Raw genomic sequence first — 144,179 nt, 5'->3', positions numbered from 1 at the left:
CGAGATGGGGAACTTCTCAAGCACCCAACTTACTCCTCAGGAGGCAGTGTTCCTCAGCCGCAGATGCCTGTGGCTGGCTCCTGATGATCCGCTAAAGAAGGCTTCTGCTGTAAATGTCCACACAGGCTGCCTGCCTCAGGCCCCTGGGAGCAGAGACCTGTTTGGCCATAACTCCATTCCAGAGCCTCAATGCCTGGCCGATTGAAAAAGCTGAGGTTCCAAACCTATGAAGCTGAGGATGCAAATGACCCCCAAGAGGGGCACAGATTCCAGAAATTCCAGCCTGGAAAGTGAACTGCCAACTCTGTCCACCCCATCCCCATGTACCTGTTTACAATGAAAGCCCAAGCCAACTCTGAGAAAGGCTCTCATTTTCCCAGCAATAGAAGAAGTTATTATCCATTTATATTTTCCAAGCTCGTCGCAGGGATCTGTGAAGTCCCACTTTAATCTCACCTCCTTGGCAAAATCTTGGCTGAATTCTCCAAACACCACTATTCTCTCATTCATTCTCTCTCTCTCTCTCTCTCTCTCTCTCTCTCTCTCTCTCTCTCTCTCTCTCTCTCTCCCTTTCTCCCTCCCTCCTCCTCTCTCTCCCTCTCTCTCTCCCTTTCTCTCTCTTTCTCTCTCTCTCTCTCTCTCTCTCTCTCTCTCTCTCTCTTTTTCTCTCTTTTTCTCTTGTGCACGTGCGTGCACGCACACGCTCTCTCCTCATGCCTAAAGAATCAGAATCAGAAGTTTGACATTTAATTATGGCTAACCTTGGGTCTTTTCCTGGCATAGATTCATGGAATGGAAGAGGACTGGATTTTGTAGCCAGAGACATTTCTATTTGAAGGATTTGAAGGGAGCTCTGGGTTGAGTGACCATATGCCTCTGGTTAGTCAAGGTCATAGAGTTTGAAAGGGGAGAAAATGACCCCAGAGTGCCCAGCACTGTGCAACATTCTCTGAGTACATGTCTAAGCTCCTGAGGGTGCAGAAGGGCTCCCCCAGAGTTGCCCTCAACCCTCCCTGCCTGTATAGTAAGAGTCTGGCTGATAGCTCTTGATGCCCAGAGATCCTGAGGTGGGGTTCAAGCATCTGTCACCTGAAAGCTCCCTCATCTAGGTCCCTAGTCAGCAGCACAACGCTGGGTTCATAAAACCCAGCAAAAGAGGAACTTAGTAAATAAATTGAGATGCAGAGTTCCCTAACTGAAATGAATGGCAAAGAAGAGAGCATGTCTTGCAGGTGTCATTAGTATCAGACTCCATTTTTCATATGGAGAAGACTGTACAGAATCCTTGGTAAATCCAGATGGACATTAATTGAGCTGCCAAACACTTGGTCTCCAGGCCAAACATCCCAACAATGTTTTTGTGAATGATTTTCATTCAACAGCAGTGTTTCTTCATGTACTGAGGTGCCTTATTAGAGAAATAACCATCTTTTCTAAGATATACTTTGCTGCAGCAGTAAAAAATAAGGAGTCATGAAGAAACTTTGGGAGGAAGATCTGAGAAGCCCAATGGTGTATAAATAGATAGCTGGATGGTTAGTAAACTTGACCCCAGGGTCATGTAATTAGAGAACTGGGGGAAACCTCATTAACTACATAAATCATTATTGGAAAAGGAAAAGGGAGGGTTGAAGACAGAGTATGGAGCTGCCAGGGAAGGCTGCTCTGCAGGAGGCAAACTTCAGCTGAGGCCAGCTGGGTGGGTCAGTGCAGCAGTGTGAGAGACATGAGGGAGGACCAAAGGCTGGACAGCCCCCAATGCCCACCCTGGAGAGCCATGAGAAAAAGACCAGGAGCCAGAAATGCTCAAGGCATCCAAATGGCCACAGCCTCTGCCTCCTAATGCCCGTGCTCAGGATTTTATGGAAACAGTCCCTGACCCTCTCCACTCCACTTGAGCACAGGAGGGGTCTTCAGTGATGTGAGGAATAGCAAAAGCAGAATTCAGAATGAAGATGAGGACCTATTTGATGCCTGCTCCCCACATCCCAGCCCCCCTACTCTCCAAGCCGGCCTCCTGCCTGTCTCCAAGTGAGCACTGACTCCTGGCATGTCCTGTGGCCTAGGGAGGGGTTTGCTCTCTTTGACTTGATCCACTCAGCTAACACACACTGTGCTTCTCTACTCTGCATCAGTGGGCAGGAAGCAAAGACACAGTACTATGGTGAATGCATGAACGGAGCACACTAATAACAATAGTAATGACTAGCGTTTACTGAACATGGGTCACATATCAGGTGCTGTGCTAAGTGCCTTATGTTCTGATTGTATCCTTAAACAACACTGATGAAAATAGTAGTATTTAGGATTTACAGATCAGGACACTGAAGCTCCGAGAATGGAAACAGGCAAGCCACATAGCCAGCAGATGCGGTGCAGTCGTGCCTGCCCCAGGGATTGAGGAGCTTGAAGCCTACTAACTGAGCATCAGGGGAAGCATGCCCAGTAGCAGAGGCACATGTGTCTGCAGTGGGGGCCCCAAGCTGGTGCTGTGCGGCTTTGAAGAACACAGGGGTGTTTGTCAAGCAGTCTCTTAAAGTTTGATTTAGACTATCATTTGAAAGCTCCTCCAGCCACTTGCCAAAGTCCACAGCACAATCCTGGGCTCAGTAAATGTTGAAGAGGGACATACTGAACTGATTGAGATGCAGAGTTCTCTAAGGGAATGTGGACCATTCCCTAAGTCTTACAACAGTCTGAAATATACATAGATCATTTGCCCAATTCTTTTTGTCATTCACATTGGTAATCCAAGGACGAGATCATGGGCCCCTAGCAAAAATCAATCTCCCCCCACTGTGAAGTTCCATTATAATATACTGCTTTATTTTTTTAAAAAATGCACAGGGACTATCTTGTTTAACATATTTGAAGGTGTGTGTGTCTATGCATAAAAAATAAGCCTAAACAGAGGCCAAAGCATGGAAAATGCATAAGTTCTCCATTTGCCCCAGAGCAGATATGCCTGCAACTTATAGAATGCAGTGGTCTTGGCCTATTTTGTTAAAGAACAGTGGTCTTAATTTATTAGTATCCTCTGTAGCCATTATAAAGAAAAAAATTCTTCACATAGTCATAGCCAGGGATTTTAAATCCTAAAATCCTTTATAGAACTTTTCCAATAATCCTTCATAATGCCTACACATATACTCCCTGGAGTAGGAGGCAAGAAATGAAATTATAGGTTGCATCAAAGGATATGTATATATTCCATGGCCTATGGAATCTAGGAATGCCCTGAAAGAGTGCCCATCATCCATAGATTATCAGCATGTTGGGGGAATGATTGGAATGTGTTTTAGAAGAAATGATCCCTTCTCTGGACCCTTTCTCCATTCCAACTATACTTGGATCATCAGCCTGTGCAAGTAGGACAGCTCCTGGGCCTCAGGCAAGCATAACTTGAGTAGAATATGTAGGGAAAGATGCAGGGGAGTGTTTACACCCCTGAATCAGTGCTGCTGAAGATCTCAAAGCACCAGGCATCCCTACAAGATACAGAAACCCCACACCCAAGCCAGTCCTGGGCTCCCTGTTACTGGGCCTGCTTCCGCCAATAGCACAGCTAGGCCATTTGCATGATGGAGAGCTCTGTTCCATGCAGAGGTCTTGGAGGGTAAAAGGAAATCAGATGCATGTTCATTGCCAGAGAGTTGGAGTGAATAATGGATCTGTGGGGGACTCCTGGTTCCAGGGAACCAGCATATTCACAGAGGCGTTCTCAGACTGCTTAGGAAAATAAATCTTCCTCCTTCAAGATAATCAAGATCAAGCCTTTGTTAGCAGGCTAGACCTTCCAAGAGCAAATCCAGGTTTTCCATGCTGTCTTCACATATATTTTCTTGAGTATGGGGAACCAAGTCTCTCATCTGTACATGTTGTACAAATCTGCTCTCAGGGGACAGTTTCAGGTAAGAGCCAAAGAACTCTGTACCTGCTATCATTTGAACGTGTCCCTAAGGCTGGTACGTTGGAAACTAACTCCCTAGTGCAAGTGTTGAGAGGTGGGACCTTGAAGAGGTGACCAGGACCACCCCTCAGGAAGGGATTAATGTTGTCATCCTCATGAATAGATTAACATATATGTAATTGCACAGCAACAAGGACAGGGTTAAAGACCCGGCCTTGATCCCCCTCAGCAGATGCCCTGTGGAAAGTGCTGGCCTGGCAGTGCCCAGTGGCTCCAGCAATCAGGCAGGGAAGGCTAATTAGTCAGTCTGAGCTCTGCCGGGGAAGTGCTGACAAACTGGAAGAGCAGCACATACTGGTCCCGCAAGGGGAGCTGGAGCTCCCCTTAGGGCAGAGGAGCAGTGGGGAAGGGCAAACAGGTGTCCACCAAAGGGCCTGGCCTGGCCACTTCTTCAGCTTTCACTCCAGAGAGGGGACTAGAGCGCATTAAAGGAGCCTCAGAGTGTGGGACAGCTAATGCTAAGAGTCACAGGACATCATAGGATGCACACAGAACGCCAGCATCCTGTGTCCGCTCTCTTCCCAAAGTATGGGGAGAGATAGCATCATTTTCTATCATAAGTGTGGGGTTATTATGAGGTAGATTACAAACTCTGCAGGGATGTTTAAAATCTATAGAAAGCCCCTTAATTTTCCCTCCTAACTCGTGGTTTACGCCCAGGTTTCTCCTTTCATGAAAGTCAATTCCCTCCTCCCAGCCTCTTAACTAGATACAAGTTATTATGCAAACCTGTCTTTAGAATCTGAAGTCCTAGGACCCAACCCCTCTTATCCATTTGCTAATTACTTTTAGTGAGGTGTCATGTCTATAAAAGCTGTTCTGGGTTTTGTGGGTTCGGTGATTTCATTCAGGGCACCCCCTCATGCTACCCCTGGGTAGAATGAGGCTGTAACTGTCTTCTGTATTTCTATCTTTTTAATAAACTCATTTAAATCTTCAAAAAAAATTGTAGAAAGCATCAGGACTCGGGCTACACATCTGGACCCCCAAGAGCACACGGCCAGTGTCGTCTGGAGTTGGTGACACTTCATTGAAAAAAGTAGCATAGACTTTTTCTTTTCGTCCTCACCTAGAAACTCTGAGGGTTGGCCTGGATTCAGAATCTCTTACACACACACACACACACACACACGCGCGCGCGCGTGCGCACGCACACACGCACGCACACACACACGCACACACGCACACATGCACATGTGAAATACTATTTAGCTTTGAAAATATGCAAATTCTGTACTTTGCGATACCATGGATGAACTTAAAGGATGTAATGTTTGGGGATTTTCTTAGGGGGGGGGTGGTACTGGGGATGAAATTCAGGAGCATTCTACCTCTGAGCTACACCCCACCCATTTTTTGTGATTCTGGGAACTGAACCCAGAGGCATTCTGCCTCTGAGCTATACCCCCAGCCCTATTTTATTTATTATTTTGAAATAGGGCCACACCAAGTTGTGGAGGACTTTGATAAATTGTTATGGTTGGCTGTGAACCTGTGATCCTCTGTCTCAGCCTCCCAAGTACTGGGATTACAGGTGTGTGCCACCATGCCCAGCTTCAACGAAGAATTTTTTTAATGACAAATTTAAAACTCCATGTTCAAGTCTAGCACTGTGGTACATTCTTGTAATCCCAGTACTTGGGAAGCTGAGACAGGAGGATTACAGGTTTGGGGCCAGTACATGGAAATTTAACAATACCATTTCACAATTTAAAAATTAAAAGTTAAAAGGGCTGGAGGGTAGCTCAAAGAAAGAATGCTCCTGTGTTCAATCTTCAGTGTCCGCATAAACAACACACACACACACACACACACACACACACACACACCCTCTGTTCAGACTAGAAAAGGGTCATAGGGGCATTAAGTTCCTGAGTACACTGAGTGCACTCTGGCAGGTGGACACAATCACTGTGTAGAAAAAGTCCTGGACGGCCCACAGAGGATGAGGTCACTCCTGCTCCCTGAGATGTCCCAAGGGCCAGAGTCCTGGAAGGGGCATGAGCTGACCCCACCAGCAGAGGATAGGACATGCCGAAAGAAGCTAACAAAAAGTATCCCTTGCCTTTGGTGATCAGTATAGCAGACACTGGTTGTGCAGAGCCTAAAATGATCCTTAATTTTTCACTTCTTGTAATACACCTTCCTTTTGATGTGTTGTGACTCAGGACATCACAGAAGCCCACCAGGTGTGAAAATCTGATTTAGATTTAATAAATATATTCACACACTTTCTGGACCTTGGTGGGAACATTAAATTAAAGTGGTTTCCAAGTATTTCTGAAGAATAAAATACCTAAAGCTCGGGTGAGTTTTTATTTCATTGGCATATCTTTATTTCACTGATTTCCTTGCATGTCTTCCAAATTGAAAGAGACATGGCAGGCTGTGAAAGTTGGTTCTGGAGGCTGTGCGGCAGGGAGATTCTCACGGGGACGGGGACGGGGCAGCAATGGACACCTACTAAAGTATCCTGCGTCTTCCTGCAGGGAAGGACCTGTTCGAAAGGTACAGCCCCTCGGAGGAGCAGAACACACGCCATTTTGAAATTGGCCCGTTCAAGAAATAGTTATTGTTGCAGTCAACTGTTGTGGGCAGGGGACGTCTTGGGGATGCGGCAGGGGCCAAAATAATCGGCAGCCTCAAGGAGCAATGCGACCACACACTGGAGATCCTCTAGAATAGCAGCGGCCCCAGGTGTTGGAGCTGGGCCTTACTGTGCGGCTTATTTTGCCAGTTTGAGCTTTCATTTCCCAGCCTGAAAATGGAAGAATTTAGCCATCATTATGGGAGTGATGAGGGATAACTGGTTTATAATATATACAAGAGGGGCCAAGTGTAGTAGCACACATACCTGTAATCTCAGGCATGTAAACCTGAGAGGCTGAAATAGGAGAATCACAGGCTAAAGGACAGCCTTAGCAATGCAAAAAGACTCTTAGAAAACTAGGGAGACCTTGTTTCAAAATTAAAAAAAATAAATAAAAAGAGATGGGGGTGTAGCTTGGAGATAGAATGCCCCTGTGTCCAATCCCTAGTACTACAAAAAAAATTAATTAATTAATTAATTAAAATGTTTGAGTCAGACACCTGAGTTCAAGGCTGTGACCTTGAAGTCAGTCATCTTTTGAATCACCAAGGAAATAAAAATACATGAAAATGAATGGATACTTAGAATAATGCCTGGCTTATGAAAGTACTCCAAAAAATATTAGCTTTCTTTGTGAACAACAGTAAAAAAAAAAAAAACAAGAAGATACAGAGCAGAATACTTAGTGAACGGCATGTCTGTTTTCTTCCTTCCTCTTCTTCCTATGTCCGCCTGTGTGCCGGGGGCCTGGGGCATGCTCGCTCGCGGTGACTACTCATGTTCAATCACTGACCTCACTGCAAACAAAGGAGAGATTGTGAGTTTCCTTTGGTGTCTGTATCCATGGTCCCTGAGAAGTATCACCAGCTGTTTGCATCTGTATCACACTGTTCGTGAGGCCAAATATAGGGGTTTTGCTATCGTTTTATTTTGGTTACCCCCTTGAGTAATCCAGAGCATGGTCTTGATTTCTCCCTTGGATGGGGCAGTGGAAACAGCTCACTCTACATGATAAAAAAAATAAAGAAATAAATGAGTGGGGTGAAAGAAATGCTGCAAGTTGTGTCAACTGGATGAAAAGAAAAATCAGCATGTTATTCCCAAACGGAAATGGGACGGACGGCATCCAAACTGGACATTAAGTAAAATCCCCAGCGCTGGAGGGCACACCTGGGAGGGAGATAGAGAAAGACGCTCACCACAGCTCCCAGGACCGCCTCCACGCTCCCTCCCTGCGCACCCCACCTCCTCCACTGCTGGCCTTCGGTGAAGAGGAGGGGGACCAATTCTTACAAAGAAGCCGACTGGGATCTGAGGGGAACAGATGTCTTGATTTTCTCCCTAGGCTCCTTAATTCTTCTTTCAGCTTAATTAGCCAACTGTACTGCCTCACACCTGGATGGGATCTGGAGGGCTGAGCAGAACACACCTGGGCCCCGCAGGGTGCCTCCCTGCCCTCTCTGCCCTCCACATGGGCTGGAGCTGTAGGAAGCTAAGCCAGTCAGCTCCTCCTGGGACTTGGGCTGTAGCTTGTATCCTGGAAGAGCAACAAGGGCAGGACCTGGAGGGTAGCCGACTCCCAAGCAGGCCCTCGCTCCCCAGAACCCAGCCAGGCTGTGGTCCTTCGGAGGGGAAGAGCAGGATGGTACTGGGGGAAGACTGATGAGTTTGCTAAGTGAAAACACTGGCCAGGGCCTCAGTCAAGAGGATTTCAGTATGTGAACGGTGGTCCCCAGCTACCTAGCTTGCCCATGGTTTTGTGCCCTTCAAACACCTAGCAGTCCAGCTTCTCTTCTCTCATCGATAAAAAGGGGAAATTTTTATGTCCTGTGTTGTAAGATTGTAATAAGCATTATGTGACCTAATACTTGAAAGATGCCTCTCACACTACCTCACAATAGGATTGCACCTAGCTAATTAGCATTCCCAATCTTATGAGCATTGATGCAGGGAATTTTATACAAGACAGAGCACCTAGCCTTTAAATCAGTTTTCACAAACTCCTACTCCTCCGTTCATTGATTAAGAAAAACACTTAAGGACAAATAACTCCTCTGTGTTAAATAAATCTTTTTAACGAATTTGTATTTTAATAAATTCTAAATCTAAATCAATCAAAACTAATATCTAAAAATTTAAATGATATAATGATCTAAATAAATAAAACATAATAATCTAAATATTTAAATCTAAATAAATCAAGGGTATTCAATCTTTTTTAATAAATTTGCACCTTTAAATAAATTTGCAATTCACGACCACAAGAACAGTTGCATATATTTAAAATATCAGCGCATGTGTGAGAGAGCGATGGAAGTTAGCCAGCCCTCCAGTCAGCTAGCGTGTGCATGGGTTTGCAAACACATCACAGTAGCTTCAGGTCCTCTCAGCCTCGCTGGTCGCAGGGTAAGGCAGCTGATGCAGGAGTTTATCACCTACAGGCCCATCATTAAACACCAACTGCATCTGCGGGGTGCAAGCTCATGCTGAGCCCACGGAACAGCACCTCCCATACCAATCAGAGATGAGAAATGATGAGCAGCCTGCGTGCCCTTTCTAGGTGGCTGAAGACTCTCATTTTAATGCCAATGCATTAATGTATTTTGATGGCAATCTTTCTAAAATATTTTTTCAGATTTGCCTGTCTTCTTAAGGGCACTTAGCATATAACTGAATATTTCTTCATCAAACCAGAAGCATCAAAGTTTAAATTTAATCACTGTGCTGAACTGTTACATGTAGTGTTGCATTCAGAGCCCACCAAGCTGTATTGAGATTTTTGTCCCTGTGCTAAACATCTCGAGCCTGATGTGTTTGAAGATCTATCTTCTTCAAGCTCCCAGGATAGTGTGATCATCCTAGTCTTGGACCGTGCCTGCATCCGCCCTGCAAGCCTTGCTCATCTACCCTGGCCCCACGTCCACCCGGTCCCATCTGCCCCAGGGACAGAAAAGTAGAGCATGATAGCCTCTCCGGGGAAAGTCTCTGTGGTTCTGGATTTTTATAACAGGCCATTTTGTACTTTCCGAGACCCTTCTGAAGTTCTGCACTTGGAGATACATTGATATTTTTCAAATTCACCATCATTTATTTCACATTTAGAACAATTCCTCCATCCAGTCCCCCATCCCCCCCCACTCTCTCTCCTTCTCAACAAAGCCAGACATTAGCTAATATCTCAAGACTTTCAAGACATGCTTAGCCACCTCTGACTCTGTTTCCTCATCTATAAATAAGCTTCATCTGTGCCACAGGGCCCACCTCCATGGCTGGTTATGAGGACCGGCTGTGTTCAGGACCCGGCCTTCTTGGCCTGTTGGCCTGTGACAAGTGCGCAATAAACAGAACTCTTTCTGCTGTTCCTCCTCCCTCCCCCCGTCTCACTCAGAAACTAGAAATCTCCAAACACTTCTGATCATTGATCGTAATGAGGAAGCCGTTAGAGGGTGCCAACCTGTAAATCCATATTTAAGTGATCTCCTTGCAATGCCTCCAGCTTCAGAATAAAACACAGATCCCTGGAAGTCCATTGATTTTTCTCAAGGAGCACAATTAGCTCAGATTCAGAATGATTTTTAAAACCAGTGGTTCCCAATCCTGGCTGCATTTTTAAATTACCAAAGACTTTTTTTTTCTTTTCAGTAAAACAGAGTGGTGCCCAAGCCGCACTTTCAGAGGTTCTTATTAATTAGTCTTCAATGGTGTCATTAGTATCTTTTAATACTAAACACCGAGTTCATTCCTTCTCAACTCCTTTTCTGCCCATCCAAGCTCCCTCTCCATCCTTCTTCCACCAAGAGCCTCCTTTACAAGCTGCTCTCTGCTCTCGCGGGCCTCAGCACACTGCCAGCTTTACGTGGCTCTTATTTCGGGGCGTAAGGTGATCGTGCCCATAGCAGGTGACAGTCACAATCACCATGATCACTTTATGAGCTCCTTTGCATGCCAGTCCCTCATGCAATGTTCTCAACCACTCCATCCCAGGAGTGCTACTAGTCCAGTGTTGGAGTCTGGCTGCAGGAATGCCTCACATTCCCCGTCACTGTCATCAGTTTTCCCAACTAAAATTAAAACAGTCAAGGGTCCCATTTGCGATCTAACCCTGATGTCTCCAAATCTTGTCAGATTGAAAAGCTGACTCTTTGTTCTCCTCATTTTTTTTTTTTAGTCCAATGGATGGGGTATCACTTGGCCTCAGCACTTGCAAGCACATATTGTGATTTTGAAAAATTAAATTAACATTTTAAGATGGTTCAGAGCAGAGGCATTTGATCTAAGAACTTAAAAGGATAAAGATATTCAAGCTTTATTGAGGCAAAAAAAATAGTCCTTGTGTTTTTGAGTGAGTTCTAAGTAGTCCCATCTAATCTTAGTTTTAGTAATAAAATGATAGTAAAATGATAATGATCCCCAAATATTTTGGGACACCCCATACGCAGTAATTTAATCAGAGGAGACAGTCTGAAATGCCTCTCCCAAGAATCTGAAATGAAAACTCTAAGATTCAGCAGCTGAGGGCAGATAAAACATCAACATGCGGAGCTGAGCTGAGTTGCGTTGCACATTCCTGCCACAGTCCGGCCCCTGGTGCTGCCGTTGGAGCAGCATGTGCCCGTTGGGAGTGCCAAGATTCCCCTTTTCCTGTGGCCTGAATGTCCAGGTTTGACTTGGATTCCAGCAAGTGCTTACTCTTCCTAACTTAAGCTACCTCTGTTCTTAGAAAATATACAATTCTCTGCAACAAGTTGATTTGGCTTTTAAAAAAGAAAGTGTATCTCCTTTCCAAAACACGAGCCTGACCCTCTCTCCTGAGCTCGATATCACAGATGGAGTACAGTCAGAGTCCCATGCAGCCCGGTGTGGCTTTCTCTCCTCGCCTCTGACCCTGTGCAGGGACTTACGCTCAGCTGAAGAAGGCATCAAGTGCCGGGGAGGCGGGCCATGCCATCCTCTCGTGGACAGAGGGACCAGCGATGAGAACAGAAAGTCTGGCTTGGAACTAGAGGGAAAGGGCAGAAAGCAAAAGTAGCCCGCTCTCCTTCCATGCTTGCCTGGCGCTTGCTGCCAGCTTTCTAGCTGCCACAAAGACAGCCTGGGTTGTTTCCCAGGCAGAGCACTTCTTCTCTGGGAGCTGGGAAAGAGAACAAAGCCACAACCAAACTGGCTGACACCTTTGCCAAACCAATAAACTGTGGTTCCTGGGAAAGGTGCGCTCATCCAAGGACTGTTACACTAAATGAAAACTAAGCACGATATGAAAATAGCTGTTGGATAGGAGGCCTAGGTTCCAAAATAGAACATCTTCCAAAAGCTTTATATATCTGTATATAGTGCACGTGGTCTGTCTGCCTGTCCTTAAACAAGTTACTTAACTTCTCTGAGCCTTAATTCCCTCATCCACTAAAAAACAAAGGAGAATAATATCTGTGCCATGTGTCATGGTGAGGCTCACATGGCCCCGTGTAAAATGCCTGCTGTGCAGTAGGAACCCAATAAGCAGGAGCTAACACCCAACAATTAAGTTGGATTTTTTTCTCTCCTCCAGATGCCCAAAATCCACAAAACAAAGGAAACCAAAGGAAGATGGTGGTCCAGACCCTGATGTGAGGAAGAAGTAGGAGGCTAAAAAAGTGGTTAAGCCCCCTGTTTGAGAAAAGGCTTACGAATTTTGGCATCAGACAGGACATCTAGCCCAAAAGAGCTTTGTCAAATGGCCCCCCTATGTCCAGCTGCCAGAGCAAAGGGCTCCCTTCTACCAGTGGCTGAGAGTGTCCTCCATGGTTCTCCAGGTCCCTGAGATCCTGAGTTGCAATGCCAATACTCGGTTGCTTAAGCTGGTCCACAAGTGTAGACCAGAGACACAGTGAGAGAAGAGGCAGAGGTGGTTGCCCCTGACTGAGAAGCAGCTACTGACAAAGGGGACGTCCCCACGAAAGACCACCACCTTCAAGGACATGCTGACACCGCCTCCGTGGAGAACAAGGAGGCTCTGCTAGCGGGGCTGTGCAAATGCGGCTCCCATCGCGATGGCTGTCTTCCTGCGCACCTGGATGGTGAGATCGGGTCCTATCGTATCACCCAGGAAAGGTTCGGTGCCAGTGTCTAGTCCATCACCAACCACCTCGCATGAGTTCACTCGGAGACCAGGGCGCTCTGTCAGGACCAAAGGCAATGGCAGGTGCTAGGAGATCCACTGTAACTGGGGAGACCACGGCCAGGATCTAAAATCTCCAGAAAAACCAAAGGCTAAAGAATTTGCCACCAAACCTGGTTAAATATACACTGTTGAGGTTTTTATTTTGTGTGTGTGTACCTAAAAATCATAAAAATTCTTTGGTCAGTATTTATTGAGCATTTTGTGTTGAAGGAATTTTAAAACCCCATTTACTTGGACTCAGAGTCTTCAACAAGACCCATCCCTCCTCACCCCTTGCTGGCTCCCACCAGGGCCACCAGCTTTAAACATAGCACTCTGCTGTGAGGACAGAAAGCCCATAGCATTCATCTGGAGAATTTCTATTCCTTGGCAGGAAAGTTGTAGGAGGAGGGTGGCAGGTGTGGAAACACTCAAGAACATGGACATGCACATCAGCACCAGGGACCCCTGGCTTCTGCCACAGTGGCCTGATAAGCCCCCAAGCCTGAGGCCCAGGGTGCACATGGTCCACATGAGAACGGCCTGAATTCAAGTCACACAGGAATTCAGGTCTCACGGCCCCAGGGTTTCATATCATAGAGTAAATACTTAAAAATTAGATATTAGCCTTTAAAATGTCCAGAACTCCTTACACCAGGCCACCCCAGCCCTCTTCCCTGCAGCTTCCTCTTCCCACCCAGGCACGTGAGTTTCTGTTGATAACAGGCTCCACCGCCCACTGCTTGACCCCGGCTCACTTTTCTCATTTCCTGTGGGCACCTGCAACCTCTAGTCTGAAGCCAGGTACCTAGCTGGCTACTTGGTCAGCCAAATTCCTCCTCTACACGGGGCCTGGATTTTGTAAGAAGTCCATCAGCATGTGTCCCATACATGTCCATGAAGTTAGGAGGATGCCACAGGGAAAGGCTGGCCAGTGTTTACTAGCTGGGCTTCTTTCTTTCACCAATAGAAAGAGAGCACTGGGTCGGGAGTCCACTTCTGAGTGTGTGAGGGCCTCCTCTGCTTTACCAGCTGCCTAGATTGACTCTCTCCTCCTATGAGTTTGAGTACGGGAGGAGAGAGGCTGAGACTGCTTCATTGCTCACTGATTGCAAAGTAGAGCTGGCCTCCGCAGTTGGGCTGGGAATAGAACCTCAGGGTGACTCCAGGGGCCTCTGTCATTGTTCAGAGCTCTCCATGCCGATTTCCCATTAGCGACAGCCCTGCCTGAGCGCGCTCAGGGCTCTGGAGCCTAAGCATTCAGCGAGGGAATGAATTAGAAACCTTTGTTTCTTGTTTCTAGGATGGTTCGTTTACCACCCAAAGATGCGTGGTGGGCGGATGTCGGGAAAAGTTGAATCATGGCTGGGGCCAGAAGCGCAATAAAAACTTGAAGGAGAGAAAACCCATTAAGAGCAAAAGGGATGGGGACATATAAAGGGTGAGGAGAGAGAGACACCTTGCTAAAAGGCAGCATAATTCTAGACTAACCAAAAAATTAAATCGTGAGAAGTTAAAACCTCTGAAAAGGATCATCAGACTGGCTCTGGTGCTGCCCAAGCTCCTGGAGGCTCCTCTTCCAACCTGGCTTCTCCCTCCCAGCCCTGGAGAGCAGAGCAAGGGGGAGCGGGTGGCTTTCTCTGCTTGCTTGCGAGCTCCCCTCGCCCTCCCAGCCTGGCCGCCTCCAAATGAGCCTTGGGTTCAGTAAGCCGTTTTCTTAGATTGCATCTGATGTGAAATGTTCCACTAGAATAATTTTGTTTTCATTTCACCAAGCAAGAGAAAAGATCTGAGATGCTCTGAAACAGCAGCCCAGCCCGGGCAGTTTTCATAGGCAAGCGGGTGGGGTAGGAAGACTGCGGGGTGTGTTAACATGGGCTTACAGCCAAGGACAAGCTCCAGAGAGATGCCTGGCTCCGGGGAGGGGCTTTGGCGCATCACCTCCGACTCTGCTAGTCCACCTGAAGTCCAAGACAGCCTCTAAGGAAGGAAGTGCCCACGACCACAGCCGGTCAATGGCACCCAGAAAGAAGCCCTACAGCTATTTAGATGCACGGCAGCCCCGATGAGAAGGCCTCTGCCAAGTGCTAGCTGGCCAGGGGTGGCATCAGGGGAGGCCGTTGTTGCCTGCTTTTTTGTCGCTATGACCAAAATACCCGACTTGAATATCAGAGAGGAGCGGCACTTTGTTTGGCTCCTGATTTCAGAGGCCTGTCCATAGTTGGCTGGCTCCCAGGCCCACATCGTGATGGCGTGGTGCGGCAGAGGGATGCTGAGCTCAACTCAGCGGTGGCCAGAAGGATGAGGAACAGGGCGGAGACAGATATGGTCCCCAAGACTACGCCAGCGCCAGCGGCGACTTGCTTCCTCTAGCCATACCCTACCTGCCTAAGCTCCCACCCCGGAAATCCATTACATTATTAATCCTTCAGTGAACTTAGAGAATTTGAGATGATGAGAGCCCCAACTCAATTATTTTGCCTCTGAATATTGTGCACTGTGGGCATGCTTTCACTGCCGAGCCTTTGGGAAGACATTCCAAAACCAAACCATCACAGAACTATGTGTTTTTTGTTTTTTTTTCCAAAAGAGGTACGAAGACCTTGGTCTTTTAGAAAATCACGCCAGGGCCGGGCGTGGTGGCGCACGCTTGTAATCCCCGCGCTTGGGAGGCTGAGACAGGAGGATCGCGCGGGTTCGAAGCCAGCCTCAGCTACTGAGTGAGGCTCTCAGCAACTTAGTGAGACCCTGTTTCCAAATAAAATATAAAATAGGTCTGGAAGTATAGCCCGGAGGTAGAAAGCCCCTGGGTTCCACCCCCAGTACCACCCAAAAAAAAGAAAAAAGAAAAAGAAAAGAAAATCACGCTAGGGCTGCACTTACCTTGAGATTGTGAGCCATGTAGTCCCCTCCCATAGAGGGAGAGCTGTGCCCAGCTCACTGGAGGTCTGGAACTTCTTTGGGAGAGTGAAGGGACTGGGCGTGGCTCTGTCCATGGTGCTGACGGACTTCTCCTGGATGATCAGTGGCCCATCAGTGGCCTGTGTACTTGGTCCCTCCCACCCACAGGCAGCCAGCGATCTGGGAAATTAAATCCCATTCTGTCAGGGAAGAGCTTCATCTGCTGAAAAACCCTATAGTGACTTTCCATGTTTTAGAATAAGAAATCTTTAACATGGCCTGTGAGGGGGCTGGAGATGCAGCTCAGTGAAAAAGCATGTGCTTAGCATGCCTAAGGCGTGGGGTTCAGTACCCAGCACTGTAAAATAATAACAGTAATAACAACATAACTTAAAATGGTAACCATATATTGTGTTATCCAACCCAAGATGGTGTTGTAAGTAAAAGGAATTCTGTGATAAAATTTCTAAGGAAAGAGGGGAAAATCAGAACTGCCCCCTATAACCTGAGATGCCTGGTTTCTGCCCATTCAGCCCCTGCATTTCTCTCTCTCCAGCTCATTTGCTCTGTGTACTAGATATTCTTGCCTTCTTTTACTCCCTGGAACTCCTCATGCTCTTTCCTACCACAGGGCCTTTGCACATGCCAGTCTTCTACATGATAGCTCTTTGGCCACTCCCTTTAACCAGGTAATTCCAACTCATGGTTCCTATCTCAGTTTAAACAAGATCTTGAAGAGAGGCTTTCCCCCACCTCCCCTGGCTCGCCTGGAGTCACCCCAGCTGAGATACCATTGCTATGTGTTCCCAAAAAGAGCTGTGCCTTTCCTGTGGGTCCTTTGTTGTCCTTTGTGGTTATTTCCTTGCTTGTAGAATAATCCAACTGCTGTCTGTCTGTCTGTCTTATCAGACTTTGAGCTCCATGAGAGCGGGGATTGGGTGTGTTTGCTCACATAATACTCTCAAGACTCAGCGCAGTATCTGGAATACAGTAAGTACTCAATAACTCTATAGCCAGTTAGTGATGATAAGCCCACACTCCTTTGGAAACACACAGAGAAATTCACTTTATGCCTGATCCCCAGTTCAGGACCCTGCACCTCCAGCCCCTGTGCCAACCCTGCCCCAGCCCACACTCCTTCCTCATGGTCCTTCCCCCAACCTGGGATTTCCCAACCCAGAATCACATAGCCTGGGCCACAAAATCTAGCTCTGGACTGTGTTCTGCTTCGGAACATTTGTGATTGGCTTTTGGGGCAGCGTCATGTCTTCTTAACTAATATAAGCTCAAGAAGGCGAGTCTCTGGTGGAAGGAATCTCCAGGCGCCTCACTCCCCACTCAAGTGGTCCTCAGCCTCTTTCTGCCCAACCCAGCTGACACGTGCATTCTCTCAGCAGACTTTAGCGCAGTGATGAAGAAAACATGGCGGAAGGCAGGCTGCCTGGGCCCACATCCTGACAGCACCACTCGGTGACCTTGGGCAAGTTGCCTTACCTCCCTGAATCCTCATCTGTAAATTGAGGGTCATTGGACTGCATTTGGGGGTCATTAAGATCACGAGCCCACACGTACAAAGCACTGGGATAGGGCATGACATGTTCTAGTTGTGCAAAAAACCATGATAGCTGTCATCAGAAACACCCCAGCAGTGATTCTCGGGATGCTAGGAAAGCAGAGAGTTAAGATCTCAAAGTGACCTCAAGTCATCTAGGTCCACAGCGCCTGGGAGATGCTGCCCCTGGCCTCCCCCACATGCATCAGGGAAAGCAAGAGTTGGGGACCCTCACAGTCACACAGAGACCCCTGCGCTGTCTCCTTGACCCGGCTGCCAGAGCTCTGGAGTCGGAGAAGGCGCCAGCTCCCAAGACAGGCTCCTCTCCTCCCCAGACACTCTGTCCCTTTACTTGTTGTGCAGTTGTTCTGCAGGGATCCGGGAAAGGTCGCCAGAGTCAGGATCCAGGGCTCTTTCCTGCACTCCTGGGCCACAGTGCCCAGCATGGTCCAGGTGCAGAGTGAGCTTTCAAGAAACATGCTTGACGCATTTACTCCTTTGGATCCGGCATCAATTTAGCACAAGGAGATCAGATGGTGAGTAAAAAGGAAACAGCCTGTGCTCGAAGAATGGTCCAAGGGGCTAACTACGTAGTCCTAGAGACTATAGGGGTGTTGGGTGTCAGGATGCTAAGTTGGCATGAAGGAGCACAGGGTGGAGCACCTGAGCCAGCCCTAGGGAGCCTGGAAAGGCCGCCTGGAGGAGGGAAGGGGAAATCCTTAGATGAGGAGGACAAGGAGGACGAGGAGTCCTACAGAAGCCCTGGTGGAGGAAGGGTGCTACAGGCAGATGGAACAGTACGTGTGAAGGCTCAGGGGCAAAAGAGGATGGATAGACCCTAATGCATACCAGAAAGAACTCTAAGCTAAGCCGGGCATGGTGGAGCATGCTTGTGATCCTAGTACTTGGGAGGCTGAGACAGGAGGATCTCAGGTTCATAGACAGCCTCAGCTACTTATGGAGGGCCCTCTGCAACTTAGTGAGACCTTGTTTCAAAATAAAGAATAAAAATAGGGCTGGGATTATAGCTCAAAGGTAGAATGTCCCCGGGTTCCACCGCCAGTGCCACAAAAGAAGAAGAGAAGAAGGAGAAGGAGGAGAAGGAGAAGGAGAAGGAGAAGGAGAAGGAGAAGGAGAAGAGGAGAAGGAGGAAGACGGCTAAGCTAGAAACACATGGCCATGGTCATGGTTCAGGTTCTAGCTCCATTTCCAGTATCTTGCAAGCCAGGCGACACATCACTCAAGACCTTGATTTGCTCTGTAAAGTGAGGAGAAGCACTCTGCCTCATTCCCAGAACTGAAATGAGATCAAAGGAAAGTATGTATATAAAAGGCTTTGAAAACTATAAGTTCTAGTGATATAAATGCAAGATGGGGTTTTAATATTTTTTCTCATTCCAAAAAAAAATTGCAGGCCCATTGTAGAAAATTTGGAAAACACAATCAAAGATGAAAATCTAAAAATAAATAGGTTTTTCTCTGTCTTTTCAAGTCATTGTGTGTGTGTGTGTGTGTGTGTGTGTGTGTGAGTGTGTGTGATTTTTAGCAAATTCCGAGAGCATCCTTGCACGCTTTGAAGTCTGCTTGTTTCCCTTGGCTATATATCATGAACCTTTCCCAAGTCATTAGATCGCTTTTCTACAACATGGTTTTCAATAGCTGCAAAGTGTTCCGTACGATGTTGTCATTTTACCTTCAGAGCCCATTGCTTCCTTCATTAGCAGGTTGAGAGAGAGCCGAGGGAAGTCCCCCATCGCTTTCTCTCTGGCTCTGGGCCCAAGGACACTGCCTGCACATCCAAACTCCAAAGTGCCCGGTTTCTAGAATCCACTGCCAGGACTCCCCTCCTTCCCAGCAAACCGAATTATGGAGAGAGTCTGGGGCGGAGGGCTCACCGGATCCCGCCGGCACCTGTGCAATCCCATCCCGGACCCTGAGATTAAGGCAAGCCCAGAGGGCAGTTTGTCATGGAGAACAGCAACTGCTCATCCTTGGGCAGCCAGAGCTGTGCGGGTGGAACTCCCCAGGGGTGGCCAGCGAGCTCCTCTCAACAAACTGCTCGCATGCCAGTTATCTTGGGGAAGAGCTCCCTTTATTTGTCACCGGTGAGCTCCGCTGGGCTTTTATATTTTCAGAGTTCAGGTGGACCTGGGCCCTCTGAGAGCAGCACTCCTGCTGAATTGGTTTTCAGGCTGCGCCACTTTAAACATGATTCAAGAAAAATTACCGGAGCCTCCACTCCATCTGTCTCTGGAAATGGTCTTTGTGCTCAGATCATTTGCCAGCGACACTCCATCTCCACAATTACTCCAGCTATTTTATCTTTATCTGCCTGGAACACTGACGGGGAAGCAGCGGAGAGTGCTGTGGTTTAAGTGACTTGTTTGGCATACTTTTGCACTCCCGGAGTGTAAGATGCTCCCCACCGCTGCACTGGTCTTTCTTGGGGGATCAGCTCCTGCGCTGTCTTGGAGCTGTAAGTGGTTAAGTGTGTGTGTGTGTGTGTGTGTGTGTGTGTGTGTGTGTGTGTGTGCGCGCGTGTGTGTGTGTTGGGCGGCTGCCAACAGAACGTCTTAATTAGAATAGGGCTGCCTCCCCTAGTGACCCAGGGATGGGACTGAGTCCCTGGCCATGACTGGCGCTGCATACCTCCGGGTGCTCAGGTGGTCCTGTGCCTAGGAGGGTATGTTAACAGCCTCTAGTGCCAGTGAAGCTTCTCTGCACCTGGGATTCTGCAGCGGCGGAAGGTGTAGTAGGCCTGAAAGGTCAAGTGGGAAGAGCAAGAACCAGAGAGTCAGGACGTTAACCAGCCTGATCTCTCTGCGGCTGGATCCTTCCACACGCTCTCATTATGCACGAACCACAGCCATCAAGAGAAGAGAGACGCTGCCGCGTGCCTCCTGCCTACAGGGAGATAAAATATCAAAAGATAATGAACAAAGCCAGGCAGCACATGCCAAGTTAATAGTAACAGCCTGCATTTATTGAGCTCTTACTGCGTGCCAGGCATTCAGTGAGGCAGCTCATTACATTTCCTTATTTACTCCTCGTAACTATGCTACAAGGTGGGGCTGACGAGCCTCGTCTTTCAGGTGAGGACACTGAGCTGTGGAGTGGGATTAAACAACCTCCACACATCACACAGGCTGCGGTGGCAGCCAGGGCTCTCTCTGCTTTACAAGGAGATGCAGCTTTGGAAAGAAGCCCCGCCCTGTTTGTTGTTTTTACAAAAATCTCTTTTTCTCATTACAAAAGAAATGCATGCCTGTTTTAGAAAATTTGCAAAATATAGAAAGAATCAAAGATGAATGTGCAAAAGTAATTTTAATACTTTAATTATTGCACTGGAGATTGAACCCAAGGGCACTTCACTCCTGAGCTACATTCCTCTGCTCTTTAAAATGTTTGATTTTGAGACAGGATCTCACTAAGTTGCACACACAGGCTGGCCTCACCCTACGATCCTCCTGCCTCAGCCTCCCACGTAGCTGGGATCATAGGTGTGCACCACAACACCTGACCAGCCCTGCTTTCTGATTGAGTCCACTGGCCATTTCAAGTTTCAGGAGCAAAAATCCAGAAAGGGGAGGCCTGGCAGACCCAGTGGGTAAAGAGCCCAGCGCCCCATCATCCCAGCCTACTTCCAGGGACACAGCCTGCCCGTTGTGCCGAGGATGCTCCTGTCAACATTCTCCCTCCCTCCCCCTGGAATGATGTGTTCTTTTTCTCTACCCATTTCCCCTCTGAGATGAGACTCTATTACTTCCACCAAGGACTGAGGCCCAAGCTAGCAAGAATCCTAGCTACACGGGTCAGGGGAGGGTCCTGGAAGATCAGTAGGGAGCATTGCCTAGAGGATCCTGAATCAGATATGATCTAGGAAGCCATATAAAGTCAAGAAGAGCCCATGATAGTCCAAGACCCAAGAAGAGAGAGTCGGGCAGAAACAGTAGACAAGGGTGAGGTCCACCTTCATCTTGGTGCCCCCAAGTAGGCTCTGAGACAAGGCTGGGTGGGAGTGCTTCATCTGGTAAGTGACTTGGAGAAGCAGTAGCAGGGGTGTGCAGATCTGAGACAGGAAGGCAGGAAGCAGATAGTGTGTTGATAAGAAGTTTACCCTGGGGACAATTGGGCTCCATTGTAGGATATCTCTGGGGGAGTATGTAGAACAAAGCTCAGAGTTGTCCCACCTTGGGAGCTGGGGTAGTCGCCCCTCACTCCTTCCCATTGAGACTTGAGGGCTGTGTCTGAGGTAGAATAAAAGAAATAAAAATAATAGGTTGAAAATATAACATTAATATAAAATCATGGTGCTAAAGTCCCTCATATCTTTACTTCTGAAAGCAGTATTCTCTACCAGGCCTGTATCTCCAGAATTCCTAGGAAATGTTAGCCCACCCCCCAGAAAAAAATCTATCATTACCTGTGCACTGTTAACAAGACAGGTACAATATCTTGAGAAACCTACCATTTAAGAGGACTTCCCAGCTTATCTATTAGTCAGATGGTGGAGACCGTGATCAGCCTGAGGTGGTGGCCCACTTCAGGTCACTGGACTGACTCATCTTCATACACATTTCCTGACCTACCCTTTGCCAAGCTTCTTTACAAGAAGAGCCAAGAGCCCCCAAAGGGCACCTCTCACTCTAGAGATGGTCCACATTCTTCCTCCATTGTATATTTTTTACTTTCTTAAAAAAAATCTCTATGTCCCTGACTGCTACCTGCTAGTTCTTTTAAGTCACATAAGCCAAGGACCCCGCTGGTTCTGAGTTGTGTTCCCCACTGGGAACTCCTCCGGGCCCTTCATGGAGTCAGCCCCTTTCCCACGACAGCCCCACGTGCACTAACTCCCATCATTCCAGCTAGTCCATCTGCTCAGGCCAAGCAAGGCCCTCCTGCAGCGGGGGAAGCCCAGGGGCCACCGGGCTGCTGTCGGCCAACACAGTCCGGGTTGGCTCTGCCCAGGACCTGGCAAGAGCAATGCCAGGGCAAACAGTAACTGGGGATAAGAGCATGGGAACATGGGAAAGCCCTCAAGGCCACTGTGGGGACAGCACTGAGAGCACACAGGTGCACCTGGCTCACGATCTCATGACCCAGGGACAGGCAAGCCTGGGACTCAAGGTCAGAGCCAAAGGCCCATTGCCTGGGCTCTCTGCTCCTTGCAAACTTGCTCCATGGTTCCTTCCCTGACCCCGGCATGAGCTGGTCACTTGCCTGGGGAGCAGACCCCAGAAAATAGCAGGTTTTCTGCAAGTCCTCGGTCCTCTTAACACCTTCTAGCTTCTCTCCTTACCCCAGCTTGCCCCTCCTGGCTCACCTGCACTGTTCCTAGGCAGAGGGCAGGGTCACTGCTGAGAGAGGACTCCTGCTACACCAGTGCAGACCTGTGGCCTGACACTGTTGTGACAATGCCCCATGGCCATCACTGCAAATAATTGTGACTGGAGTGAGAAGTGCTGGGGGCAACCTGAGGAGATGAGACAGACACCTGTAATCTCACTTAGGGAAGAAGCCAGACCTTCAAATGGAAGTTTCAATTTTCACACTTCTGCTCTCCTTTAACCTCAGACAAAGGGGGAATAAACCCTCCTCTATTTGTAGACTGAATTCTTTAAAGAGACAGCTTGTTCTTTTCTAAATAATTTATTTCCTTTTGCTTGAGCCAGACACCAGGAACCCCAAATGGGATTTTGGTACCTTGGTCAGATAACTCAAAATGCCAAAAGTGACCATGGAGAATACTGAGCTACCAATCCATCTTTCTTAAGAATCCAAAAGTCAAATAAGTCCATGGAGGGCTTTTTTTTTCTTCTAGAATTTCAGGCTCCCTGAGGGCTAATTTCTCTGAAAGCTGCATTAAACTAATAGCACCATAAAAGGCCCATTGTGAGATGTAATTGGTTTGCAGGACTTTCCTATAAAAATAATAAAAAGACTGCCAAAGGCAGTTTCCAAAGGTCAATTATCTTTGTGTGGCTTGAGTAGAGTGGAGGTCAGTCCCAGAATTCCATTTTATAGGTAGATTAATCAAAATGGGGCCTGCCCTACCCATCTGACCCCTCTGGCTAAGAGGGAAGTCACAGGTTCCACCCTCATGCCATTGCCAGAGGGCGCTTAGGGCTCCTCTTTTCCCAGGAAGAGACTGGCCCTGCTGTCACCACAGTGAATGCAGAGCTGGACGCTGAAATCTTCCAGGCAGAATAAAAGGGAGAAAAGCTGTATCCTGGGCACAAAGAAGAGATGATAACTCAGTGATCAAGCAGGCTGAGGGCCAGGCGGTGAGCTCAGGGACTGGATCAGACAAGCCTTGTCCCAAGGAGCTGGGGAAGTGCATCAGCCTTGACTCTTGGTTATAGTTGACCCACACCGAATTAAACTAGCTTAGCAAAAAGTGAAGTTCCTTGGAAAATATAAGCTGGCATCTTAAGGAGGGAGGGATGGATGGGTGGATGGATGGGTGGATGGATGGATGGATAGATGCAAGAGCACAAACAACATCAACTGCGCTTGCTCTCTCTCTCTCCCCCTCCCTCTCTTCCTCCCCTCTCCCTCCTCCCTCCTCCCTCTCCTTGTCTCTGCACTGTTAGTCCCTGATCTCAGACAAACTCTCTGTCACAAAGCAAGCAAGAAGGCATCTTCCCCACAGAACTACTTTGGTATAAAGAGGGACTTCTCCTAATGTTTATATATCAGTTCCAGGAAAAACACTCGGGTGAACCCCATTTGGATCACAGGCCCACCCCCAGAACACCATTGTACCTAAATGGTTAATGAATATGATTTGCTGAGTCTAGGTTAAATGCTCACCCCTGCCACTGGGAGGTCTGGAGAGAGAATATAGCACACTTGACAATTAGCTAGACCACGCTGAGTGAGAAGAGAGGAGGGTCTCTCAAGGGCAGGATGCTGGCAGACAAAAGCCTGCCCTCCCAGCAAAGCTAGACTCTACAATGCACTCTCTCAGCTTAACTTCAGATGTCTTGACTCCTGATAGTCCATTAATCAATCCATCCCTCCTTTCTTTCATCCATCCATCCATCCCTCCATTCATCCATTCATAAACAGAGGTGGGTTTATAGAAACAAGTTTTTCTGCTTCTTGCTCCTGCTTAAAATGAAATCTGAAAAAAAATTACTTTGCTACGAAACCCTAAGTATCTCAGATTGACATTCGCAAGCCCTAGAGTATGTAAATCTCACTAAGGACACATCAATAAGTCCAAAGATACAACAAAATATTAACAATGGTTATCCCTAAGTGGCACATATAGCTTCTTTTTGTCCCTCTACTACATTTCACATTTTTTCCTTCTTATGTAATTTTACAAAGGAAAAAAAATGATCAAAAACCTCTCAATCTCATTACTCAGGTTATATGGGCCTCGGGCAACCCTTTAGGGACTTAACTTGATCTCCTGGGTTAGTTTGCTACTAAAGAGAGGATGAGCTGGCCATCCAGAACTCATAGCTTATTTTATTTTTTTAATGATGATACTTCAGCCATGCTGGTGTGTCACATCTTTTCTGGGTCTTGGACATAAATCTCTTGCTCACAAGGAGTCAGCCCATCAGCTGGCCTCTGTGGCTGGCCACATTTATGGCCAGCCACAGCCAGCCACAGAGCAATTACTCATTAGCAGCTAAGTGAAAGCCAGCACATTTTCTATCATCTGCAGAAGGGGGGTAGTCTCTCCATGCAGTCAGCCACTGTCTACACTAAGCATTAAAGGGATGTGCCATCCCTGGAAACGACAGCCAAAAAATGTTCCAGCTGGGGCCGGAGGCTCCATAAAGAGTCATTTCTGTGTTTGAGAATAAAAGTAGAAATTATCAGACCTTTGAAATAGTTTAAACTTAGATCTTAATATTTTGAATAGGATCAAAGGCCCTTGGTATAAGAGAGTGCTTTTTATGGTGTCCTTTGTCACACAGGTATGGAAGTCCACATGTATGTCAGTCAAAAGTATTTTAAATTTCTATACCCAGCATCATCTTGAAGATGTAGGATTGCTGGCCAGATGAGGAATAAAATTATGAAAGGATACCCATGCTTCTTAGATGTGAAACTGAAGTGACTGAGCTACATATGTAATATTCACATGGGCTCTATAAATGGGATATATTTCCCAGGGAAAATGGCTACCGCTCAGAAATATACTAACATTTACCACTCATCTCCTGAGATTTTTATGTATAATTTATTTTTTGTTTGTTTGTTTTTTATTAGAATTGAACCTAGGGGCAGTCTATCTCTGAGATTCACCCCCAGCCCTTTTTATTTCTTCTTAATTAAAACAGTTGTTTTACCAGGTGGTTGAATGTCTTGCTAAGTTGCCGAAGCTGCCCTTGAATCTTCGATCCTCCTATATCAGCTTCCCAAGTAGTAGGATTACAGGCTTCCACCACCATAACCAGCTTATATTTTAATTTCGAGTAGGCCCTTTCAACCACACTACAAGTGTCTAAGGATGAGAAGTTAATGAAAAAACTCGGAATTAAAGGACCAGAGCTGAGCCCCAGTGTGTCCCAACCTTCCTTCCAGATCGCCTACGCGCCCTACTCAGCACTGCCCCAGCTGTACCTGCACAGAGCACGCACAGCCGTAGGAGGGATCTCATGTATGCTCAAGCTCATGCCATGTTGAAGTCCCACGTTTTCGGCATCGTCTCCACATTAATATTCAGGCAACAGAAACAGATGCCAAGTGAGAAAAACTCAAATGAAAAAGAGAAACACATAAGGTAGAGTTAACTCTACCTTAACTCTCAGAAAACAGGGAAATCAATTTAACTTAAGGGTCTTACTTCCACAGCATAGAAAGCAGCAGCTGGCCACAGGGTTCTGGACTTAAATACAACCTTTCCAGGGGAAATTTCCTAAAGTGTCGAATGAGCATAATTCTAAGTGCAATGCTGAACATTAGCAGGAAAGTAAACCAATAAGCACTGTGGCTCTAAATCCCATAAGGAAATAGGAAAAAGTGTCTCTGACTCGGTAACAGCAGGACACACCAATGTTCCCGGAAAGACAATGAAAATCGCTGCTTACATTAAAGAAGAGGAGCTGGTGACAAATCTACTCCAGTCCCTTTACCAAGTCCTTGGTATTCCTGTTTGGAAAGTTATGGGGCCCCAGGGCCTGTTGTTAGATACTGCTATTCTGGGAGGGGTGCTGGCCAAACTGAGTTTATTTCTTGTAATGCTCAGACTGGGGAAAGCACAAATCTTTCTTTAGAGGTTTATAGAAAGCAGGACTGGCTTACTGAGAGTATGGCTTTTTCTGCTGTTGTTCTTTACAATAACAAGAGGATTTGGATACACACTTGGGTTTTATGAAGTATAAATCCTGTTTAAATCTATAGAAGTTAAGAAGACATGTGATGGTTCTTTGGAGAAGAAAGCAGCTCCTGAGTTGAATTGCGGGGAGTAGTGTTCTTTGTTGTTGCAAGATATTGATAAATCTCCAGGTCTCCAACACGGGGAGTCAAGAATAGGAAACTCATTTCAAATCATATCTCAGGTAGGCGTCTGAGCTGAAATAAGATGAAAGTCATTAATTTTTTTTTTCTATTAAGCCACCAAGCACAAGTGAAATCACTCTCTCCTTTCCTTTTTTTTTTTTTTTTTTTTTTTTTTTTTTTGACCTGAAAGCTGCTAAGGACATGAGCCAAGATTTCCGTTCCAAATCTTCAGAGAACCGCACAAAATTGTTCTTTTCCTTTTTTTCCTTAACAGAAATAACAAGGTGTGAGCAAAACTGTCACTTAACATGGTAATTAATACAGGAAGACATAATTAGCTGCTACGAGCATCCCTTTCTTGTCTCAAACATCACTGAAGCCGAGAGATTAATGTCTATATTGCTGTTAGGGTAATAAAGTCACCTGATAGATCGACGTGTTCTACCTGTCTTAATTTGGTGACACGACTTCCCAAATAAATTTCTAAATGATTTCCCAAATCCTCTTCATAGAAAGAGTTGCAGAAGCAAAAAATGCTACCTGGGGCAAATCCTCACATCTGTAAACTTGAACAGCCTTATGCCGAGCTCCTTAACTTTCAGTAGCATCGCAGAAATATGGGTAACGCCAGTGAGACTGCAAAAAGGTGACCCTGAAACTCAGAGCCCAGCTGGGACAACCTCGATAGTAATGAACTAGGTAGGTAGTGCACCAGTAGTCAGCCTCCTACACCAAAAAGCACACTATCACCGTCCTGTTTAACACCCAGCACGTCAAAACTAAAACACAGCCTCAGCAGGTGTTCAGATGAGGCCACGCACTGTCTGCTCTGGCGCCAGCTTTCCTTTCAAGAAAGCCAAGGCTTTGCTTTTTGCTTCCCATGGTGTGTGTGTGTGTGTGTGTGTGTGTGTGTGTGTGTGTGTATCTGTTTGTCTGTCTGTCACTAGGGATTGAACCCAGGGGCATTCTACCTCCAAGCTGTACCCCAGCCCTATTTTCTCTTATTCTGAAACAGGGTCTCACAAAGTGACCACTCTCTGGCCTTGGACCTGCACTCTTCCTGTTCCCGCCCCCTGAGTACCAGGGTTACAGGCATGTGCCATCGCACCTGGCTGCTTCCTATAGTTTTTTTTTTTTCTTAAATCAGGAGTTTTTAATGCAGCCTTCCCCATATTATCAGTTATTAGGTACAATTACTTTTTTATGAGAAGAATTATCATTCTGTCGAGTTCATTAATTCTCCAGGAAAATGAGGTTGCATAATATTGGAGCTGGGAGTGCTTCTTCTAGTGTGCCTGCTCTAGACTCTCTCCGGTGTGGAAAGCTTGTCTTTGACAGCCGTGATCCAGGATCTCCTTTCTTTACTTAAATACTTTGGGTGGAAAAAAGGTCACCGTATTCAAGTCAGCCTGCTGCGTTGCCGGTCTGAGAACATTTGCTTTATATTTGCCAAGCACCGTCTCCCACAATTTCAGTCTGTGAAGCTGGTTCTACCCTCAGGAGCTCAACAGAATATGTCAACTCCCCTTCTGCGTGGGTAACCACAACCAAGGGGGAAGAGCAAGGTCCTCCCTTTTGGCAGGAGTGTTGGGCGCAGATAGTTACATAAGCCTAAATCACACCAGGAGGCTACAAAGAACTGAGAGGAAACAGAAAGCAGCTCATTTGCTCGGAGCAGTCACCAGGTGGCCATTGTCATACGCAGATGGAGATACGGCACCTTCAGATCTTTCAACCCTCCAAGAGAAGCATTTGATCTGGATTTATAGGTGAAATTTCTCTGCTTTGGAAAGTTGGCAATCAGGTCATAAAAGCATTTTAAATACCAAGTAGGCCAAATAAAACACATCCACAGGTGAGACCCAAACCCCAGAACATGAGCTGGAGTCCACTCCTCTAAAATCTCTTTTTCCACAGGCCAGGGGTGCAGTGGTTTTCATGACCATGGTAAATATTGTTTGGAATTCGTTTTTATTTTCATTGTCTCATACAGGGTACTGTAGAAATGGTTATCTTGCTGAAAGTCTAAGGTTTGCATTTATCTGGAAGTTTTCTTGTTTAAAGTATTTGGACCGTGGTAATCCCTCATGCAAGGTCATCTGCATGGATACAAGTTAGATGTCTATAAGTCATGTATGTAGTATGCCAACATCATTAGTATACATTTGCCTGTGGCCTTTGGAAACTCTTGACCTCAGTTTCCTCATCTGAAACAAGATAAAAAATATCTTCTTTGGTGAAAGCTTAATACCATCCCTTTCTTGGTTGAGGTTGTGACAGAATTAATGACTCACTTCCAAGGAATAGAGAAAGGGAAAATCATAATTTTACAGAGAAGAAAACTTGGCAAATCTCACCTAAACCAAATAGTACAAACATCAGCAGTGAAGTTACGTGGCTGCCATATATCCCTGAAATGATGGCATCTCTGGTCCATTACAGTGGGGGTCTGAGGGGATGGTAAAGTAAGTGTAAAATGTCTGCATGGAAAGAATAGCAATTATGGGCTACAAAATATGTCACAAAAGGAAGAAAGGAAGTGAATAATGAGTAAGTAGTAGAGTTGATGTTTTGGGTTGGTTTTTTTGTTTTGTTTTGTTTTGGGTGGTACTGGGGTTCCTGGAAGCCCTTCTACCTCTGGGATACACTCCCACGGGCTACACTCCCAGACCTATTTTTTTACTTTTTATGTGGAAACAGGGTCTCTTAAGCCAGCAAGGCTGGCTCCAAACCAGCGCGATCCTCCTGTCTCCGCCTCCCAAGCGTGGGGATTACAAGCGTGCGCCACCACGCCCGGCTTGTAGAGTTGATGTTTTGAAAGGCTCAGCAATGTTGGAAAACAGTTGCACTGGTGATCCTAGAACGTATTATCTGGAAGTCTAGGAAGCCACTGTCAGAAAGCAGAATATTTGAAATTAAGATTTCAGGATTGGAAGAATGATTGAAGGTGCCCAGGTGGAAGGGAGGAAACGCTGTTGAAACCCAGGGACACAAAGATCTGAGAGCCCAGGGCACTAGGTGAGTCGCCCACAGAAGCAAGGAGAAGAATAAGAATGGAAAAGTGCACCCAGAATCAGCAAGGGAGGCCCTTGGGGCCCAAGGAGGGTGCTTGGGAGTGGGTGGGTAGATGAATATAATTCAAAGGACTGGGGGTGGTACAGCTGCATGACTCAACCTCACATCCACAGATATTTCCAAAAAGAGAAGATTAAGAGTAAAAGCAGTCATACAGAACAAGGGTGACACCGACCCTGTACCCTCAACCTACAGAGTACAGCATATATGATATTTAACAGGAAAAAGGTCTCCATGCAAGAGGGGAGAAGCAGTGAGCCACGCATATCTCCATTAGGACAGGAGAGGAAGGGGAACTAACTTCCACTCAGAGAAAGGCAGAGGACATAGGCAAGCTGGCCGGTCACAGGTAAGAGCTCAGAGGGCACAGGAGAGAGAGGCAGGGTGGGGCATTGGGTAAACCCAAGTAGATTGGGGTAAACTGTGATGTGAGATGTAGCAGGATTCTTTAGAGGCTTGTCAGGTCAAGCCTAGCCACTGGAAATCAAGTTCTATGATCAGGAAGTTGCTTCTTCACTTACTAGTGAGGGTTCTGTGTGTGAACAGGGGTTTCTCTCAGAAGACACTATGTAAAGCAGTGATTCTTTTTTTTTTTTTTTTTTTTGGTGGATCTGGGGATGGAACCCAAGGGCATTCAACCTCCAAGATACACCCATTACCCTGTTTTTAATTCTTTATATTGAAACAAGGTCTCACTAAGTTGCAGAGGGCCTCACTAAGTAGCTGAGGCTGTCCACGAACTGCGATCCTCCAGCCTCAGCCTCCCGAATTCTGGGATTACAAGCTTGTGCCACCATGCCCGGCTAAAGCAGTGATTCTTAAAGCTGGCTGCGCATCAGAGCCACTGGGAGGTTTAAGAAATCCTGATTCCCACACCACATCCAGGCCAAGGGAATCAGGCTCAGACAAGTGCATTATCTCTCAAGAGGGGCTCAGACATGTGCATTATCCAAAGTTCCCAAGATGGAGAACGTGAATACCTTTTCCAAAGATCCTAGGATAGGGCTGGGATTTTAAGCCTGTGCGACAGTGGCTATTACTGTTATTGTCACATTTACTAAATTATCACAATGGCATTAGCACAGTGGGAAGTAGCACAGTGGGAAGGAGGAAAAAGGACTCTCTGTTCAAGCCACAAAAGAGAACAGTGCTATTTTGGAATCAGACGAAAGAATTCCTGGCATTTTTTCTTAGACAGAGTGTAAAGAAGACTAATCACTTATGTGAAAGAGACAGAATTGACACAATATACTTTAATAGCCGTTCAATCTTTTAATGTCTATTTAAAGAGCATAATATAAGGTCTCATAATCCAGTGGAGCTTCTTGACCACAGCCATTCAGGTAACAGTTAAGCAATTTCTGTGTTATTTATTATCTATTACACTGACCACTTAGAACGATATATTAAAACTTCCCAGGCTACTATTTAGGAGCCAGTAGATGGTTTTAGATCATAATAAAGCTGATATTTATTGAGCATGGCTATGTGCTAGGCACTGTGCAAATATCACGAAAGTCACCTGTCATCCTCATAACAATTCTAGAAAATGAGCCCTATTATCAGGCCCACTTTACAAATAAGAATCCGAAGCCTGGAGAGGTTATTTAACTTACTCGAGATCAAGCAACTGTGATTGCAAGGGTGTGGACTCAAACTATAAGAAGATATTTGTACTCCCCCATCCACTGCAGCCCTACCCACAGTAGCCCACAGAATCAACTGAAGTATCCACCAATGGGTGATTAGATCAATGGAATGTGGTACACATGCATCCAGCATGCACCTCAGCCTTTCCTTTAGAAAGAAGGAAACCCTGCCATTTGCAACAACATGGATGAGCCTGGAGGATATTCCACTAAGTGAAATAAGACAGGCACAGAAAGACAAATACCGTATGATCGCACTTATTAAATGTACACTCTACAAAAGTTAAACTCATAGAAGTAGACAGTAGAATGGTGGTTTTACCTGGGCTGCGAGTGCCAGGAAAGGGAACAGGTAGATATTGATCAAAAATTAAAATTTTCAATTAAGAAGAAGAAGGTTTTAGATTTATTGAAGAACAAAGTGACTAGAGTCAGTAAAATGTATATTTTCTAAAAATTAAATGAATCTTGAGCCTGAGGCTGAGACAGGAGGGTCGCAGTTTGCGGACAGCCTCAGCTACTTAATGAGGCCCTCTGCAACTCAGTGAGACCCTGTTTCAAAATAAAGAATAAAAAATAGGGCTGCGGAAATAGCTCGGAGGTATTAAAACTTTAAATATCTACTCTTCAAAACACACTGCTAAGAAATGAAGAGGTGAGGCAAATACTGGGTGAAAAGAAGTGTAATACATATATCTGACAAAGGTTTTGTATCCAGTCAATACGAAGCACTTTTACAACCCAGTAAGAAGATAGACAATGAGTTAAAGGTTTAAAGACCCTTCACAAACTAAGATTGATGAATGACCAGTAAAAAGATGCTTAACGTTATTCATCATCGGGAAATACAAATTTAAGCCACATTGAGATATCACTGTCTTTTAAATAGAACAGATTAATAAGAATCCTGACGATACCAAATTTAACAAGGATGGAGAACACATATTGTTGGTAGGAATGTAAAATGGGACAATTAGGAAAACTGGCAACTTCTTATTACATCAAACATATATTCTCCTTTTGATCTAGCTATGCCATTTCTTGACATTCCTCTAAGAGAAATAACAATGAATGCTCGCAGAAAGAATTGTAGATGAATGCTCAGGGCAACTGTATTCATAATGACTAAAAACCGGAAACTATGTGTATTCCTACCAACAGGTAAAATAAATTATGTTTTTTCGTACAATATGATATTCTGCAAAATACACAAGTGAATTACTAATACACACAACAACCTGGATGAATCTCATCCAGGAACTATGTGAAAAGGAAGAAGGCCAAACACAAAAGAGTGCAGAGTATGTGATTTCATTTAGATGAAATTCTAGGAAAGACAAAACCAATCTATAACAATGAACAGTAGATCCATGGTTGCTCGGGCTAGATGAGGGTGGGAATACAGAGCTGCCGAGAGGCAGGAGGGCACTGGGTAGACAACTGGGGTGGAGTTGTGGCAGTGGTCTCTCGGGCACATGTATTTATCAAAACTTACCAAACAATACATTTCTACATGTGAATATTTACTAAAGGTCCAGAAAGGTACACTCAAACGTATAAAACAGTAGTATTTCAAAGGTGATATGCCAACTATGTAACAATTAGGAAGCACAAGCACTGACCAGTCAGAAGAAATGGAATGTGTGGACAATGGATACAGCCAACCCACGCGGATGAGATGAGTGCCATTCCAGGAAGCAATAGCTCTCCATGGGCGGTGGGATCATTGATGGACTTTTTCTTATTTTTGTTTACCCATATTTTCTAATCTTCTTTAACAATCAGGTGCTTTAAAATAAGAAAAAAATCTATTTTTAATTATAAAAAAGAAGAATGGTACCCTGTTGATACTACATTTCCTACTGTTATAAAATTCTAATGGATCGCAAAACCCTAATGGAACTTTTAAATAATAGATATGAGAAATGGTATACTAAAACAGCATTGAATTAGAAGTTAAAAATGGATAATGCTATAAAAATATTTTCCATCTACTACAAAGAAAATGGTGAGATATATCTTAAATGATTACAATTTAAATATTTTAAAATGCCCTCCCTCTGCTTCAACCTCAACTGAATCACCATATGATTGGTTATGTTGGAGGGAGAAATGGTATCTTTTTTTTTTTTTTTTCAAATTGTCCCACGTCAGCCAGGCATGGTAGCACACAGTTGTAATCCCAGTACTTGGGAGACTGATACAGGAGGATCACAGGTTCACGGCCAGCCTCAGCAACTTACTGATGCCCTCCGAAACTGAGTGAGACACTGCCTCCAAATAAAAAATAAAATAGAGCTGGGAGTGTAACGCAGAGGCAGAATGCTCCTGGGTTCAATCCCCAGTACCCCCACACCCACACACACAAATTGTCCCACCTCTGAAATGCCATCCCATTCAAAATTCATTAAATAGTATTTTCCCGTGGGTATCTTCTTCAGAATCTGTCTGAGCAAGTCAGGATGCCAAATGATAATTATCAACCCTGGATAAATTTTTATAGCAGAATTACAGCCACGACAAGGAAAGTCGCTATCCTCTTTCTGACACACTGCCATTGTCTCTATGGCTTATCACAGCAACAAACCTTTGCTCTGAGCGATTTTTTCAGAGGTAGGCCTAATAAAAACCTGGCTCTAAGAGCAGTCGCTGAGAAGCTCTGATCAGCAAATAATGACAAGGGAGTCCCCTTTATCATGCCTCTCTCTATTAACACAGAAACCATACCGGCTCCCAGCATCCCAGTAGGGAGTCAATGGATGGTTTAGCAACAGGACTCCTTTTTGAAACTCAGAAAACCCCAGGGTAAAATCATTGCTACTGTACAATCTCCTAATGTCGCCTTAAAATGCAGCTCAAATTTGTGATTTTAAAAGCACCTCAGCCCACTGTGAGTTCACAGTTATCTTTAATGATTTGCAAATCTCAGTGTTCTTAACAGCTCTTTTCTGTATCATGGCTACAGCTGGAGACACCTGCACCTAAACAGTTATTTCTTATGATGCCTGGGGCTGTCGAGATGTGCAGTAAATGAGAGGTGGTGGCAGCATCCCCACCTTTTCCAGTCTTAACTCACTCCTCCTCCACGTGTACATAAGTGCACTGCGTCTACTAGAGCTGGAAGGTCAGCTCTTACAGCCCTCTTCAGTCTTGGCTTATGGGAACTCTGACCACCCTATTCCGTTATGCAGAGAGAAGCAGGAAAAAGGGTGCAGCAAAATCCACCAGGGTCTTTTCCTCTGGTGACTGGAGAAAGATTGAGAGCTCTGACTTCTGAAAGTGAAGGGTCATTATGTCCCCAGAACATACTTACAAGAAAAATATAGAAGTTTCCGTGAGAAAACCATGTGGCATATTTCTACAAGACATTCCGTCATAAGTTACATTACCAAATCCAGCTTCACCCAGACACTTTAGGGTCATCCACCCTCTACATGAGGATTAGAATCACGTTTATAGTTGACGCATTTTAGGTAACATCTTTTCTTCTCTAATTCTAAAACATTAGGCGTATCTTATGTAATAATAACAATGGCAGATGTTTCTTGAACAATTACTGACCCTGAGATTTTCTGTGCTTGCATGCATCAACTCATTCAGTCTTGTAACAACCCATCATTACGATAGGCCAGGCTCTGAATCCAGCTGCTGTCTCCACAGTGTTCACTGTACTGACAGGAATCAGGAATTGCAGGCTCCGTTCCCCTAGAGAAATGAACCCTTTATGGCACCACCCAAGAACACAGAATGAGGCTGGCTATGACTGTACTTCAGAATGCTCTGTATGAACAGGAAAATCCCCATTGTTTCTTTTGTCTAAACAGAAACTGGCTCTGAGAGAAGATATCATCACAGATTTTCAGAAATGGAAATGGCCCCACTGTGATTCTTTAGGTTTAAAGCGCTCTCGGTAGTCTCTAGGGAACATTTCCACCCTTCATATCCTTGCATGGTACCCAAAGACCTGATGATCACACCCTGCCATAACGTCACATGGTCAATTTCTATCTGCAGAGTTCTCTCATTAGGCCCATTAGGGGAAAGCACCAGCGGCTGACATTGTCTGGTCCATTTCCCCCTGACCCTTAATCACTTTCGTTTCCAGCAGTCAGCACTGCATTCTCTGCCCATGGGCTGCCACTAACCTGCCAGAGGGTTCCTCCAGAACAATCCTTGGTCCATGACTGACAGCATGGGGATAGAAATACCCAACTCCCTCAGCCTGATGAAGGGAGCTCTGAGATGTGATCACACTGCCTCCAGAGCTCCCCTGCAAGGTAGAGCCAAAGTGTCCCATCATGGAACTTGACTTGCTACCATGCCCTTGCTTGGCCTCTTTCCCTTCCCTGTCTCACTTCCCCGCTCTCTTACTGCTTTTCCCTGGATCGCTTCATAATAAACTACTTTCATGGCCATCACCATCATTAGTCTGCATCTGGAGAATCCCATCTGAGAAGGAACACTGGCCTTGGTGGGCCAAAGGGGCCACAGAGCATCCAGAAGATCCAACCAAGTCCCACGTCCCCGTGTAGTCTGAGCAAACATCTTGGGTCATTAACACTCTTGCTCTTGGCCATGAGAATCTTGGTCCCTTGTGCAAATGGAATGTTCTGATGAGCCGCAGACATTGTTCTTGCTCATCCTGAGCTATTTACAAAAATTAAAAAAGAGTTATTGTGTAAGAGGTGGCCAGAGTGTTCTCATGTTCTCATGGATACTCTTAATGAAGAAACTGTGAAGCCCAAGAATGGTGGCTTCAATACAAAGAAAGTACAATAGATCAAAATGCCAGCTGGTAGCCTGAAAGCTGAATGAATCTCTGTGCTAAGCAACTCCATTTTCAAGCATGAGGTTTAGAAAGGATGTCTTTTTAAGGGTACCAGCCCAGGCCCCTCATTTTACAGTCTTGCTTCCTCTGAATAAAATCCTTGTGTAAAACATCTCTCACAGTAATTTTAAACTTTAATTATGTACTCTACCAAAGCAAAGATCAAAATCTCCACAAAGGTTCTTTTTTATTTTTTATGATGAAGTATTTATTGGCATGTCTCTTTGGGATGTATTTTGCAGCCCCGGGCCTGAAAAGAAATTCCACATAGAAATCATTCTCGAAACATTTTTTAAGTACTTGAGAGTTGGTCCTTCTTTCTCATGACACGAAATGACTGGTTAATGAGTAATAATTAAAAGAGATGCTTATTAATTAGATGGGAGAGGATACATTGCATTGCAAAAAATAATTTTAAAATATAAAACCTTCAAATGCACAAATATCTACTATTAGAGAAATTAAGATACAAGGCTTCATCCAGGTGGAGCATCAAATTTGGTGCATTTCAAATCAATTGACATGCCTGCAACAAAAGATCTGCTTCTTGTAATATAGGTTGGACTAACTAAATACATAGAATAACAATGTGTTAATATCCCCATGGTCCAGAAAAATGTTGTCACTCTTACATATACAGGATCATGATAGTTCTATACTACTTTCCATTCTGAAATCTGGGCACCTGATTTTCCTAGATATCTGTGATCTAAGAGATTCTTCCAAAATGTTCCAGAGCAAATTTCATGAGCTGTTCAGCAGGACCCGGCTAGCAGCTTCAAGTTAAGACTTCACCTTGGATATCTTGTTGAGGGGAAATCCACCCCCAGTAAAACGAGGACCACTTGGTTTGGCCATTGAGAACGTGTTTTCTGTGGGTATTCTGTCCTTGTTTCTGTAAGGAAAAGGTGACAGTTAGCTCCCTTAAGATCTTTTCCTTCTTCTAAGTTTGATGTTCTATAAGTTACTAGAATGGGTTGGTCACTGAAAACAACTTTGGTTAAAGCCTCTAGTTTTAGAGGAGGTGGTTGTGCAAATTTAATTAGGTGTTCACTAATAACAGAATCATGGAAAGACAATTAAATGTGAAATATGCTCTCCTAGTGCTGATCTAAATATGAACAGAGGACTTCATTATATCTCAAACCCTGTGAATCTGGCATCTTCTGACTTGTAATCATCTTCCTGTTTTAAAAAAACATTTGTTTAGTGCCCGAGATCAGTTAGAAGCATCTCACACATGGCTCAGCTATACTGACTAATTCATCATTTATCAACTGGCACATTCCAAAGTTCTAGTGGAAACTTTTATCATACTGCAAGGTATCTTCATCAAACTTGGATATTTATAAGATACAAATTTTCCTGTAGCTCTAGACAAGCAACAGTTATTACTAGAAATAGTTTAAGATCTGAGAAAAGTTGGGGAACATAAACAAGATAGTATTTTTTTTTTGGCAAAAGATAAAAGGAATTCTACTCCCAAATCTACAATGCATTCTCTATGTGGAGTTTCCTTAAATACACACACACACACACACACACACACACACACACACACTCAGGTTTCCTGCAGAGGTAACTCAGATTTATACCAGTTATCTATCTCATCATCTCATCATTTAGGACTTTATAGAAAAACACTAATGGATTCCCTTTCAAACAAAAATAAAGCAAATTAAGCTAAGACCAAATCAGTTAGATCAGAGAACTGTTATCCTGAAGGGATAAACTTTTCCTTTTTGAGAGGACTCTGGTAGTGAACACTCTAGACCAGCCTGGAGGTCCAAGGTGCAGGCATCAGGGACAGGTGAGGACCAGTGCTTGAGAAAAACAAAAAGAAAGATAAACGGTAAAAACGACAACTCATGTCATTTTATAAAGGGCATGTGTGAGGAGAGCACACACAGGGAGTATTCTAACTTATTCCATTTGGAAATAACCTGTATAAGATTGGTTAATCAACTCAGCTGACTCTTAGCAGAATGGATTTCATTATGGTGAAACCCATCCTCCATAACTAGGACAAAGCTTTCTTTCACCTGCGTGGATCCAGCAAAGAGGCTCCCTTCGTGTACTCTGGCAACTTGTCTGGTTCCTGATTGGTGTTAGACAGGCAGCACTCTCCCCACTTCCCCTGCACTCTTTTGCCTTAAATAACCTAAATTTCCCCTTCTGAAGGAACTTAGGTTTAATGCTTCTGGCTTGGTCTAAGCTGACTAATGGGAATACTGTCTCCTTTGCATTATCTTTTTAATGTATTTATAGACCATTCTAATGACTCCCTGCAGCCTTCTTCCTTCCAGTCTGAACCATCTCAGCACTTTTGCTCTTGCTACTGCAGATTTCTCTTCAGCATCTCCATCTTTTTTGCTGTATTGCTATGAACCTGTCTCTGTCTACCAGTTTATAGATCGCCCAACAAGATGGGACTACCAGTGAAATCCTAACCAGGGCGGTATGGCTACCCCTACTGGGCATTTAAGGACAAAAAGGAGGGCAGGGAAGGCACTCCAGGGCAGTTCCAGCCAACAGATCTCTTAGCAATCATGGAAATGCTCTGTATTAAGCCCCTAGGCATATATGGCTATTGGACACTTGAAATGTTGGTACAGGAACTGAGGAACAGAGTTTTTAATTTTATTTAGCTATATGGTTAGGCATGATGGCACACATCTATATAATTCCAGTTCTTGGGAGGCGGAGATAGGAGGATTGCAGGTTCAAGGCTAGCCTCAGCAACTTTGTGAGACCCTGTTTCAAAATAAAAAGAGCTAGAGGCTTAGCTCAAAGGTAGAGAGCTTCTGGGTTCAAATCCTAGTATCAAAAATATTTTTAAAAAATCAAGTAATTTATTTAAATAGCCACAAATACTACATGGCTGGGGCCACTGTTACAATGGATGAGCCGTTGAGAAAGACCAAGCCACCAGAGGGGTCTATCATCAGGCTTTCTGAGTCCAGCAAACAGCAGGGTAGTCAAAAAGACTAGATCAAACCCCAGAACCAAGGCAGAGAAGTCAACCAGCTCTAGAAGGATAACTGACTGGTTAGCCAAGCTAGCTGTTTGGGCTTGTACAAACCAGGCCACTGGTCTCCAAATGGAATTTGTGAACCCTCAAAGATGAGATCTCCATGTCAGTAGGAAGAAGGTATCAGATATTCTACTTGCACTTTTATTTTTAAACAATTAAAATTTTATCTGGGTGTGGTGGTGCATACCTGTTATCCCAGTATTTAGGAGACTGAAACAGGAGACTCCCAGGTCTGAGGCCAGTCTCAGCAATTTATCGAGTCTATCAGCAACTTAGTGAGACTCTGTTTCAAAATAAAAAATAAGATATAGCTAGGGGCATAGCTCAGAGGTAGAATGCCTCTGGTTCAACCCCCAATACCACAAACATAAAAAAATTAAAAATAATGTCTTACTAATAGTTATAAAATGGCAATTGTATCTGCATGAAATTTATAAATTTTAATATATTAGAGGTAAATCTAAAACAATTATTCTAAAACAAAAATTTTATTTTAAAATTTTATTCTATATTTTATATGTATGTATATGGAAAAAGCTGTAAGCTTTTACTGATCAAGGTATGCAAATACAAATCTTTTTCTTTTTTTTTTTTTTGCAGCACTAGAGATGGAACTACACCCCCAGACCTATTTTTTATTCTTTATTTTGAAACAGGGTCTCACTAAGTTGCAGAGGGCCTCACTAAGTAGCTGAGGCTGGCTTAGAACCTGTGCTCCTACTGTCTCAGCCTCCCAACTACTGGGATTACAAGCATGCACAACCTCGCCCAGCTTACAAATACAAATCTTAAAAGGAACTGAGGTAGACACCTCACGTGGGACGTTTCCTGGCCATGCTGACGTTTCCTAAGCACAACCTCTGTGTCCTGAGAGAAACCCGCCATGTTTCCACTCTACTCTTGGTGGAATTCGTATCGTCCATCTCAGTGGTTCTCAAACTTGTGTGAGTGTGAACATCACTGAGGAGCTTTTAAGTTGCAGATTACTGAGGCCCATCAAGAGCTGGCTGAATCCAAGTATTCGGAAATGGTACCTAGGATCCCTCATGTTTAAAAAATCTCATATGTTAAATGATCGGTGTCAATCTCAATATCATATATGGGCTAGGGGAGGGCGTGGGAGGGGATCCAGGAAGAAGAGGAGGCTCACCAAGTGTGTACATTTGCGTCCCACACTGTGATGTGAGACTACCATGCACTGATAAAAGTATATAAAAATTTTTCAAAAAAAACTTACTAGAGATTCTGAATCAGATAGTTGCTAGCCCACACATTAAGATAGACTAATCTGAATTATAGCAGTATTTTTCTCCACCAAGAAGCTGGCATCTAAATGTGGAATGGGGGAATATTCTGATTTACAAGAAGGGGCAGATTTTACTGGCAAATGAATTTGTATCCGGTTACTTAATATGCAGTTAGCCACTAACGGACCACAGGCAGATGCACTCAAACCATATTTCACCATGTCCCCGAAACGTCCATGTGGATGAAACACCAAATATGACTTTAAACCTATAATGTGAGTCACTGCAGAATTAACTGGAGGATGCTGGCAATGCCAGGCAGTCAAAACAAGCTCTGGTCCTTCTGATACATTCCCATCTCCACATCTCACCCTGGATCAAGCAAATGAGAATAACAAATAAAAGGTTTGCTTGTCTGCCCTTCAGGCTTCTGAAATCCAAAATGTTAACCTCACTAGCCAGGGGTGGTGCCGCATATTGTAATCCCCGCGCTTGGGAGGCGGAGACAGGAGGATTGCGCTGGTTTGGAGCCAGCCTCGCTGGCTTATGAGACCCTGTTTCCAAATAAAAATATAAAAACAGATCTGGGAGTGTAGCCCAGACATAGAAGGGCTTCCAGGAACCCCAGTACCACAAAAAAAAAAGTTAACCTTACTGTCGTCTCCTAAAAGAGCCACTCACTTCCAGACCATCACCCCCCACCCCTGCCAGCAAGGATACTGAAGTCAATCACCAGACATAGAAGATCATTCCAAAACAGTTTCTCTAACATGTAGGAACTGCTCACAATTACAGATACATTATTGGAAAGAACAGCTTTACCAAGCCTGCTCCCTTGGCAAAAGTACAGATGTCTTGGGGTTTGTGTTGTGTGTGTGTGTGTATGTTTGGGGGGAAGGGAGAATTGAACCCAGAGTTAGTCTACTGCCACTATTTTCTTTTCTTTCTTTTTTTTTTTTTTTTTGTGGTACTGGGGTTCCTGGAAGCCCTTCTACCTCCAGCTACACTCCCACAGGCTACACTCCCAGACCTATTTTTATACTTTTTTATGTGGAAATAGGGTCTCTTAAACCAGCGTGGCTGGCTTCGAACCTGTGCGATCCTCCTGTCTCTGCCCTCCAAGCACGGGGATTACAAGCGTTCGCCACCATGCCCAGCCTACTGCCACTATTTTCAATTTTCTATTTTGAAATAGAGTCTCGCTAGATTGCTGAGGTTTTCCTCGAACCTCCTGTCTCGGCCTCCTGAGTCCTGGGATTACAAGTGCGTGTCACTACACCCAGCTGTGCATATGATTTTAATGGCGAATATGCTTCAGCCCATATGAGGCTGACTTTGACCCTCACTTGCAAGCACGGTCATGGCATAGTCATCTCCAAAGCATGAGGAGAGTAGGAGGGGGTCGCACCATGTTCCCTCTGCCCCACGTTACAGCTGTGGATACTAGTGGATCCCTCTCGGGGTCCTAGGGAGGGGCCTCAAAATCCAATGACACACCAATGTTGCTGTCATCTAAACCCAGCTAGTGACCTGGGGCGTGCCACTTGCCCACCCTGTGACTGAGTTTATCCCAGTCACACATACAACTTGGTGAGCATTCCCCAAAATGTTGCCGTGAGCCAGATCACAGGCCCAGCATAATCAGAGCATGGTGGCCGGCCCTTACCTCTGAAGGAGCTCTTTGCGTTTCTGAGCCAGGTATTTCTTCTTCAGATTTGTCAGTTCGTTGCCAAGTTTCTCGATTTCGTACTTATATTCTTGGCTCTGTGATTCATACATATTCAGTTCTGAAGACAAAACCTAATGCAGCAAATAAAGCAACATGAGCAAAAAAGATTAAAAAATGTAAGACAGGCTCCTTTTCTGAACAACCTTTTTAATCCACTCTCCTTTCCCTCGGTGGCACTGCAGTCGCAAAACTGTGGTGGGGTTCAACAGTTCCCCTGCACGACTCCACCAGCTCCGGTTCATATGTAGGTAAAACCATTCAGCTGAGGGCTGAAGAGTCGGGATCCAGTGACGGGCTTAAGTGAAATGTCACCCCCTGCCTAAGAGGAGAACTCTCCTGCAACATGCAGATAGGCTCAGACGAAAGGCGTAATGGGTTTCAAGGAACACTTGCGAGTAGAGACAGAAAAACTCCCGGGCACACAGTCGAAAATTGCTTTTAAAAGCTATTTTCAAAAAAAATTTTTTCAAGAAAATTATCACTTTTGGGGAGTATAATTCCACTGAATATTAAGGTAAGAATTATTCTGAAATCATCTCGCCCCCACCAACTAGGTATCCAATTTATGTTTGCCAAGGTTCTGCCAAATGTCTGCTACCTCTTTATTGTGTACTTTGGGAAAACTCATGGATTTTCCCTTCACCCCAGCACTGGGATGCTTTCCTCTAAAAAACAGGGAGGTACGGCATGTGCACAGGAGAGCCTAAGGCGAGACAGGGGCTGGGGTAAGAGGCCTGGCTGCCCATCGCCTTCTACAGCTGTGTGTGACAGATGTTATTGGTCTCGAGCTGGAAAAGAATAGGAATCTACTCATGCAGAGCATGCCCAAGCTAGGGTGTGCTTCTCACCAAGACCATGGTGAGAAAGGCAGGCTGTTGTTCTAAGGGCTTGCAAGAGACTGCATCTCTACTTTCTGCTGCTGACTATCTCAAAGATTTACATTAGAGGGGGATCTTCACCTTCTGAATGCTCATCCGCTTCTGAACTCTTGCCTCTTCATTGCTGTGAAAATGGTTCTGACTCTGCTATTGTGAGTTAAAGAATTGGACTTTCATGTTGAAAGAAAACCTGTCTCAATAGTTAAATTTCTAGGAACAAAGACCCTGTGTCTAAACAATGAATGAAGATGTTCTGAGAGTCCAGATAACACACTGAGCTGTCTGCACATGCTCGGTGCCACCTTCTTCTGACCCTCTTCCGTAGGGCATCCCATTTCATTCCAAGCAAAAACATCAATTTTCTGAGAAAAAGGGTTAAAGTAACCAAAGGTCCCAGTGAGAGCCATTTACTGCCATCCAGAGATGGATGTGGACAGACTGGCTTTTCTAATCTATACTCACTATAAGAACACAAGACAGTATTTTTTATTTCATTTGAAATATTCATGTTTCTTTTTGAGGTACTGGGGATGGAACCCAGTGACATTCTACCTCCAAGCTATGCCCCCAGCCCTATTTTTTTATCACTTTGAAACAAGGTCTCACTAAGCTGCAGAAGGCCTCACTAAGTAGCTGAGGCTGGCTGCAAACAGTGATCCTCGTGTCTCAGCCTCCCAAGTACTGGGATTACAAGTGTGTGCCACCACACCCAACTATTCAGTTGTCTTAAGGAACAAAAAATTCAAAAATTCTTTGCACAAAATACAATTTATGTCTCAGAATACTCACATGAAATGAACATTAACGGGAATTTGAAAATTAATGCTCTAATTAGACTTCTGTTTTATCTGCCCTTTTTGCTAAAAGAACATGATTGTACAATGTCCTATTTTTTAAAAGCTTAGTGCTGTATCAGTAGGTTGGCACTTACTTTACCCCAAGTATAAAGGCAATGATTGTCGGGTGTGGTGGCGCACACTGTAATCCCAGCATTTGGGAGGCCGAGACAGGAGGATCGTGGTTCGCGGACAGCCTCAGCTACTTAGTCAGGCCCTCTGCAACTCAGTGAGACCCTGTTTCAAAATAGAGAAGAGAAAATAGGGCTGGTGGTATAGCTCGGAGGTAGAATGCCCCTGGGTTGCATCCCCAGTAGCACAAGAAAGAAAGAAAGAAAGAAAGAAAGAAAGAAAGAAAGAAAGAAAGAAAGAAAGAAAGAAAGAAAGAAAGAAAGAAAGAAAGACAGGCAATGATTATTACCCTCATCAGGCAGATAAATGCTAGGAATCAGCTGGTCTGTGTTGCAGTGTGGTGTGTGTGTGTGTGTGTGTAAAACTTCACTGGTACGCCAAGAACACTGAACACTCAGGAGACAAAGCTCAAAATTTCATCAGCACAATGCAATTTTTGAGAAAACTTACAAAAGACATACAGAATAGTAGTTCATCCTATTCTCCAACTGAGGCTATTCTGTCAGTTAGAAGGAAATCAGGAGCCAAACATAGTGGTGCACGCTTGTAACCTCAGCACTTGAGAGGCTGAGATAGGAGGATTGCAGGTTCAAAGCCAGCCTCAACAACTTAGCAAGACTCTCGGCAACCTAGCAAGGCCCCATTTCAAAATAAAAAATAAAAAAAGCTGGGGGTGTAACTTGGAGGTAGAATGTTCCTGATTTCCATCCTCAGTATCACACACACGAAAAGCAAGGAATCATGCTAGCAAAATTCTTGCATGATTTTATTTCCCTCTCCTTGCTACTTATCTGATACATGGTTTTGAAGCAAGGCCCTGCAGATGGGGAGTAAGCTTGTGTTTTGTACATTTCAGGATGGAATGGAATAGCAGTGATCTGCTTCTGTTGGACAATGGTGTTAAATATTTCCTCAGCTCCTTTCCTCCTTACAAGTCTTCTAAATCACTAGCGATCATACACACAAGCCCTTTCCCCCCAGTTTCCATTTCATTGCCTCATCCTTTCTCCAACTCTTTCCTCACAGGCTCATCCACCTCCTTCTGGAAATGGGTAATAATAGAATCTAATGAGCTCTATGAAGGCTGGCCTGGTAAGAATGCGGCCAGTAGAAGACGGGATCACCATGCCAAGGCAGGTCCTCCCCCATCGCCCACTGAGGATGCCCTGCGACCCACCGAGAGCAGAGCTTGAGCTTACTTTAAGCTGCTTGGTCTTCTCCTGCAGTGTGTGCCGGTAGATCTGGAGCTGTTCTGCGGCCTCGGGGCCAGGCTGCCTGGCCAAGATGTGCTTCAGTTCCACATACAGTTTCTCCTTTTCCTGGTGAAGAGCATAAACAAGGAGGGATAAAGAGCCGCACCCCATCAGAGGAAGCAGCTTCTACCACGCGGCCAGGATGCTTTGGGAGCATCCTAAACCTGCTCACCCTGAGCCAAAGCAACCCTAATCACGGGCCTGGGATGTGCCCAGCACTTGGATACAACTAAGACAAATGAATAAGAGGAAATCCCTGCCTATCTGGGTGTAGGATCATGTGATGGAGACAGGGCAGCACTGGGAGATCTTAACAAAGTGTGAGGTCTCTGAAAATGAATACTGTTCATAATTGGAGGAGTTGGGAGAGGTTTGGAAAAATGTCATTTGAGTTTCCCCTCTGAGACGGAGTAGGAGTTTGCCCCAAGCAAAGAGAGAAAAGAAGAGCTATTTAGGCCAACTTTCCATGATACGACAGAGGCCTGGCAGTGTGGCTCAGGACAGAACAGGAGACAAGCAGAGGGGAGAAGAGGAGAGATGCCTGGACACACAGTGAGAGCAGACCGCATTTGGACCCACACCCTTTAGGCAGTTGGAAGCATCCATGTGTTGTCTTCAGAGGACAAGTGCTGAAGTATAGCAGAGCAGAGGGCAGAGGGAGACGGGTCACAGAAGATGAAGCAAGCTGGACCTCAAGCATTAGAATGGAAGAAGGCAAGCGTGTGTGAAGACACCCTGGGGGGGGGGGGGTCAGACAAATGGCGATGGAAGGGGCCAGACCATGACGTCTCCAAAGCCTCCAGCGTGGAGCCCTTGGGTGGGGGTGGGGTGATGGTGATGGAGGCAGGGAGGCTAGGGTTGGTAAAGTTTCCACCAATCAGACATGTGGTTACCCAGAGCTCTGGGCCCTGTGGGGTATCTGGGAGAGGAGCTAAATATGCCACCCAGTGTTGAGAAGCAAAAAGCAGGCTGGGTGAAAACAGCCAGATCTTTGGGAGAATTCCAATAAGAGGGAGAGGCGGTGAGGAAGAGAGACCAGAGAAAGACAGTGGGGGAGAGCAAGCAAATGTCCCCTAAACAAAGAAAAGGCAGAGGCTTTAAAAGGGAGGAGTGATTTGAGTAGTCAGGAGCATCAAAGGAACATCAAACAGGAGCATCAAGTAAAGGGATACAGCAGAGGGGCTGCAGACAACCTCGGGTGAGTCGCCAGGACATCGCCGCTGTCCTCCCTGGGGCAGGTCGCAGGAAACTGGGGAAGCAGGAAGTGGCACAGGTTGAAGAACAGGTCAGGAGAGGGGAAAAGTCAATCTTATAAGAAGTACGGTGACATGGGAAGAAAGGTGACCTGGAACTGGCTTGAAGGATGGGAAGGCAAGGAGAGTCAAAGGACAAGAGACTAAAAGAATGATTTCCTAGAAACCCAAAGGGAACCTGATTCCCACAACCTAATTTTAAAAATAAGCAGTGGAGAATTCTTATTTGTATCCTAGAGTTCAATGGCTGGTAATGTGTTTTCAGGTCCTTGAACTAAAGATACTGCATACAAGTGAAGGCTTATTTCTAAAGCAGCTCAATGCTACGTTCCTATATCTCTAGCATGCAATCATTTGAACAAATATTGATAAAGACTAGTGTGTCTACTCATTAGTCTCTGTACATACTTATTTCCTTAAGGTAATTATGTTAAAGGAAAAAACTATAAATATAAGCCCTCTCATTAAAGGAAGCATCTAATCCAATGGAAACTAATTTCTACTTAGAGCTAAGTAATCTTGGCATTGTCACTAAATAATTATTTTTTTGCAGAGCATATAAAAACCATTTTAAAAATAGGCAAAGTTCATTAAACAAGGCACTGTTACCATTTGTTTTCATTCTTCTTTTCCCCTGGACAAATTATAGAAGCTTTATTACAAAAACATAATTCTACCTGCAGAAGAGTGTTTACATTTAAAATTAAGCTGGATGGAATAAGCTTCAAGAGGAACATATATGTATTTTTTTAAAGTACTTGCCATATAAGAAAAAAATTCTGGAAATGACAAGGAACCCTCAAAAGCCCATGCTGCAGAAAAGTTGAACAAATAGAATTACCAAGCGGTGACTTCCCTTCACCACACACCACCTCCTGTCACAACTTACAATATAATCTTCACAGTAAATGGATGTAGCAAGAAATGGGAAAGGTATCAGGAGGTGAGTTTATTTTCTATAGCCACTTAACGCCTTCTCTGTTGGGAAAATAACACTTCTGACAGGGCTTCAAGATTCAATTTGGAGAGGGTAATGTGTATGTGGAGAAGCCCGTGGAACTGTTCTGTCCGTTTCTTTCAGCTCATCTTTCTTTTTCTTTGAACATAAAAAAGTAAAGAACCCCACAATGGAAGAAGAGGATACAATTGAGTTGGGGATATAATAATGCCTTCAACTGAAGAGACCATCTGACTCCAAGAACCATGAAATATTTCACCTGTGAATTCTTCCAATTACCAGTGGTGGAGAGGGAGCAGAGAACACAGAGGAAAAACTCTGGAAAGAACAACTATGACTATCTAACTTCGTGGGTGAGAATCTCAAGGCCAGTGGGAATTAATGGTGTATCCAGAATCTCTCACTAAGTGAAAACCCTCATTATGATATGACCAAGAGCCACTTTTTCCATGTAACACTTGTTCTAGAGCTTGAAGACATGCTATTACCCAGGGTGGGTAGGGGGGACAACCTGGATCAAATTGAGCTACAAAATTCCTGAAGACTAAATGAACATCAGTAGAAGAATCCAGCCAGAAGGTGAAATTGGGGCCCAAGAAGATAAAGGATGAGCTGACTCCTCCATCTCCTACCCCGCATCATCTGAGTAAACCCTGCCGGCATCTCTTAACTGGAAGTGGTCTTTTGATGCACAGTTGAGTGAGCCTGCCACTCATTCCTCTCCTTCTTATTCCATCACTTTCAGTTTTTCCCCAAGGCTGTGAAATGAGTTGAAATAGATTTATTCTAAAGAATAACTGAGCAGCTGAACAGCGAGGTCCCACAAGAGTGGGGAAAAGTGAAGAAACGGAATGAATTGTCATTAAAACTGTGTGGGTATTCAAAGATGAAGAGTCCTGATAATTGAATAACCCAGGACAAGCAGGGTCTGTGTGCTTGTGGTGGAAGGGAACACCCAATAAAGCCACAAGGGCCAAGATAGCAGAATTCGGGAAGGGCTGCCACAGTGGTGGGTAGTGGTTGGAGGGTATGTTTGGCTTCAGCATGCATGACTGTTGACCTATGCTTATGATGGAAAACCAAACTGATAAAACCAAAGAGAAGCCTACTTATCATTAACATTCTAGCCATGTGTATCACACAAATTTTTACTTGGGGAGAACGTGCTAGTAATTTAGATAAATATGGAGAGTTTGATGGATTGAAGAACTTATGTACAATTGTCTCCCAATTTATTTCTCTCCTAACCCTCTACAAGGGCCAACCAAGCTCTTCAAACATTGTGCAATGGTGTGTATAATAACCCCATTTAGAGACAAAGCATGTGATTCTATTATAAAGAGAATCTATCTTATACAGCAGAGACTCATTAGCTGTCCAAAGTATATTGTCTCCATAAGCCAGCAGTGGCAGAACCAGCTGCCTCGTGATACATAGCCTGTCCTTCTTCATTAAACCACATCCATTTCTCTTTAAACCTAGTCAATTAATTTGTCACTTGGTTAGAAACACCATATGTCAATGAAACATCAGAAGAAAATCATAAATAGTTTATTTCCTCACCAACAAAAGCTTGCATCTCCAGGTTGGCATTTATTTATTCGGAGACTGTGCATAACCTACGTTAATATTACTTAGTAGCATGCTTCCCCCTTTTATTTCATAAGCCGCTATGCTGGAATAAAGCTAGACTATTCACACCAAGAGACTAACTTTCTCTTGGGCTGAACACATCTTGAGCGTGCTAACCATCGTACATTCATCCTTAAGATGATGTTTCTTCCTTAGACATTCTCTTCTTTCAGTTGGACAGACACCGTCAGACACCGTCAGACTGTCAGATTATGGGGTTTTTGCTACAAAAGTCTCTGCCAAGTTACACTTGACAAGAGCACATCTTATTCTCAGTATCAGCTGAGTAGAGTGGTAAGAAATTAATCACAGTGCTGTTAGTACTTGGCAATACTCTGTAACCCCAGTCAGAAATTCCAGATACTGAACTACTCAGACCTCAGGTTTTTGTGCTTTACCTGATATAAATTAAAAGTCTATACCATGAATAGTCAATGCAAATAAGAGTCTGCACTATTCTGGGTACCATGCAGAGGAAGAAATTGAGGTGCTCACAGGACTGCTTTCCTGCCATGCTATAGTTTTGTCATCACAGTCTGTTTATTCTCTCTGTCCTTTGCTCCGCGTCTTCGGCTGAAAACAGAAGGCAGCTCACATTCAATGTGCACCTCTGCACCCTTCCTCCCCAGCTCGCCTACTCCAAGCAATAACTGACTGGGAGGAACTAATTTATTCTGTTTTCATCCGAATCAGTGTTTGGCAAATGCCAGTGCATTGATTCCGCTCACCCTGGAGTCATCAATTTGCTTGGGCAAAAGTTGGGAATGATTGCCTCACTCTGTGACTGGCTGACTCACAGGAAACAGGCATCCCCACCCGATCAAGGCCGTACACTATCTACACCCACCAGGACAAAGCCACCCACTCAGACATGAGTACCAGGTACTTATGTCCACTCTAGCCTCACCTAGTGGATTCAAGATATAGTTGTTTAGAAAAATAAAAATAAAATCAAATAATCACTACCTCTGGGGGGAAAAAAACTTACTTCATGGAACCAATAGCAAAAGCTTTTTCAGAAGGTCAGTAGACATTATCTATGATCCTCTGTATCATATTTGATCTTTGTGCATTCATTCTTCCTCCCTAATTAAAATTCCTTTGCAGTCAGAGGCATGATGGATCTCTTGTTATATACCTCCCACCTACTGTTGGGTTCTACTCAGTCTAGGTGCTCAGTAAGTTTGTTGATTGCACTTTTGTGTGAGGGTGTGTGTGTGTGTGTGTGTGTGTGTATTCCTAGCAATTGAACCCAGGGGCATTCTACCTCTGAGCTATATCCCAGCCCTATGTTTGTTTGTTTGTGTGTGTGTGTTTGTTTTGTTTGTTTGTTTGTTCTGTAACAAATTCTCATTAAGTTTTGGAGGGCCTTGCTAAGTTGTTGAGGCTGGCCTCGAACCTGTGGTACTCCTGTCTCAGCCTCCCAAGTACTGGGATTACAGGCATGCGCCACTGTGCCCAGCTTGTTGGTTGCAATTATATTGTCAGCAACCTATGTCTGTTGTGTTTTAGTAGCACATATCACTAGAGATACAGATACATTCCTGTGGAGAACTTCTACTTGGATTAGACCATTAGGTAGCATCTCCTAGTGAGCAGAACTTGCTTAATTCACCCTCATGAGCCGGAACCATGAGTCTCATCACTTTGAATTAAATTTTCTCTTTGTTTATATCATGTGTGGCTCAGGAAATCACTTGATGTATAACCTGGATCTTTTAGTTAAATGTTCATAGAAATTTTTTTATCAAGTGGTTTCAAATACTTCTAGCTCCTAAGACTTACAAATGAAGAACAGGAACTTCAGATAAAAGGGAAGAGAGATCAGTAGAATAGTAAAGGGGCAAGGGAGGGAAGAAGGAGGCTTGAGGAAGGAAACAGGTCAAAAATGTTATGTTCTTATGTGAAGACATCACTACCAATCTCGCCCACACCAAGAGTGTGGGGACGGGGGACAGGCTGGAGTCCAAAGGCAACATACAAGTGGTGTGTGTGTGTACATAAATGCTTCTTGAATCTCACTGCAATGTATAATTGCAATATACCAATAAGATGATCTAACAAAGAAAAGACTTTCGAACATATTCAAATTAACTGGCTCTGAAGACATCACTTATATGTGCATGTGCATACTGACACATAAAATAAGAAAATGCAAACATAACTCTTACACTACATTCCTCAACTAAATAACATGCTGACTTTCTAAACAACTTCTTTAAACACAGAAATCTTAATTGTGCACATAACTCTTTCCCAGAAGTTGAAAAAAGCAATCCGTTTTTGCCTCTTTGCTTGATTCTTTGTTCAATTCCCTCACGCCCATCCATAATTTTTAAAAAAATAAAAGGCTAAAGCCAGACTTAAATGCTTAAGCAAAATTAGTCCCCCGTCATACACACATAAGAACAACTCCAGAACACTGCCTAATCTATCTGGAAATGCCTATTTTTATTAGTATAAAAATAAATTAGAAACTCTGTAAATATATTACATTTCTATTCGGCTTTAGAAAGGGAAAAAAATAAAGGCTGATACCTTGGGACTTTCTTGTTTATTGGCTTTATAACAAAAATGTCAGCTTAACTGAACTCTAGACCCATCTTGTTTATGATGTCATGAAGTGGTAAAGCCCCCTGGAGAGGGTGGAGATGCCGGAATTGGGGATGGAACCAAATTACACAGCCGAGTTCCTTATGAGCAGAGAACTAGTTGGTTACACAGTGGTTCTTGGCTCAGGAAGTAGATGATTAAGTGTTTTATGAGGCATATAAGAAATCTGCATGCACTAACCTTCACCATTTTGTAACAACAGGAAAAATGCTTCTGGCGCTTTCTGATATAAGCAACACAAATTTTCATGAGAAATATTTTTGCAAGGGATTTTACTTCCAAAATGCAAATATATGTTTGTCAAATTCTGCACAATGTATTTATTCCCCAGACTAGCCCGAACTTTGGCACTGAGGCTGTTTGCTGGCTTCACCTTTGAACCTTACCTAGTCATTGAGTTTATGTGAGGAATCAGCTCATACTAAATTGTGATAGTGTTGACTTTTCAGAAGCTATTAATGAAAAAGATCTAGAGAAATTTAAGTCAACTAAGTATTTATCTATACTAGGTTCATACAAAGACTAAGTCTGGAGCTTTAAGGAGTTTGCTATCTGGTGCAGGAAAAACAAATATCCAACTCATTATAAAGACTGTGTTATGACCCAGAGATGGCGCTCCTGGGCGTCTTCCCAAACAGAATGAAATCAGAATATTATGATACTTGGATATCCATGTTCTTAGCAGCACAATTCACAATTAGAGCCAAATTATGGAGCCAGCCTACGTGTCCATCAATGGATGAATGGATCACAAAACTTTGAGATATATACACAATGGAATTTTTACTTGGCCATAAAGAAGAACAAACATGGATGGAACTCAAGAATATTATACTGAGTGTAGCCAGTCTCAAAAACGAGTAGACATATGTCTTCTCTTAGATGTGGAAAGTAGGTATTTGTAAATAAGGGCAACATCAGCTAGGTGAGCAGAAACTCCAGGGGATTGACTGAGGGGATTAGGGAAGGGAGGACAAAATCATAAAGCATGTCATTTTGAATAACGCTGTGAATATATATGAAATAACCAACTCCAATCTCAAAGACATGCAGGGGGAGAAAGATGGAGGACCCAGTGGGAAGGGAACCGAGAATTGTGCCCATGTATTTGTCTAGTACACTATCCCCCAATATGGTGTAAAATTACAATGTACTGAATAAATAAATTAAAATACTAAATTATGCCAGATCCCCAAAGAAGGGCTAGGCATAATGTGCAGTGTGGGTAGGTTAGAAAGTAGACATGATAGCCACTTGGTGGGCCATCGAAAGGAAAATATTCCAGATGGATCTTATTGTGTGTAATAGTAACAGTAATGTTAGCATTCCCGGATCAGAAAAGGTCCTAGTTATCACAAGACCATTTCTAAAATACATCTAAACAACAAGCAGAAACTTATCTCAGGGAATTTGATAGTTATTGATTTATATATGTTAAACTGATGCCAGGTATAACTCATCAGTTCCCAGAAACCTTTTTTGATGACTGTAGCTAACATTTTGTCTCCTCCTTTTAGGAAGTGCTGATTATAAAGGTGTGGATTGGAGAAGGCTCACTGGAATTCAAGCCAAGAGCTGGATCATTGGGTTCAAGTCATAATATGATAGGATAGGGCCGGGCGTGGTGGCGCACGCTTGTAATCCCCGCGCTTGGGAGGCGGAGACAGGAGGATCGCGCAGGTTCGAGGCCAGCCGCGCTGGCGTAAGAGACCCTGTTTCAAAAATATAAAATAGGTCTGGGAGTGTAGCCTGGAGGTAGAAGGGCTTCCAGGAACCCCAGTACCACCAATAATAATAATAATAATAATAATAATAATAATAATAATAATAATATGATAGGATAGGAATGATAAATTACAGGATTTCCAGATAGGGATAACAGTCCTAGGAAGATAGAAATGAATTTCTACTCTAACCAAACTACATTCCTATGGATTTTTAACAAATTCAACTAACTTAATTGGCTATTCCAAAGATTTTCCCCAAAAAAACTTGACACAAAGGAATTATGTTTTGCCTTTTTTGGTAAAAGGACCAAAACAAGGACCTGGAGATATGTATTGGGGCAATCTCCTTAAAAAGACAAACCATGAGCAGTTAGTAAATATTTAAAAGATGTTGTTTAAAATATTAAATCAGAAGCCCATTTCTAATTTAGAGAAAACAAAATTGGAGTTGAGGGAGTATGTTTCCAGTTGGCTACTGACATTTTTCTTTGAAATGATAACAATTAACTAAAATAGAGGGAGGGGAATAGAGAAGAGGTAAAGGGAGGGCGGACACAATCAAACCATGATATGGCAATGGAAATGCCACAGTGAAACCCATTAACCCATTACAATTAATGTGAGTTAATAATGGCCAGGTGTGGTGGCATAGTCCTGTAATCCTGGTACTGAGGAAGCTGAGACAGCAGGATAACAGGTTTGAGGACAGCCTCAGCAACTTAGCAAGGATCCTCAGCAACCTGGTGAAACTCTGTTTCAAAATAAAAAGTGAAGTAGGGCTGGGGTATAGCTCAGAGGTACACTGTCCCTGGTTTAACCCTTAATGCTACACACACACACACACACACACACACACACACAAATGAGTTCATAATCATAATAAAAATTAACTAGAATAAACATAATTTTATAAATAATAAAATGGGTTATTTGTTGTTGTTTTATTGGAAATTTGGGGGAAATTTAGAGGACAAACTTAGAGCTTGACACTTGCTAGGCAATTGTTCAATAGCTAAGGTACATCTTCAGCCCAATACAAAGGTCTTGATGAAATATTCCTTGAAAATCTGATCTAAAACTCATAAAAAGTTTGTTTTATCATTAACAAATTTTACACTTTAATTATAATACATGCTACTAATTGAAACAAATAATTAAGACAATAATAACTAGTAGAAATAATAATCAATTAATCAAATTTAAATGATTGGGTTTTATGGGCATGACTGACATTATATTACAGTTTGACTTCCTTCATCTATCTGACTTCCACAGTACTACATTCCCCTAAGTTTTATTATGTAATAGTCATATAAAAGAACACACATACAGCCATAAAACATAATAATAAAATAAATGCTTAGGATAAACCCATCACCCAACTTGTAAAAGAGAACGTTATCAATACCAAGAAGCTACCCATGAATGTCCTTTTCCATCCCAGCAGTGTGCCTATACGCCTGCCGCCATCATCCAAGAACACCATCCTGGATCCTGTTATCACGTCCTTTATTTATTTTTTCATATAGTTTTAACATACGCCTACTCTTTTTACTTTTGTTTTTTTTTTTTCTTTTTTTTAAGTACTTGGAGATGGAACCCAGGGACATTCTATCTTTGAGCTACACCTCCAGCCCTCTTTTTTATTCTTTAATTTCAGTGTCTCACTGAATTGCAAAGGGGCTCATTAAGTAGCTGAGGCTGTCCACAAACCCCGGTCCTCCTGTCTCAGCCTCCCAAATGCTAGGATTACAAGCGTGTGCCACCATGCCTGGCTTGTTGCTTTGATTTGAGCTTTGTACAAATACTTCCAAGCACATCTAGTTTTCTCTAATTTGCTGTTTTCCTCAACGTCGTGGTTCTAAGATTTATAAAGCCATAGATCTCATGGCTATTTTGTGTTTCTGTCCATGTAGTTCATTTGCCACTTTAGTGGGTGGGAATTCCACAAGTTACCCATCCTCTTGTCAGTGGGTGTTTGGATTTGCCTCCAGGGCTTTGTTTTGTATGAACAGTATCTTATTATGAATATTCTTATGCATGATTTCAAGTTCACAAGTAAAAGTTTTTGTAGGATACAAACCAAGAAGTGGAATCACTGTATCTTAAAAATATAAAGACATTCACTTTATAAAGTAAAATTATTTTCCAAAGTATTTTGTTAACAAGTTGGTTAATTTGCATTTTATTAATTCATCTGCACTCTTCCTGTTGCTTGGTGCTATTGGGCATTTCTAAGCAAGGGACACAGTTAAGCCATACTCTGACCCCAGATCCACCAAGGTCGCAAGATATGTGGGGTTTTTTTTTGTTGTTGTTGTTTTGTTTTGTTTTATTGGTGGTACTGAGGATGGAACACCTCTACCTCCTACACTCCCAGGCCTATTTTTATATTTTTTATTTGGAAGCAGGGTCTCTTAAGCCAACAAGGCTGGCTTCGAACCTGTGCGATTCTCCTGTCTCCACCTCCCAAGCACGAAGATTACAAGCGTGCGCCACCATGCCCGGCAATATGTGCTGTTTTAAGTTGCATAACTGAGTGATAATGTAAAAGGGACAAGAGAAAGCTAATCAGGACATCTCAACTCTTGTCCTTCTAGAACCAGTAAAGTGGTATCTCAACCTGGTCTTATATTTCATTTCCCTGCTCATAAAATAAGGTTGAATATTTCTGAAGCTTATTCACTATTCGGGTTTCCTCTTCTATAAAATGTCTCCCCTCAGGCCTTGTTTTCCTGTTTTACTCCTGAGTCATCTTTTGCTTATTGATTTGTAATTGTTTACATTTTCTGGATAGATCAAGTTTCTCTCAGGAGCAGACATTCTTAATTTTAATGGAGTAAGATTTATCCATGATTGCTTTTTATGGTTAATGCTTTTAGTGTTTTATTTAGGTACTCTGACCAGGTGTTTTTCAAATATTTATTTTTGGCAGAAATATATAAAGGCCTTAATAAGTTCTTGCAGATCTCCTCTTAGTCACTGGATCACTGGATATTTACATTTCCTTTGGGGGTGCCTGCACTTCAACTTATCCAGTTTTCCCTTTCCCCACCAGACCAATTGGTCACTGCCCTTGTCTATGATCCCAGTATTGTTTGCATTGACTTTATGGTATCTGACATCTTTTTTAAGGTTGACAATTTTATTCGACAATTGCCTTGCATTGTGTTTTCATTGCATGTTTTAGTCAAAGTGGACAATCCTACCTCAAAAGGGAGACCAAGGAGTGAGTCATAGGATGCTGAGGGTGGGCCAGTGTCTAAGTTCAGAATAGTCACAATGGAAACCTCTTCTGTGAGCACTTTTTGGGTTATGACGACCTTCCCTTTCCTGCACAGTCTCACAATGAGGGAGAATCAGACAGAGAAAACTAGAGAGGTGAGAGGCAGTAACAGCAGCTCTTGCTTATAAAACGGGTGTCATGAACGAATGTGCCAGGAACAGCGCGGAGCTCAACACATGTGTGACTTTAACAACTCAACACGAAGACCCCATGAGTTGGTGATTATTATCTCTGTCTTCCTAACGAGGAGCTTGAGGCTCAGAAGTGTTGTGTCAGTGTCTTGGCCAAAGAAGACTATGAGAAAGTGGCGGGACCGAGATTCGAGCTGACTTAAGGGTGTAGGTGTGTGTACGTGTGTGAGCATTTCTTGCTCTTAAGCACTACACGTACTGCTTCTTACAGCAGGTGGAAAAATAAGAAAACAAGATGAACACATTCTCATAAAAGTGAGGATGTGAGAGCACTGCAGTGTCCAGTAAGTGGTCCACTATGGCTTGAGCCTACAGGGTGTGAAGGGCGGCTGTAAGGGATGGCCTTTCTGGACTAAAATCAAGGGCCGAATGTGCTCAAGGACAGGCAGATGGGTTGGTTTTCAAGGGTAAGCAACCAGGAGCCCACTGAGAGTTTCTCAGTGTATAATACATTATTATATTAATAATATGTGGTATCATATAGGTGCTGCTCAAATAGATTATCTACACTGTAAGACATATGTAGCACAGAACATTTGGGAGACTGAAATGAAAATGCATATATGTGTACAATTTCTAATATTTTCTTCCAGCACTGGGCAGATTATCTTCATGCTCCCCTTTAGAGGACTGTTCTGGGATCACAGAGAGACCTGGATGGGGTTATCACCTGAGGGAGAATAGAAACAAAAGACTGGAAAGAGATGTACAAGCATGTGGAGATGGAACTGACTTGACTGGTCGCTGACTGGGCCGGTAGGGAGGGGAGGAGGGTGGAAGAAGCAGGCGTGGGTCCGGTATCTCCATCTCTGGGATCTGGGAAAGGACGCACCAAGCATGTGCATGCCCAGGGAAGGGAGGAGATGGCTCCAGGAACAGCATGGTGAGACTGGTCTTAGAAGTCAACAGAAGCCGGGCGTGGTGGTGCACCTTGTAATCCCCGTGCTTGGAAGGCCGAGACAGGAGGATCATGCAGGTTCAAAGCCAGCCTTGCTGGCTTAAGAGACCCTGTTTCCAAATAAAATATAAAATAGATCTGGGAATGTAGCCCAGAGGTAGAAGGGCTCCATCCTCAGTACCACCAAAAAAAAAAAAAAATCAACAGAACATCCTTTTTGACAAGCATATACCAAGAAATCTCAGTCCAGAATCCAGAGAGTCTAGAAAATCCATTTCAGACTTTGTCTACATAAAGCTGATAATGAAATCTTTAGTAAAGAACGAGATACTTGAGGACAAAAGCACAATATGCTCTGGAGAACAGCTAGCATTTGGGCAATAGAAAGAGGAGAGAAGAAACAGCCAGCCAGTCAGCAGTATGGGGTGGGGAGGAGGAGAGGCTGCAAAGTTCTGAGCCTTGAAAGATAAGGGAGGAGATGAGTATAGAGTGTTTGATAGACTCAAATATGGTAAACCAAAAAGGACAAGGAATGAAACTGTTTATTCATTTATTCAGCCATTTATTCACGCAGCCATCTATCCATATATCCATCCATCTTTCCATACACTGACCCAGCATCCGTCCATGCAGTTGCCCGCCCACTGTGCTACTTGCCAGCATCATCATTGCTGTTGTCATGGTTACCCTCTGGTCTCCAGCCATCATCTATCAAGCAACTACTATATACCAGTCATTTTTTCAGAAATTATGTTCAATGTTTTTAACAATAAATACTACAAGTCAGAATCTTCACCTTACAGATGAGGAAACAGGTAATTTGACCAAGGTTACTGGTCCTAGAGCTGTGAGGCAAACCCAGTTGCAAGAGGTTATGCTCCTTCCTGTAGACTGCATGGTTTTCAAGGAATTGAGAGTCCTTGGGAGGCCAACAAATGACTGAAAGGTATATTGTAATAAGAGAAATCCTTGGCAGTTCACAAATGGTACCATAAGAATCAGAGAAGGAATATCTCTGTAAAGATAGAGCTCCTAGAATTGCACCACAATAAGGGTTCATCACTTCCCAAGGGCACAAGGGTTTCCTCTCCAAAGATCACCTCGTAGAGACCATAAGACACCATTCTCTCTCTCTCTCTCTCTCTCTCTCTCTCTCTCTCTCTCTCTCTCTCTCTCTCTCTCTCTCCCTCTCTCTTTCTCTCCTTCCCTCCCTCCCTCCCTCCCTCCCTCGCTCTCTCTCTTATTGTACATACTCCAAGCTCTGAAAACCAGTTTAGAGATGTTATTCATATAATCTTCACATGTCAATTCTATTTTGCAGATGAACAAACAGAGGTTTACTAAGGCCATATGATTCGTCCGACGTCACAGATGCATAAGCCGCAGAGTGAGGATTTGAACTCAGCCAGTGTGACTCCAAGCTTGGGCCCACACGCTCTTGGCTTCTTCCAATCAGCTGCAAGCACCCTCGGTCCAGCCAAAGCAGAGGGACAGCCAGGGCGGTGAGAGCGCGGGGGAGAACAGAGGGCCGTGTAACGTCAACAGTGACAGCTGCATGGGAAAGGATCTCATGCAAGCGACAAGAAAAACACGCAGTGACGCCAGTGGAAGGCGGCGCAGTGAAATTTCACTACCTCGGAAAATCTTTGGAATGGTGAGCCAAGTTAAATTTTCAAAACATAAAATATTCAGATGGAATTGAATACTCAAGTTGAAATAACTCCAAGTAATTTGGATTTTTTTTTTTTTTTTAGTAAATCCTAAAAAGCCTCCAAGCAAGAGTAAACTATGACATCCTGGGAAGGGCTCCACCTGGCTCCATTCAGGCCCCTGCGTGGCCGTTGCTTTCGATCCTGGTACTCCCTCCCCTGCCTGGTTCTTTGAGGTCTCCCTGCCCTTGTGCTCATCACTGGCTTCTCCAGCAAGCCCTTCCCCTATCCCCACCTCTACCCCAGGCAAACACCTCTTCTCATCCTTCAAGATCCTGCCCCACGTGGCTTCCTTTGGGAGACTTTCTCAGTGGCCTCAAGCCAACTGCATGTTTGGTGTAACCGAGGCGGGATTGGCTTGTTAAGCGTGGGTTCAATTCATCCTCTTGTTCACTGGTTCATGCAAAGGCCATCTTGAACTTTTTGGCATAATACTACAATAAATATTCCCCAGTAGAGGCAGATTCAAACACAGCTCTGGTTTATTGTCTCTGCATTAATGCCTAAGGTGGACTTTCTGAGTCAAAGAGTTTTCACATTATAAGAACTTCAATATATACTAACTTACAATCTATAAAAGTGCCTATTCCCCCCACATTCACATTAACACTGGGTATCATCTGTCTTTTCTCATCTTTGTCAATATGATAGACCATAAAAAGAAGATAATTATTCTTTTAATTTTCATTCTTTGGGTTCTTAATAAGGTTTACGTGTGTGTGTGTGTGTGTGTGTGTGTGTGTGTGTGTATGTGTGTGTTGCTAAAGGCTGAACCCAGGGACATTCTAAACCTTCAGCCCTATTTTATTTTTTATTTGGAAACAAGGTCTTGCTTGATTGCTGAGAGCTGTGCTAACTTTCTCTGGCTGGCTTTGAACCTGTAAGCTTCCTGTCTCAGTTTCCCAAGTACTGGGGTTATAGTCGTGTGTCGCCACACCTGGCTGGCTTCCCACACTTTTACATGTTCACTAGCCATCATAGTCATTTTTCTTTTCTGAATTTTTAGATTATGATGACCAATTTAGTCACCAAAGTGAGCCTCTTTTTTCAAATTGATTGGCAAAAACTCTTAATATAGTAAGGATATTGACCTGCCACCGTATTTGTTGCAAATACTTTTTCAGGATTTTGTTGTTGTTGTCTTTACATTTTTAGAGTATTTTCTGTTGTACCGAGGATGTTTTAAATTTTGTATGTATACAAAGCTATAATTTTTTTTCTTTATGATTTATGCCTTTGGTATTATACTTAGTCCCTCCCCTACTTCTAGACACATACCTTAGAAAGATGCTTATACATGTATACAAAGAAATTTGTACACTACTGCCCACTAAAACACCTCTGCGCTAGTGAAAATTGGTAGAAAAATAGACTAAATTAAAATGTCAACCATTTTAAAAATAGATATAGTGCAAATATGCTATGGAATTGTCTATAGTTTTACTTGTATCAACCTGGATAGATCTAAAAAATATTGAGTGAGGATAAAAAGAAGGAAATAATTATCATGCTTGTCACATAGCACCACATGTAGAATACGCCAAGTTATCCTATACATTGTTCGTAGATGCATCCATTTGCAATAAAAGCACAAAAAATATATACTGATGGGCTACACATCAGATTCGTGATCATCTTTGCCTCTAGGAAAGGCGGGGGTGGGGGGGAATGAGACCTTGAAAGGAGAACAAAGAGCTCTTCACCTAACCTGAAGAATCTATTCACTTCATCTTTTAAAATCTGAAACAAGGCAACAAATATTAACGTTTGCCATTTGGGGTAGATGGAGGACTATGTTATATTACATTTTTCTGCATTAACATTTTATTCCAAACAAAACAACTACAATGAAAAACATCACAGGAAAAAAACTAAGCTTTCTCTGTCCCCCATATTATACAGAAATTCATTTATATTTTATTCTAGAATTCCTGCAATATTTCTGAAAATATCATACCCATTATGAAGTGGGGTTCAAACCTCTTTTTTCAAATAAAAATTCCATAACATTTTGTCTGTGTTTCGATGTTTGTCATTCTGCTCTGTGTGCTTATTTGTTGACATGCTTGTCTCTCCCACTAGACTTTTTCCCGCATCGTAAATAAGGACTGTTTCTCATGTCTTTTGTATTTCTACAATAAGAATAAGACCTGGTACTCAATGGTCGAGTGAATGAAAATAAAATGAACGAATGAATGACTCATCTAAATAACTAAATAATTATCTGCCAGTCCCGAAGTTTCATTCAGATAACATCAAAGATTATGTCAGAAAGAGCTAGCAGTCAAGTTGGCATCCCAACAACAACCATAGAATAGACCTGTGCTGGTCAAGATTATAGCCACTAGCAGTATCAGGCTATAAAGCATTTAAAATGTTGGTAGTCTAAACTGATATTTGCTCTCAATCTTAATATATGCCAAATACTTTGTACCAAAAAATGTAAAATATCGCTTTAATAACTTAAACTTCATTTCACATTGAACTAATATTATTTTGAATAAATTGAGTTAATCGGTATGCATATTTTAAATTCATCTGATTCTTTTTATACTTTCTTATTGTGGCTGCTAGGAAGTTTGGAGCTATTGGCTACTGCACAGCTCTGAAACAGAGTGACCCTGTGGCTTTAGATCCAAAATTGTGGAAGAAAAAAATAACATGCCCAGTTTTCACATATGCCTGATTTGAATGCAAACCAACCACCTCTGATAATGGCATGAAACTAGATGAAAAGGTATGAGGTCATTATGCTGCTCAGCCGACAACTTGGAAAATTAAGGTTCATTCAGATTGTTCTATAAAGTACTTAATAAAATTTTAGGGAAGTGGAAAATCGTGTATTAAGTTTTGTAATAAAAGCAGATTTGTTTCCAAAAGAAGACAGTCGGGTGAGGAGATAAGGCAGAGGCAGCCACCAGGAGGAAGCCAGCTTCTGCACCTCAGATCATCCCTGCCTGACTCACGTTATTTCAGCGCTCCTGCGGTTACTGCTTTCCAGTGCTGTCTACTCTTGGCTGGAAAGTGATGATTCTAGTGCAGCCTGTTGACACTAAGACCCATGTGGTCCAGTCACAAAGGTATCATGGTCAAAGAAAGGGACCAACAAGTATCTCTCACCTACTGTGAAGAGGATACATTATCAACATCAGTACTTAAAATCCCCCTTCCCTCATAATGCACAGCTATTCCCACATCCTTGACTTCAAAAGTCCTAGAAAAACTCCTTTCATGCACTGCCCCTCACTGTTACCATGATTATGTGTATCAAACACCAAGAGAAGTGCTGGGGCAAGGGCAGACCCTGGCCCCGAGCTGGGGGGAGGGGCCAGCAGTGAGAAGGCAGAGCCAGGACGCTCCACAGCCCACAGGAGACAAAAGGCTGCAAAGAAAAGATTAATTCCCCATTTTATGTCCTGTCCAAAGCAGCCAACGTGAAGAAGGGGAGTGATTCTATGCAGACTCCAGGGGCTGGCGCGGCAAGCTCAACAGATGAAAAGACCAGTTTCTATGAAACAAAAGCGAGAGGTGGTGTCTGGATGTACTCGAGTCAGTTTTGACCTAGGAGAAATTCAGGTAGTGTCAGATCTGGCAGAGTAGAAGGATTTCACAAGTCAGAGAGCAACCATAATGTTCAATATGGAAGAGGAATTGGGGCTGGTTCAAGTAGGTGCCATTTGTAGACACATCAATTTCAGAAGAAATTACTGAGAGGCCCTTAAATAACAAGGGCATTATGAGAACCAAATCTGAAGGATAGGGATGGCTGGTATGGCACAGTAGCCACTGGTCTCTTTTTTTTTTCTTTTATTTGGTTAACACATTCTATGTGCAATTCAGTAGCCAGATGAACATGACTGTCATTAATTCAAGAGCTGGCCCTAAAACCCCACATCACCCCTCTCTGGATTCAGGCTGCTAACTGCTCATTTTCCTCCCTCCTTAGCTCTCTGCCCTCCTCAGATTCCACCTCCCTCTCTGCTCAGCCCATTAGCTCCTCCTGCCTTGACTGTTTTGTTTTCCCCACCTCCACCCCATAGTCATATCCTTCCCAGGGTGTGTGTGTATGTGTGTGTGTGTGTGTGTGTGTGTGTGTGACATCTGAATCTGTGAGAGACAGAGAGAATAAACATGTGTAGACATAAAACCACACACATTACACCCGTGCACACACACAAGCATGCATACCCACCTTGCATCTCCTCTTTCCTCTGTCCTTACTCCTTGTGTGTATGCCTGACATTATCGTGAATCTCACCCTCTAGCTATAATGTTCACCAAGGATTAGAAGAGCACCTGTCACTTATTATAGTTTGGATTTAAAATGCCCCCCAGAGCCGGGCATGGTGTGCACACCCTGTAATCCTAGTACTTAGGAGGCTGAGACAGGAGGATTGCAGATTCAAATCCAGCCTGAGTAACTTAGCAAGTTTCTCAGCAATTTAGTTAAGACCCTGTTTCAAAATAAAAATAAATAAATAAAATGAAGATGGAAGTGTAGCTCAGAGATACAAGGATGCCAGGTTCATATATATATATATATATATATATATATATATATATATATGTGTGTGTGTGTGTGTGTGTGTGTGTGTGTGTGTGTGTGTACACACACACATAGACACATACATACACATACATACACATACATATACATATATATACATACATATATATATATATATGTGTGTGTGTATATATATATATATTTCTGGGATATATATCCCAGACTTCACATGGTAAACAGCACAGCCATGCTAAAAGTGGGGCTTGGTTACTAGGGAAGAGTCTCTGGGGGCTTGGCTGGGTGTCGTGTGTGTGTGTCCCAGGCCCTCCCAGCTGCAGCATCTGCCCTCTGACCCTCCGTCTGCTCCCCACCATGATGTGCATAGTCATAGCTCCTGCTTGGAAGTCAGAACCCTAACAGACAATGACCTCTGAAGTCTCCAGAGCTCGGAGCAAATAGATCTTCCTCCTCTAAGTTGTGGTCGCCAGGTATTTTGAGTCACGGTGGTGGGAATACTGACTGAAATGTTTCATGGCTGAGATAAAAAGGGACAAAGGTCTTAAACAGTTTATTCTATGGGCTTCTAAACTGGGGAGCCAGTTTTAAGAGAGGAGCTCCAGAATGGGGAGCTTCTAAAGGTGCTTCTGTGTGTTTGCATATGAAATTTTATCCTCAGAACAACATATTATACAGGACCACACAGTCACCTCCTTACCCATGGCTCCCATTCTGGGAAAAGCCAAAGATAATAAAGCTATTCTCAAGTTTCCATCACCCCCCACCCCAAGCTGCCAAGGGGCCATCTGGTCAACCATTCTCTACATATATCCATCAAAAGCCACAGGACCAAGTCCTCCCTTCTCAAACTGCTTTACTAGGCCTCCTTCCCCTCCACCTCTCTTCCTGCTAGCACTTAGGCCTTGTGAGGGTGGGACAAATGCAAAATTCCACCTGAACAAGATTTTGAATACTGAAGAGCTGTCCAGTTGGTGGGCAAGGCAAGGAGGGTGTTCTCTATAGGGAATTTTATCTTCAAAGACAGCAAAGATAGTCTGTGTTTAGAGAATCCCAATTGGATCTGTATTTCCAATACATGTTAGAAATCAGAGAATATGCTCGCTGAGGTAGCGTGGGCAGAAATGCTTTGCAGATATAACCTGCTGGACAAACGGGAGATGCTTCCCTCATCATCTGTCTCCCGGAGATGCTGAAGACCAAGCGAGACAATGTACGTGAGATTGCCGTGTCAACTGGAAAACATGTCTCTAACTTGTACTTATTCTGTGACATTTGGCCTCTAGCTAGATAAAGGTCAGACCATAAAGAGACTGAGGAAAATTAAAATATCTGCTCATTTCTTTTGAATCCACATTCCTGGGACTGTTTATAAACTGAGAATTCTAATTAATTTCCACCCTCTTGCCTCTTTTCAGATGAACAGAATGTAGTAAGCTTCAGACTCTCAACGACATAGCCAAGTTCCTGGTGGCTATCAATTAGGCCACCAGACTTTGGGTTTGAGTTCTGAAAGTCATCTTTTACACTCTGTCTACAAGTACAAGGCCGGTCGATTTTTCTCCTGTGACTCTTTTCAATTCCCTTCATTTCAATCTCTTTGGCAATTATAATATCCCAATTTCTCTGGTCCCTCTATCTTTTGCTTCTCTTGACTTCCATCCATCCTTCCTACCTCAAAAATCCAACACCGTCTTTACTATCCCAAATAAATTTTTAAACAATAATTTTTATAATATAAACAAGCAGCAAGTCAGAAAATAAAAATAAATTGAACGATTATTTTAAAAATAGGAAGAAAACTACAGCTTTTTAGAGGAGGCAAACCCCCAGATAATTAACTGAGAAGCTACTTAGTAAGATAGATACAGATAAGCATGCAAGAAGCAATAGTTTTCCGGCATGCCAGCAGTAGCCAACCTGAACACACAGTGGGGGAAAGACTGCCTTCCCCATAAGTGCAAACCCTACCACAGGCACAATTAGGAAGAGTGAAATGGGAGGATTTCTGGCATCTCAAGGTGGGGTTTTTTGTGACTAAAAACATATCTGCAGCCTTTATGTGCCATAGGTTTTCTTTCCCTGTTTTACTCTTTTTGCTTTCTGCTTCTGTTCATCGAGCTTTAAAGAGTCTTAAGGGCCAAGTTTCAGCCCAGACAGCTGTGGTGGGAGAAGCAGGAGCCGAGGAAGACGGGGTGTGGGCAGTGGGCTCCAAGACAGCAGGTCAGCTTTCTCTGCCTTGCAGTTATCACAGGTCAAGATGGAAAACTGGAAACCACCGTGGACTCTTCTTCTGTCTTCACAGATATCGAATTGCCAAGTCCCCTTCAGCCACCTCTTTAAGAACTGGTGAATTTATTCCTCTCTCTCTTCATCCCCGGCGCCTGCCCCTCTCCACCCTCATTACATTGCATCCAAACTACACACGTTCCTCAGTCACTCCTTTCGACCACTCTCTGGCCTCTGCATCACCTTTCAGTCTTTCTTTCCCTTCACTTTGTGCCATACCTATAACTAGCTAATATCTTACAGAACAGAGGCCTGGAAAGCCAACCAACCTCAATTAGAATGCAGGATTCATGTCTCCCAACAGACTGTACAGACTCCAGTCCCAACTTTGTGACTGAATGGCCTTGACCATGTTACTAAATCACTCTGAGCCTCAATTTGCCTATTTGTAAAACTGACCTAGTACCTAACTAATAAAAAAATTATTAGGATCATTTATAAGGTGGCTATAAGACATCCCCAGTATCACAACGCAACAACAGTATGAGCTCTCAACTCCTATGCCACACTGCCTGGATGTATATTTTTAGGTAATGACCAAAGGAATCATTTTATTCATTCATTCATTTGGTTGGGTTTTTGTTTTGTTTTGTTTTGTTGCAGTCCTGGGGATTGAACCCATGAGTGCTCTACTACTGAGGTATATCCCCAGACCTTTTTATATTTTATTTTGAGACAGGGCCTTGCTAAACTGCTCATACTGGCCTCAAACTTGCAATCCTCCGGCTGGCATCCAGCTGGGGCTACAGGCCTGAAGCTTGGAGAAGTCACTCGAACACCTCAAGGCCCAGGCCAAACGCGTGGCCTTTGCCCTTGAGAAAGCAGCTCGTCACTCCCTGCTCTTTCCCCCTCGGTCCTCGCAGCTGCTCTGTACAACAAGCACCTCATTAGACACTGTTCTAGACGGTGGCGCCTCTGCATTCTGAGGCATGCACTATTGTCAGAATCCGGCATGATGTGATTAGGCGTAATTGCACATTGTTCATGAAATGGAACCATAAAGTAATGATCTAGACTGTCACACACTGCTCATAGAGACCAATCTCATTTCTTCCTGGATATACCCCAGGAATCTTCTTAAAGAGACTATAAATTTCTTTTAAGCAAGAACCATGCCTCATATTCCCCTGTGTCTCACGGAATTTGGAAGACATTCTAGGCATCTCTAAAACGTCTTTTTGGCTCACAATTAGTCTTTTAAGCAGGCTCTCCTAATTGGGGGAGGGCAGGTCTCTGGGGTGCACAGGACAAAAGGATGTGAGGGAAAAGTTTCCTGCTGCCACCTCGCAACAGACAGCACACTGAGTCCCTACACGCGCTGGAAGGAAATGGTCCCAATTGTCAGAAGTGGAGAGCAAACTCGGTTTGATGGCATCACTATCATGCTTAATATGCTACATATCTGGCATCTGTTCCAGAAGGGACTGTGTGTCGGAAACTCAGAAAAGGTCTCCGGGGCATATAGGCAGCTCCCAGTCTGTCTCCTACATTAAATACACTCAGGGTAAAGAATATACATTTTTTAAATGCATGAAACATGAGCCAGACTTGACACCCATCTATCAGAGCTGCTTTAAGGATAATAAAATCAGCACTGCCATTATAAGAAGAGGGAACTTGATGACCCACTGGAGATTTCTCCCAATCCAAACGATTCTATAAATTCCCCTAAAATCATAAAAAAGCAGATTAAGGATTCATGTAGGTGTTTGCACTATAAATACAAATTAATTTCTGCTCTGGCTGCAATTTTTCTCATCCTTGCAAGAAGCACCTCCATCCCTGAGATATTTCTGGGTGAGACACCAACCGGGGAGCTAAAGATAGTTAGGACTCCCCCAGGTCCTTGTTGGTAACTATTATCTTCTAATTTCACAAATAAATCTGTATCTTGAAATGAATGGAATTGAATCTCGTGGCTGTCCAAAAACATTTATCACTGAAAATCTGTTTTGTTTAGGGAGTAAGATATAATCACATACAGATTCAATAAGAATCTAAATGTTCCATTGAGAAATTCCTTATTGAAATTGTTTGGACTCTAAGTAATCTGTTTATTTCCTTTTTTCACTTACTAGTCATATTATTGCTGTTCATTTTTACCCAAAAAAAAATCCTGTTTAAACACTGCTCTTATAAAAAAAAAAATAAAGCTTGAATAGTTTCTGAGATCTGAAATGTATATTTTTCTGCTTCTCTCTTGATGTTATGCAACTTAATTCAAACTGACCCTTATGGAAGAAAAAAATTAATTCAGTTTTAAACATTCCCTCCCCTGTTACAGCTCAATTATTCAATAACTAGAAATCAAAAGAAAATAGTAATTGGTAGCTTTGTGGGGGGCAGTACTAGGGGCATTCCTACTCTAAGCTAAATACCAGCCCCATTTTATTTTTTATTTTGAAACAGAGTCTCACTAAGATGCTGAGGGCCTCACTAAATTCCTGAGGCTGTCTATGAACTTACAATCCTTCTGTCTCAGCCTCCCAAGTACTAGGATTACTGGTGTGCATCACCATGCCTGGCACTTGATAAGATTTTTAAAAGATTAATTTATCAACTAATACATTTTGGTTCACATATGCTCTCTAATCCAATATGAAGTCAGACACCAAAACAGAAATGAACAAATAGATTGTGGATTATGTTGCCAAATGTGTGGGGGGAAATGCATGTCCCTAAGGAAATGTGCTCAGTTATGACATCACAGCTGCTTCTCCTATAAAAAGAACTGTGTCCTGCAGTAAACTATAATTTCCCAAATAAAGGGAATAAAAGATTAAAGGAAAGAAAAACACGTCAGCAATAGAATCCAAGGATAGCGACCAGATGCCAGGCATATTAAAATACCATATCCGACAAAAGATTAAAAAAAGAAATCTTGTACCACTTGAATGCCTAAGTACGGAGTATTTCCACACAAACTCACCTCAGAAAGGAGGCTGTGGTATACTACTGCGATAGCCATCACTTTTGTCTACGATCCTAGAAAGCCCTCTTCCACCTTCACTCTGGGCTTGGCCATGTGACTTGTTTGGCCAACAGAACCTTAGTACACATGACGCAAATAGAGACTGGGGAAGTACTTGCCCACTGGAGCTTATCCTTTCTTGCTGCTGTTGAAAACCCTGAGGTGGTCACCATGAAAATAAACCAAGATGAGCCAGGGAGAGACATGTCATTCAGCGGCCCTGGTCAACCCAGCCAACTTGCCAGCACCAGTCACTTGACATGTGAGTGATGCCATCTAGACCAGCCAGCTCCTAGTCCACCACCAAAGTCCCCACACGCCCAATAGAAGGGCAACCCAGCGGGGCCCAGCCCAAACTGCCACCTGACACAGCCTTGACCTAATAAATGATGATCATTTTAAGCCACAAAGCCATAGCATCATTTGTTATACAGCAAAAGCTAACCGATACAAAGATTCATCAAGAACCTTACTGTAAGGTGTGAGTCGCCCCCCCTGGCCCATAGGGGGCAGGGCCGGAAGCTAGGAGGTGGAGCTCTGCAATTCCGTAGGGGACCAGGCCTCCCAGTCCGGAAGAAGAGAGTTCAGTGCAGAGTTCAGAGAGGAGCACGAGAGGGGGGGACGCACGCTCTCCCCTGCCACCGGCCCCCGCGGCAACGCGGGGGCTGGAGGCCGCTCTCCCACGAATAAAGATATCCGTAAGACCGATTATAGATCTCGGCGTGTCTCTATGCGACTGGGGGACACACACGCTCATCAATCATTCACTTACCTCATGAACACAGTAGTTACTGGGCCAGCCACCACAGGAGGGGAATGAGAGACTGCTCTAAGAATGGGGGGTCTAGGTGATCGTTCCTGAAAGTGAGACATCTTAAATGCTGAGCTATGCCCAGCCCTTTATAAGCCCCTACGTTGGATGCCCTTGTAGACTCTAAATCTAAAGTGTGATACCATGGAAATAGCTAACATTTATTCATTGCAAACATTGAGCAATGTGCTTGGTAAAGATGGCCTTGTTTACCAAAAAAAAAAAAAACCTCATAATAAAAGATACTATTATTTTCTATGTTTTGCAAATCAAGAACTGAGACTTAGGGTAGTTAAGTTGCTTAGGGGCTCACAGCATTATGAAGAGTTTGGACTCGAAATACTATTTTCTCAAGAATTGGATCACAGGTTCAAGGCCAGACTCAGCAAGTTATCAAAGTCCTCAGCAACTTATCGAGATCCTGTTTCAAAAAAAACCGAAGCCAGGCGTGGTGGCGCACGTTTGTAATCCCAGTATTTGGGAAGCTGAAACAGAAGGATCACGGGTTTGAAGCCAGCCTCAGCAATTTAGTGAGACTTTCAGCAACTTAGGCCATTTTTCAAAATTTAAAAATATATAAAAAGGGCTGGGAGTATATCTTGGAGGTAGAATGCCCCTGGGTTCAATCACCAGTACCAAACATAAATACATACATACATACATACATACATATTTGGGAGGCTGAGAGAGAAGGATTTCACAACAAGCTTCAGCAACTTAAAAAAAATCTCCACAACTTAAGACCCTGTTTCAAAATAAAAAATAAAAGTGGCCTGGGTGTGTAGCTCAGAGGTAGAATACCCCTGAATTCAATCTCCAGTGCCACACATAAAAAAAAAGAGAGAGAGAGAAAGAGATGAAAATGGGGGTGGAAGAAGTCAATAAAGACAGTCCCCTAAAAACCACTCATTTCAAAAATAACATGAATAAGACCCTTGCTGCTCAAATCAAAAATGGAAACCAGTGATTGTCTGTGCCTCTCCCTGGGCTGTCTGCAATTATAGACGTTCAAGGCACTTAGGGCTTAAGGCATAAACTGGTTTTTAACCTCTGTCTGCCTAATCGAGCCTAGCAGAGCCAATCTCCTTTAAGATACTGCTGATGCTCGCAGGACTCTAACGCCACGAGGAGGTTCCTGACACATTTATAGAGAGCCAGTGAGAGGGAATATGAGAACGCATTTGATAATTGAGCACATTAAGTATACCTAGGCAGGTGTGAAGAGGCACCGGTTGAGAAACTTATTCACCTTAAATGAAGCTGAACACAATTGTAAGAAAGGCCCAAACATCTGCATATAAAAGCTTGCTCCCTTCCAGATCAGAGGCCCAGAGGCCACACTGCACGGCTGTGCTCTGCCTCAGGGCTGCCAGCAATGAAGGCTCGATTTCCCAAGGACCCGTACACCTCTCCAAGCTTTAGTTCCCTGATCTGTTGAATAGGGTTGTTGCAAAAATTAAGAGACAAAGTAGTAGCTTCTAGAGTGTGCATTTCTTGGGTCTCTATAATTCCCAAGTCCTGAAGGCACCGGCTTGGTCTTGCCAACTTTTTTTGGCTAAGTTCTAGAGTGGAAAGGAAAAGAAAGAAGAGTAGGCAATATTGATGTGATGTTTTCTGTGTGCCGGGGGCTGGTCTAAATGATTTTAGGTATATTAATATAATCTCCCCCCAGAAAGCCTAGGAAAGAGGCATGATTACCCCTGGCTAACAGATAAGGAAAATGAATCGCCAAGGACATAGCATGTCTGCTCCTAACAGAAAATCATCAGCAGTTCCTACCACCATTTCATAAAGGAGAGGGATGCACACACACAAAAATAAGATAATGCCATCTCAAAACCCAAGAAGAGACACAGGAAAAAAAAAAAGAGAGCTCTCTAAAATTGAAAAGTAAAGCTGTTTTTATGCTTCCACAGTGTGCGTGTGCTTACTCTGTTACAGACCAGGGAGATATTTGGAATCATATAGTTCCTCCCGGTCCTCAGATCAGCACTTGGGAACCACTGAGAATCAAGACCGGAAAAGCACCTTGCAAACGTTCCCGTCGGATGTTAACTTTGCTGTAGTGTTATAAATGGTGAGTGAGGGGACCGGAACTCACCCTCTTAAAGTGTTGGCCTCAAGGCTGTCTTGGGCAAATCAAGCAGGTGCTGGTATATGATGCCCCCCAGCCCGGCCACACGGGAGCAAGCCTATAGCCACACAGCACTTGCAGTAGCATTGGATTTTCTGGGCAGCCTTCTCCCCTGCTCTTCTCTCCTTCCCTGGCATGCAGCAGCATGTACAGGGCAGCAGGCATCCAGGAAGACATGGCGGAGAAGCAGCCTGCTCCAAGAAGCCTCCTCAAGCCGTCCCAGCACTTCAATGTCCTCGGACAAGAACAGCAAGGCCAGAAAAGAAGGAGCTCTTCCCCCTTCTCATCCTGTTCTTCCCCCGTTCAACCACCAGCACAGAACAATAAGCCACAAAAAGGCCTCTGGTCAGTGGTTTCGGCTTATATCGTGCCTCTCAGCACCCCATGATCTCTAGCTACGGAGCACTTTCAACCATTTACACTCAGGTTGGGGAGGACCATCACTGAGTTACCCACTAACAGAGCTGGCAAGAATTATGTTGAGTGCATTCTGCACCACCAGCCAATGGCACACGATGTTAGGTTTCTGCCTTCCAACTCTTCAAGCAGTTGTTTAATAATTGAACAATTACACTGGAATTTTTTTAGGGGGAACTAGACATGGAAATGGAATATTTGGTGGCTCTATCTGAAGGCACTAGAGAATGGCAGTTAGGGACTCTGTTCTGGAATCTGATGGTTCAGATCTACTAGAGAGGTTAGCAAACTTTTTCCTTAAAGGGCCCGATATTGAGTGTTGTAAGCCTTGTGAGCCATTCATTCCTGTCACAATTGTTCACCTGTGCCTTAGTAGCATGAAAGCAACTGTGGTCAACACATCAATGAATGACTATGGCCATGTGCCTGTAAATTTTGATTTATGGCCCCTGAATTTTGAATTTCATACATTTTACACATCATGAGACATTTGATTTTTTTTCTAACCACTTAAATATGTAAGAAACATCATTCCTGGCATGGATCATATAAAAACAAGTGATGGACCAGGTACAGCCCCTTGCGGGCCACAGTTTCCTATACCCTCATTTACAACCACAGCTTTGGCATCTCGGAGCCATAAATGCTTGGGCTTTTGTTTACAAAACAAAAGTTTTGTTTTCCCTCCTCTGTAAACTTGTAGGCAAGTTCAATTCCTCCTCTGTGAAATGCCAACAAATATAGCATCAGCCTCATCTGGGTTTCCTGTGGATACAGGAGGAGCTAAGGGTCAGTACAGGAGAGCTACAGGTGCACAGGGGATCATTCAATACCTGCGAGCTGTGTGTGCTATTTCCCTACACTCCTCAAACCTTCTGTAGCTTCTGCCAAACCCACCCAGGCTGCATCAGATAGGCTCAGGGATTATCGTGTTTCCATCATCGAAGAAACACTCTAGACTTCTCAAAGTCATGTCTGAAGACTTGGAGAGTTTGCTAGGTCCTAGAACATGCCTCAGGCCCCAGAAGCACTGTTGTATCAGCTTCCTCCTAATGCTCTTGGCCCTTGGAGTTCAACAGCTGAGAACTAGAGAGGGAGGTTATCATGCTCCAAACTGCAAATAATGCTATCTTTTGAGCACTGGCCAATTCGCAATCATTCTGCTAAGTGCTTTATGTAGTTCTTTCCCTTAATTCTCACAGCAACCAAAGGATTCTGATAAGATGATGAGCTCCAGGTTTCAGAGGAAACCAAAGACAGGGAAGGTTAAGCAGAGATCAAGGCCTATGTGTAGAAGCCAAGAGATGCGTACTTTCATCCTGGGCCTGCCATGCTCAGAGCACGAAGGTCGCACACAAAGAAAGAGGTGACCAATCTCTACTGATCCTGTGAAGACGTAGACTCAATGATTTAGCCCAGGGAGGTCTAAGATTCTGGGTTTATTATTATTATTTTATTTTGTGGTGCTGGATATTGAACTCAAGAGCATCCTACCTCCCAGCTCTGCCCTCATCTCTATTTTATATATTTTTTTAATTTGGAAACAGAGTCTTGCTAAATTGCTGAAGCTGTTCAAACCTGTGATCTTCCTATCTCAGCCTCCCAAGTACTTGGATCACAACAGGTGTGCAACACTGTGCCGGGCCTTAAGATTCTGCCATTCTAAAGAGCTCTCAAGGAATGTCAATGTTGATAGCTTGGAACCCACACCTGGAAAAACAGGCCTCTAGAAGCCATGACCAATGTGAATTCTCTCCATGCGTGACCAAGGCAGTGTGCCACAACCAGTTCAGTGTCTCTGACATTCCCACACCACAGATGATGGCGGGTAACCAAGAGCCTTTGGAGGCAGACTGCCAAGTTCAACTCCATGCTTGGCCAGGTACCAGAAGTGTGGCCTGGGGAGAAAGTCTTAGCCTCTCTGTGCCTCATGTTCCCGGGTTTGGAACGGGGGATGGTTATAAGTCTTCTTGGGTTGTAGTGACAATTAAATGAAATAATACCCATGTAAAACATTTAGAACAATGTCTACCGCAGTGCAGATCATAAACGTGAACTGATCAGGAATGGCCGTGGGATCATTTCAACAGAGCTTTGCTCCCTCATACCGCTAGAATCTCATGCGTATCCTACTGCACCCTCTACCGTTCCAGCCAGTTTACAGTCAAGTCAACCACCAGGCAGTCATAACATTAGAGAGAACGTTCGTCTTGAACAGGCAGGTCCCAGGTTTCTGGTTCAGCTCATGATTTATGTGTCTGAGGGTTTCGCCCATGATATGGGTGTGCGTGACAGTTTCCTAAAACAACAGGAATCTGAGCTCCATGCAGGTAGTGTTCTCATCTGGGTCATTTTAAGGGGTTGCTGCTCACTAGAAAGTGTGTTTCCACCCTTTGTAACCCTCTCAAGGAATAGCCTTCCATCAAGACATCGCTCTCAAGGGGGAACGTCTCAGTGTCTTCTGCATAACAAGCAGGGTAAGGCAAACCCTTGCTGACCTGCTAGGAGCTCATGTCTGTTTCTTTTCCTCTAAACTGTACCAACGCCCAGGCAAATTGCCCATCATTGCACCTGGCACACTACTACTTATGTGAATGCCACCCCTGAGGCCTGTGCATCGGGAAAGCCCCATGGCTGGCACACAGGGAACACGCAGTAAGGGACGGCTGGATTAGAACAAAATTGAGGCCTCATCTTTTGTGTGTGTGTGTGGTGGTACTGGGGTTCCTGGAAACCTTTCTACCTCTGGGCTATGCTACCAGACCTATTTTTCATATTTTTATTTAGAAACAGGATCTCTTAAGCCAGCGAGGCTGGCTTCGAACCTGCGCAATCCTCCTGTCTCTGCCTCCCAAGTGCGGGGATTACAAGCGTGCGCCACCACGCCCAGCGAGGCCTCATCTTTTAAATGAACTGTGGCATAATCCTGCCATCTGGTTACTGGATGGATGGCTCTTAACTATGATAATACTTGGTGGAGTCAAGGAAGAGCCAGAGAGAATTTGCCTGGGAGAATGGCCACTGCCTTTTTTTTTTTTTTTTTTTTTTTTTTTTTTTTTTGTGGGTCTGGGGATGGAACCCAGGGGCACTCTACCTCTGAGCTACACACCCTGCCCTATTTTTTATTCTAAGTAGCTGAGGCTGTCCACGAACCGCAATCCTCATGTCTCAGCCTCCCGAATGCTGGGATTACAAGCGTGCACCACCACACCCAACTGGCCACTGCCAGTTCTAAAGTTGGATGGCAATTTATAACTTCGATGATTGGCTAAGTGAGCCAGGGGTCTGCCAGTAGGCAGTCTTCAGGGTCTGCGAGGAAGCCGGATCTCATGTGACAGACAACTTTGATACCCAAACCCAACCCTCAGCATCTCGAAGTTCATCATTTGGAGCTAGCATGCCCGGCACACAGGAATAGCCATCAATTCCTGGAGTGTTCTGGCAGCTTCCACCTCAAGTGTACAGCCTTTTTTGCCTCTGGCCAGGGCTCCCCTGATGTGAGACTGGACAGGAGAAACGGCCTCTCAGTCTGCATTCAGGAGCATCTCAGTCCCCACACACCACACGCCAGGGCATCTCAACCAGGGGCACGAAGAACCACGGAACAAACATCTCCGCCTGCCTTTCCTTCAGGGCTCAGCTCTGCAATTCTGTCCATGGGGTTCCTAGGAGGAATGGCATCGGGGCTCACAAGGCTCCCTCTGCTCTCCACTGGCTTTTCCTCCCACCTGGTCCCCTCTCCTGTTCCCTCAGTTTAGCTACCAGGACCTCTTCCCACAAGACTGGAACCCGAAACCTTGTGGAAGTCGCAGCCACTGATAGAGTGGACCTAAAGTGAGACACCCGCCTATAGCAAAGCTCTCCTAGCGCCCTGTAAAAGATAACACAGCAGGGTGTCACACAGCTGTCCTTCAAGGCCAGGGCCCAGCCTCTGTCACTCACCCTGAAATCCCAGGTGCCTGGACACAGGTAATAGTTGATAACTCAGCACAGGGTGCTTCTGCAGCCCCTGCCTCAGAGGCTGGAGACAACCCTGGATGGTTTCAACAATTCAGGGAATTGTTACTTTTATACTTCAAAAAGAGGTGCATCCTTGTAATCCTAGCATTCAGGAGGCTGAGACCAGAGGATCGTGGTTCACAGACAGCCTCAGCTACTTAGTGAGGCCCTCTGCAACTCAGTGAGACCCGGTCTCAAAATAAAGAATAAAAAATAGGACAGGGGGTGTAGTTTGGAGGTCAAATGCCTCTGGGTTCCATCCCCAGACTTGCCAAAAAAAAAAGAGGTGCATGTGTGCGTGTGCACGCATTACTAGGGATTAAACCCAGGGACATTTTACCTCTGATCTATACCCCCAATCCTCTTTTATTTTTTATTTTGAAACATGGTCTCACTAAAGTTGCTGAGGGGTTTTTTTTGTTTGTTTGTTTGTTTGTTTGTTTTTTTGGTGGTGGTACTGGGGTTCCTGGAAGCCCTTCTACCTCCAGGCTACACTCCCAGACCTATTTTATATTTTTTTATTTGGAAATAGGGTCTCTTAAGCCAGCAAGGCTGGCTCCGAACCAGCGCGATCCTCCTGTCTCCGCCTCCCAAGCGCAGGGATGACAAGCGTGCGCCCGGCAGCTGAGGGTCTTTTTAAGTTGCTGAGGGTAGCCTTGAACTTGCAGCCCTCCTGTGCTTCAGAAAAGTTTATAAAATAAAATAGTTATTAGCAGCAAGAGAAAAGACATCTTAAGAGACCCATCTTCATGAAGCCCACCCACCCAGCCCCACAGAGCATGCTTTGCCTGTTCTGAAGAACCCAGGCCCTGCACCTCCATGACCTTGTGGCCCTGTGGCCGGCCCAATGCCTGCCTGCTCCTTTTCCTCCCTCACCATCTCCTCTGTACCTTCTGATTCTTGGGCTCTGTAATTCTTTCAGGAAAACACAACAGAGAACTAGATCAAAGAGTAAAGCTGCTTCTGTGGCTACCTTTCTTTCCTTTTATTATTTTTTTACTGTGTGTGGGGGATGTGCGTGCGTGTGTGTGTGTGTGTGTGTGTGTGTGTGTGTGTGTGTGGTTCTAGGGATTGAACCAGTGGTATTCTACCTCTAAGCTACATCCTCCAGCCCTATTTTATTTTTTATTCTGAAACAAAGCCTCACGAAGTAGCAGAAGGCCTCATACCTGTGATCCTCCTGTCTCAGCCTCCCAAGTACTGAGATTATGTGTGCCACCATGCCTGACTCTTCTCCCTCCCACACCAAGGCCTTGAAGCTCAAGGTTGCAAATTCTATCCTGGAAAGTTCCTTCGGTGTTCCTATGATTTCCCATAGGTAAAACTCAATTACTGAACAGGAATATCCATGTTTTCAGCAATTCATGAAGATTAAGGATTTTACCACATGAGCCCAATTTGGCCCGGGCAAGGAGCCGCCTCCTAGAGGTGGGACCCTCGACCCCCCAACACACACACACACACACACACACACACACACACACACACAGAGAGAGAGAGAGAGAGAGAGAGAGAGAGAGAGAGAGAGAGAGAGTAATGTCCCCTCCAAGCCCTCTGGTCTCTGATGCTGAAGGCCCTAAGAGCTCCATTTTGGATGCTCTCCGCAAGGTTCCCTTTCTCCCTCTTGTTTCTTGCCTGGCCCTGAGGGCAAATGTATTTAAGTTGCTACTCGCATTTAAGCACTTGGAAAAAACAAGTTCCAGCTGCTCAGAACAATTCTTGTGTTTTTAAGTGTTTCCAGCAAGAGGTTACAGCTTCCTACTCTGATGCCATCATGCCTTACGCCCAGTATTTGGAAGGCCATCTTGATGGAATTGATGATGGAATGAAGCCCAGGAAATGAACCGTGGTTGCTCAAGGCACTCGTGCCTGGCCTTCATCCTGCAGAAACTTTTTTTGGTAGTACTGGGAATTGAAGCATCCACGGACCTTCTACCTCTAAGCCACATCCCCAGCCCTGTATTTTTATTTTGATTTTTTAAATTTGAAACAGGGCCTTGCTGAATTACTGAGGGCCTTGCTAAGTTGCTGAGACTGGCCTCAAACCTTCAATCCTCCTGTCTCAGCCTCCCAAGGACTAGGATTACTGGCATGTGCCATAACACTGGGCCCTACCACTACTTTTTTTTTTAATGTCATTAATTGTGAGGATTCAGTTCAGATGAAGAATAAATGGAGTGACAGCAGAGAGGTGCATCGGGAGGTATGGCTAAAGATGGCTTCACTGGCCTTGCTTCCTGGAAGGAGAGAGGAGCCTGGGGCAAAAGGTAAGTCCTTCCTACCCATCCCTAAGGTTCCAGTCCTGGAAAGACTTCTTCCTCTTCCAACCAAAGCTGCTAAGTGCACTCAAGAACCATCTTTACAGCTGGGCATGGTGGCACACACTTGTAATCCCAGCATCTGAGAGACTGAGATAGGAGGATCATGGTTCGAGGACAGCCTCAGCCACTTAATGAGGCCCTTTGCAACTCAGTAAGACCCTGTTTCAAAATAAAGAATAAAAACTAGGGCTGGGGGTGTATCTTGGAGGTAGAATGCCCCTGAATTCCACTCCCAGTACTGCAAAAAAAAAAAAAAAAGAACCATTTTTACATTAACCCCGCACAAGGGGAGAACTCTGAGCACACCCGTATGAATCGGGCTATCTCCGCACATAAAGAGACACTGGCGGTTTGCATCGAGTTTATAGATCCCTAAACCCAATGTAAATTCCAGACTCCTGAAAAGTTAGAGTTAATAAAAAAAATGCAAAGGTGACAGGAAGAATAATTCCCTAACCTGTCAGCTAAAAGATAGACCCTAAATGTCTGTAAGACATATCACCTGCTGAAGGACCACCGTCCTGCCAACATAGTCAGTCACCGGACAAGTATTAGCAGGCAAGGTGATAGGGATGTGATACTCTACAAAAGAGACCTGGCACTGCCTTTGTGAAGCTTGTGGTCTAGCAGAAAAGCATCATCAAATACATGATTATAATAATTGCATTCACTGTAAGTACGCAGTGTGGTGTACAGAAATCAAGGTATAGAAGCTGGTATAAAGGCATTGCCTAGCAAGAAAGGGCTCCCTGAGATAGGAAACATTTGCACTAAGCTCTCAAGAGCGAGGAGTTGCCTGGGCCAACGCCAGTCCATTTTTATTGAGCATTTGCTATGTGCCTCATACTGCAGCTGGCGGTGAAGTTGGAGAGACAAATTATATGAAGTGGCTTTTTCTCAAAGAGCTCAGTGCAGTGAGGGGGAAATGGGCTTTGGTCTTATCTGTTCCTTGGGAATGATGGGTCTCTTCAGCACTGTTAACACAGTTTAGTCATTTAGACATTGTTCTGATGCTCAAAAGAAGTCAACCCCAAATTTCCACCATTGCAAAATGTTCTACTATGAGTGCCTAGAACTTCTCTGATGATGTAATGAAATTGAGAAACTGTCCAATTCCAAGGAGCACCTGAGGCTTTACCAGGACACCAAGCAGTGTTGCAGGGGACACACGGCTGCTGAGAAATCTAACAGCAGGCAGTCATGGGGCAGGCCGATCCATCACCCAAAAAGCAAAAAAGTGGGAGTGGAGAAGGCTAAATGAGGAACTGGTGAAAGAAGAGTGAGACAAGATGTTAAATTTGGAGGCTAGGAAAAACTGCCTGGTGTCTAACAGTAGTAAGAATAATGGTAATGTTAATGACAGCGTGGTGAATAATAACCGCACACCCTTCTGAACCTCTGTGTGCAGTGCTGCACTCAATTCCAGGAGCAAGAACTGTCATCGGTCCCATTTTACAGATGAGAACACTAGGGATTAAAACAAGAGATTTCTGTTGATAGCAATCAGAGTAAATAACCTGAAATCTAGTCTGCAAAGTTTTGAATGTCCTGAATAAACCTACGCATATTTTTGTATCACAAAGCAGATTTGCAGGTAGTTTGCTCAACTGTCAAAACAAAAAAGTGACCTGAAATGAAAGCTCCCTAAGGGGGCTATCCCCTGGGGGGGGGGCAGACTCAGTATATGAGGGGCCTGGCTTTGAGTGCCCACAGGAGGACAAAGGGTTGCAGAGTGTGGTGGTGCTCGCCTGTAACCCCAGTACCTGGGAGGCTGCGAGAGGAACATCACAGGTTCAAGGCATAGACCTCCACCTGCTGGGACAAGAAGATCGTGAAGAAACCTAACTCTCTCTCCTTGATTCTGGCTGGGAAAATAGGATTCTCTGAGAATTAGACTGTCGGTTCTATTCTCTGAGAATAGAACCCCCTGTCACAAGAGACTGGAGTTCTCATACACATTTACCAAGTGGTCCAAGAAGCCCCAAAGTGAAGATTTAACATGAATTTTATTCTAAGCAAGAGATATCACCTAGGGCACCTGCAGAAAAAAAAAAAATGAAGAGACACACCTTTCCCCATATCCTTCCCAAGTCCCTAAACAAAGGATTTTTTTTTTTTGGGGGGGTGGTTCTGGGATGGATTTTGTGTGTGTGTGTGTGGGTCTGGGATGGAACCCAGAGGCATTTGACCTCCGAGCTACAACCTCTGCCCAATTTTTTATTCTTTATTTTGAAACAGGGTCTCACTGAGTTGCGAAGGGCCTCACTAAGTAGCTGAGGCTGACCTCGAACCACGATCCTCTGGTCTCAGCCTCCCGAATGCTGGGATTACAAGTGTGCGCCACCACACCCGGCTCAACAAAGGCTTTCTTAAAGTGAGTTCACAATCCAAAATCACAAAACATGAAAGGAAAGAAATCCACCATGAATTATTAAATTTATTGATTATTTTTAAAAGCCTCAAGATCTTTATATAGTAAAATAATTAGACCATAAAATATTTTAAAGTAACCGAAAACATGAGGGAGAGAATAGAAACATGAGAAAAAAGCAAGACGACACTGTCAACAAAGACCAGGCATATGTGAAGAACAACACAAAAAATTTTAAAAAAAATCTCAGTGACTATTAGCAGATAAGCACACTTTAAGGAAGAATGGATGAAGCCGGGCGTGGTGGCGCACGCTTGTAATCCCAGCATTCGGGAGGCTGAGACAGGAGCATCACAGTTCGTGGGCAGCCTCAGCTACTTAGTGAGGCCCTTTGCAACTCAGTGAGACCCTGTTTCAAAATAAAGAATAAAAAATAGGGCTGAGGGTATATATAGCCCCTGGGTTCCATCCCCAGTAATGAAAAACAAAAAAAGAATGGATGAAAATGGATGAACAAGATAAAGCTCAGAAGACATGACAGAGAGAGAATATCAACAAGGCCATAAGGAAAAGAACATATGTAATAGCAGTTATAGAATTAATGCATAAAGGAGAAGTTATGGAAGTCACAAGAATCCACAGATTCAGGTCAAGTGAATTCTAAGCATAGTAAATAAAACTAAATTCACACGAAAAGCCGGGCGTGGTGGCGCCCGCTTGTAATCCCCGCGCTTGGGAGGCGGAGACAGGAGGATCGCGTAGGTTCGAAGCCAGCCGCGCTGGTTGGTTTAAGAGACCCTGTTTCCAAATAAAGATATAAAATGGGTCTGGGAGTGTAGCCCGGAGGTAGAAGGGCTTCCAGGAACCCCAGGACCACACACAAAAAAAAAAAATTCACATGAAAATGCATACTGATGCCTCAAAATACAAAAGGCAAAGAGAAGATTTAACAACCTAAACTGAAGAAAAGGCAGGTTACCTAAAAAGAAGCAATAATAAATAGACTTAAAACAGACTTCCCAGAAGCATCTCTAGAATCCGAAACACAAAGGGACAGAATATTCAAAGAACAAAGAGACAATAGGATTCCCAGGTGAGTTTTTGGTCCCAGGTGAGACCAAAATAACATCTTCAGGCAAACGAGGAATATGGCAACCATTACAGAATCTTTCACTGAAAGAACTGTAAAAGGGTATACTTCAAAAGAAAGAGATGGACCCAGAGGAAGGACTTGGAGATGTGGGAAAATAGAAAACAAAAGAATGGGTATACATCCTGGAAAATCTGAATGAATTGATTCTATAAAGTAATAATAATGATGACTAATATTGTCAACAGAAGAGTAACTCATGTTAACACACTCTGAGACCTTGTATTATTTGTAAGAATAAAGATACTGGGCAATTTTAGACTTGTTTAGACCTGATGTCAATGCACATGTTAAATTTTCAAGGGAGAGCCGGGCGTGGCGGCGCACGCTTGCAATCCCCGCGCTTGGGAGGCTGAGACAGGAGGATCGCACGGGTTCGAAGCCAGCCTCAGCTACTTAGTGAGGCTCTCAGCACCTTAGTGAGACCCTGTTTCCAAATAAAATATAAATTAGGTCTGGGAGTATAGCCTGGAAGTAGGAAGCCTCTGGGTTCCACCTCCTGTACAAAAATAAAAATTATAAAATTTTTTAAAAATTAAAAACTATATTCAAGAGAGAACTGGGCATGGTAGTGCATGCTTGTAATCCAGATAGTTGGAAGGCTGAGGCAGGAGTATTGTAGGTTTGTGGCCAGACTCAGCTACTTAGTGAGGTCCTCCTCAACTTAGTAAAACCCTGTTTCAAAAATAATGAATAAAAAAAGGGTGTAAGTGTAGGTGTAGCTCGGAGGTAGACTGTCCCTGGGATCAATCCCCAGTATCAAATTAAAAAATATATATATTCAAGAGAATCCATTAGAAAAAGAGACACAAAGATAGAATTAGTTAGTATATTTAATGGAATCCAAAAAAGAGACAATTACATTGAGCATTGAGTGCTGCTAACTCTGGAAAAAGAAACAAACAGGACAAAGTGGTCATGGGGAGGGGGGTGGCTAGAGGAGAGAGGAAAGAATAATGAAAACTCAATCCAATAAGAGGCGGAAACATTAGCACTTGTTAAGCATTTTTAAAAGATCAGGGCAAGCTGGGCGTGGTGGCACACACTTGTAATCCCCGTGCTTGGGAGGCAGAGACAGGAGAATGGCACAGGTTCGAAGCCAGCCTCAGCTGGCTTAAGAGACCCTATTTCCAAATATAAAATAGGTCCAGGAGTGTAGGTTGGAGGTAGAAGGGTTTTCAGGAACCCCAGTACCACCAAAAAAATGAAAGAAAGAAAGAAAGAAAGAAAGAAAGAAAGAAAGAAAGAAAGAAAGAAAGAAGGAAGAAAGAAAGAGGGTGGGAGGGAGGGAGGGGAAGGAAGGAGAAGGAAAGAAGGAGGGAAGGAAGGAAGGTAGGAAGGAAGGAAGGAAGGAAGGAAGGAAGGAAGGAAGGAAGGAAGATAGATAAATCAGGGCAGATAATGCAAAATAAGAAGATAGAAGTAAACCTGAAATTCTCAATAAACATAAATGAACTCAACACATCAATCAAGAGATAATGACTAATCAAGGAATGGTGTAATCCCAGAATCTGGGAGCCTGAGACAGGAGGGTCTCAGGTTCAAAATCAGCCTCAGCAACTTGATAAGGCTCTCAGCAACCTATTGAGATTCTTCTTCAAAATAAAAAATAAAATAAAATATAGCTGGGGGTATAGATCAGAGGTAAAATGCCCCTGGGTTCAATAGCCAAAGATTTGCCTAAAATATAAGGTCATCAAAATTTTTAAAGCACAGGAAAATTATTTTATACATCCAGCTGTCAATGCTATATTGATATTAGATTAAAATTTTAAGTAAAAGCATTATTAGGAGGGATTTTGTATAGTATTAAAGGAATAACTCACCAGGAAGAAATAAAAATTATAAACTTTTACTCATCTTTATGATCATAATCTAAAATGTACCTGAAGTTAAAAATGACTGAACTACAGGGTGAAAAAGACAAATACTAAAACTTATTTTTTCAGCCATTAGGCAAACTAAAAACTAAGAAAAGTATAGATTTGGACAATGCAATTAACAAAGTTGATCAAATAAACATAAAATGCTGATCCCTGATCATTTGATGAGTAAATATCTTTTTAAACTATAGGTATATATAGCTACACCTACACCCCTTTTTTATTCTTTTTTATTCTTTATTTTATTCTTTTTTTTTTTTTTTTGGTGGTACAGGGGATGGAACCCAAGGGCCTTCTACCCCCAGGCTACACTTCCAGACCTATTTTATATTTTATTTGGAAAATATCTTTTTAAACTATAAGTATATGAATACTTAAAATATCATTTAGTTGGTCACAAAGCAAGTCCCAACAAGTTCCTACAAATCCATATAGACAGCAATAAAAAAAGATAAATCAACAAATAAAAAAATAAATATATAAGTATTTGGAGATATTTTAATGTATTTTAATTGTCATAGGAGAAACGGTGGCTTTTCTAAGACTTATTCTCAATGAAGAAACAATTCTGAAGGTAGACAATATTTAGAGCTGAACACCATATATCAAAACTTGTGGGAAGGAACTAAAGAAATTACTTAGTGGCCATTGGAAGACTCAATTGCTTTTAGTAGAAAAGAAAAGGCTAGAAGAGTAACATGCCTGGTAGAGTGGCCTAGCATTAATGCAGTCCTGGGTTCTATCCCCAGCACAACAGGAGAAAAGAAAGGAAGAGGGAAAGAAAGAGAGGGGTGAAGGGAGAAAAAGAGGAGAGAGAGGAAGGAAAGACTAACCATTAACGAGTTGAGCATCGATCTTAAGACAGTAAAAGATCAAATAAATTCAAAGTATATAAAAGAAAGGAAATAATAAAGTCTAAACCCCTCCAAAAAAACAAATGTTCAATCAAGAGTTTTGACAAAAAAATAAAATTTGATACTTTTAAAAACTTACCAAGTGAGGAGAAGAGCAGAAGAGGCTGAGTCCTGGAGTGGTGGGGAGTGCGGGTGCTGGAGCCGAATGCCCGGGAGGAATCCCAGCCCTGCCACCTGCCACTCTGGCCTGGGACAGTGCCTCGTGGTCCCCAACATGGAGACATGGCTCAGACTCTGGACTGTATGCCCCCAGTGCCCATGAGCTAATTGGTCACCCTCCCAGCTGACCCGAGAACCTTCTCATAGTGAAATGCGGTATTGCTATCACCGTCGTACAGAAGGGAAAATTGAGGTTGGGAAATGTAATCCCTCCAAGATATGGAACTATCAAGTGTTGGAACTGATTCAGGACCAGATCCCCCTAACCGCAGAGTCTGTCCTCTCAACCCCATGCTTATCTAGGAATAAAGAGGAAAATCCTGGTGCCTCTCAGTGTCATGACACCCAGGAATAGTATTGACTGTCTACCCAGCCTGAGGGGAAAATGTTTCTTAAGGTCAAGTGTAAAATCCAAAAGACAAATACTGCTTGCACCTATCTAGAAGTTCCCAGTCCTACTACTGGTAACCTGATAGTTAAAATTATAGAGTCAGCAAATAGGAGGAACAATTAGTAATAGTTATCAGACACCATGGCCTAGCATAAAAATGCTGAGGTCTTTCAATGCTCACAACATCCTTTTTAAAGGGGGTTCTACTATGGTCCCGTAATGTAGATTAAAAAGCTCAGATGCTGAGAAGTTACATTCAAATAGCTATGAGTTGGCAGAGACAGAATTCAGTCCTTAACTCTTGGGCCCTGACTTTCTCATCCACTAATTGTGGGTGACAATACCCACCCCCTGCACCATAAAGAAGAAATGAGACCAAGCAGGTAAAGTCTCCAAATAGCACCATACCTGGCCTGCGGTCAGCGAGGAAGAGGATGACGATGGTGAAGATATCTTTTACAAAGATACATGCCTACTTGCTCCCAGAAAGTGTACCTCATAAAATCCCCAAAGATATCTTTCCTTTCCCAGCCCCCTCCCCCAAATATGTCCATGTGGATGGATCATTTATGCTGCGTGAGAAAGCTTATTTTCAAAATCAGAATCGCAGCACTTCACATGATATGAAGATAGGAAGAAAAGTATTTAAAAGGACCTGACAAAATTGTAGGAAAGTGAGAAAGAAAAAAATGCTCACATTACCCGACTGCAGTGAGTCTAGCCTTGAACTTAATTTTCTGGAATTCTTGAAATATCAGAGATCGCAGCATAAAAGACCAATTAATCAGGCTGCGTTTGTTCTTGATGTGTGAGTCGCTGTTGCCACCTACAGTTCAAGGTGGGGTGTGCAGCCCTGCGACAGGGCTAATTCTCAGACCTTAGTCCTGGAGAAGCTGGTGCTGAGAAAATATGTGTTCCCCGAGTGTAAACAATAGAAATGCTACCTGGAGCAGCAGCTCCTTCTCCACCACCTCCTCCGTCTTACTGATGAGCCGCTTCTGCAGGGTGTGAATTTTCTGTATCAGCTCAAAGGTACTGGGATCGCTGGCCTGTCCAAGGGGAACAGCAAAAAAAGACAGCTGTGAGATCAACAGTGTCAAACAAAGCACCAAGGTTCCTACATAAAATAATTATCATTTTCTTAAAATCTATTGCAAACCTGCAGAACCAATACCAAGAGAATTAGAACAAAACAAAAGCATAACCAATGGGATAATCATAAATACCTGCCCACCACCATAAAAATAAGACCACCATTTTCTTTTTTTTTTTTCTTTTTTTTTTTATGGTACTGGGGTTCCTGGAAGCCCTTCTACCTCCGGGCTACACTCCCAGACCTATTCTATATTTTTTTATTTGGAAACAGGGTCTCTAAAGCCAGAGAGGCTGGCTCCGAACCAGCGTAATCCTCCTATCTCTGCCTCCCAAGCACGGGGATTACAAGCGTGCGCCACCACGCCTGGCTAGACCACCGTTTTCTTAATGTCTTGCCTACATAACGGTTATCTTTTTATGAAAACGAATATTTTATTCCACCAGTAAGAATAATAAGAATAATGATAGCTACTATGTTTCACCCCCGATTCTCTGTGTCATCCAGACACTTGGCTGAGTCTTTTCCATACAATAGTTTATTTTAGCCACATCACAGCTCTATAAGACAGCATTAATCTTCCCGTCTTACAAATATCACAACTGAGGCCCGGAGAAATTAAGTCATTTGACCAGATGGGTAAAGATCAGAGCTGGACTCGAACCCAGACGAGCCCGTCTCTCGAGGCTGTGGTTCCATTGCAGTGCTTAGAGGCTGTCTCTGTGAGCTCCAGTTTCTATAGGAATGAGCCAGGATCTCCTAATTTGCTCCACCTTAGGAATCCCCTTTGGTCATTGTCAGTAAGATTCATTACAGTCTGTGCCGGGCAGGGCTACAGGGTGTGGACTTCTGCTAATAATTGTCAGCAGAGCATGTCCATGGTATTTCACTCTCAAATGGAGTTATCAACCCATAAAGCTTTCTTCAATAGCTATCTGTGTACACCCCAAACAAAGGCTACTCCTATTAATTGATCATTTGTCCTCCAGACTCTGAGCCAAAGCTTCACTTTCGACTGCACTGACATTTCTGATTAATCCAGCAGCTAAATATTTTTCAACTGCCTCCTAGAGTTTCTCTTTTCTAATTTTTTTTAAAATAGAAATTGACATGGAGTTGGAAACTTTAAAGATCTGCCTGAAAACACATGGAGTGAACGAAAGGGATGGTAAACGGACTTAATCTTCGGCTCCACTTTTCCCAGCAAGGTCAGGGACATCCCTGGGCTAGCAAACCACTCCACGCTTGGTGATTGAAAAGGAGTAAGTGAAGGTTAAAAGAGAAAAAATAATAAAGATATTTTATTGACTCTGACGTTAAGAAACACTAAGCTGTGCCAACTTATACCCGTATACTGGGACTAAATTTGGCACGAGTTCAGTTTGGCAGGGCTGGGTGTTGTTAAAATTCAGACCTCATGTTTACATAACAATTTATAATACATTAGCCTTAATGCTTTCTTCATTAAAAAGGAAAAAAAAAGAAAATGAAAAACAAACATCTACTTGGCCAATTTTCCACCTCGCCCTGATCTTTCTTGTTGTATCCTGGGCTTACATCTCTCAACACCCTAATTGTTCCTTTAGTGCAACACCCTTCGGTACCCACATTGCTCAGTACAGCTAAAAGAGAGGGTACTGTTTTTCTTGAATCAGAAGAGCTTGCCTTTCTGATCTACAGTGCTGGTGGCAATGTGTATCCAGAAGGAATAAAATAAAATAAAATATGAAGTCCCATTCTCTCCCCCTATCTGGGGACTTTGGCCATGTCCCCAGATCCTGAGAGAAATAATTTGGCTAACACAATGCTAAACCTTCCTAAAACGGGCTAGTTCATCCAGGCATGGTGGCACACACTTGCTTATCATCCCAGTACTTGGGAGGCTTGAGACAGGAGGTTTGAAGGTTCAAGGACAGCCTTGGAATTTAATAAACCTTGTTTACTAAAAAATAAATAAAAATAAAAAATATAAGGGTGTAGTTCAAAGGTAGAAGGCCCCTGGGTTCAGCTTCTAGTGCCAAAATAAAAGAAAGAAAAAAAGAAAAAGAAAAAACAACAATATTTCCTACAAAGAAGAAAAGAAAGGAATGTAAAACCCACTTGATTAGAAAATGACTAAGATGCTGATACAGCTAAAAGTGATTAACAATACAAGACTAACAAGCAGTTGTAGGGTAACTGATGGACCAAAAAATACTTAAAAATTTTTATGTGATTTGTAGAAGCAAGTTCTTACTGGCTCTTTTTTCGTGGGGGCAGAAAGGATTATGTCTGGGATTGTTAAAAGCAAAACTCAAATGAAGCATCTGGTTGTGGAACAACCCAATTTGCATTTGGTCCAGTCTTACATTCTAGGTGACAGTTTTCAGAGCATTAAATGGAAGGGCCCTTCATACTGAGCTCTGGGTTAGCAGCCTGGCGCAGGGTGGCAGGTGAGCTTCCCAGGTGTTACCTCGAGCTTCCTCCATCTGTGTACGTTCATGGGGTTCTCCAGCTCCTCCTCCAGGGCTCGGCACCGTGTTCTCTCCTTCAAAAATTCTCTCTGCATGTGAAATAGCTCCTGCCTGGAATAATACAAGATTGCTTTTGTGAGGAAATTCTCCACCCCTTTGAACATCATACCTTTACACAGCTACATACACACTACATCACACATACAAAGTTGGAATTCGGGGGACTTTTGTGAACACTAAGTCCTGGCTCTAAAATCTGGGCAACACGCAAAGGATATCCATTCTTGCAGAGCTCAACAACCGCCTCAGCTTTAAACAGCAACACAGAAACTAAGTGCCAGCCTTCAGAATGTTGATTCTGAATGCTCATGGGATTTAGAAGTGCACAAAATGAGCCAGGCATGGTGTACACGCCTGAAATCCCAGTACTCGAGAGGCTGCAATCCTTTAAGAGGACTTCAGGTTCAAGACCAGCCTCAGCAAATTAGTGAGGCTCTCGGCATCCCAGTGAAACCCTGTTTTCCAACCAAAATAGGGTTGGGAGTGGTGTAGCTTTGGAGGCAGAATGTATCTGAGTTCCATTCCCAGTAACACACACACACACACACACACACACACACACACACACAGAGAGAGAGAGAATTACACAAACAGAATTACACAGAATTATATGAAATGAAGGAGGAGGTGGGAGGTGAATTGTGAGCATTTCAAGATACTTTTCAGTGTTTCCCCACATCTCTGCAGTAGCCGTAAGCGATCAGTCTACACTGCACAGTGTCACCTGACAGTGAGGACACAGGCGAGAGCCTGGCCAGGAACCAGGGCATCTGCCTCTACCCTCAGGGCGCACTGGAATTGTGTGGGGAGCTCTGATGGCAGCCTTTTGCCTGCACCCACCCCAGAGGGATTCCACATTACAGGATCTGGGGCAGGACCTGCTTATAATTTTAATATGCAGCCAGGGCTAGAGACACTGAATTAGGAATTGTGAGGATATTTTGCCTCATGTTCTGTAATGTAACTATCATTCATAGACAGCTAAAAAAAAAAAAAAAAAAAAAAAAAAAAAAAAAAGTCCTGAAGCGCTAGCTCTGGTTTCAGCAGACTTCTAAAATCTCTGGCAGCATCTAGTTGATGGTGCCCTGCTCCAGCCCCCATTGGTGTCCTGTGAGCTGGCTGCCACTCTAGGGACCAGAAGTTTCCTTGGGAGGTGGAGAAGTGGCCAGCACTTGTACCAACGGCTGCAATAAGGACATTAATATCTGTCCTCGTCTGCTGTGGGTGCGCAGATTACGAATACCAGGCCATCTCTTTTACTTAATTGCTTCATTTAAACCAATAATACAACTTCCCCTCATTAGCAAGACAAACCATTAGAATTAACTGCGTGATGCTCACTTGACAGGGAGCTCAGAATTAGCTGCTTAGAATTAAAAGCATATTTGTAACACTTCCATTCTCCAGAGTATCATCAGAAGAGGGGGACAAAAAGTATTAGCTACCCTGCTTAATGGCTTACTTTATAATGGACTCAGAGACATTTAGTGATTTGCCTAAAGTCACACAGCTTGTAGGTGGCTAAGCTGAGATTAGATTAACAGCCCAGGCCTGCTTGCTTCCAGTCTTTATCAAGTTGTCTTCTCATTGAAAAAGAAAATAAGATTCATTATCAACAAGCTAGCGTTTTGGCTAGGAAGGGGTAAAACTTGAGCCTTTATGAATGTCATAAAAATAGCTCATGGCTAGTTTAGCAATGATCTGGAGACCATTCAGTAGCTACTTAGAATGAATCCGTTGGTCTCCAAACTACCAATGGTAGTATCTCTGGGCAGTAAAGTTATGAGTGATTTTCTAAGCACTTCTTTGTATTTTTTGGCATTTACCATATTCTCTACAATGAATTTGTACTTTCATCATCAGAAATAAAACCAACTCTAAAAAAAAAAAAGAGACTTCCGGGAAGATGGCGACCGAGAAAAGCGGGGCTTAAGAGCCCCGCTAACAACCAATCTCCATTACCACAAAGTCAGCGCCTTTCATAGCCAGAAAACACCATCACCAGAGAAACAAAAAAATCACCAGGCTCCAGAGAGAAAGCGGACTGAGAACAGAGCTCAGAGCCACAGAGGAGATACACCGGCCTCATGCCCGAGGACGCGGCAGCAGTGCCATACTGCCGGCAGCAGCGGCAATTTCACCAGACGGCTACAGCAAGCTGAGGTGAGCCACTGCGGAACAGCCAGGCAGGATTTTTCAGCGCAGGGAACACCTAAAGCTCCCAGTGGCTGAGCTCAGCACATGCTGCAGGGACTCAGAGTGGAACTCAAAACCAAGAAGAAATAAGCCAGCCTCACGGCCGAGGGCGTAGCAGCGGCGCCATATTGCCACCGGCGGCAGCAGCAGCGAATTCAGCGAGGCCAGTACAGCTACATCTGCGCACTCAAGAACAGTGAGTCAAATTGCGGGCCACAGAGGAGAAATCCCAGTACTGTACTCCCTGGGACTTGACCCAGTGGGGGAGGGGCGGTGGCAGAGATATCACACCATAGGAGAACGCCCAACCTGGCACCCCCCACAGTCTAAAGCAGCCTCTATCGACTCTCTGGGTCGGAGACTCTGTGATAAAACCCAGTAAAGGAGTAGTGGGGTCTGAGATACTACTGACTCGAGATCCAGAACACCTTAAGTGAAGTCATAGTGACCCAAGGGAAGAACCCAGAGAAGGCACAAACATCCGAAATCATGGGAAAGAGGAATAATACTGGAGCAATGAATGCACACAACCCCACAACATCAGAACCCGATAAAACAGAAAATCAGAGATTTCTAGAAGATCAAATCAGGAAAATAACTGTAGAAATAATAGAGGTGCTTCGAAAAGAACTCAGAGAGAGCCAAAAAGAGATAAAGGATGCAATTAATGAAGTAAAGGCCTCAATCCAAAAGGAGATAAAGGATGCAATTAATGAAGGCCTCAATTCAAAGCACAAACAACCGATTAGACCACATGGAGAACAGAATCTCGCTCTTAGAAGATGATCATTCCAAAAATGAACGCATAGTTTCTAATCTAGAAAAAAATATCCGACAGCAGGAATCTGACATTGAAGAAATATGGGCCCATTTTAAGAGAGCTAACCTAAGAATAATTGGAATAGAGGAGGGAAAAGAAGGTGAAACCAAAGGGATCAACAATCTCTTCAAGGAAGTAATAGCAGAAAATTTTCCAAACATAGAGCAAGAGGTTGATACACAGGTCCAGGAAACTTATAGAACTCCCTTTAGACAGGATCGGAGAATGGGATCCCCACGCCACATAATTGTCAAAATGACCAATGTGGAAGCCAAGCAGAGAATCTTAAAGGCAACAAAAGCAAAGGGCCAAGTGACATTCAGAGGCAAACCAATTAGAATCACTCCAGACTTCCCAAACCAAGTCATGAGAGCCAGAAGGGCTTGGAGTAACATATTCCAAACTCTGAAAGAAAACAACTTCCAGCCAAAAATTTCCTACCCAGCAAAACTTTCTATCAAATTAGATGGAAAAATAAGAAGCTTCCATGACAAACAGAAACTGAAGGAATTTATATCTTCAAAACCAACGCTAGAGAAAATACTCAAAGAGATTAACTACAAAGAAGAAATAGGTAACACACACCAGAACCAGAGAAACAAGATTTTCTATTCAACAGACAACTAAGATTGGTTATCTGTGGAGATTCATTATTTATGTTAGTCTTTTACCTATCTCTAAAGGGTATTGTTTGACTTTATTGTTGTTAATTTTTAGGATTTCTAGTTGGAATATTAATATACCTTCAGATATAGCATTTGGAAATATTTTATCCCATTCTATTAGTAACTTTTAACTCTGTTTACACTGTCTGTCTTTGGATATACAATATTTTTTTATTTTTTAGGGAGTTTGTATACTCTTCTGTTGCCTGTGCCATTGAAATCATATCCAAGAAATCGCTGCCAATTTTAATGTTGTGAGGTTTTATGACCCAGATTTTCTTCTAAAAGTTTATAGTCTTAAGATTTATATTTAGGTCTTTTATCTATTTTGAGTTAATACTTGTATATGGGATTAGGTAAGGGTCCAATTTTATTCTTTTCCATGTAATTATTATTTTTCAACAATATTTAGTTAAAAGATTATTATTTCCACCACCAAATGTTCGTGGAAACCTTGTCAAAAATAACTTGATAATATAGGGAAGAATTTAGCTCTAGGCTTGTATTTAACTCCAATGGTTTATATATCTGCCTTTAGAACAGTACTACACTGTTTCAATTATTGTAGCTTTATATGGTTTGAAATCAGAAAATATATATCTTCTAACTTTGTTCTTTTTCAAGATCGTTTTGGGTATCTAGAATCCATATTCCATATTAGGATAGATTTTTTTCTGAAAAATAAATATATAAATATATGATAGTTTCACCTAAAAAAAATAGAAAAAAAATATTCTCTGGTAAGAAAGCAAAAAGAAATATTGAAATGTTATCTTTAAGTCATCAAAAGCTTGGTATCAGACAAATGAAACTGTTATGTGAGATTATCATTTTTAATTTTGGATAAATTGCTATAATACTAGATGTCAACCACTAAGCCAAGCATGGGAAGGAGGGATGGGGAGGGAGTGGGGTGGGAATCGGGTGGGGACTGACTGGGTGATGTGTGCATGTATGTCTACAAAAGTTTGTATCCCACTATGATGTATGAATACAGTGCACCAATAAAAAAAAAGAAAAGAAAAAGAAAAAAAGAAAAGAAAAAAGAAAGAGGTATTAAGGTATTGACCCATCCTTGATGGTGGCAAACTTGCTATTCCTGAATATATTCACAACATCTAAGTATCAAAACTATCTTCTAGTCCCATTAATTTAAGAAGCAGACCCAAGCAGTGTCCTTAACCAAGATGGTCAAGGAGACTGTTCATCTGCAAGTCCATGGGGAACAGAAATAGCTACCGAGAAAACACCAGATCCCATATTTGGTTTCCTGCAACTGCCTATATAAAACAAGGCCATGTTTTCCCAAAGGGGAAGTAGATCTTGTGAGATGCAAGATTCCAAGAAAGAAGAAGGTTCTCCAAGCTAAAATGGAAGCTACAGGAGATAAATCAAGAGGAAGATATAAAATTTGGCTGCCTTCTAAGGAAACAGATCTTCAAATAGTGATAGGATTACATTTTCCACCTCTTTTCATTCCATACATAATTCTAAGAGAAAAATGTGCCAATGTTACTGGGATAAAATTTACATCTTGATGCTCTGTCTCCTGCATACCACCTTATTAGAGAAATTTGAAAGAGCTCAGAGGGGAAGGAAATTTTCAGAATCGCAACTAGTTTGTTTTTGTGATTTGACTGGAAATCTTTTGAAAATCCAGAAGGGTCTTTTGATAACCCCTTTTTACTTACCCAAAACCCCTCTGAAAGGAAATTAGTTCATGCTTATGACACAGCATAGCACAATGTAGATTTTTATGGAAAAGTTGTTCTCATTGTTCGCTGATAATTTTATCATATAAGACCTATTTGGGCCAGGTGTGGTGGCACACACAGTAATCTCAATACTTGGGAGTCTGATCCCAGGCTCACGGCCAGCCTCAGCAACTTAGTGAGGCCTTCAGCAACTTAGTGAGACTCTGATTCAAAATAAAAATAAAATGAAGCTAGGAGAAACTCAGAGGTAGACTTGGACTCAATTCCTAGAACCACACACACATACATACACACAAATCCATTTGATACAATTTAATAAAAACTTTCAATGACCAACAGGCATGAACACAAGGTCATGCCAGGGGCTATCTGTAGACTGTTATGTCCTGGGCCCTGCCTGAGGGTGCCCCATTACCTGAGCTCATCCACATTCGCCACACTCCTGGCAAGAATCCCCTTTTCCCGGCGAAGCTTCTTAATCTCCAGTTTGAGGACCCTCATGTCCTCCACCCTCTGGTTGTACTGACTCTCGCCCTTATTCAGCACGGACTGCTGGATCTTGATCTTCTCATAGAGCAAAGCTAACTCGTCATTCCGTCGAACAAGCTGAGACCCCAGGATGTCTCTCTCGCTGATGACCTAGGAAGGTAGGGAAGGGCATGGCCACCGGCAATCAAAGCCTCCATCAGTCCATGAATAGCAATAGGATGCTGCTTGTGCACCAGGTGGGCTGGGCACCGAAATGACCTGCTAGATGATCAATACTGGGCTCCTCCCATGAGAGCTGGTACTCTCCTTGGAAAGAGAAGCCACAGTGTGATAAATAATCCCTACTAATAGTAGTGGCCCAATCACCCAATAATTCTTGGCCCATGGATATGTCATTTTGTGTTTTATTCCAGCCCATTTGCTTTTTAATGTCTAAATTTGAGCGATTGTCTGGTAGGCTAGCTCTCATAGAGTCCCACCACTCCTTACTGTCCTGTACTGGCCAACTTCACTCTCCACAATCCCTGAAAGCACTGAAGTTTGTAACCCAAAATTATGCTTTTCTCTTTATCAGACTATGTAATTATACATTGCAATTACATATGAGCACTATATTGCAGCAGAATGTAAGCTCCCTAAGGACAGGGACTTTATTGTCTTGTTGGCTAATGTGTGCAAGTTTGAAAAAAGGAGTGACTCTTTTATAATCATCAATGGGATGCTTATAGGATCACTTTCAAGAATGATCCTCCGGTAGGGCTGGGTGTCAGAGCATGGAAAAGACAGCAGATCAGTGAACGCAGACCTGAACACCTGTGACTGCTAGCGAGAGCCTGATGAGGAGATCCTACCTGGTCTAGTTCCTTCTTCTGCCTCAACCTTTCCCCATCAGCCTCAGCAATGATTCGCAGGAGTTTTCTCTCTTCAGCCTCTTGCTTTTCGATGAAGTGTTTGGTCTCTAGAGCTTGTTGTCTCAGCTTCTGCAGCTCTGCCTGACAAAGAGTGATAGATATGGACAAATTTCAGTCATCAGCAGCACAAACCAGGACTACAGGGCCCACATTAGAGGTACAGTTCTGCTTCTTATGCTTTCCTCTTGTGTTTCATTTAATATGATTCGATCACTCTCACAAGCCAAACCAACTTAGCACGCATGCACACACATGCATGCCCATAAAGAAAGAGCAATGCTGGTTACTGTGACCATGTTTATTCTATAAACCAGGCCCTTAAGGAATCCCTACCACTTGCCTATAATGTGCAGAAAGGGCTTCATTGGTATTCAACAGCATCGCATCTCTTACCAAGAGAATCCACTAAGAACAGAACAGAAGAAGATGGAAGGCAAGAAAAGGGAAGGCTTCTATGGGGAATGGTCCAGATACCACCAGGACATTCACTGCAAAGAAAGAGTATCATAGCAAGCAAAAGCTGAATTAGTCAAAGATGACAACTACATGTCTATCTTATGAAACACCCTGATGTGATAGAAGAGATGTCAAGGTGTAAAAAGAGATATAGAACCTATTGCCAAGACATTTCAACCCAGATGAAAAGATATACAAATAGTATGCAAATATTAATGAGACCAGGAAACACTGTTTCAGTACATGAAACTGATGTTACAGGCAGTCAAAGAAAAAGTCATCGCTGGACTGGGATCATTGGGAATGCTTTCTTAGACAACTCACACCTGAGTCTGGCCCTTGACTTATGTGGAAGTCATAGGAATTATGGAGGAAAGGTGTCATACACTGGTAAGTTATAGAAGGAAAATTCTTCTCATCCACTCCACATCCACTTCTAGTCCCCAATTATGCATGTGATCTACAATATCCCAGGTAAGTCAGGTGCAGTGTTGCACACCTGTAAACCCAGCTATTTGGGAGGCTGAAGCAGAAGAATGAAGACTTTGATGCAAGCCTGGGAAGTTTAGGAAGACCTTGTTGATATTGGACTCAATGTCTAGTATCTCAAAACAAAACAAAACAAAAAACAATATCCTTGGGCATGATACTATGTATCTCTAATTTACAAATGCAATTACACAGATAATTTTTTTTAAAGCCCCAGTACTTGGGAAGCTGAGACAAGAGGATTGTAGGTTCAAAGCCTGTCTCAGCAACTTATCAAGGCTCTCAGCAACTTAATGAGACCCCTTTTCAAAATAAAATAGGGCTGAGGGTGTATCTCAGTGGTAAAACGCTCCTGAGTTCAGTCTCCAGTACAAAAGAAGAAAAAGCAATTAAACTTCCCCGGGTCACAGAACTAGTAAGTAGCAGACCTGAGAGTCCAACCAGGCTCTTGTGATGTCAAAGCGTGTGCACCCTGTGCTGTCACCACTTGACAGTTCCAATCAAATACAGAAGATGAGTACGATGAAGGCTTCACACCCTCGGCGATGTGAATTTGCAATGGTGAATATCGTCAACACAGTGTGATCCTGTCCCCTACCAATGTGACATAGGACATGAGAGTACACAAGGAGTTTCTTTTTCTGCCTGGAGCTGAGACAGGCAGGCCCTTGGCAGTCAAAAGATGGAGGGGAGTCATCTCAGGGGAGGTCATAAGCGGAGGGCGTCCAGCGGCCAGATTGTGGGAAAAAAGCAAGCGCACTATGGAGCAAATGGAATGTTTGCCTGACAGCACAGCGCCTGTGTGACTGGATTAGAGTACTAGGGTGGCGGAGGGGCAGGAGGTAAGGCTGGCAAACAGACTGGCCTGAGGGAAGGGCCGCAAGAGCCATGGGAGTGTGCGATGAGGAGCCAGAGGTACCCACCACAAAGGAAAGGAGACTGTGTCTTTACAAGGTCTCGTGCTCAGCTGGAAAGACAAGTAGAATTGCAAGCCTAAGAAGAAACAAACGAGGGGGAAGCTCTGCATTCACCTTCGCCTGAATTTACAAAGGAGATGACAAGATGATATTAAGACTCCAATGTATCCTTGGTGGCAGGTCGGTAAATGACAGTGAGAGGGTTATAACTGTGTCCCTCATGTAAGTATTGGGACCCTCATGCCCACCCACCCAGAGAGGTCACTGAGATCACAGAAAACTCCATTCTTGCCAGCATCAATCAACCAAACCAACCTAGGTCAAGCAAGGTCTGCCCCCAATTCATGGAGACTGAGAGTCCTGAATGTCACACCTCGGGCTTACCCAAACAGCAGAAGATACTGCACTCCTAGATGTGCAGTGTGACAAATTAGATGCTACCAGCCACTGTAAAACCAAGGGTTTCATTTATGACATTTTGTTTGTTCATTCATGAAATATGTTTTGGTCTGGGGATAAGCAAAAAGAAATATGTGTTGAGAAAAGAGCTGGTCTAGTATTTACCACTTAGAGGGGATTGCCTGTTAGGAAAGACAGTGAGGAACCATCCTTTCTGTTTCTATAATCATTTAAGGTGGCAGCAAAGACAGCAATAAAATACCTGCTTGGCTGCTGCTTTCTTTAATAAAACTTTTATTTCCCCATATCTGCAATACTCACTTCTCTGTTCCTAAGTGCCAAGAGCTGATCAGAATCCATCAGCAGAACACAATGCAACCCCTGTTATATTAAAATGCAATCAGCGGCGTGTAAAAGTGTCTGTCTGAAATGTAAAACCGTTCGTGCGTTTGGCATTGCTGGGTGCTTTTTTTTCCCCTAATATATCAAAATTCTGAGCGGTCTCCTTATGTCATAAATTTATGGGCTGTAAACAAGATGTGGCATCAGATGTTGGCAGCAAATGTTAACATCAACAAAATACCTCAGGTTTAATACATTTAGCAGTTATAAATCTGAGCTGTCTCGCCCAGAAAAGATGGGAGCAATCACTGTGCACCCAAAAGCCCATCCCGCCACATCTTAGATGTGACCTGAGGTTTCTGCACCTGTCCAAGTGTTGCTGGTGGCATAAAGCCATGACAAAATGGCAGCACACGCCCTTTAGTCACCGCCCCCACATTTTTTCCATAGGTGTGCATGGACTCTACATCATTTTATTTGGCTCTCCGTGAAAACGACCTCCAGAGCTACACTTGCAAGAGTCAGCCATCCTATATGGACCACCTGAAGCCTTCTGGCCAGAGGAAGCAGGCTCTTTCTTGCTCGTGGATACCAGCTCCCCATTGCTGTCACCCTACAGAGTCCACTAAATTAGAGGATGTGGCACCCCAAAGCCAGTCCCCGATGTGGTACCGAGGTCTGGACATGGAGAATTTGCTGCTGAATCATTCACTAAGAACCAAAGTGCTGTCAGATAGATGAGGGTGACTGGGAAGCGACGAGACAGAGTCGGGGGCTTGTTAGAACTGGAAGGCAGATGCTCCAAACAAGAAGGTACCTTCAGGGCTGAGGAAACATGACTGGGACAGAATGGGCCGGGGACAAAGCTGCAGCCATGTCTACAGAGAGCTACCGACACCCTGTCATGTGTCGACAACACCTAGAATCCTGAGGAGTCAGCAGAGCCTCGTAGTAAGAGAAAATAGAAGAGAAACACAGAAGGAGTGAGATTTTTTAGTGGAGGGGGATAAGTGAGGGTGAGTATGATCTACCATGGCAATTGTGTGTTGACAGACTTAGGGAAGTAGTAAATTGGGTTGTCCTGTCAAAAGGCATCTCACGGTCCACCAAGCAGGCCAGGGCTTGTCCTTCCAGCCGGGATTACATACTCGCATAGCTTTGTACAACTCACAATCATAAGATAAATGTCCCTTGAAGCAAACTTGCTAGAAAATCTGCCCTTTCTCCCCAGGGTTTTGGGTTGCCAACTTCAGATGCAGAAAATCCAGAGACCTGGTGGAATGTGATTCAAATTCTCAGGCTAGAAAAGTCAAAAGGCTGAAACTCAACATGTGAGCTGTCATATTTTTCTAAAGAATGTCAAACAGGCTTAATGATAGGCCAGAATTATCTAGTGAGAGCACCACTGTAAGTCACCCTTGGGTAACCTCAAATAATAAATCAAGCGGGCGGCCTTTCTCTGTTCCTTATTCTTGCCTTAATGGGAAATGCTAGGAGAAGAAGTGTCCAGTACCATGGTAAGTCTGAAGCCTATAATCAATGACCTGAAGCTATCCAGACCTGGGATACTCTGTCTGGAGCTCACTTTCTTGAACGGGAGCCTTTTAACCATTCTTTATGTCTGCCAGCTGCTAGACCAGGGCCACATAACAGGACCCTGTTGCTATTTATTTCATTTTATTATGATACTTCTTTGGATCAATATGTGTGGATGTCTGATTTTTGAAGGCATAATTAAACAAATATTAACAAATGCCAAACTGAGGAATTGGGAATGATTAGTATTTATATAGGACATGGCTTATTCTACAGCAGAATTTTGTAGGAAGCAATTAGTTCTACCCCAAGCTCCGCTATAGACTAATCGTTAATCCCTTGAATGGAACATCACTTGTGAAGCAAGGAATCAAGTCTCGTTCTCTAAGAGAAAGAGATGATACACCAAATGTGTTGCACTGAAGCCTAAGTTGGTCCATGAAGTTCCAGTTTACAATGAGATTCTTCTGATTTCTTCAACTATAAATAAGTCTCATCCCCCTTTGGGGTGCAGCAAACTGCCCTCATAAAACTCTGTCATTGAACAAGGAATAAGGGCAGAGATGAAGAATATTTTCAAATTTAGGAAATAAATCTGTATTTCTTCATACATAAATAAATTTAAATGCTGAATCTTTTCTATCATAAATTGGACTTAGGAAGATGAAAGTCTCAGGTGATATATCAATGAGCATATCTCCTTTGTAAAGGCACTTTTGTTGTACTTTAATCTTTCTCAAACCAAGTGTGCCTTAAACTAATTTAATGCAGTAGTTCTATTTCCATGAAAACCTCTCATTAGATTGCCGAATTCATTGTTAAATTGAGAGTGCACATTTCAATCCAGGGTATCTTAGGATCAAGAAAATGTGACTTTCAACCTGTCCAATGCTAGCTACACATTTTCAAGATAGGGACCATCTTTTTTTTTTAACAAATTTTTTTATTGAACATAAATAGTATACATTTTTTGTGTGTGATACTGGGGTTCCTGGAAGCCCTTCTACCTCCGGGCTACCCTCCCAGACCTATTTTTTTTTTTTAATTTGGAAACAGGGTCTCCTAAGCCAGCGCACGCGGCTGGCTTCGAACCTGCGCGATTCTCCTGTCTCTGCCTCCCAAGCACGGGGATTACAAGCGTGCGCCACCATGCCCAGCCTAAATAGTATACATTTAAACTATATTTGGTGCCCTCTCCCCCCGGCCCCCATTTTCCCTTCCCCCCTCCCACCAATGGCTGTCCAGGTTAACCATGTCATATTCATAATTTTACACATATTTAGATGTAGACCCTCATTAATCAAGATCAGCCTTCCTCCTCTCCTAAGATAGGTACCATCTTTGAAAGCTAATAGATGCAGAAACCAAGGAACCTAGTCTCTTATTTGTTGTAAACAGTTCCTGAGAGTAGCCTAGAAGCATGCAGGGTTATTCTGCATATACATTTGCAAAACAAAAGTGTCATCCTTCCCTCCTTACAGGTCCTTTTTGTAATTCTTTGAATACATGAAGTAGAAGGAAAATCTATTGGAATGGGTAGGAAAATACATCAATATCCAGGTGCACATTGCAAAACATACTTGGTTGGAGGATTTGAAATGGAGTAGTTATTTGGTATGTATCCTCAGAAAGAGTCCTTAGTAGACATGGAATTTTCTAAGCTAGTAGGTTTGAAAGGGTTTGTCTTCATTATATCTTAGATCTATGGACACAGATGTGATCCCTGGAGGAAAAGCTGCAAAGTTCCTAGGTCTACAGAGGCAAAGTGAATACAAACCTGGTCGAGAGCAAACCTTCTGAGGACAGCTCTGACACCAGGTAGTTATTGAGACTGCAGGCAGAAAAGCCATGTGCAGAGGAAAGAAGGATGATTAGTACAGAGAGACAACACATCCCCTTACAAAAGGCCCTTCCCGGGGAGTAGGGGAGTCTGGGAGGCCCGGGTGTGAGCACAGGGGTAGACTTAGGCTGTGAATGCAGAGGGAGGGTAGGGAGCCTGAGAGCTCAAGGACAGATTGGGCGCTCGGGGAAGACCTCTTTCCACTAATGCATGATAGCCAGAAAGAATGAGCTGTGTGCGCATCTTCACCGCTCCCCTCGCCTGCTCTACTGGGAACGCCAGCTTTAAGGAGCCTTGACCTGAGATGGCAGAGCTTGTCCTCCTGGTGCCAGCGTGGGCAGGGTGGGGACGCTAAGCCATCAAGAGCACCCACAGCCTCCGTTGCTCTCCCTGCCCCTGACGGCTGTCTGTGAGAGAGAGGCTGCCTGCAGTGGGTCAGAGAACCACTGCCCGTCACTTCTGTTCTAAAGTCCGTACCTTCAGGGTTTCCTTCTCCTTCTCTATTCGCTGCTGTTCCAGATGCAGCTTCACAAGTGCGGACTCCTTGGCAGAGATTTCTTCTTTCAGCTGATCGACCTGATGAGTCATGATCTTAAGCTTTCTCTTCATCTCCGTGATTTCATCCTGACAAAATGAAAAAATGGTTTGGAAATTAATTACATAGATAGAATTGTCCTTAGGAATGTTCAATACATATCATGAGAGCTTTTTAAGAAAGCAAAACAATGTTCTCTTGATCAATGACCATGGTGCTGTTCCTTTGTCTCTTATGAGCATCAATTTCAAGGTATTTTATAGAAATAACTCAAAATATTCTCATGAGATGTATGCAAAATATACATAGCGAATCTCTCTCTCTCTCATGCATGCACACACACACACACACACACACACATACACACACACACACACATACACACACTTTATCCTCATTTGACTTAAGGAACTTGGAGCACAATAAACAATGTCACTTAAAAATTTCAAAGCCAGCCAGGCGTGGTGGTGCACGCTTGTAATCCCCGCACTTGGGAGGCAGAGACAGGAGGATCGCGCTGGTTGGAAGCCAGCCTCCCTGGCTTAAGAGACCCTGTTTCCAAATAAAAATATAAAAATTAGGTCTGGGAGTGTAGCCTGGAGGTAGAAGGGTTTCCAGAAACCGTAGTACCACCAAAAAAAAAAAAAAATTTTTTTTTTCAAAGCCAAGCTCTGCAACTAAATGACAGGAGTGCATGCCCTCGAGTCTTAGTAGCTATTAGCAGTTTTAGAAATTACAACACTGACTGCAGCAGTTAAAAGGAAGACTATGGTCACCACATCCCATGGAGTCATGTCATTTCCACTTCAAACCTGACAGTTGGGCACACGTTGATCTTCCTTTTCAGGTGAATTATACAAGATTTTTTTTTTCTTGAGTTAGCCCTAAATCCTACCACGAGGGCAACAGGGCCCATTTTAAGGAAGAATGGAGATAGGTCAACGCATTAAGATAGAAATAGATTCTTTACCTGAGCCTCAACCAGATTTTTGCTGTACAGGTTCCTGTCTGACCGGACAGCTTCGTACAGGTTCTGTTGCTGTTTTAATTTAGTCTCCGACTCGGCTATTTTCTTCCTGTAGTCAAATATCTGCATCTCACGAACTTTTATGTCTTCCATATTCATGAGGACCTGAAGGAAAAACAGGTGTGCATATAAGGTCAAATAGCCCTTCTGTGCTTGCAGGTTGGAGAGAAATTTAGTTTTTTTGGTTCTGGGGGATTTTGTTGTTGTTGTTGTTGTTGTTGTTGTTGTTGTTGTTGTTGTTGTTGTTGTATATGTAAGGGGAGCTGGTAGTGACACCAGCAATCAGAAGTTCTGACTGTGATTATAATCACTACAGCACAACACAGAAATTCAGCCCAGCTGATGAAGGGCAAACATACATCTTATCTACAGTTCTGCTCCATGGGGGAAAAAAAAAGCTTAATACAGTTATTTTTTATCACAAGACAGAAAGAAAAAGAAGATATTCTTTCAGTTCTAGAAAATCTCTCTTGACTACCCCACCCACCAAAAATAGGAAAGCTTCAGCTTAAACAGATCACAAAAAAAAAAAAAAACAGATCACAAAAAAAAAAGCTTCAGCTTAAACAGATCACAAAGTGCTAGGAGAGATGAGTGGTAACTTAGCTGTTGCACCACCCTGGCTGCTGTATCGCATTAGCTATGGGAAAGCAAAGTGGCCTTTGACTCATGACGGCAATCGTAACTCTGTCCTGTGATGTCAAAGCCATTCCCTCGGAGGAACTCAGAGGACTTGTAAAGCTGCAATCCATTGGGTGTACAACACTTCCAGAAAGGGGGGAGGCTCACGTCACTGCCTCCTTTTACAAGTATGAAAAACCAGGGCCTGAAATTCCAGCTCGAGCCAATTCTTCTCAATATGTGGCTGTGACCTCCACAGAAATTGAGTTGTTGCTGTTGTTGTTGTTGTTGTTGTTTAAGAAGAAACCTCTTTTTAAAATTCCTTAAGAAAAAAATGTTCATGAGGGAAACATTAAACCAATAAAACTAGTGTGTGGATAACAGCTCGAACACATAGGAAAAATTTTCTTAAGGAGATGTCATGACATTTTAATGGCTTTCTCTTAATTAGTGGCTACAGCTGAAGAAAATGGAGCAAACGTAACAGCAGATAGAAGAATGGAGACAAACTTGAAGTCACAGGTCCTTAGAAGGGTCCTCTAGGGAAAAAATGACTTGCCTAGATCCCAAAGGTAGAAAAGAACCTTTGACATCTGTTGTTTAAAATATTTACTCCTAGCCAGGTGTGGCGGCGCACGCTTGTAATCCCAGTACTTGGGAGGCTGAGACAGGAAGATCCGGGTTTGCGCCCAGCCTCAGCTACTTAGTGAGGCCCTCCGCAACTTAGTGAGACCCTGTTTCAAAATAAAGAATAAAAAATAGCTCGGAGGTAGAATTCCCCTAGGTTCAATCTCCAATACTAAAAAAATAAATGATGTAAAATATTTACCCCTTATGTCTCTATAAAAGCATCTTTCAGAATTCTTTTGTAGATATTTAAGGAAAGATGAAAGATCAGATTAAATTTTAGTAAGGTCTTTTATTTTATTTTATTTTATTTTTGAAGTACTGGAGATGGAGCCCAGGGGCATTCTACCTCTATGCTACGCCCCCAGCCCTATTTTATATTCTTTTGTTTTGAAACAGGGTCTCACAAACTTGCAATTGGCCTCACTAAGTTGCTGAGGCTGGCCGCAAACCATGATCCTCCTGTCTCAGCCTCCCAAATGCTGGGATTACAAGCGTGTGCCACCATGCCCAGCTAGTAAGGTCTTTTAAAATATATTATTTTGTACTATTTTTCTTATTGAGTCAATTAATTAGATATACTTAACAATAAACTTTTACTTTTAAAAATATCTCAATCTAATTCCTTTTTAAAAATATATTAATTTTGCCGGGCATGGTGGCACACACTTGTAATCCCCACATGGGAGGTGGAGACAGGAGGATTGAGCTAGTTTGAAGCTAGCCGCACTGGCTTAAGAGACCCTGTTTCCAAAAATAAAGTATAAAATAGGTCTTGGAGTGTAGCCCGGAGGTAGAAGGGCTTCCAGGAACCCCAGTACCATATATATGGTACCATATATATATACCATATATATATGGTAATATATATATATATATCTTATATATTTCAGTACTATATATATATATATATATTTCTTTTTTTTTTTTTTTTTTTTTTGGTGGTACTGGGGTTCCTGGAAGCCCTTCTAACCTCCGGGCTACACTCCCAGACCTATTTTTTACATTTTCATTTTGGAAACAGGGTCTCCTAAGCCAGCGCGCGCGGCTGGCTTCGAACCTGCGCGATCCTCCTGTCTCTGCCTCCCAAGCATGGGGATCACAAGTGTGCGCCACCACGCCCAGCAAATATATATATTTCTTATACATAGCACCACATGCCATGATTTAAAATAAATGCGAAAGATATATTTTCTTCCTTTTCATTATTTACTTGGATCTTTCTTTATCCTTTAGCCTCCATCAACTTCTTGTCTCCATGTAATATAACCTGGTTAACAATCTAATATGTGCCTTCAATATTTTTCTTTGAATTTTGCATATTTTATTCAGGTCTGCAAACATAATATTAATAGCTCATATTCATCAGGTACTTTCTATGTACCTGGCGTTTGACTTATAATAACTCATTTAATCTTTACAAAAATCCCACGAGGCATTTTTACCCCAATTTTACAAAGGAAGAAACTAAAGTCCAAGAAGAAAATTCATAGTTATTCACCTAGCAGGTAGATGGATATAGGAGTTTGTTTTCCTTTATCTTTTTGCTTTGTTTTTTTTTGGGGGGGGGTAATTTAGTTTTCAGGCAAATGGTATTTTATTATACATACTTATGTGCACTTTGCTTCTTATCACACAATAATGTCTTATGGGAATCATCTGGAACAGTTCTAATTTTTTTCCTTCAAAGGTTGCATAATGCCCTACAGTGTGGGCGTGCCAACCTGCACTCAACTGTGTCTCTCCATGAGCATCAATTTGTTTCCACAAATTTTTTGCCGTTCTGAACCATGGTGCAATAAACACTTTATACATTGGTTCTCATGCTCTTGTGCTTTTCCTTCTGTGGGACGGATTCCCAGGAGTGGCATAGCTGGCTCTAAAGACATCTATATTTTTAACTTTAATAGATATTGCTAGATTGCTTTTCAACATGGCAGTAACACTACATTTCCAGACTGCCAGCAATCATTTTCTTAATGAAAACTACCCTTACAGTTTCAGGATAAACCTCCTTTGGTCATACAGGATGATTCTTTTAACGGCTTATTGAATTGGGCCTGCTACAATCTCATTAGGGTTCTGAATACATATTCCTAAGTGATACAAGCCTACAGCTTTCTTTTCAGTTTTATTTTAATATCAAGTTTTCTGCTAGTTTCACAAATTTATTCACTCACTCATTTATTCCCTGACTCAATGAACCTGTAAAAGGGACTGTAAAAACAGAACTGTTTCAAAGAATAAGGTGCCTTCAGCTCACCTCCAGTGAGTGGCCCCAGCTTAGGATGAATAATCAAGAAATGGCTACGGCCAGTAACAAAGATGTGTGCATGGTGTTAGTGGAGAACTGGAAGGCTAATGGATAGTTTCTGAGGATGGGCCTACACATCTTATCCAAGCAGTTAATACTAAAGACGTCCATAATTTATGAGAACTGCCTCTTCGTTCTTAGCCCTGAGCCATTCTAAGTAAGATTCACTTTATACACTGTCACTGTAGAAGCAATGAGTTATCAGTAAAGCAATGCCTATCAGTGTTACCCCAAATAATACAAAGAACATGAGCAGCAGCTTACTTAAAGTTACACACACACACACACACACACACACACACACACACACCATATATATATATATATATATATATATATATATATATATATTTTACATAAAATGAAAAGTATCTGATTCACGTAAGCTTGTCACCAGTCCTGCTGACACCCCATCTTCATTGCCTCAAAAACAGCATCCTACAAAGCCAGAAAATTCTATCAGTAGAGGAATAAAAATGATAGATACAAGGGACAGGGGAGAAGAAGATTAGAAGACCGATCAGAGAGCAGAAAAGAAACCTGCCCACCTTGTGGCAGCGAATGCCACAGTGGCGCTATCTTGCCTCATAGCACCTGACTCCAGAGATGAAAAGAAAAACAAGGACCTGATGTAAGCAGCTGCAGCCCATCGGGGTTGTAAGCCATCAGTTCTTCCTGCACAAACACTGGCTACAACCTCCAGCAGTGGCAGCCAAGCTCACCACACACTCCAGGGATCCAGATCAGAGCTCAACACCAGAAAAGAAACCTGCCCACCTCACAGCCGAGGGTGTTGTGGCAGTGCCATCTTGCCTCACTGCACCTGACTCTATGCATCATCAGGAAAACATCCAAAGACCTAAAGTAAGCAGCTGAAAATCATTGAAATTGTAAGTCATCAGTTCCTCCTGCGCAAATGCTGGCTGCAACTTGCAGTAGTGGCAGCCAAGCCCACCATGCTCTCCAGAAATCCAGACAAATGCACACCAAAACCGTAAGTGAATCTGTGGTCTCTGCAGGAGAATGCCCAGTGAGGTCCCCCCAGGGACTTGAGCAGCCATGATAAACTCCCTGTGTCTGAGACTTTGCAGTTAAACCCAAAGAAAAAGGGGATAGAGTCTACTATGGGACATAGCAGAGGCTCAAACTCAGGCTCTGATCACTGGAAAGTGTGAGGGGAGACCTACACTTAACATGACCCAACCAATAGGCTCTCCAGGATCACCACAAAGCACTCAATCGTGGTTAATGGGGAGAAGTCAGACCAGACCAGCCCTAGCTGTGTAGAACAGAGACTCCTACACTGAATTTGGTCTCAGAGGCATATGCCACCTATGGAGGCAGGGAGAGACCAAGACCCCAAATATGTGGAAAGCATGGAGGGTGACCTGTGCTTAACACTAGATCCAGCCCCATCGATACTGACCATCAGCATAGATTGAGAAAGACTCAGAAAACCAGGCTTACAGAAGGAAAGGTGCCAGTGGTACTCGGTATCTGCAAAGAGCGAGACTCCAGAGGCCTTGTCTGCTGAATAGTCATTTATTTGTAGAGTTGATTTGTTGTTGGAGTTATTTTGTTCTTTTTTGTGTGTGTGAGTGTGTATGCCTGGTTTTTTTCTTTTTTCTTTTTTCTTTTTTTTTTTTTTTTACCTTCTTCCCAAACCCAAACTCTGGAAAAAAAAAATAACTTGCAGCCAATAATTTCCTACCCACCAAAACTATCTCTCAAATTAGATGGGGAAATTAAAAAAAAAAATCTTCCCTGACAAACAAAAGCTGAAGGAATTTCTGTCTTCCAAACCAGCACTAGGGAAAATATTCAGATATTAACTGCAAAGAAGAAATAAGTAATACATGCCAGAACCAAAGAAACAAGAATTTCCATCCAGAAAAAAAACTAAACAAGAAGAACAACACTATTTCAAACAGAAGTTAAATCTCAACATGTTAAGAATTAATAATCATCTCTCAATAATCACACTGACTGTAAATGGCCTCAACTCCTCAATAAAAAGACATAAAATGGCAAAAATGGATTAAAAACTCAAGAAACTCTGCACTAAGAAAACAACCCAATCAAAAAATGGGCAAGTGAATTAAATAGACATTTCATGAAGGAAAAAATTCAAATGGCCAATAATGCATGAAAAAATGCTCAACATCATTAGCAATCAGAGAGATGCTAATCAAAACTACCCTGAGGAAGACGCTGGGCTCTGGGCGGGGGTCGCGCACGGGGCACGCCAGCTGGGGCCCGGGTTGCGGGACTCTGGGCCCCGGCCGAACTGCGAGTAGCACGCCAGACCCCTGGAGAAACCGGGCCCAGAACAGAAAAAGATAAAGAAAAATATCGAAGAGGAGGTAAGAAAGCCATTATGGATGCCAGGACACTAGAGATGCAGACAAAACTTATCTAAATGCACTGGAACTTATGGAAAAATTTGCCGTGAAAGAGGACTGCTATTTCTCTATATTGTTAAGAATCTCAGACATCACCTGTAAGGAGAGAGTTTAGCAGAGACCAAGGAGAAATGCGGTGTTGAAAGAGTTCTCCACGATGGTGGTGGAGACTTGTATTCAGGAGAAGCAGACACCGGATCTTACCAACTTTATTTTTTTGGAGAAATTACACCAAATGTCGAATGCTACCATCACGCATGCTTAGGAACACTGGACAACATTCAGAGTGGAAAAATAGCCTGGGAAGGATTTGAAACGGTGGAGGCAGTGGCAATGCCAGTGGCCAATACTCAGGGGAGGCAGAGATCTGATACATTACACCTGGAACCTTTGAAATAATAACCACAGAGACAGTGATCGGAACCTGCTGAGGGGTTAGGCGGGCACCGGGGCCAGTGGCCAACATCGGAGCTTGCTGTGAGGCAAGGCCACTACTGAGGCCTCCGTGGCCGGGATTGGAACCTGCAGAGGGGTTAGAACGATGCTGGGGCCAGCAAGGCTGGCATTGGAGCCTGCCATGAGGCAAGGCTTGTGCTGGGGCCTCCGAGGTCGGGTCCGGAACCTGCTGAGGGGTTAGGCCGGTGCTGGGGCCAGTGAGGCCGGCATCGGAGCCTGCCGTGAGGCAAGGCCGGTACTGGGGCCTCCAAGGCCAGGATAATAGCCTGCCGAGGGGTTAGGCCAGTGCTGGGGTCAGCGAGGCCGGCATCGGAGCCTGCCGTGAGGCAAGGCCAGTGCTGGGGCCTCCGAGGTCAGGATAAGAGCCTGCCGAGGGGTTAGGCCGGTGCTGGGGCCGGCGAAGCCGGCATCAGAGCCTGCCGTGAGGCAAGGCCGGTGCTGGGGCCTCCGAGGCCGGGATTGGAGCCTGCCTTGAGGCAAGGCTGGTACTGGGGCCTTCGAGGCCAGGATAAGAGCCTGCCGAGGGGTTAGGCCGGTGCTGGGGCCAGTGAGGCCGGCATCGGAGCCTGCCTTGAGGCATGACCAGTGCTGGGGCCTCCAAGGCCGGGATCGGAGCCTGCCGAGGGGTTAGGCCGGTGTTGGGGCCAGCGAGGCCGGCATCGGAGCCTGCCGTGAGGCAAGGCCAGTACTGGGGCCTCGAGGCCAGGATAAGAGCCTGCCGAGGGGTTAGGCCGGTGCTGGGGCCAGCGAGGCCGGCATCGGAGCCTGCCGTGAGGCATGACCAGTGCTGGGGCCTCCGAGGCCGGGATCGGAGCCTGCCGAGGGGTTAGGCCGGTGCTGGGGCCAGTGAGGCCGGCATCGGAGCCTGCCTTGAGGCAAGGCCGGTACTGGGGCCTCCGAGGCCAGGATAAGAGCCTGCCGAGAAGTTAGGCCGGTGCTGGGGCCAGTGAGGCCGGCATCACAGCCTGCCGTGATGCATGGCTGGTGCTGGGATCTCCGAGGCCAGTATCGGAGCCGGCCGAGGGGTTAGGCCAGTGCTGGGGCCAGCGAGGCCGGCATTGGAGCCTGCCGTGAGGCATGGCCGGTGCTGAGGCCTTCAAGGCCGGGATTGGAGCCTGCCTTGAGGCAAGGCCGGTACTAGGACCTCCGAGGCTGGGATAAGAGCCTGTCGAGGGGTTAGGCCGGTGCTGTGGCCAGCGAGGCCGGCATCGGAACCTGCCGTGAGGCAAAGCCGGTACTGGGGCCTCCGAGGCCAGGATAACAACCTGCCAAAGGGCTAGACCGGTGCTGGGGCCAGTAAGGCCTGCATTGGAGCCTGCCGTGAGGCGAGGCCAGCATCGGAGCCTGCCGTGAGACATGGCCAGTGCTGGGGCCTCCTAACCCGGGAACGGAACCTGCAGAGGGGTTAGGCCAGTGCTGGGGCCAACGAGGCTGGCATTGGAGCCTGCCGTGAGGCTAGGCCGGTGCTGGGGCCTCCGAGGCCGGGATTGGAATCCTGCCAAGGGGTTAGGCCGGTGCAGGGGCCAATGGCCAGCATCGGAGCCTGGCGTGAGGCAAGTTCACTCCTGCGGCCTCCAAGGCCGGGACCAAAGCCAGCTTAGGGGTTAGACCGGTGCAGGGGCCAGCGAGACCAGAACTGGGGCCTCCCATGAGGCAAGGCCGCTGCTTGAGCCAGCAAGGTCTGGATCAGTCCACTGAGTAGCCAGGCCACTACTGGGACCATCAAGAGTGGGATCGGTACTTGCAACACAGCATGCACAGAGAAATATCGCAGAAAATTTAAATCAGATGCTTCTCTTAATCAGCAATAACTAGGAGGAAAAGGGCAACAGGAAGAGGTTGAGCTATAGAAAGGGCCCTATAGTGAAGCAACTAATGTGACCAATCAGAGGGTATGTAATACTGGAGGACGGAGCCTCTTTAAAACGCAGGAGGTACATAAACAAATGTATCAAAGTAAATCACCAAAGAAGTGTGGGATGGAGGGAGGGGGAGGGAATGGGATGGGGGCTGGAGGAGGGCTAATTGGATTATGTGTGCTTGTATATCCTCTCAAGTCTTGTACTCCAATGTGATTGATATATGACTACAATGCACCAATTTAAAAAATAAATTAATAATAAAAAAAGAAAAAAAAGAAAAAAAAACTACCCTGAGATTTTACCTAACTCCAACTAGAATGGCAACCATTCAAAACACAAACAACAATAAATGCTGGCAAGGATGTAGAGAAGTGGGAACTCTAAAACACTGTTGGTAAGATTGCAAATTAGTGCAACCACTCTGGAAAACAGTATGGAGAATCCTCAGAAGAATGGGAACAAACCTACCATATGATCCAGCAAAACTACTTCTAGGTATCTACCCAAAAGAAAGGAAAACAAACTAATGCTGCTTATCTATGTTCATAGCTGTACAATTCACCATTGCCAAACTATGGAACCAGCCAAGATGTCCATCCACAGATGAACGGATTACAAAACTGTGGAATATGTACACAATGGAATTTTACTCAACCATAAAGAAAAACACAATTACATCATTTACAGGGAAATGGATGAAAATAGAGGACATTATGCTAAGTGAGATTAGTCAGTCACACACACAAAAAAAAGGAAATCAATGCTCTCCCTAATATGTGAAAGCTAGGGAGAAATGGGTCATAGGAAGAACTCTAGATGAAGAAGATTCTATAGATGAGCAAATAAGGTGACCTGAGGGAATACAAGGGGGGAAGAGGGAAATTCTCTAATATACATGATGTACTTTAACAAACATATTAAAGTCAATCACTAAGCCAAGCATGAGAAGGAGAGAAGGGGAGGGAATGGGGTGGGAATTGGGTAAGGGCTAATTGGGTGATGTATGCATGTATGTCTCTACCATCTTGTATCACATTAAGATGTCTACAATCCACCAATAAAAAAATTTTAAAAATAAATAAAATTGCTAGAAAGTTTCAAAAAATAATGAGGCTCTCAGTCAGCACTGGAGCTAATTCTCTCTTGGCTTTTTCAGTGGCGTCTATAGCTACTGATCTTTCCAAGTCTTCAAAATAAAAACCTTGATATACATGTTTTTGAGAGAATTATCTATTTCAACCAATGTTTAAAATTAGTGCAATTAGAGTTATACAAGACATTTTTATAATTCTTGCTATTTTTATTTTTATCAATTGCTATCATCTACTTGGTATGAAAAGAAATGGCCCAAAATAAGAATATACATGGACTTGGTAGTGAATTACTTAGGTGGTTGGCTGGGTCCTAGAAGTAACAAAATTGAAAAATCCAAGACAAAGAGATCAGGGGACAAAGGTGTGTGGATGAGTCTAAAATTTTTAAAAATCCTATTCCTCCTTTTATCATTTAATTTTTATGTTTAGAGTCCTCAAAAATGAGTAGCAGACAGCCATTCAATATTGGTAATTAAAATGTATAGTAGGAATAAATGTAAAACTTAAATAAGGTGCCCATTACTGGATCTGTTGTTTGATTTTTTTAAATAAAAAGCACTATCTTAGCCTAAAATTTAGTTCTTTATGGATAAGACATCACCCTATTTGGGGTCAGTGAAATTAACAGATTGGAAATACTTTGAATACTGTCATCAGCCTTCAGAATATGAAGCAGCAGAGAAAAGAAAAAAACTGCTTGCTCGATCCCTTTGAGAGATATGGTTTATAAGAATAATCCTTTGCCTAAACAGAATAATGCTCCAGAGAAAAGATGTAAGCAAGGACGTTCCTTTTTTGCGCATCCAACTAGTGTGGGCCATCTTTCTGCACACACGGGCATGGTGGAGCTTGCCTGTAATACCAGTACTTGGGAGGCTGAGACAAGAGGACAGTAAGTTCAAGGTCAGCCTCAACAATTTAGTGAAGCCTTCTGCAGCTTAGCGAGACCCTGTTTCAAAATAAAATAGTGTTGGCCGGGCGTGGTGGCGCACGCTTGTAATCCCCGCGCTTGGGAGGCAGAGACAGGAGGAGAACGCAGGTTTGAAGTCAGTCGCGCTGGCTTAAGAGACCCTGTTTCCAAATAAAAAGTATAAAATAGGTCTGGGAGTGTAGCCCGGAGGTAGAAGGGCTTCCAGGAACCCCAGTACCGCCAAAAAATAAAATAAAATAAAATAAAATAAAATAGTGTTGGGAGTATACCTTGAAAGTAAAATGCCCCTGAGTTCAATCCCAGGTAACACACACAAAAAAAAAAAGCAGGGCTGAGGGTGCAGGTCAGAGGTAGAACACCCCTAAGTTCAATTCCCAGTACCCCAAAATCCCAGTCGGATCTGGATTCCTGAAGCTGAGAGTAACACATACCCATCAGGATACTGAGAAGCTCAAAGGAAATTAAGTTGAGTGACAATGAAAAAATAACAAGTATCAAAACTATGGAAAAGACAATTTGCAAGGTAATTTATTTCTAAGTGTTGGGACTCAATTTATTTTGATAGAAATTATTTAAACCAACCGTCACACCGAAGTTCGAGTCCTGAAAATTTACAAAACATGTGGGGTGCTAAGTAGCAGCCAGACCTCTCATCAGTGAGCCGTGCCCTGTTAAAAGTGTTGTACCAGAAAATGTGGGATGCCAGCGGTGGAGCTGGCACTTAATTATTGATTACCCTTTCAGAGACTTCAGACCAGCTCATGAGATAAATTGCATCCAAATATAGAAAGTTTATTATAACCCGCTATCTCCTCCTATCTGTAGGCCCACTTCAGAGGAGCCCAGAATGGCTTACAGTTCAGGAACCTACTCCTATTCTACCTTTTCTTTTTCTCTTAAAACAACCTGCCAATAGAAATCAGGGTGAGATAAAAATCAATAACTCATGCTGAAGAGCCGCAGTAAGGCCAAAACACTGTACAGGCTGAGGCTGGAGGAGAAAGTAGGTCATTGAATTTGGACCCCCTTTAGCTTACATTAGATAAAATACCATTACAATAAACTTCTCACCTAAGTTTTTCTGACTGCGTGTCAATGGTTCGAATGCTGGCGATGCCTTCCCTTCCTAATGAAACGGAAAAACTTGCTCTCTGAGAACAGAAGACATCCAGGTGCCCAGGCATACAAAAGTTTGTCTCCTTCATTTTTCTCCTGTAGTTTTGTGTAGGGGGGGCAGCTGGGGATGGAACTCAGGGGAGTTCTACCTCCAACCTACACCCCCAGCCGTATTTTTTAATCTTTATTTTGAAATAGGGTCTCACTGAGTTGCAAAGGGCCTTACTAAGCAGCTGAGACTGTCCGCAAAGTGCGATCCTCCTGTCTCAGCCTCCCGAATGCTGGTATTACAAGTGTGCGCCACCACACCCGGCTGTCTTGTTGTCTTTTTTTATTCTGTATCTTCAATTTACAGAGACATATCTATATTTCCATTTAAGTTAGAGAATATGCAATTGTGTCATTATATAAGTATCTCACATACAGTAATTCATTTAGTAAGTGGCAACTTATTATTATGATAGGTTGCATTATATAATACTAGTACTTCACAAATCAGTTCCATTTTTTAAGAATCAAATCTTGTTCTGCAAGAAAGTAATAATATGCAGAACACTTATTTTACTTTTTTTGTGGTACTGGGGATGGAAACCAGGACATTCCACCTCCAAGATAAACTCCCAGCCCTATTTTTTAGTCTTTATTTTGAAACAGGGTCTGATTGCGTTGCAAAGAGCCTCACTGAGTAGCTGAGGCTGTCCGTGAACTGCGATCCTCCTGTCTCAGCCACATGAATGCTGGAATTACAAGTGTGCACCACCACACCCAGCAGAACACTTATTTTATTATGAGACAAAAAGCTTATAAACCTGTGTATATTTCTTGATGTTTTATCCAGAGTTCTACACAAAGATGAGCTAAGCCAGGTAGAGTAGCACTCGCCTGTAATCCCAGTCCTTGGAAGGCTGAGACAGGAGGATTGCAGGTTGAAGGCCAGTCTCAGGGACTTATCAAGACCCTTGATAACCTAGCAAGACCTTTTATCAAAATTTAAAATAAAATAGGGCTGCGGGTGAAGCTCAGAGGTAGAATACCCTGAGTTCAATGCCAAGCACCACAAAAAAATAATAAGTTGATTAAAATAAAGATGCTGTGCATAAAATTCAGATTATCACCAAAAACACAGAGCTTTGTCTATCTAGTGGACAATGTCTTTACCCAATGTTTTCTTTCCTTGCTTATTTCTAAGCCCTGGAAAGCACAACTCACTTCCTGCCCATACAAAGTTCAATGGCAACTGTGGGGCTGATGGAGCAGAGCATTCCTGCCAAGTTTGAGTCATGGATACAGTGAACTAAAATCAGACAGTGGCCTGGCCCTGTTCCCAGCACCCCTCCAGACTTCCTGCCTCTGGAAACCCCACTGGCCATCCCTGCAGAGCCAGCAGCTCCCTGGTATTGGTGCTTCCTGTCTCAGTCCTCACGGGCCTTCCACCTCCTCCCACTTCCTTTCAGCACCTGGCCCTCCCTTCTCCACTCCTGGGCTGGTTTGGGTTGCTTTCTTCCCCTGTGGTTGATGGGCCATCAAGGCATTTCACCACCGTTCTTCCCAGTAAAGGATACTTGGTGCCAGGCTTTGCATATTTGCCAAACTTTTCCTCAGTATTTTCTTCTATCAGGTTGGACTTCGTGAATTCACTGATAGTACTTTTTTTTAACTCATAAAAAGTAGCTCTTTTGCTGGGCGTGGTGGCGCATGCTCGTAATCCCAGCACTTGGGAGACTGAGACAGGAGGATTGCACCGGTTGAAAGACAGCCTCAGCTACATAGTGAGGCTCCCAACAACTTGGTGAGACCCTGTTTCCAAATAAAATATAAAATAGCTCTTGGAGTGTAGCACACAGGGAGAAAGCCCCTGGGTTCCACCCCCAGTACCACAAAAAAAAAAAAAAAAAGTGGTCTTTCAAAGGTCTCAACATGAAAGTCTTGCCACGGATGAGTTTTCTCAGCCAGGCCTTTCCCCTGGAACTCTCAAAGCAGCTTGTTCCCTCTCTCCTCCCCTTCTTGTTCTAAGTCATTTTTCCCATAGGCTCCATTAAGCTGTATTTTCCTTTGTTAATACTTGAGCAATGTGGAATTTAATGCAATGTAAGAGCAATACTTCAAAGGAAGATGGGCTTACCTTGGTCCAATTCTTAGTATCACAGGATAGTGGCAGAATGCACTTATTCTCAAATCTACAATGAAGTGCAGAATCCACCTCCCAGTATATTTATATTTATATCCATTCATTCTCTCTCTCTCTCTCTCTCTCTCTCTCTCTCTCTCTCTCTCTCTCTCTCCCTCCCTCCCTCTCTCTCCCTCTCTCTCTCCCTCTCCCTCTCCCTCTCCCTCCCTCCTAGGGATTATACTAAAGGGCATTCTACCTCCAAGCTACACCCCCAGCCCTTTTTGTTTTGAAATAGGGTCTCAACTAAGTTGCTAAGCCTGGCTTACAAGTCAAATGTACGTCACCAAGCCGGGCTCTGTTTTCTAGTTTTCTTTCATTTAGAAAGTCCCATCCCAATCTCCTTTTACTCTGAGCTGCTATCACGCGTGGAAAACTGTAATTCCTAGTATGTCCTACAACCAGATGGATTCTCTCTGCCCTATTGCCCCTTTAAGCCACACTCCTCAGAATGTACTAAGCCATAACTAGTTCCCCTACTACCTGCCCACTTACTCTCTGGTTCAGCTATGTCATCCTGATTAGTTGGGCAAAAAGCAGTTGAGTTGTATAAAGGTGAAGTGTGGTGGTTAACATTACAAATCAACCAGACTAGCCACAAGGTGCCCGGATTAAACATTATTTCTGGTGTAGCTGTAGGGAGATTAGCTTTTTTTATATATACTAGGAATTGAAGCCAGAGGCATAACCCCCATAATCATATGAACCCATTCCTCCTACTTGTTTGGTTCCCTGAAGAACCCTGATTAGTACCTGGAACGACACCTGATTTGATCTTGGGAAGTATGGATCTCGAGTCAGGGAAGGGACGGTGGGAGAGCTCCAATGTGTCTCTCGGGTAGGCTCCTCCAAGAGGCAGATGGAGGAGACCTCGAGTGGAGGTCTAGATTGCCTTACCTCACCTCCACTACCTTTAAAATTTCAGCCCATTCTCATATATGAATGTCAGGCTTTATGTTAGCTGGCATTGGATACAGATAAAACATTTCATTTATGTCTGCACTTTAGGAGCATTTATCAAGAGGTTAAAAATAGCTGTATTCAAATACCACTTTGAGGAAAAATTTGGAATTATTTCTCAAATAAATTTATGTATTGATTTATCATTTACAAACACTTAGTATGTGCCAAAGATACCTCTAAGGACTTCATAAATACTACTTCATTTAATCTTCACAACCACCTGGATGATGTACACCTTAGTCCTTTTTTGTACTTAGAAAGACAAAATTGGGATCAAACAATATGAATAATTTTACATTGCCTTTCTATATTCATATTACAAACATTTTTAAATATTTTTTAAAATTATTTTAATAGCAACTTCATATTGTACCAAAGCAATTTGTTTAGCTTTTTCTTTCTTTTTTTTTTTTTTTTTTTTTTTACATTTGGGCTGATTTCTGTTTTTCATTATTATATATTATGCTTTGAAGAATATTATCTTATTTTTAAAAGCCTTGCATTTATTCCTCCCCCCCCCTTAGATTCAGTGCTTACAGTTAAATTTCTGGGTCAGAAGGCTAAACTTGAAATAATGTATACTCACTTCAGAAAGAAATGAAAATGTCAGTATCATGGCATCTTCTCCAACCCGTGGGTATTATCCCTCAATGTCCTACAAATCGAATGTACTAGAGAGCTTTGTGTTTGCAGAAATGAGTGTTTGTGCATGTGCATGTGCGTGCATGCAAGTGTGTGTGTGTGTGTGTGTGTGTGTGTGTGTGTGTGTTGGGCAATAAAAAACATAGAAAGGAGACAAAAAGATGTACATTTATTTCCTACCAAGTCCAGAGATGGCACAAGTTTCTATAGCACGTGATACATGCTGTCAAGGGTTAAGAAAAGAGAAAATTTGTAACCGATAAGTAGTATTTCAACAACCTGTGCTTAAATTGTTTATGTGATACATTATATAACTTTATTCACTTAAACATCAGAAATAGCAAAAAGAATAGTTAACAGCAAAACCTGGTACCAGCAGCAACCCAGAAAAAAAATGCAATCCCATATTCAAATTAGTAATGCATTCTTTTTACCACTCATCATCTATTCATGTGTTTAATAAATGCTTGTTTACAATCTGCTGTGTGCTAAGATATTGGAAATTTAAAGTTGAATAAAGTCCTTGCTCTCAAGAGCTCACTGTAAAGCTGAGAAAACAAATATGCAAATAAACAACTACGCTGGAGGCTGACAGGCACCATTCTGGGACTTCAATACATCTGTTGTCAGGTAATGATTGGACTGTGGCAGCTCTGACCTCAGCGGTAGCTTAATTTATTGGATGGGTCAATCCACTGATAGCTGAATGAACTAGTGGGAGGTAGAACCTCACTGAAGGAAGAAGGCCACTGGCAACACACCTGGAAGGGGCCCTCTTGTCCCTGACTTCTTGCTCTCTCTGCTTCCCAGCTGCCACAAGCTGAGCAGCTTTCCTCCGCCACATTCTTCTGGCATGAGGCTTCTGTCTTGGAGCCAGCCAACCATAGACTGACTCCTCTGAAAACAAATAAAACTTTTCCTCCTCTAAGTCGGTCTCGTTAGGTATTTTAGTCACTGATGCACAGCTGACTGTGCGTAATAATAAAGTAGTACAATAATAGACCCATCTTTAAGAGTTAGCTCCAATGGTGGTGAAAGCCTGCTCATCAGAAAGCAGGAGGCTGACAGATAATGTCACTCGTCCAAATACTTGTAAGGCCCGCCACGAGCCTCTCCCTCAGGAGCATCCCACTCCCAGGTGACTCTCTCTGGCCAGTGGGACATAAATCAACAGGTCTGTGCTCTTCCCTCGTCAGCTGGACCTTGGAGAACATGGTCAGGGTACAATGTGTTGCTCTCTCCCAAGTCAAGAGGCCAGTGCAACATGAGCTCGGAGTACAGAGGACACAGCACGAGGCTGCATCTGTCAACATGAGAAAAAATATATATCATTGTGGCCATAAACCATTGAAATGTGGGGGTTATTTGTTGCCATGTGAGCTGGTGGATATTGACTGTGGAAGTAAATGGGCTAAGCCAGGCTGCAGAGGTGAGTGTCTGAACTGACCACCTGTCCTCTAGGAGTGAGCAAATCAGTCAACAGGGCTTATGAGATGATTAAGTAGGAAGTCAGACAAGCTCTACTCTACTGGCTCCCATCAGGGCCATGAGCATCTCCCGGGGACCTGCCGGGGCTGGATGGAGCCTAAGCACTAGCACTCTTCAATGTGTAAGTATCTGCTCAGAAGCTGTTTAGTCTAAGAGAGAAGAAGCTGATTCCCCACTTCTGAAGCTCATTTCCCACTTTTTGTGTGTATGTAATTCACATGCTGGCCTCCCTCTCATCATCATCTTTGAGATTTCACTCCAAAAAAATAAAAAATAAAACTAAAACACAGCCTAAACTTGCAAGAGCCTTGGTAAACACTGCTGAGTTTACTATGTATTTTACTGACAGAAGGGAGACAGGGCTCGCACTGTATAGCAAACATTTTGCTAGGGCAAACTTTTTTTTTTTTAATAAAATAGAAATCTCTTCCCAGCCTCGTAGCTAAAAGTTCGCCCCCGCCCCGAAACCCCATCCCTAAATCTCTGCCCTAGAGAGCATGACTTCCCAAACCCTCAAGCACTGTGAGAAAGGTTTCCAGGCTAAAGAAAAATTCACTACTTGGAAGACTCCATGCCATCATTCACTCCAGAAAGTGGCCCATTCCAGACATTTTTCTCCGGAACATAACCCCGTCTCCAACCTTCTTTACTCTGTGCCTTTACTTCCCTAAAGCTTCACTATTCCTGTGCCCGCTTTCTGACTGAGTTCTTTCTTTCCGAGAAGCAAGGACGGTGATGGACATTATGACCCGGGAGTGCTCCCAGTGGCCAGACATCACACAGGCAGGGAGCTGAGATGACTGCTTAAAGCTAATGCCAAGTCCCAAAAGTCCTTTTGGTTGATTGTCCTTGAGCCTTCTCCTGCTTTGGCAGTTTACAAGAAGGAGATCTGTAGAACTTGGCCCCCAAGGTGGCTCTCCACCAGTGGTGGGCTCTTTAGATTTGCAATAGTTTTAAAATAACAATGCCCTTTGGAAATGTGGCACGTTTGGCTGATACCAGGAGTCATTCACATCTTCATTTGAGGTCATTTGATTTCTCTTTCTCCTAACAAATCATAATCAGATCACTGCCTAAAAGCCCGCCTCTGAACCTCCAGGCATTTGGTAGATAGCGTTGAGTATAGAGGGCTGAGAGAGGAGATGTCAGCAGCCCAGATGGGGTCATCTGGGGCTGCCCACAGCAGGGTGACAGAGGAGAGGGAGGATCCACACGTTGGAAGAGGGAAAGCGGAGATGAGAGAAGGCCAAGCGTAAGCATCGTCCTTTTCAGAATGTGGCCCAGGATCAGCTGTAGGACCCCTTTTATTCTGTCCACGTCATTCCTTTTAAATCTGCTTGAAATCCACACGCAGAAATCTAAGCAAACCATCCCTGCAACAGTCCATGATGCCCGGAAACGCAGACAATGTTCCCCCTGCTCCACCCTAGCATGGCCGATGGGCTTACCTTTTGGGTGAGGTCGCTGGCTTCGTTGATGTACCGATCCCGCTCCTTCTCCAGTTGAAAGATGATCTTTCTCTGCTTCTGGGCCTCTTTCTTGTAGTTCTGGATTTCTTCCTCCAAGTTCCGCTTGGCTTGTTCGTGGAGCTTCACCAGGTCTATCTGCTTCTGGGTCGCATTGACTGCCTTTAGCATATTCTATAAACAGGAACAACAAAACATACTCATAATGTTTGAGGATCAGGGATTAGGTGCAACCCCTCCCTCATCCCTAAAATAATTAGATGCCTGTCATTCGTGTGAATAAAAGTTATAGTCTCTACAGATTATTAAAAGCCCTATATATTGATGTGGCCCAAGGTGCTTTTGGTACATATATAAATGCATTAAGCAAGCCAGCATCCTTGAGATGTATGCTCCAGATGGCACCCACTGGATAGGAAGCAGAGAGTGAGCATTCACACAACAGGGAAAGACAGAGCCAGAACTAGAACCCATGGCTGGCTGACCCCAAAATCTCTGCCTGTAACTTTCATTCCGGCTCTAGCCTTCATCTGGTGAGGTTAGAACAATTGAACTTAACCACATAACTTGGGTTTCAATGACAACGTAAGATAAAAATCAGCTTATTAAAAATGCAGATACTGCCGGGCTTGGTGGTGCACGCTTGTAATCCCCACGCTTGGGAGGCGGAGACAGGAGGATCACGCAGGTTCAAAGTCAGCCTCGCTGGCTTAAGAGACCCTGTTTCCAAATAAAATGTAAAAAGTAGGTCTGGGAGTATAGCCCGGAGGTAGAAGGGCTTCCAGGAACCCCAGTACCACCAAAAAAAAAAAAATGAAAGCAAAGTCTTGTACATGAATGCTCATAGTAGTACTAGTCACAAAAATAAACAAACAAAAAAATAGAAAAAAACCCAAATGTCAATCAACTGGTGAATATTAACGAAAAGTGGAATGTCTATACAATGGAATATATGCAGTATTCATACATGCTGCAACATGAATAAAACTCGAAAATGTTCTGAGTGAAAGATGTGATTCCATTTATATAACTATTCAAAGTGGTCAAATCCATAAAAACAAAATAGATTAGTAGTTGCGGGGAGGTGGCAAAGAATGGAGAATGACTACTGAACAGGTACAAGGTTTCTAATAAGAATGTTCTGGAACCAGGGGATGGCCATGGTGGCAAAACATTGTGAATGTACTGACCAATGCTATTCACAAATTTTGTGCTGTATATTTCATCATGATAAATAAATTAACCTAGCTTTTAAAAACTATGAATGCCATTGTCCCAACTTCAGCATTTCTGACTGGGCGGGTCTGGAATGGACCCAGGCACCCACTTTCTTTTTTTTTTTTAGAAGCTGCAGGTGATTGCTGATGCTGAAACACACCCACCCTGACTTGTCCCCCACGTGGCTCTACACCGTGCGTGAGTAGCCGGGCTCCTCACAGGCTCCGCCTCCTGGGAAGCAGGGGAGAGGGAAGCAGAGGAAGGTGGACAGGTTCAATACAGGATATATGCATATGTGGAAATATCACTGTGAAACCCATTAAAATGTACAATTAATACTTGTTCATTTAAAAAAAGGCCCACCTCACCAGCCACAGCTGCATGGACCAAATGACCCTCTCCGGGGAGTGTTGAAATAGAGCCTTCATTAGTACATGGGGGTTGGGGCTGGGGATCAAACCCAGGGCTGTTTATCTGCTACACACACACTCTACCCCTAAACTACACCCCCAGCCCTGGGCCTTCAGATCCTCGCAATGCAGTAGATGTTTCAAACTTAGGAGCTCTTGGCGAAAACATTTTTCGGCCATACGGACTAGAAAACAGACAGTGTTGAATGAAGCAGAATCCTACAGGAAGAGCAGAGGTAGAGAGAGAAGGCTTTCCTCCAAGAGGGCCAGGTCGGCTCCTGTGGCTTCCTGAGGACCTGCTGTGCCCCTGGGTCCTATGAGGCACCTGCGCTTCCTTCTCAAACCCAAAACCAAACACCACTGGCCTATAAATAGGTAAAACATCCGCTAAACAATGGTTGGTTGACTACGTAGGAAACAGAAAAGGACAACGTTGCTTCCAGGTGTTTGTCCAAAAAAAGACAAAGCTCCTTCAATGCAACACACAAAGAATCATAGAATATTCCTGTTGCTGCCTATCAAAACCATAATCACTCTTTCAATAATGAAGTTTCACATCAGTGAGAAAAGAATTTATTCTCGATAGTTGATTGAGTACAGAGCTTAGTAGTATGCTAGACACTAAAAATACAATGACCGGGAAAAATTAAAAGTAAAAAGTATATAAGCCAAGCGTGGTGGCGAACGCTTGTAATCCCAGCATTCGGGAGGCGGAGACTGGAAAATCGCAGTTTGAGGCCAGTCTCAGCAACTTAGCGAGGCCCTTCGCAACTCAGTGAGACCCTGTTTCAAAAATAAAAAGACTAAACAATGGGGCTGGGGTATAGCTTGGAGGTAGAATGCCCCTGTGTTCCATCCCCAGTACCACAAAAAATAAATATAAATTAAAAAAAATTTTTTTTTGGTGGTACTGGAGATGGAACCCTTCTACCTCTGGACTACACTCCCAGACCTATTTTATTTGGAAACAGGGTCTCTTAAGCCAGCAAGGCTGGTTTTGAACCTGCGCAATCCTCCTGTCTCCGCCTTCCAAGTGAGGGGATTACAAGCCTGCGCCACCACGCCCAGCTAAATTAAAACTTTTAAAAAGATTGTCAATAGAAGGAACCCCTGGAAGGAGCGGGGAGGGTCCTGCCTTTTATCAAAGCTCTCCAGGTCTTCAATTTTCCCTAGCCCCTCAATTTTGGACCAGCACAAACTTAGAGACCAAAAAAGACAAGGCCCATCATGGAAACGAAAACAGAAACCTACGACAATCTTGACAATATAGGTGGAGGAAAGGTTAGATGTTTTCACATCACCAGCCTGCCGGCCATGTTTATACCTACACTCCAAAACTAAGATTTAATTAGCACTCCAACTTGTAATTTTCGGATTAGTCAAAGTTGCAGATTATAGATATTTAAGTCAAAATTTTCCGTCAACCGCTTAGGATGCCAAAGAACACACCAGCCATCAACAGGATTCCACAAAGCACTCTGAAATCCCTGCTGGTTTATATGTTAATTCGCCAAAGTCCTTCGGGGCTGGCGGGAGATAATGCAGTTTCAATTCCTGGCCTGTGCTTGGTAGACTGTGAGCGGCCGCTTAGAGGAAAATTGAGCGCTATTATTTAGTCTAATCAACTTTTCTTTGCCTTGGACTTTTGCTCTACTTTCCCTGCTCTACTGGGTGCAGGCAGGTATTACAGCCCTAAAGACATGTGTTTACCATTGTGACCGTAACAAACCCACCTTATTTAGTATTTCTCTTTCTCTCAGAAGCTCGTCCATTGCTTTTTTATCAAGTTCTGCTTGTTTCTTTGAAGCCTCCACCTCTGTATCACCAGGGAGAAAAATAATAAGAAATGCAGTCAATTTAAGAGAGAACCTAGCTCAGCATGGTGGCACACACCTGTAATCCCAGTACTTGGGAGGCTGAGACAGTAGGACCACAAGTTGGAGGTCAGTCTCGGCAATATAGCAAGTCCCTGTGCAACTTTGCAAGACCCTATTTCAAAATAAATAATAAAATAGGACTAGGAGTGTAGCTCAGAGTTAGAGTCCAATCCCCAGTACCATAATGAGAGAGAGAGGATGAATGAATCATGCCAAAGCAATACAAAAACTATTTTGCATGTTTCTCTGTAGCTATGAAACTACTATATTAATTGTGTGATGTGTGGTCTTCATTATTGCCGGAGCCAGCCAACAGAAGCACGGGTTCTAAAGAGAGGCGTGAGGATGAAGACTTTTTAATTCTAACATGGGGGAGCCGCCAGCCTACTATCTCTACTGGCCAACCCCTGTTTCTGGGTCAATATTTCCTACGGGTCGACGACTACGCCTGGGTCAGTATGCTCTATTGCGCCGACGCTCCTGGCCGACGCCTACTTCTGGGTCAATCTCATCTCTATTGCGCCGACGCCGGGTTTGTTTTTCCAGAGGTATTTATACACAGCTACAAGTCAATCAACATTCTCGTGCTATCACCACCGGAATACAATAAAGACCAAGACAAAACACACACATTACAGACAGGTCAATCAGTACCCTCGTGCCATCACCATCTGATCTCCCCAAACCTTGTTGACTCTGGGCGAAGGACAGTCAGCTGAGTCAGAGAGACTCTAATCTAGGGGAAAGCCTTAATGGCTCCCCACACATGGAACTGCAAAATAGTTCCATAGTGAGGTGGGGCATCCTGAAATAAATGGAAACTGAGGCTTAGAGAGATTTAGCCACATGATGGAAGTTCACTGTCAAGAGGTGACAGGGCTAAGAATAGAAGTTTGGTTTCTCTGACTCCAAAATGTCCTTGCTCTTTACTTTTTTTTTTTTTTTTTTTTTTTTTTGCAGTACTGGGGATGGAACCCAGGGGCATTCTACCTTCGAGCTACACCCCCCAGCCCTATTTTTTTATTCTTTATTTTGAAACAAGTTCTCACTAAGTTACAGAGGGCCTAAGTAGCTGAGGCTGTCCATGAACCATAATCTTCCTGTCTCAGCCTCCCAAATGCTGGGATTACAAGAGTACGCCACCACATACAGGTACATTTTTTTTTTATTATTATTCAAACAAGTTAGAAATACAGACAAATGAAAGGAAAAACATTTAAACCTACCAGAATCCACTTGGAATTTTGATATATCGTCTTCCAGTCTCTCTTTTTTCTTTTTACTGTTTTTTTCTTTTTTCTTTTTCTTTATTTTATTATTATTTTTTAACTGGGATTAAACCAAAGGGAATTCTACCTCTGAGCTACACCCCTACCCCTTTTCTATTTTTGAGACTGGGTCTAAGTTGCTGAGAATCTCCCTAAACTGCTGAGGCTGGCCTTGAACCCGCAATTCTCCCATCTCAGCCTCTCTCCTGGAATGACAGATCTGTACCTCTGTGACAGGTACTTTCCAGTCTTTTTGCTGTGCAAATATATGTGTATATATAAGTGCACGTGCGTGCGCTCTCACACACACACACACACACACACACACACACACACACGCACACCAAAAAGGAATCATACTATGCATACTACTTTATAGCTTGTTTTTATAATAATCAAATACATGATATGTTTTTATATTATAAATGTCTACATCAGGCTTTTTAACTATTAAAAAGCCTGTCATGGAGTTATTAAAAAGCCTGTCTACATCAGGCTTTTTAATAACTCCATGGCTTTTTTATGTATAAAAATGCACACGGTACTTAGCCAAGCCTCCATTGTGACATTTAAGTTGTTCCTTTTGTACCTGTGTGATTATAAACAATAATCTTAGAAACTTCTTGTTCATTTCTTCTTTCAGGGAAAGAAGTCTTGGATTTTTTTTAAGCATGTTTCTTCTCTATGACAAGATTTCTCAGAAAATTAGCAGCAATTTAAATCCATACATGAAACACCACTAGATTCTATCATTCTCTTTGATCTTTGACAGGCTGATAGATTTTTTTAAACCAGTATGTCAGTATTTAATTTATATTCCTTTGAATAGTAGTAAAGCTATTTTTATGTTTAATGACCACTTATTTGTATTTCCATTTTTCAAGTTGTCCATATTTACTCTTTGCCCAATTTCCTCATAATTTTTTTATCCCTTTTGTGGATTTTTTTTTTTTCAGTCCTGGGGTTGGAACCCAGGGGCATTCTACCTCTGACCTACACCCTCAGCCCTGTTTTTTGTTGTTGTTGTTTTTGGTTTTGTTTTTTCCGTGCTGGGGATGAAGCCCAGGGACATTCTACCTCCAAGCTACACCCCCAGCCCTTTTTTTTATTATTCTTTATTTTGAAACAGGGTCTCACTGAGTTGCAGAGGGCCTCACTAAGTAGTTGAGGCTGGCTGCAAACCACAGGATCCTCCTGTCTCAGCCTCCTGAATGCTGGGATCACAAACGTGCGCCACCACGCCCAGCTCCTTTTGTGGGTTTTTAACAGCTCTTTGTATATAATAAAGATACAAACACTTTCACAATCTCTGAGTCAATTTGCCTTTGTTCATAGAGTTTTTTGCTGAACAGAAATTTTTAATTTTTATTTCATTAAATCTCTCAGTTTGGGCTTTACAATCTTGGTATTAACTCCCCCCCCCCCGAAAAAATAGCTTTTGGTCATCAAGCATGTTCACAATACTTCATACTGTATAATTGGTATAAAATACCACTTAAAAGTAAAATCTTGGGTCTTTCCTGATCTTTCCGATCTGTTCCATTTATTTGTTTATCCAGGTACCATTGCTATACTATTTGATTACAAAAGATTTACAGTTATTTAAATATCAGCTAAGGTAAATATTCCTTTGTCATTTTTGTTTCCAGAACATTATAGCTCTTGTCCTGTTTGTTCTTCTGGAGGAGCTCTAGAATCAGTTTTCAAGTCCCATACATTATTCACTAAATTTTTGTCGGAAATATTAAATATATAAATAAATTACGATTTATATTTTTTTCGTATTGGATTTTCTATCCAGGAACTTGATCTGACTTTACATTTTTCAAGTCTTCCCTTCTACCTCTCTCAATAGAATCCTATAGCTTTTTGTATATAGGTCTTTTCGGTATCTTGGTATCGTGATTCATAGATGTTATTGCTTTAGCTGTTATTACAACAAGGGGATTTCCATCATATATTCTAACTGATTTTTTTGGTATTATAAAGCTATTGATATTTACTTATTTATTTTATAACCTGCCAGCCTCTTGAACTCTTGCATTAGTTCTGGTAGTTTTTCTGTTCATTTTTGGGGTGTTATGATAGAAAATCATAACATTGGGAGGCTCCATGCTCTCGGCCTTTATAGCCAATGTTTTTGCAGGACTGGGAATTGAACCCAGGACCTCACACACACTAGGTCAGCACTCTACCACTGAGCTACATCCCCAGCGCCCAGTGCCGCCCTTTGAAACATCAAAAGAAAGAGATCCTTTGGGCACAATGGCATGTGCCTGTAATCCCAGCTACTTAGGAGGCCAAGGCAGGGGGCTGCTTTAGCCAAGAAGTTTGAGAGTGGCCTGGACAACGTAAAAAGACCACCACCACATACACACATGCATGCGCGCACACAAACACACCCTAAGAAGAAATGACAATGTCAACATTTATAAAATAACCAGAAGACAGAACAAGATGACTTTTGTAAATGTGACTTGGGGATAATAGAGTTGGGTTCATTGTTAAATGGATTAAAAATTTTTTGTTCTCAAAGCTCAATCAGAACTATTGGAAGCAAAAACACAGAAATTGAAATATGAGCATGTTCTGTTGGTTACTGGACCAGTTGGCATGCTGAATTGCTTCATTTCTCTTCATGTCTACCACTGAAGACATTAGGTTATAAATCTGTGCTGTATGTATGTATCCTGAAGGCACAGACCTCCACATACCCAATGCCTCTACATAGTCCATATTCAATTTATTGAAAAGACGAATGGAGAAATCTTCAAGATAACCTACAAAGGCACCTCAATAAGAGCTTATTTCCTAATGTCTTCAAAGGAAAAAATTATCTATACCTCCCAATACTTAGATGATAATTATTTCTAATAATCTTATATAGAGATTTACATTTTACCTAACTTACAGTGAGGCCATGTATACTTTTATACTCTTATGTGTTCTATCTCACTGACTTATAACGAACAGCAGCCTGCAGGAGGCCAACAAAACACAAGTATTCCTGTCTCACATGGTCAGAATTCATACCAGGTCTTTGTCCCTAGATCCAGAGCTATTTTTTCCACACCAAATTTGACCAGTGTGCCATAATTTTAATTATATTCTTGAGTAGAAAATAGTGATATATCTGAAGAGTAACACATGATGTTTAGTAAGCCCTTGCTGTGTGCTGGGTGCTGTCTACAATATTGTTCTAGATACTGATGAGAAAGGACATTCATCTTAACATATCCACTATCTTATTGGCTAGAACTAAGAGGTTAGATGTTATTTCCTCCAGGGAAAAATACTAAGGAATATTTGTGGCTGGATTTACAGTGTGCCAATAGAACCTGTTGAATAATGTGTTAAAAGAGTTGAAGGTACTCAAAATTATGACTTCTTCATCTTGCTGGTTGCCAGTTTGAATGTTGTCTAGTTGATTTCATATGGCATGGGTTTTGGTTTTTGTTTTGTTTTGTTGGTTTTTTTGTTTTTTTGTGGGTCTGGGGGTGGAACCCAGGGGCATTCGACCTCCAAGCTATACCTCTTGCCCTATTTTTTTATTCTCTATTTTGAAACCGGGTCTCACTGAGTTGCAGAGGGCCTCACTAAGTAGCTGAGGCTGTCCATGAACCGCGATCTTCAGGTCTCAGCCTCCCAAATGCTGGGATGACGAGCGTGCACCACCGCGCTCGGCTATGGCATGGGTTGTAAGATGATGTTAGTCACTCATGAGATGTCTGTAAGTTAATAAAACCAAGGGCAAAATGGTTTACCTCTCTCTAACCCCACGATCTGATTTTTTAGGGTCTCCTTGTGTTGTTCCACTTCCGCCTTCTGATCTTCGATCTGGTGCAATTTCTTATGGATTTGTTCTCGGATTTTGTTGAGCTTTCCAATGTCATGGCGCATCTGATGTACTTCTTCCTCTTTAGCCTAGAATTAGTGAGAGAAAATCAAGGAAATAAAGGACACTAAGGAAATAAAGGGCCAGTGAGTGCATGGTGGTAAACTCAGAAGCAATAAAAGGATGATCTTCCCATGTTGTGTTAACTTATTCTGTAGGATTAAATCAACACACACACACACACACACACACACACACACACACACACACACAACTTGGGTTTTGAGAGAAATTGAAAAACTCTATTCTCTAAGTAAAATATGTGGCTATATAAACTAAAAATAATGAAAAGATGGATAAAATCTGGTGTTGCAAGTGACCATCTAACTGTAGAATTGAATAGGACAAGAATGCAGAGTTGCATGTATCACAAATATGTGAATCTTGCATACAGATACTATACTTGATTAACAATTTTCATAGATCTACAAAGTGATCTCTTTGAGTTTGTTCATATGCTATAAAATATTTAAGCATTTTGGGGGGCCCATGGAGTGCACTGTAACCCAATCACACACACTAGAGAAAGTGTCTTCCTTCTTCAGAGTCTGTGATCTATGGTTGGGCAGGACAGCATCATTAGGTAAGCATACATCATGGCAAAAGGTACCAAACACATAATTCTAGCAAAGAAAACCTTCAGATTTTTGCCTATGAACTTCAAGTTTTATGAATTTTTAAATTTGAAATTAAATTCACTTTTTAAATTTTTTTCCTTTAGAGTTTGTAATCCCAGTACTTGGGAGACTGAGACAGAAGGATCGCAGGTTCACAGCCAGCCTCAGCAACTTAGGGAGGCCCTCTGAAACTTAATGAGACCCTGTTCCAAAATAAAGAATAAAGAATTTAACTGGAGGTATAGCTCAGAGGTAGAATGTCCCTGGGTTCAATCCCAGTACCACAAAAAAAAAAAAAAAAAAAAAAGCCACCAGAAATAACTGGAAAAGCAGTTAGGGATTCTTCTGCAAACAATTGTTAGCAATTACCTTGGCTCTCAACAACACAGACTGAAATCAGCTGTGTGTATTATCCCTGGGTTGTGGCTAGACCCCTAATCCCATTAAGTTTAGAATCTGATAACAGAAATAGTCCATCTTTCAGGATGTCCCATTCATGTTATCTAACGAGGGAAGTATTGGCATAAGGATTTTTTTACTCTCAGAATAATGTATTATTCTGATTTACGTAGGCATTTCATCTCTGCTTCCACGTACTGCATTCTCATGAGGAATTGGTTTCAAGTCAACTCACTCTCGACTGCTTCACACATTCCTCGACCTCAGACCCTAGAGGGTTCAGGTTAGTTGACTTCAAGTCCCCTCCTGCTTTGTTCCAAGATGTTCTAGTTCAATGGTCATTAATCCAGACCCATGGTAGGACTGCAGGAAAATCCTGGAAGCCTCTGATATTTCCAGAATGCATGCAAAACAACATGCAAGATATGGAGAGAGAGAGAGAGAGAGAGAGAGAGAGAGAGAGAGAGAGAGAGAGAGAGAGAGAGAGAGAGAGAGAGAGACACCACACTTCCACAGGCACTGTCTCAAAAGAAACAAGCAATGTTATGGTCCACTGCTCAAATCTATATAATATTCTTTTGTGTGGGGGGAAGATGAAACCCAGGGGCCTTCTACCTACATTCCACACCCCCAGACCCATTTCATTTTTTATTTGGGAAAAAAGGTCTCTCTAAGTTGCTAAAAACCTCATTGAGTTACTGAGGCTTGTTTCAAACCTGTGAGCCTCCTGTCTTAGCCTCCCAAGTACTGAGATTACAAGCATGCACCACCATGCCTGGCTTATATAATATTCTTGATAGGCTGCTATTTTATGGCTCAATATGTTAATATAATGAAATAGGGAATGTGGATTATTTTTCAGATTGAAAGTGATAAATAAAAAAAACTGCTCTGTTAATTACTAAAGCATACAATATGTATCCGAGTATAAAACTGTTATCTAAACTTAATTTGCAAGAACTCTTCAAAGAGGGAAGGAAAAGCAGGAAACTGTATTTAAATATACATTAGACAGTAGTAAAAATCATGATTCCACAGTCCTGTATATAAATACCCTATGGTGCCGGTCAATGTCCCAGCCCTCCCATCCCACCTTCTTCCTACAGGTAATAAAATAGACTCTAAATTCTTTGCCGCTCACATATGTGAATGGCTTCCAGCTCAGGGAGACCAGTTGTGTGCTAATTACAGAGATGAACATCTGAGCTTGCTTTGCAAAACATTTGTATAATCATACGATCAGTAATCGAGTCTGCAATTTTATAAGTAAGTGGCAGTTGCAGAGGTACGCTAGGCACAGGGCAATCACCATGGGCTCACACCTGCCTCTGATGTACCAAGGCTCAGCGGAGCTGACAGCGTTCATCCAACCACCCAGGCAAACCTGCGTGCACAGGTAGAGAGGTACTGCGGGACAGACAAGGCACTGGGTGCTTACTTTAAGCTCCAAGGCCTTCTGCTGGTTTTCCTGGGACAGCTGCTCACAAGCCAAGCTGTGCTGTTCATTCTCTTGCTGAAGTTTAGCGTTTCTCATCTGAAACTGCTCGAGTTCCTTTACAGCTCTCTCATTCAGTATCTGAAAGGTGTGGAATGGAGAGCTGGTTAATGCTTTTTAATCTGATTACAGAGTCTGCATATACTGGCAAGATGCCCCACGAACCTCCTGGGAAGATAATGGCAATCGCACCGTTTTATCTTTGTAGAGATTGTTCTATATCTCAGATAGAAACGCTAACACACTCAAATACGATGAATGCTAAATGACCAAGGAAAACGATGCCTTCTAATGAATAACACAGCGAGTGTCATTTTTTTTTCTGAGAGCCTTGGGAAGTCTTGTTCACAGGTGGTGGATAAATATTTTAATGCCGGCTTGCCATTTGGCAGGCTTTGCATACGCAACAATTGCTATAATCATTGCAAATGAGCTTGAGATTTGAACGAGTTTTATCAGCTCTGGGGCTAGGAAGCTGCGTCTTCAGGGGCAAATCCCGCATTGACATGCCTACAACGTTTTCTGTGAACAGAAGCGTTCTCCAACCCCAGCACCGAGACGATTCCCCTCCAAACCAACTTAAGTCAAAACGGGAACAGGAATGTGGCGGTTTATACGCCTGATTTCAGTGTCAGCTCAATGTTCCTCTTCCCTACCTTGATTATTCTGAGCAGACATGGTTTTATGAAAACAAAGAATTAGATCTTAGGAGGTCGTCTCTATTGGAGGAATATCGGGGAAGGATGGGGACAGCAAAGAAGTTGAAGGAAAAAGAAGAAAAGAGAGCAATGGCGCCTTCCTGGCGTTCGAGTTCTCCTCGGTTTTCCTTGGGGCAGGCGGTGCAGGGGCGCGCCCGGCTCACCTTCTGCTCCTTCAGCTGCTGCTCCAGCCGCTGGAGCTCCTCCTTGCTCTTTTGCACGTACTGCTGCAGGGCCTTGATCTCCGTCTGTCTGGTGTCCATGTCTGTCTGAATCTGCCTGAGCTCTTTCTCCAGTTTTTCCTTCTTCCGAGACTCCCGCGTGGCTTCGTTCTGCCGGTGCTGGATTTCTTGTTGGAACTGGGGAAGGGGCGCACAAAGAGGAAAGAGATGACCCCTCACCCAGGCAGGTCTCAACCAGCCACAGTCCCCCCCCCCCCTCAGGCCTGTCACCTTCTAGGCAGACACTTCGCTGTAACAGTTACCTGTCAAATTTTCAACATTTGAAATACATATTCAAAATATTCTGTTTTGTTCTTCCACCAAAGGTCCACCCTTGATGGTGGGCAATAAATTCACAGAGGGTGGAATGAAATTGACCAAGTATGGAAGCCCAGAGTTCGGGGATACTTAAACATGGAAAGAATTCATCCAGTGCTACATCTATGGGGACTAAATAAAATATACCCCTCTACCCTAAGTATGAAATTTCTCTTTCACACGATCCTGGCTATTGCTAAACAAAGCAGTAAGATTTCTTCTTGATGTCTAAATTCTATGAAAAGCTTTTTTTTTTATCTCATGATCAAAGAAGTCTTGTGTTTTTCTCTTGGGTGTTATCTATTAGACTGTCCTTGGGTGTTACCTATTAGACTCGGGGCTTCCTAGAAAAGCCCATGGAAGGATTCAGCTCGATGGCTTTCCTATAAAGGAGAAGGACCAATGCTGTGCCTTATGCTGGCCCCCTGGTCATCCATCGCGGGGGACACCTGCTGGAGCCCAAACTCCTTCACGCCTTCTCAGATAGAACCTGGAGAAAGAGCCACTCAAGAAAAATTGCTCTTGAGAGAACAAACCCAAGAAATAAGCCCGGCAGAGGACGCTTTGTTTAGCCACAAGGGGTGTATTTGAGGGAGGAACAAGACAGGGCGTCCCCTGGCAGGCTCCCCAGCCGCCTGCGTGGCCGGCCCACCTGGGTGATGGTCTGATCGGCCTCCTCCTTCGCTCGCTCTATGTCCTGCTGCTGCTCCGTGGTCTGAGCTAAGGACTCTCGCAACTTCACCACTTCTGACAAGAGCTGGTCTCGCTCCTTGGTCACTTCTTCCTTGAACTTCAGTAAGTCTCGGATGCTGAGAAAGAAGAGCACGGGGGTCAGACTCTAAGGTCGTCTGCTCAGCATCCTTCCTGTTGTCCTCAACTCAACTTCCTGGGGAAATCTATAGGTCAACGGTGGACGCGATTCAGCCGTGAAACGGAAAGCTCTCTGTGCCCAGACGTGGAAGGCGTTATGAGGTCCTCCCGACAGAGGAGGACCAAAATTAATATGCATAGGATGATCCCTTTTAATTTAAGAGAAAATGGTCAGAGCTGGGGATGTAGCTTAGTGGTAGAGAGCTTGTCTGGCATCTGCAAGGCCCTGAGTTCAAACCCCAGAACCAAAAGAAGAGGAGAAAGAGAAGAAGGAAGAGGAAGAAAATGTGGAGCCAGGCAATGTGGCACATTCCTGTAATACCAGTAGTTGGGAAGCTGAGACAGGAAGATCACAGGTTCCAGGCCAGCCTCAGCAACTTAGCAAGACCCTCAGCAACCTAGAGAGACCTTATTTAAAAAAAAAAAGGTGATGATGATGCTGATGATGGTGTTGGTGGTGGTGGTGGTGACTGATGATGGTGTTGGTGGTGGTGGTGGTGATTGATGATGGTGGTGGTGGTGGTGGTGGTGATTGATGATGGTGGTGGTGGTGGTGGTGGAGAGGAGGAAGAAGAGTTAGGTGTCTATTCATGCATGAGTGTGTATGCATCAGTATGTATTCTATATGCATTTTATAGAAGCCTAGGAAAACAGACACCAATCAGGTAACTGATTATCTCTGAGGAATTTAAGATGGAAACGTTGGGGGATGATACTCTCCACACTTATGCGTTAGTTGGATCCGTTGCAGTAAAAACATATTAACTCTTGTCAACTCTTATAATCAACCCTAAGGTGATGTCAATTTAGAAAATTATTTTCTTAAAATATCCACTGGAGGGCTATGATGATGGCTATAAAGTCTAAAATGAAGCATAAGCATAAGCAAATAATGTACATTACCAGTTTTCTCTCTATTCACCCAAGGAGATTAGTTTCTCCCAAAGGAATGCCACCCAGATAACATATTCCCCAGAACAAAATTTGGAGAATCATTCATAATGCTGGTTTTTATTTCTTCTTTTTTTTTTATTTTGAAACAGGGTCTTGCCAAGTTGCTGAGGCTTTCCTTGAACCCATAATCCTCCTGTCTCAGCCTCCTAACTACTGGAATTATAGGCACATGTCACCGCACCCTGCTTAGTTTGACATGACTTTCTGCAAAATTTGAGCTGTGTGAGCGGCAGCTCTGTGTCTGATATGACCTCTGTGGCAGAATGAGTGGAGAGTGGGGTAGATCTTGGCATGGGGAAATCAGAGGAAAATGTGCCTTGCAAATTATTGCAGCTGACAGCCATCAAACAACTGCTTAAAACGAAGTAATGTGACAACGCCTACTTACGGACACCTCTGATAGAACATAAATGTTTAATAAGGAACCTTCAAACCCACACTCAAAACGGTTCTTCTCCCAAAACTAAACCTCAGTCCCAAGGTTACTAGGAAGGAAGACAGCTACGGCTGAGCACGCTGCTGAAGATCAAATCTAGGCCAGACAGTCCCTTCAGTTCTCCTCGCCCCCTTGCATGTCTCCTTCAAGACTCCTCCTGTCAAGTCGGTTCTCTCCCAGGGCTCTACAGCAGGTGCTCTGAATGTGCTAGAATATGACAGAGTCCATCATTTGGGGAAATCACACTTTCTTCCTGCCCCCCCCCCAGCTTCTGTCCTTCACAGTGTCCATCCAAGTAGGACCCGTGCATTGAGAAAGCGAGAGAGCAGTGTTGGGTTTGGTTAAGGATGCCCGAGGAAATGTAGGCTCATTCCCAACGCATTCTTTCACGGGATGTTTCACATGTCCAGCGCCGCGCTAGACTCTTACAAGGGGTAGAAGCGCATCTTCCTTCAGGGAATTCACAGCCTAACGAGTAGCAAAGTATATTAGTAATTTCAATGCTGTGCCATACCAGAGGGCGATGTTGGGTCCTTTAGGAACAGACAATATGGTGATTTCCTGCCTAGTCATGGGAATCTAGAGGTAGAGAGGAGGTTGGACCAGAGATGCTGATGGCGACAAAGTTAAGGTCACTAACTGCTTTGTTGTAGCTGTTGATTATGAGGGATGCTGAGCTTCTTTTCAAATGTTTGTCAGTCATTTGGGAGTGTGTGTGTGTGTGTGTGTGTGTGTGTGTGTGTGTGTGCACGTGCACATGCTGTTGAGAATTGAACCCAGGGTTCTCTACCTCTGAGCTATACCCACATCCTTCTTCTTCTTTTTTTTTTTTTATTTGAAAACAGGGTCTCTTAAGCCAGCGCGGCTGGCTTCAAACTCGCATGATCCTCCTGTCTCTGCCTCCCAAGTGCAGGGATTACAAGCGTGCGCCACCACACCTGGCTCGTTTTTTATTTTGAAACAGAGTCTTGCTAAAGTACCACACACTGGCTTCAAACCTGTGCCTCCTCCTCTCTCAGCCTCCCAAGCACTCCTTTAGATAGGAGTTTACCATGGGGAGAATAGAAGAAAAGTCATTTAGAGCAAAGAAGGCAGAGCGTGCAGAGGGCAGGAACAGGACACGAGGGTAGTGAGACGAGGCTGACTGGGGCAAATGCATCAACAGTCTTAAATGATGTGCCCAAGAGTCTGGGCTTCATTGTTTGGGCACAAGTGACTTTTTTGTTTTTTAGTGGCACTAGTGATTGAACCCAGGGGCATTCTGCCTCCAAACTACATTCCCAGCTCCGTTTTATTTTGAAACAGGGTCTTGCTAGGTTGAAGAGAATCCCACTACTTTCTGAGGCTGTCTTCAAACCTCCTGTCTCTGCCTCCCAAGCACTGGGATTATAGGTATGTGCCACCACGCCCAGCTATGAGTGCCTATTGAAGCTGCTTATGCTGGGGAGAGGTGTGGGGGCTGCTTTCAGAAGCACAGATCTGGCAGCAGTGACAAATAAAGGGGGAGATGTCTTCCTGCAGACAAGGAAACCAGTTTGGATGCCAAATCCAGCAGAGAATAGAAGACATAATTCAAGGCAGTAGCACTGGCCACGGGAGGTAACACAAGACCAAACAGAAGACAAGATATACGAAGTAAGAAGTGGCAGTGGTGAAGAGCAACTCTGACTTCCAGCCTTGAACCTGAAGGGCAGGTTGGAGGATGGACACAGGATTGATCTTGGGGGGTAGATGGGAGGAGCTGAGACCCTGAGCAGAAAAGCAGACAGTTTTATTTTATTCAAGTGGGAGAGAAATAAATCTAACATTTTTACACATTTGGAAACTATATTACTGATTCTCATAGAGCCAGAAGTTTACTACAACCATAAATTTGAAGTTTTTCAGTGTGAAGAAAGAGAGTCATAAAAGTGAAAGCATAAAACTGGGTGTGGTGGCACACTCCTATAATCCCAGCAACTTGGGAGGGTAAGGCAAGAGCATCTCAAAATCAAGGTCATTGAGGGCAATTTATCAGGACCCTCTCTCAAAATAAAATTTAAAAAGGATGGGGAGAATACCTCTTCTCTCACCACTTGGGAGGCTGAGACAGGAGAATGGCAGGTTCCAGGCTAGCCTCAGCAGCTGTGCGAGGCCTTTAGTAACTTAGTGAGACCCTGTTTCAAAATTAAAAAAAAAAAAAAACATAGCCGGGCATGGTGGCGCACGCTTGTAATCCCAGCATTCAAAGACTGGAGGATCGCGGTTCGCAGACAGCCTCAACTACTTAGTGAGGCCCTCTGCAACTTAGTGAGACCCTGTCTCAAAATAAAGAATAAAAAATAGGACAGGGGATGTAGCTGGGAGGTAGAATGCCCCTGGGTTCTATCCCCAGACCCACAAAAAAAATTAAGAAACAAATAAATAAGGCTAGAAGTATAGTTCAGAATGCCCCTGGGTTCAATTCCCAATACCACAAACACACACACACACACACACACACACACACACACACACACACGCTGAGGATATGGTTCAGCAGTTGAGCACTTACCTAGCATGTACAAGGCTCTGGATTCAATCCCTAGTACTGCAGGAGGGAAAAAAAATAACAGAAAAAAAAATAACAGTAGACAGAAATCAAAGTCTGGGAGTTCAACAAAGGAGTATATTTCATTGCAGAGACCTGTTGAAGAAGACACCGCCAGCCCAGGGCTGGCTACCACACCAGCCAGTGCCAGGCCTTCCTTCTGTTGCAGAAGGAAGACCACAAAAGCAAGTTGATAATACTTCAAGAAGGCTTTGACCTACTTGCTATCCTGGTCCAGTGACAGTCCCGACCCTTGCTCAACTAGTTTGGTCAGGTTCACGATTTCTTCTTTGAGGGCGAGAATCGTCTCCTTGGCTTTCTGCTCCTTGTCGTAGGCAGAGTCTACCATCTTCCAGGCCTTTTCAATTTCCTGGTGGGCCATGGACATCAATGAGAAAAACCAAGCCAGTTCCAGACCCAGGAGAAACCAGCAAACAGAATCAGACAGGGCTACAGTGTAATAGTCACTATTGGAAAAAGAATATTACCTGTTACACATTATGTGTAAGTTTGTACTGAATTCTGGTATTTTCAGCATGAGGTAGCGAACAGCAAACAACACAGTTAAGGAGAGGACACTGAGCCAGGCGTGGTGGTGCACACCTGTAACCCCGGTATATGGGAGGCTGAGACAGGAGGATCACATGTTCAAGACCAGCCTCAGCAACTTAGTGAGACTGCCACCAACCTAAGAAGCCTGTATTTCAAAAACCAAAAATAAAAATAAAAAGGGATGGGATATAGCTCAGAAGTAGAATGCCTCTGGGTTCAATCTTCAGTACAGAGAGAGAGAGAGAGAGAGAGAGAGAGAGAGAGAGAGAGAGAGAGAGAGAAGGAGGGCACTAGCAAGAAGTATTTTTTTGTGTGTGGTACTGGGGGTGGAACCAGGGGATTTTCTACCTCCAGGCTATACTCTCAGACCTAGTTATACTTTACTTGGAAACAGGGTCTCACTAAATTGCCGAGAGCCTCACTAAGTAGCAGAGGCTGGCTTCGAACCTGTGCGATCCTCCTGTCTCAGCCTCCCAAGCGCTGGGATTACAAGCATGCACCACCACGCCCAGCTGCAAGAAGTAATTTTCCTGTGTAGGTGAGTGTGGTTATTGGTTACCAAAGGCCTGCTGTACCTAGAAGGATTCATTTTGGTTAAAAAAATGAATTTTTGAGGGGTTGCAAAAACTTAAATATGAAATTTTTGTGCTTTCCAAGTCCAGATATTTTCCAAAACAAAAAGTTTTATCATATAAGGAATGATCTTAGATCCAAGCCCAAAGTTGATGGATTGAATAGAACCTCTTTATAAATTTACAAATAAAAAAACATATTTTGCTATCAAGTCCCAAGTCAGTGCCCAGATGGCAAAACTTGGAAACACTCATTAAAAGTGTTTTGCTGTTTCCAAACTGTGCAGGACAACTTGATAATTTCCATGTTCAGAAGCCAGAGCTCAGGCCTTATCATCAAATGCTTGCAGAGAAAACCCAAAACCCATAGCAGGCTCCCTGTTATGAAAAGCAATATGGGATATTAACATATACACTTAAAAGTGAATTGTAAGCAATTCCAGTAAAAGAGCATAGGTCGTAAGTGTCTGGGACAGCCCCAACTTTTGTCCCACTTCTGTCTTAAAAAATTACATCAACTGGGATGTTCCTCCTGAAGATAAAAACCTTTAAAGTTTAGGTGAAAGTATTCTGCTTTTGTGTTGACCAGGAATAAGATGGGTAGAATAGAGTATTTAAATTAATAAATTATGTTCACTATTAGAGAGATTACTCGTGAGTAACCACAGCACGTAATTTAGTGACCCCCCAAAATAAAATGTCAATTTGTTGGCTATGTTCTTATGTAGCAACCATATGTACTTATTTTTGGCAAACAAATAAAGGATATTTAAATGAAAATATGATAACAATAAGCTTTATCCAAATTAGCTTAAGCAATTATGCTTTAATCAATTCATGATTTCCATTCCCCATTTTTAAATTTATAATGAAAAGTATTTTTTTCATCATAAAACAAATTACAGCCTTCTTATATTAGTCTTTCAACGAGGATAAGAAGAAAATGGAAATAGAGAAACAATTACATTAAGGAAAGAATCGTTTCTATAAAAGAAAGACATATTTTGTTCTGGTCTTGGAAGTTCAGTTGAGTTGGGTGACATCTAATTGCATATCATTTACCCAAAATGTTTGTGAATTTTTGCCATCAATAGGGTTTTAATTATAAATTAATGCCTCAACCTGTTATCACCCTCAGATGTACGGGAAGCATTTGTTTTACCTTCAAAGTACTGCAACACACTGAAGGATGAATAATATAGCATAAAACAAAGTCTGGCACCCCCCACCCCGGCTGAATCCCTGATTCTCCACTTATGAGAAACTGGGGAAATAAGGGAGAAAGCAAAGAGGTTCTAGGAATAAGGTCATGGAAAGTCCTCTCTGGGAGTTCTTAAAGTAATCTCTCTCACAATATGAAGAAAAGTAGGAATATAAAAATACCTTTAAGCCGGGCGTGATGGCACATGCTTGTAATCCCAGCACTTGGGAGACTGAGACAGGAGGATCGCACAGGTTCAAAGCCAGCCTCAGCTACTCAGTGAGGCTCTCAGCAACTTAGTGAGACCCTGTTTCCAAATAAAGTATAAAAATGGGTCTGCAGGTACAGCCCAGAGGTAGAAAATCCCCTGGGTTCCATCCCTAGTACCACAAAAAAAAACTAAAAATACCTTTAACAAGCTATCAAATGTGTATTTACTCATGTGGCATCAAACAAGACATATTGAAATTCCTAATATTGCATGTACTTAGAGATAAGTCTCTTTGCTAACCCATTATTTCCCAGAAACCCAACCAATATGGTTCTCCATTATTTTCTGCATGTTCAAATGCACCAAAGCTAGTTATATTCTTTATAAATGAACATTATTAATCATGTAACATATAATTTAACATAAATCATGTAAATTGATAAAAGTCTAAAGTAGAGAAAATGGTGACTGTGGGACACAGCACATCTCAGTTGCTGTAACAAACAAAAATCAACTACCAAGAAGGCAGCTTCTTCACAAGAAAAACAAAGCAGCAAAGATACTTACGAATGAAAACACACAAAAAATAAACCAAGCAGAAGAAAATCCAGTACTCAGATAGCGAGAGCCATAGCAAAGAACCTGAGCGCATGACTGACCTGGGGTGGCGGCCAGAGCCATCTTGGGCTGCTGACCCAAACTGCAACTGCTAGCTCTGCAACCCTAAGAAATTCTAGCAACTACACCAGGGACTTGAAGTGCAGTAAGCAGTGGCAGAACTCCAACATCTTAAGCGACCAGCACCATGCTTCAGAGATGAAGAAAAGGATCCCCTAACCTGTGTGCTCACCAAAAGCTGGCACCTGCAGCAGCGCACTGTGCCCTCTATAGACCCAGGCCCGCAGGGAATAGGGGAACGGGGGAGGGCACCGAGTACTGTGTGAATATACGCCATTGTCAACATGATCCACATTATGATGTGAGGCCATTTGTACATCAAAAAAAAAAAAATGTACATTTGCATCTCGTAACTCATTTGCTACCCGCCTACCACTGCCACTTTGATGAAGGAATGATGTTTTGAACTCAGGCTCTCCTGTTTGAACACCACTGACCTTCTTCAGAGATGCGATGGTGGTCTGATCATCCTGAGAGAGTTTGAGGGCAGTGGCAACCTTGGCAGAATTGACCACGATCTCGGCGTTCAGCTCTCTGCATTTGGCCATCAGGCGCTTCTCGTTGTCATATGACTTCTTCATAATGGCATGAAGCCTCTCATATTCAGCCCTGAATTTTTCCAGACTTTTGTCTCCTGAAAGTTCACCAAGAACCTCCTGAAAATCCCTTTCGATTTCCTCAAATGCGGTTTCTTCCAGCACTAGTTTTTCGCCCTTTTCCTGCATGAAAGAACAAAGATGGGAATGGGTGTTGCGATAGCATCCCCACTGCTATCCAGAAATTAACTGCCATTGTGCCAGAGTGAAAGACCTTCAGACTAGCAAAGGCCACTGCAAGCAGAAAAAATTAAGACTGGATGTTGAGAAGGCTCTTTTTTTTTTTTTTAATCCCCGATGCATTTCTGTAATGCTTTCTAACTAGTTGAGCTGAGGTCAAACTAGAGTAAAGTGGGCTCTGACCCAGTGACTGATGTACCCATAAAAAGAGAATTCTGGGCACAGACAGACATGCACACTGATGCAGCTGTACCCAAGGAAGACCTTGGATTGTCCCACTACCAGAAACCAGGAGGATGGGAGGAAGGAGCATACTCGGGGCTCAAGGGAAGCACAACCCTGCCAACACCTTGATTCTAGATGTCTAGCCTCACCTCGAGAACTGAGATAAACATGCTCTGCTCTTTTAAGCTGCCTGTTTTTGGCACTTTCTTATGGCTGCTCTAGCAAACAAATATACAATAATGGCAAGAGTGACTTTTAAGGGTGTGATTAATACATTAACTCAGCAGATATTTCTTAATAATCCTGTGAGAGGCAAATTCTGGGGTGAAGCATGTGGGAGATATCAAGTAATAAACACATGTAAGGAACAACCAGTCCATCCACAGGGAATTTCTGTTTTATAGCTGGTCTCTGAAAAGGCTATGCAGATAATGGAAGGGTAAACTTTAGTCCCTGCCATGAAACTGATTCAAAGTTCTATAAGAACCCAAAAGAGAAGAGGATTCACTCCTAGCAGCAAGTTTATAAACCAAACTTCGTAAAGGAAGTGGCATTTGAGAGGGCCTGGAAGGAAGAAAGAAATTTTCACGGTTGATGTGAAGAAAAGGGCATTCCCAGCAGACAGCAAAGTCTGAGCAAAACTCCAGGGCCAAGCAAGTATCTGCGTTGGCTGAAGCACAAGAGGTATGAGAGGGAGACGGAGGGAGAAGACTAGCTGCCAAGTTAGGTACAGACTGGAGGAACTGAGTGTCT

At 43.4% G+C, this 144,179-nt stretch overlaps 1 protein-coding gene across 1 annotated transcript; it reads right to left on the bottom strand.

The window, feature by feature from the left end:
• Nucleotides 1-36,949: 36,949 nt before the first annotated feature.
• On the bottom strand, nt 36,950-143,596 carry CFAP58 (cilia and flagella associated protein 58; the record flags this gene model as incomplete). Its single annotated transcript, XM_080694861.1, has 18 exons — nt 36,950-37,061; nt 42,114-42,247; nt 45,222-45,341; nt 86,819-86,923; nt 89,420-89,531; nt 95,292-95,515; nt 96,217-96,357; nt 102,733-102,879; nt 103,761-103,922; nt 121,949-122,140; nt 125,328-125,410; nt 130,504-130,663; nt 133,089-133,226; nt 134,008-134,202; nt 135,035-135,191; nt 139,433-139,581; nt 142,863-143,144; nt 143,576-143,596. The coding sequence occupies 18 exons, from the start codon at nt 143,594-143,596 to the stop codon at nt 36,950-36,952; spliced, it is 2,634 nt and encodes an 877-aa protein (XP_080550987.1).
• Nucleotides 143,597-144,179: the final 583 nt, after the last annotated feature.

The sequence above is a fragment of the Muscardinus avellanarius genome (assembly GCF_963383645.1).
Source record: "Muscardinus avellanarius genome assembly, chromosome: 4".
Taxonomy (NCBI): domain Eukaryota; kingdom Metazoa; phylum Chordata; class Mammalia; order Rodentia; family Gliridae; genus Muscardinus; species Muscardinus avellanarius.
This window is presented reverse-complemented; position numbering and strand designations above follow the sequence as displayed.